The following is a 121896-nucleotide window of genomic DNA, read 5'->3' as shown; positions in this document are numbered from 1 at the left end:
AGTCCATGGCTCCAGTGGGGAACAGCAGAGAGCTACCATGTTGCTATACTTGGGCTTGCTAACTATAAATTATCAGATTACTAGTAGCCCTGCACACAAATCTGTGCGCCAGGAGCTCGCTGCCGCCCTCCTGTAGCTCTCCGCTGCCTGCTTGTAGCTTGCTGCCCCACCCTCCTGCTGATCCATGATCTGGCCGTTATGTGGTCGGTGGTCACGCTTCACTGTGTAATGACCATTTGCATATTACATCCTTATTATACAGGATTACCTCAGAAAGCCCCAAGTGGATTGGAAAGTATTTGGAAATCCAAAGTCTATTTCTTTCCAATTTATACATCAAGCTTAGATATAAGGCAGTATCTTCATTTAAACTTCACCAGAAGAGCTTTATCTCTCAAATGAAGATTTTTTTTCATTTATATCCAGAAATAACAATTTAAAACTTAATATTTAAGAAGATGCAGGGAGAAGGGAAGCAACTATTGATACATTCAACAACTTGGATAGATCTCAAGGACCTTATGCTGTGGAAAACCAATTTCAAAGTTACATACTATGATTCCATTTATATTCTCAAAATGACAAAATTCCAGTGATGGAGAATAGGCCATTGGTCCTTAGAGGTCAGGGTTGGAAGGAGGGTACAACTAGTTTCTTTGGGGTGATAGAACAGTTCTTTCTCTACAGTGATTGTGGTGACAAAATTTCATAGAGCTATATACCAAAAGGTAAGTCAATGAATGAATGTAGAAACTTGTGAAACCTGGAAGGTCTGTTTTAATTATTAATACTATACCCAATGTCAACTTCTTGATTTTAACCATTTACATAGTTATGTAAGATATTATCTTTGGGGGTTGCTGGGTGAAGGGTATACTCTTTACTGTTTTTGTAACTTTCTGGGGCCTAAAAGTTTTTCTTTTTTTTTTAAGTGGAGAAGGATATGCTATAGCAGAGAACAAAGGAGAACAATCAATCTAGACATTTTTATTAAATTTAATAAGTATTTTAGTTCTATTTAAAAATTAAAACATTTGAAAAACTCACAAAGTTTATAAAACACACTCATACCCAATAATTTTCTTATTCTGTGATAGTTAATATATAACCCACCATATAGCAAAAGTTTTACTTCCACAGGATTTAACAAATATGAATCTTAAGGGGACATATACACTCCTAGAATAAAAAGATCTTAAATTATTTTACAAAACTTCCCCTTACACTTAGTAAGGATTGATCTAGCTAATTTAGTCAGGGTCATGATAACTTTATTTTAGGTTCTTTTAGGTGATACTGGGTAGATGCAGAGATGCAACATGCTAGGAAAACAGACTTACTTTTCAAAATGTACAGTATAAAGAGCAGTTCAGAACCAGAGTTGGATGGTATCTGTTTACCTAAATTTGTTGAAACAACTCTTAGGGTTTTTTGTTTTAAAAAGGCTTCAGTGACATTAAAAGCTCTCTAACAAAGAGAACTTAGCCCTCCTACCAGCCAGCCATCTTACAATCAGGTCACTTGTTCAGCTCTTTGCAATCAGCTGTTATAAAAAACAACAGGATGATCCATGTTTAATTAGGAATCCCCAACTACCAAAAGGATTCTGGCTTCTCTAAGTATCTTCAGAAGACACCCAGTCCTCATATCAGGGCAGGGAGTTAAAAGGTTTAAAATAATTTTGGCAACTGTCTGAGACGCTTAACATCTAAGAAGGTGCCTACAGAATTCATACTATTCATTTGCTTTAAAGTTTCAGAAGGTTTCAAACTTTCAGGAAAAAATGGAGTGTCCCTTTCATTTTCTTTCTCAGGATGTTGGGTAAACTCTGCTTTTCCAGTTCGGAGGTTCACTGCAGGACTTGAGTTAAGGTTCTTTAATAAAAAAGCTGGGTTTTCATTCAACTGCTGTGCTGCTTTTGGCTGAACAACTTCATTTGTAATATTTTTCAATACTGGCATATCTGTGGGGGTGCCCAAGGATTCACAGTTATTACAGTTAATTACTTCACAGGCATTCCTAGAAGGCTCCTTCTGACAATTAAGTTGCTCAGGTATGCATGTGGGGTTCTGATTCAATAAATGTTCACTCTTGTGATCTGTATTCTTTGAAGGTTCCTCTTCATCTTCACTATTGTCACTGCTTTGTATAAGTCCATATCTCTTCATATATTTTTTGGTTGCAAATGACATGTTGTTTGGTGAAATTAAACTAAGCCCCACTGTGCTTTTGTCTGTATTAATATGCAGAAAGCTAAAGGATGAGTCACAGTTATTTTGATTTGATCGAGTGACAGACAGTTGTGACAGCTGATTTTCATTTAAATATTTCAGAGCTATAGCATTTGCCTCCATGCTCAAATCCACACTGTTAGGGCTTAAGCCACTCATGCCAACATTGGCAAATGACATGTAGTTTAATCCAGAGATCACTGCTTCAGGGCTGATGCATGCCAACACACTGAAAGACAAAATGGAGTAGGCCATCATTTATCTTATTTTGAGTACCAAATAATATTATTCTAAATGTGTTTCATTCTAAGTAACAAAAAGTCTTCAGCTCTAAGGCTTATGGTGCTTTTTTTTTTTTTTTTTTTTTTTTTTTTTTTTTTTTTAAATATATTTTATTGATTTTTTACAGAGAGGAAGGGAGAGGGATAGAGTTAGAAACATCGATGAGAGAGAAACATCGATCAGCTGCCTCCTGCACACCCCCTACTGGGGATGTGCCCGCAACCAAGGTACATGCCCTTGACCGGAATCGAACCCGGGACCCTTCATTCCGCAGGCCGATGCTCTATCCACTGAGCCAAACCGGTTTCGGCCTTATGGTGCTTTTTTATCTGAGTGCTCAAACACCTAAGTCTTGATGACCCAAATACATTCAAACGATAGCCTAGAAGGTGATCCATGATTCACAAACTGAAGTGGAACACAAATTAATTTTCCTAAATTTAAACATCAGTCATGGTTTTCAGAGAAAATACAGGCCCCCAAATGTAAAAATCATTGGTAAAGAAAATATTGGTCAAGTATAAAACAATAAATAAATAAAATAGAAAACATATTTGATAATATAACATTACAAGCTCTGGTAAATAGCTAAGAATATTAAATTTTTCATAGTTGAAGAGATTCTATTTGTAATAAATAAACATCAATCAGTCTTTGGATATGGACTGCTGTGTGTGTGTGTGTGTGTGTGTGTGTGTGTACACTGATTTTCTTTCTAGATATAACCTTCAACTCACTTTGGCTAGTGTTATCTCATTAATGTTAACTAATTGACTTGCCTTTCCCTTTATATCATATATACAATAATAGCTGCTAATTTTTATGGATGCCTTATTATGTGCCAGGCACTCGGCTAAACATTCATTATCTTATTTAATCCTCATAGAAACCTTTCTCAGAGAGGTCATCCATATCAAATATCTCAACTTTATTGTCCACTCTAATACCTCACATTTCCCTTCCCCTACTTTTCTGTTTTCTCCTTAACACTTATGGCTATCTATTAACTCACATTTCTTATTTATTGTCTAGCTCCCTCAGGAAAGTCCATGAATTTCTGTCCCCATTATAGTATCCCTTGGTGCCTGGTAGCAGGCACTCAATAAATATTTACCAAATGAATAAAAGAAGTAGGTACTATTATTACCTTTATTTTACAGTTGAGAAAACTGAGGACTAGAGATTTTTAACTAATTTCCTTAAGTTGAGCAGCTAGTAACTGGCAAGCTGAGATCAGGTCTGCCTTACTTTCTGGGGTTCTATAACCACTATTTATTATACTGTATTCAGCAACTTGTATTTTTGCTACCTGTTTTTCTGTTTGTTTTTTTTTAAAAATTAGAGCTCTTTGAGTACTACTTGTTGGTGGTGAGTACTACTTTGAGTATATTCTAGGCAAAGAATAAGCTATGACTTTCCATATCATTCAATGAAGAAATTCAGCTGTTTTATTTGTGCCAGCCACTATGTGCATCCTTACCTCTACAAAACCCAACTATCAGATATTTTCATTCTCATCGTTAGTATTCCCTGAAACCTCATCATCCCAGTCATCTCATCATCATGCAATGGGAAAGCATGCTCAATACTGCTGGTCCTTATAAAGAATTCTTCCTTAACCTTCTTGGTACTTAATACTTTGGAGAATGAATAAGATGAAAGACATACTACCAATTTATCTAGACATTATACTTTTATGATATATTATAGTGATAATATCTTCTGAATATACAGTCCTTTTCTACTTTCTTAGCTTATTTATTAAACTTATAGCCCTAACTGGTTTGGCTCAGTGGATAGAGCGTCGGCCTGCGGACTCAAGGGTCCCAGGTTCGATTCTGGTCAAGGGCATGTACCCTGGTTGCGAGCACATACCCAGTAGGGAGTGTGGAGGAGGCAGCTGATCGATGTTTCTCTCTCATCGATGTTTCTAACTCTCTATCCCCCTCCCTTCCTCTCTGTAAAAAATCAATAAAATATATTAAAATACATAAATAAATAAAATAAGCAATTTGCATATTAAATCAGAAAACATGTACAACCAAAAAAATACATATCCTATATAATAAAAGAGTAATATGCAAATTAACAAGCACTCTGCTACACCCACAAGCCACGCCCACCAGCCTATCAGGAGCGAATATGCAAATAAACCCAACCAAGATGGCTACGGCCACAGAGAGCAGGAGGGAGGCTTGGGTTTCCCCGGCAATGGAGGAAGCCAAGCTTTCCGCCTGCCCTTGCCGGCCTAGGCTTCCACTCAAGGCTACAAAGTTTCATTGATAGAAGATACATAAAACCAAACAGAAATGGCTGCAGCCACAGAGCTGGAAAGAGCAGGAGGCTAGGGTTGCCCCCAGCGATGGAGGAAGCCAAGCTTTCCGCACACCCTGGCCAGCCCAGGCCTCTGCTTAAGGCTACAGAGTTTCAATTGTAGAAGATACATAAATCCCCCCAAAAATGGCTGTGGCCACGGAGCAAGCAGAAGGCTTGGCTCTGCTCCAGGCTACAAAGTTTCAATTGTAGAAGATAAATAAACCCCAGATCCCGGGGCCTACGCTTGGGTCACCAGAGGGCGTGGCAGGCCTGCAAACTACCATAGGCCCCTCGCCCAGGCTGCCCCATGCCCCAAGGGAACCCCCACCCTGATCCAGGACACCCTTCAGGGCAAACCAGCTGGCCCCCACCTGTGCACCAGGCCTCTATCCTATCTAATAAAAGAGTAATATGCAGATTGACCATCACTCCAATACACAAGATGGGTGCCCCCATGTGGTCAAAGATCCTGCCCCCATGTGGACATAAGATGGCCACCACAAGATGGCCAGCAAGGGAGGGCAGTTGGGAGGGACCAGGCCTGCAAGGGAGGGCAATTGTGGGCGATCAGGCCAGCAGGGGAGGGCGGTTGGGAGGGACCAGGCCTGCAAGGGAGGGCAGTTGGGGGCAATCAAGCCTGCAGGGGAGGGCAGTTAGGAGTGACCAAGCCGGCAGAGGAGGGAAGTTGGGGGCGACCAGGCCTGCAGGGGAGGGCAGTTAGGCATCAATCAGGCTGGCAGGGGAGTGGTTAGGAGGTGATCAGGCTGGCAGGCAGAAGCAGTTAGGGGCAATCAGGAAGACAGGCAGGCAAGCAGTTGGGAGCCAGCAGTCCTGGATTGTGAGAGGGATGTCCCAGATTGGAGAGGGTGCAGGCTGGGCTGAGGGACACCCCCCTCCCCCGTGCACGAATTTCGTGTACCGGGCCTCTAGTCTATAGATAATATTAATGTAAATAATTTGAAAAATAAAAACTTCTAAATCAGTAAGTTCATTATATACTAAAATATGTTAATTTCAATGTTTCACACTAAAGACATTAAAATAGGGTGGCCACTGTGAAGAAATATATTACCCAAAAACTACTCCCCAAAGGCAGCCATACCAAAATGTAAGGGTTCCATATAGATAGCAGGTGATCTATGCATTCCAACAGATGTTATATAGCGTCAACCTCACAAATGCTAGCCTCACTCTCCCACACTGATGGGAGGAATATAAACTGGTACAACTATTTTGGTGGCCAATGGCAACATCTACCAAAACCTCACATGCACATATCTTTTGATCCTGCTTATGTAGGAATTTATCCTGCAAAGATACTTGTACAAGTACCTGTAGAATGATTTCACTTAGCATTGCTTGAGATAAGAAATAAGAGATTCAGACTAAAAGGCCATTAATAGAGGACTAGGGTTCACTATATTATAGTACATGGGTCCCACAGAATATTACGCAGCTGTTTAAATGCATGAGAAAGAACTGCATATGCCTATAAAGGAAGCTATAAATGTTAAACAAGAAAATCGAAATTACAACACTCATCACCCATGTGTATACTTGAACATTTCTAGAAGAATATAAAACAAACAAGAGAAGTAATCTTGTTGGAGGAGTCTGAGAAGTTTGGGGGATAGGGGCTTTTGTATTTTATCTGATATTCTTGTGTATTATTTGATATTTTTTAAAATCATGAGACTATTACTTTTGTAACTAAACTACAGCAACAAAAATAATGAAAAGAAAACATGCTAACCTTAATATAATTTCCAGATTTTATCATCTTTAAAAACAAGTATGTGCTACGGTCAATTTTGATGAAGTGGAATCTGAACAGAAGAACATACAAGTTGGAGCTGGTAAGGATCATGTGACTATACTCTTGCCTTTTAGATGGCACAACTGCTTACTATCCAGATGCTAGCACATACATTATCCCTCCAGGACGACTTTCCAGACACCAAAATGAATAAAAGCTCATTTCTCTTTCCCTAAGACTCCCAGAGCATTTCATTGGCAACTTTAACCAGAAGACATCCCACAATATCTCTGTAATTACTTATATAACCCTCTCTCTTACTAAAGGGTAGAGATGATTTCTTATTCATCACACACATAGCAGACACTGAATAAATGATAAATCAACTGAACTGAATGGTAAGCTTATACCTGTTCTCATGAGACTGCTGCAATACATCTAAAATTTATTCATCATTTAAAACAAATTTTAAAATTACCTGGCATGATCCACTTTATGTGCATTTTTCTTCACTTTAGTGGGAGAGTCAATTTTTACTCCAAGGCTTCTTAGTTGCTTCACGGTTGCATTAAGAACACAATCTTTGTCCACCAGTCCTGAATCATGTTTTTTTTTCTTTGCATGGTAAACATTTTGGGTTCTGGTGCGTTCATGGCTGATAATTACTGCTTTGGTAGATGGTTGTTCAATTTCTTTGGAGGAGTTATTTAATAGGTGGTTCACCTGACCCTGATGAAAAGAAAAAGGACATCCTTGAAAGATCACTATTAACAATCTTAGGAAACAAAAATGTAAATAATAGCATAAGTAAGGCCACAGAAAAGCAAAATAATATCTTCCCAAGTTCTAATGTATGAAGTACATTTGCAAGTATTATCGGTTTTTTAATAAAAGCAGCCCATCCTAATGAATAATTTCATCAGACCCTAGAGGAAACTTAGAATGTCTATTCATGGGTGGTGAGCATACAGTGCAATATACATATCCTGTATCATAGGTATGTACACTTGAAACCTATATAATCTTACTAGAGCCCGGTGCACGAATTCATGCATGGGTGGGGTCCCTCTAGGTGGCCTGCAGGAATTGGGCTGAAATCTGCAGTCCAATGCCACCTGCAGCTCCTACCTGCTGCTCCTGCTCATCCTGGCCCCATTGTGCCTGGTACGGGTTTGCACACAATCAGTCCCGATCGGGAGAGGCTCATGCTGCCACAGCAGCGCTCACCAGCCATAAGCCCTGCATCTGGTGCCCTCCCAAGGGGAGTGGCCTGCAGGACCAGGCTGAAACTGGCTCTCTGACATCCCTGGAGGGGTCCCGGATTGCGAGAGGGTGCAGGCCAGGCTGAGGGACCCCAATGGTACACGATCGGGCCAGGGAGGGACCACGGGAGGGCTCCAGGATGTGTCTGGCCCATCTCGCTCAGTCCCAATCAGCTGGACCCCAGCAGCAAGCTAACCTACTGGTCGGAGCATCTGCCCCCTGGTGGTCAGTGCACGTCATAGCGAGCAGTTGAGCAGCCTTAGCATATCATTAGCATATTATGCTGATTGGTTGTTCTGCCATTTTGTCTATTTGCATATTACCCTTTTATTATTATAGATTAACCAATTCCACCCTAGTAAACTTAATTTAAAAATAAAATAATTAAATTCTCAATATCTGTGAATAAAGTTTCGGTACTGATTTTTTAAAAAAAGAAAAAAGAATGCCTGTTCAGCACTTGTTCATTTAAAAACCTTCAGATTTAAAATTGCTTAAGTACAATTTTCAAGTGTTTTCAGGACTTATAAGTAAATTCTTTATAAACAAAAGTTTTAAACCATGCTTTCATTTTAAAAATGGTAAGTTTTAGTTATACATTTTGTAGGTCTTTTTTACTTTCAGAATTTGACTTCTCCCTTTTCTCACTTTGAGTAAGAATGAATATCTTCTCTGTCCTCCTAGTATTAAAGCGCATTTCATTTCCTGAACACACAGCTGCTCACATCAGTCTAGGACAGGGGTGGGCAAACTTTTTGACTAGAGGGCCACAATGGGTTCTTAAACTGGACCGGAGGGCTGGAACAAAAGCATGGATGAAGTGTTTGTGTGAACTAATATAAATTCAAAGTAAAGGAGCGGAGGGGAGAGCAAGAGAACCCTCTGCTCTTTCGGCTCCGCAGGCTGGATAGAACAGCCGAACGGGCCAGATCCGGCCCGCGGGCCGTAGTTTGCCCACGGCTGGTCTAGGACCTAGCAGGCAAATAATGAATGTGTGTTCACTGAGGAAATCTTATGGTCCTGTGAAGTAAGCTTAATTAGCTTTTCAATTTTAAATGTTCCAAAGTCTACAAATTGGATGGAAGTGACAGCCAGGGTTATGTGACCTTTATGTTCCAGTTTACATTCTAACTTTTCCAAGACACCTATTTCCTCCAACCAGAATTATCTTTTTAGTCTGTGCTGCCTTTGCTTACAGCACTTCTCCACCTGCCCTAGAGCTGTTTGTTAGTGGTATCCATGTGGTATTTCCCCGGGGTTCTCAAAAGCAGAGACTGCCATATTCACCTTTTATAGTATTTACTCTAGTTAGTTCACTTTCGTAGACTAGGTTAAGGCTAAGTATTCAATAAAATGCTGCTTACCTAAACCGAAATCAGTAAATATTATCACAAATATTCTACTTCTTTCCAATATTCAAACTTTTTGCAAACTCTTGCTTGCTTTTTATGGTACTAACTTCAGTTTGAATTTGGCCTAATATCAACATTTCTATTTTTAAAATAAAGCTTTATTTCCTGGCTATCTAAGTACCTGATAACTGAAAAACTTATAGTAAATTACTGAATTTAGATTATCAGAATTTATGAAAAGCTAAAAGAAATAAATTATATCATTAATTTGCAGAAAAATCTTTTTATATCAAGGTCCCAATCAGTTTTAAAGGTAGGAAAGTCTTGATTAGTATAAGCTAGACCAGTGGTCCGCAAACTGCGGCTCGCGAGCCACATGCGGTTTGCGAGCCGCGGTCTGCCGCTCTGTTGACTAATGAGTTTGCCGACCACTGTCCTAGACTAAATAACTATCTCACAAGTGATGAAATGCTTTATATTTTCTTACCAATAAATCCTGGTATATTTTTTGGTTATCTGATGTTTGATGAGGCAAGGATTGTCGCATTACTTGCTCAATTTTTGGTTCCTCTGATGTTACAGAGTTGTTACTAGCACCCTCTGTTGGTCCACTCTGTAAGCACATACTTGTGCTCTCTGCCAGCAGGGAATTCGGAAAGAACACAGGCACATCAGGTTCTTTTCTCACAACTGGAGAAGAGCTGCTTGAAACAAGGATATATATTTATATATATATAATGTAAGTGTTAATTCTCAAGGTACCTTTCACATATATTTGAAGTATAGTAACTCTGGAAGAAAGAGGTAAGACTCAAGCAGTATTCTGGTTTGCATTTTTAGTTCTCAGTAATGAACATTTCATCTTGATAGGCTGTATATAAGCTGGGTCATGGTACCTTTTTGAGTTATGTTATTTATAATATAGACAACTTTCTTAGAAAGTTGGAAAACAACCTGTTGATTTCTCCTGAACTTGATGCTTTTTAGAGTTTAAATATAGGTAAGGCTTAATTAGTATTTTTTAGATACTCTAAAAATCTTAAATATATTATTTGTTTACTTCAAGTCTTAAAACAGTTAAGATCCTTGTCAAATGAGAGTTCCTAAGTTGACATTTATAATCACATTACATATTTGGTGGTATTTTTCTTCTTTATGCTTTTATGTATTTTTCAAATGAGCATTTATTACTTTCAAAATTAGAATACATATTTAAAAAATAACTATGGAAAGCATTATTTAAAAACATTTCTTGTAAGAACAGTAATATGTGGTTATTGTAGAAAATAGGGAAAAGTAATAATAAATGTTAGCTGGCAGAAAGGGCCATACACTCTTGCAGGTGCATCATCACATATAAGCTTTAGCAAAAAGACCTATGGGATAGATACTACATTTTATCCTTATTTGACCGATGAGGAAATTGAGGCACAGAGGTTAGTTAGGTAACTGCTTAAAGTTACACCAAATATAAAGAAAATAAAAGTCATAGGTAATTTATTTATTTAGAATTTATTTTATTGATTTTTTACAGAGAGGAAGGGAGAGAGAGAGAGAGTTAGAAACACCAATGAGAGAGAAACATCAATCAGCTGCCTCCTGCACACCTCCTACTGGGGATGTGCCTGCAACCAAGGTATATGCCCTTGACTGGAATTGAACCTGGGACCCTTGAGTCCGCAGGCCGACGCTCTATCCACTGAGCCAAACCGGTTAGGGCAAGTTACAGGTAATTTAATACCTAGAGATAAGCTGTTAATTTTTCAGTGTTCCCATCTATACTTTTTTCTATAGATATGAATTTTCTCTAAAAAACTGAACCATATTATAGCTTTTGAAGCTGCTTTTAAAAACCTAATATTGCTCTGGCTGGTTTGGCTCAGTAGATAGAGTGTCAGCCTGTGGACTCAAGGGTCACGGGTTCGATTCCGGTCAGGGGCACATGCCTGGGTTGTGGGCTCGGTCCCAGTGGGGGGTATGCAGGAGGCAGCCAATCGGTGATTTCCTCTCATCGTTGATGTTTCTATCTCTCTCTTCCTTTCCCTTCCTCTCTGAAATCAATAAAAAAATAAATAAATAAATAAAACCCTAATATTACATCATGAGTGTCTTTCCATTTCATTAAATATTATTAAAAACAAGTTTTGATCTTTACATAATATTTTATTTTATAGATATGGTATGAATTTTCTAACCATACCTCTTCTTTAAAACTCAGCTTATTTTCTATTTTTTTTCCATGCTATTTAATTTTAACTTGATATGAAGTGCCAAGCACTCATATGGTACATGATAATCTCAATAAACTATTGGCTGAAATGAATCTCTGTAAGACATCAGTTAAGATATAATTCTATGGGAAAAAGTCAATAAATTTGACTATCTAAAGTAAAAAATCGTTACATGGCAAAAAACATCAAACAAGGTCAACAGACAACTGACAAACTGGAAGAAAATATTCACAAAATATACCACAATATCAGCTAACATCTCTGCTATATAATGATCTCTAGGAACCAATTTGGAGTGATTTCCAGTATACACTGCCAAGTGAAAAGAGTTTAGGAGAGCATCTATGGCATGCTACTTTTCTACACTTCATGTAAGAAAGAAATAATGTAAAATACAGATATATAAGCTCATTTGTACAAAACAAATACAGGAAAGATAAGCCAGTCACTAAAGAGATCCGATGTAAAAAAGAGATGGAAAAAGCAGAATTTAGAATCAAGGTAGCCCAGATGAAAAGGAAACAATTCTCTGAGTATATATCTTTTTATGTATCTTGGTCTGTTAGAAGCAGAGTGATGTTTCACACACTGAAAAAACAAAATCAACCAGAATATGGAGGGACCTCAAAATGGAGTACAAATAGTAACACCTAATGGCAATGCAAAAAAATAACGTAAGGGAATAGGGAAGAAAAACTAACCTAAATAACTACAAAAAAAAGATATTTTCATTGAATATTGTAAGGCTAAAGATAAAAACTATATGCAAATATACTCTAGTAAATATACTCTGTAAAATTCAGAATTTTTAGTATTGCTGAAACTACTTTATGTGTATACTAGGACCAAACGACTAAGTGTAGTGTACATAACAAGAACGGTTTTTCACTGTTGGGGAAAGAAGTTTTAAATAAGAAAAAGGAGTGTAGGATTGGAATCAGAAGACTGATATGAAGTCAAGGATTTTCAAATACAGATAGATACATATAGAGATAAGTGTAGATGTAGGTATGGGTTAACATGCACATATGAGTTAGATCACCAAAAGAATCTTAGAATCTATAAAGAAAAAAAGTGGGATAAATATTGAGTCAAAGAGGCCTTACTTGGATATAGAAAGTGGCTGATTAAATTCTTCTTCCACAACAATGTTGCTCTCTTCAAAACTGGGAATATCAACTGCTTTTAATGAAGATGCACTACCCGGAGGACTTGTGACTTCATTATTAATATCAACAGAAAAATTCATGTCCTCACTGGAAATCTTGGTATCATCTTGCTTCAGCTGAGAGTCAGGTTCTTGATGATCACCTGCTGCATTCCAAAACAAGCTAGCACCTGGAGATTAAATGTTTTAGCAGATAATGAAACAAATATTCCACTACAAAAATAATTCTGACAAACTTTTGTTAAGTAAGACTATCTATATTAACACAATTGCGTGGAACTGTTTTCAGATTATATTTCCTCAGAAATGTCACGAAGAGTTAAGTGGAAGGTGAAAAAATAGAAAACTGGGGTACAAAGGGGGAAGGGCATATTCCGGGCCCTGATTCTTTTTTTTTTTTTTTTTTAATATATTTTATTGGTTTTTTACAGAGAGGAAGGGAGAGGGATAGAGAGCCAGAAACATTAATGAGAGAGAAACATCAATCAGCTGCCTCCTGCACGCCCCCCCCCCCCCCACGGGGGTTGTGCCCGCAACCAAGGTACATGCGCTTGACCGGAATTGAACCTGGGACCCGAGTCCGCAGGCCGACGCTCTATCCACTGAGCCAAACCAGCCAGGGCCGATTCTTTAAGAGCTATGTGTTACATATTAAGGTTCTGAATACAATTTGGGGTGTGTGTGTATTTGTGTGTGAGCATGTGTGTGGATAACTGCTGCTCTAAAAAACAGAAAATATCCTATCTAATAAAGAGGGAATATGCTAATTGACCATCACTCCGTCACAAAGATGGCTGCACCCACAGCTGAGACCAAGTTCCCTTAAAGAGCCTTAACAAGCAATCAGCAGGGACCTGAGGCTACACCCTCCCCCACCCCCATGGGGCTTGACAGGGGACCTCAGGCCGTGCCCCCCGCCCCAGTGCCAGGCCAGAGGACCTGAGGCCATGCCCCCCACCAGGTGGGGCTTGTCAGGGGACTTCAGGCTGCACCCCCCCCCACCCCAGCACCAGGCTGGGGGACCTCAGACCGCATCCCCCTGCCCCTGAATATAATCTGAGGCTGTGCCCCCCTGCCTGGCTGGGCTTGACAGGGGACCTCAGGCCACGCCCCCCACCCAGGGAGGCTTGATGGGGACCTCAAGGTGCACCCCCAGTGCTGGGTCGGGGGAACTCAGGCTGCACCCCCGCCTAGCGGGGCTTGACAGGGGACCTGAGGCTGTGCCCCCCCCCCCCCGCCTGGTGGGGCTTGACAGGGGACCTCAGGCCATGTCCCCCACCTAGTGGGGCTTGATGGAGGACATCAAGGCACGCCCCCCACCCCGGTCTGGGCTGGAGGACCTCAGGCCATGCCCCCCATCCTGGTGCCAGGCCAGGGGACCTGAGGCTACACCCCCTGCCCAGCAGGGCTTGACAAGGGTGGGACTGGCCAGGTCTGGATCTAGCCCAATGGGGGTGGGCTGGCCGGGTCTGGGTCTCACACGATTTTGAGGCACATGTGGGTGGGTGGGGACTTGACTCTGGGTCCCATGGTGAGCACCAGACTCTGACAGGAGGAAGGTTTTCATATACATTTTACTAATTTTCTTTCATCTCTGACACTTCTATTATAGAGAAAGGGCAAATAGCAATATTAAATTAATTTCTCTAATTAATCCCCTTTTAATGTGCACGAATTTCATGCACCAGGTCACTAGTATAAAATACAAATCCCTAGGCTTTCTGATTTTTATACTTAAATGCAATATTTATAAGGCTATATTAGGGATGTATCAGACATACGTAATATAAGGCATGTATTTAAAAATCAAATGTTTCCCAAATTTTATGGATCAGTTGCATAATTTATTTGCATGTATTACTTGCTTGCTATTTTTCTTTGTCAACTCACTTAATTTTTACCTAGCTTCATCATTTCCAAGAAATCATAGATTAGAAGTGTTATATTTTTTCTTGATACTTCTAAGAATATACCTACAAAGTGTAAAATATTCATCAGTATACCACTCCAAGTCATCTTTTGAACTCAGCAGTATACATTCTACAATTCAGGAAATACTGCTTTATAAAATGATTTAAAGAAATAGTTAAAACCAAAAAGTAAATCCAAGTCAAAATGGACTCTACTTTGAGACCCACATGGATAACTTTATGAAAATATTAATACAAGAATGATTTAATCTAGTATTCAACTAAACATTAAAAAGTTTGAGGGGCAATTTTGAAAAAGTTACATAAGCACTGCTACTCTTTCTGAATATGTATCATTATATATACTTTGGGGAATTAAGTATTATTATAGAATAAATGTGCTTCTAAGAGCCATTTAATCCAAATGATTAATAATTTATTTTTCTGCATATAAGTAACAACTCTGAATATGAATCCATAAAGTTTTAAAATACTGAATTCTATATATATCATGCATGAAAACATTTCAAATCATTTCAGAATATACTAGTAAGTTCAAATGTGAGCAACTTTACTCGATTATCACTTATTTAGCACACATTGTTTTAGGTGTTAGGTTGTTCCAGGTGCTTACAATTTATGACATATACAGATGATAAACAACTGTAATACAGTTATGTACAGAATTTTACAAGAGGGTATAAGAGAAAACTGCACTTTTGGTATGTTTATTTAGCTCACAATATTCACAGCTCCTTCACCACCATCCCTCTACAACACATACACACACACTTTCCCTGCGAACTGTCATCCCTGTAATTAACTAAGATGGGACTCCAGGAGATATGTTCCTATTATGTGATTCTCAATGCCCTTACCATTGAACCAGACAATAAAATCTAACCCAAACTTGGCCATTCAGGTTCTCTGCAATTTGATGCCGGGATTGACCTGGTTTGTGCTTATGCTAAAACTGTGTAACAACACATAAACTTTGGAACTCTGGGTGAACTATATTTTTAATGTAAAGCAGTAAAAACTGCAGGAAAGAGTTGAGTAAAAGAGCCATGAAGAATAATTGGATAGTCCTAATAGTACTCTAGTTTCTAATTGTCTTTTTCCTGAAGTCTAGCCCCATTTTCGGCCTTGGCTTTCATGAAACATCCCCATTTTCTTGCAATAAATTCCCCTTCCTTGCTTAAATTAGTTTATGCTGTAGTCAAAGAACCTTAACTGAGTAATATAATTTATAAATGTGCATGAAGTTTTTGCTACCTTCACTCTTTGCTCCCCTCTACATTAGTTCAGAAAAAGAATATAGAAATCTGTCTTCATTCTTTATTATCCCTCTTAAATTTTTATTCTAGCTAAAATCTTCATCTGTCACTTTTGCAAGTCTTATGTCATCAACTCACCTCCACTCTTCTGACATTTGAGCATCAAATGTCAGAATATCTTCATTTCCAAAAGTAGCTCAATCTCAACAGATTGGACTAAACTCATCCTCTCTCCTTGGCTTCTCTAACTTGCCTCCTTCTGTTCAATACTACCACCATTCCCTCTGTCATCCAGGCTTAAAGTCCTTGGGTAACTTTTATTTTAATTTTGGAATAATTCTAGATTTATAGAGAAGAAAATAGAGAGTTCCCGTATATTCTTCCCTTGATGTTAACATCTTATATTACCATGATACACTTTTCAAAATCAAGAAACTAACATTGGCACATTACTATTAACTAAAACTAGAGACTTTATTTGGATTTCAGCAATTTTCCCACTAATGTTCTCTTTCTGTTCCAGGATCCAATTTAAGATATGACACTGCATTTAGCAAGAGTAATTCTTGAATCTCCCTCTTCTTCAATGGCTACATTCAATCAGTTATTAAAACTTATTAACATCTTACATGATTCTTCCTCTTCATTCTTATCACCACTACCCTATGTACCAGACATCTTGCTAGAACCTGGGGACACAAGTTCTTGAAGATTTCATGGTTGTGCCTTCAATGTTGCTTATCAAATAAAGTAGATAGTCCTTTGTAAAAGATGTAAAAAAGGCTCTCCTTAACATTGTAATATACTAGCAGAGTACTGAACAACTCAGCACCCTGTGTATCTTTACAGAGCCCATATTATTTTCTCTACCCAATCTGTTCTGCCATCTCTGAATTCCACCTACTAAAATCCTACATGCCCTTCAAGGCCCAGATTCAATAACAGTGCATTGATGAAACCTTCCCTGATCTCTCACACTATAGATAGCTTATCTTACCTTATTAAAATTCGGTCCAGCCTGGGAAAGTAGCAAAAACAACGTATTATGTTATGTAGTTTCATAACTGTTTTCAGGTATAGTTTTACTTCATCAAGAGGAAAATTACACAAAGACTTTAAAAAGTTATACTTTCATTACCTTGGTCTTGGTTCTATTTGTACCATGCACCAATTTCAATGTAAAAACATTTTAAAGTAGACATGAAAAGCATTTTAAAAATTTCCTTACAGCCGAAACCGGTTTGGCTCAGTGGATAGAGCGTCAGCCTGCGGACTGAAAGGTCCCGGGTTCGATTCCGGTCAAGGGCATGTACCTTGGTTGCGGGCACATCCCCAGTAGGAGGCGTGCAGGAGGCAGCTGATCGATGTCTTTCTCTCATCGATGTTTCTAGCTCTCTCTCCCTTCCTCTCTGTAAAAAATCAATAAAATATATATAAAAAAAAAAAATTTCCTTACAAATTAAAAAAAAAAAAAAATTACCTGTGCTCACAGCAATGCTTACACTTTTTCTCATGTGTAAACCAGGGGACGGCTGTGCTTCCATGGAAACCAACTCCATTTGTCTTGCAGTCTGCCCCCTGTTTTCAATGGTAGTTGTCTGAGGGGAACAGGATTGAAGAGACTGTGCTTCCAATAAACGCTGAATCTATAACAATTAAAAACATACTTTAAACCGACAGTGAAGTAATCAACAAAACTGACAGCTGAGTTTAAATATGAATTACACAGTGCCCCAGTTATAAATATAACTAAACTTTAACTATATTTTTTCACATTTCAAATAGATAATACCGTAAAACTTATTCAATGTAGAGAATCATTATCATTTGTTATTAAGAAACACCTCGGGCTATATTTAAAAGTGAAAACATACAAGTGTTTGTATTAGCATTCTTAAATTGACACTCATGTAGAAAAGCTTAAATGTTAACAATTCAATCCTACATTTTACTCCTACTTCACTTAAAAATTCAATGTATGGTAGAAGGTATATCTCAACTCCACATACCAAATGTTAAACATTTTTACACAAGATTCTTCTTATAAAGTTAATCAGAATTGCCCATGTTTGGCCATGCTGAAACTGGAAATATTAATAATAGCTAATAGTTACTGAGTGCTTCCTGTTTACGTGACACTATCATAAGAGCTTTTATGTAAAATTTTACAACACATGAAGAACATACTATATTAGATACATTTTATAAGTAAGAAAACTTCAGGCATTAAAAATTAAGTCACAAGGTCACATAATTAACAAGTAGCAAAGCTGAGGCTTGAACACCAAAAACATCCCCTCCTCCTTTTAAAATTCAGATATAATTCATATACCATAAAATTCACCCCTTTAGAGTATACAATTTGTGCTTTTTAGTATATTTACTAAGTTTGTATACATCAATCCCCCCAAAATCTCTGTACCCATTAGCGGTCTCTCTCTCTCTAGCCTTGGCAACCACTCATTTTTGTCTCTATAGATTTGCTTATTCTGGATATTTCATATACACCTACAATATGTGGCCTTATTACCTTGCTTTTTCACTTAGCATAATGTCTTCAAAGTTCATTCATGCTATAGTATCTATCAATACTTTATTCCTTTTGATGGATGAATAATATCCCATGGCATGTATATGTCACATTGTGTTTATCCATTCATTAATTGATTGATATTTGGAGTGTTTTTCATTTTGGGCTATTATAAATAATGTTGTTATGACATTTATATACAAATTTTTGTGTGAATATTTATTTTGGATATATAGTTAGGAGTGGAAGAGCCATCTACGCACCCCAGCTTCCTGCTCTCCCCATTTCATCCACAGGCGCCACCGAGGTGGTGTGCCCCAAGGCTTGGTGTGTAAACGCCAGGGTTATAGGTTGAAGACGCTCTGCCTCCTCCTGGCACTTTGAGCCATAAGCGTCGGCAGGGACCTTTCCACTTGGTCTTGGTCTTTGGTCACTGCTGAGGTTTTCAGGACTCTCTAGGCCAGGGACAGCCAGGATTTTTGCCTCTGACTGACACCGTGCCTGCAGCCTGCCTGGGGTACCCCAAGCCTCAGGAAAGCATGGGGGCGTGGCCAGCCTGTTGGAGAGGTGGGGGGGTTGGCTAGGTGCCCCACCCTCAATTAGGGTGGGAGAGACTGATCAGGGTGGAGTTGAGGGAGGGGCTGGGTTCGCTGGCACCTGCGGATGCACTGCGCACGCAGCCTTGGCACCACCCCTCAACCCCCGCCTCAAGGTTATGGGTCTGCATCCCTCCGCCCGAGTGTCCTTCCACACTGGCAGTCATCGCCCCTTGTTCTCCATCGGGCCAACCCACATCTTGGGGCCACTATAGAATCTCGCTCTGCGAGGGCGAGGCAGAGCCCCGCCCTCCAGCCCCCTGCCCCAGCCCCCTCCAGTGCAACCCACCTTGGTGCTGCTCTGCACCCCTTGGGCCACCCGCCTCCTGGTCGGCCGCTTTGCCAAAGCTGTGGTGCTCGCCTGGGAGCCGCCCCTCAGGCAGAGGCCTGTCCACGCGCTGTGGCTCCGCCCCTGTCCCTGCAAGTCCCCACCCACCCACGCCTGCTGTGCATGCAGCCTGCTGATTGGTTGTTATATGACAGCATCCAGGACAATTTGCATATTCCTCTATTATTAGTATAGGTTGTTAAAATCAGTAGAAATTTATACTGCATTAATACAAAATAGTTTATGTACTTTTAGGAGATAAACTAGCTGTAATTTGCTTAGTACTTACTATAGCCTTACTATAGGTCCTACACTAAGTACTTATATATGTATAATACACATGAGTACATATAATACCAATCACTGCTCAAAATTTACATATGAGAAAGTGAAGTTTAGAGAAATCACATATGAAACACTGTGTAGGAGACTTATTATAATGCTATAGTGATTAAATTGAATGGTACTGGTGCTAGAATAGATAGGCAGATCAACAGAGCAGAATACAGCACCAAAATAGATGTAAACACATGACACTTTCATTATACAATAAAAACGCATTTCTAAATCATTAACAAAAAATATATTATTCAATATATTTATATGGGTCCAGTCATCTGAGAATTATGAAAAATACATATCTCGCCTACTGTGGCTAAGTGGTTAAGCACCAACCTATGAACCAGGAGGTCACGGTTTGATTCCCAGTTGGGTTGTGGGCTCAATCAGCATGAAGGAGGCAGCCCATCAATGATTCTCTCTCATCATTTATATTCCTATCTTTTCCTCTCCCTTCCTCTCTGAAATCAACAAAAATACATTTAAAAAAAAAATAAAGGAAGCCGAAACCGGTTTGGCTCAGTGGATAGAGCGTCAGCCTGCAGACTGAAGGGTCCTGAGTTCAATTCCGGTCAAGGGCATGTACCTTGGTTGCGGGCACATCGCCAGTGGGAGGTGTGCAGGAGGCAGCTGATCGATGTTTCTCTCTCATCGATGTTTCTAGCTCTCTATCCCTCTCCCTTCCTCTCTGTAAAATATCAATAAAATATATTTAAAAAAAAAAAAAATTTAAGGAGAAACCAAGATGGCGGCATAGGTAAACACCTAAACTGCTGCCTCGCACAACAATTTCAAAACTACAACTAAAAGACAGAACGGACACCATCCAGAACCACAGGAAAGCTGGCTGAGTGAAAATTCTTCAGCTAGAAGGAAAGAGAAAAGCTCACAGAGAATTGGAGGTACGGCAAAGGGGCTTTGTGCGCGCAGAGAGGAAGGGCGGCTGAGAGCCTGGCTGACTTTCTCTGGCGGAAGGGGGAAGGAAGTCTCCGACCGCACTGAACCCCAGTTCTGACTGCAGTGAACCCCAGTTCCAGGCGAGCCCTTGGGGACCCACGCTCTTGTGGGGGGAGTTTGGACTCTCAGGCGGAGACTCGGGAGCCGGGGAAGGCGGAGGACTAAAAGTGCGCACAAGGGCGCGTGCCAGTGCGCACAAAGGCTGCGGAAGTTGCCACAGGCTTTCCCTAGTGGAAGGGAGTCAGAGGATTCTGACTGCACTGAGCCCCAGTTCTGACTGCAGTGAACCCCAGTTCCAGGCGAGCCCCTGGGGACCCACGCTCTTGTGGGGGGAGTCTGGACTCTCAGGCGGAGACTCGAGCTGGGGAAGGTGGAGGACTGAAAGCGCACATGCGCGCAAGCGCAAGGCTGACAGGAAGCCAAGACTGAGTCTCCACCCCATCCAAGCTGAGCACAGAGGCTATTGCAATTTGGCAAGTCTAATCCTATAAGGCTGTCTCCAGCACCGAACTTCTCCCAGCATAGACAAAGCTGATCCTTACAGCCAACTGGCCCGGAGGTCAATTCTTCCCAGTGATACCAACAACAATAAAGACTTAATTACAACAAGGCTGTACACACAGTCCACAAAGGGGTGCACCAAGAGAGTCCACCTCAGGTTAACTGGGGAAGCAGACCCACTGGGCCATATTGGAAACCTAGCACAAATATCTACCTTACCAACTCAGGGAATCAGTGAAAATGCGGGGTCAAAGAATCAGATCACAAACGAAAGAAATGGAGGAAAACAAACGACTGGATATAGAATTCAAAACCACGGTTATAAGACTTTTTAAGAATATCCTAGAAAAGGCCGATAAATATAACGAGACCCTCGAAGATATGAAAAAGGACCAACTAGAAATTAAACATACACTGACTGAAATAAAAAATATTATACAGAGACCCAGAAACAGAATAGAGGAACACAAGAATCAAGTCAAAGAATTGAAATACAAAGAAGCAAAAAACACTCAACCGAAAAAGCAAAAAGCAAAAAAAAAAATCCAAAAAGTTGAAGATAATGTAAGAAGACTCTGGGACAACTTCAAGCGTACCAACATCAGAATTATGGGGGTGCCAGAAGAAGAGAGAGAGCAAGATACTGAAAACCTATTTGAAGAAATAATGACAGAAAACTTCCCCCACCTGGTGAAAGAAATAGACTTACAAGTCCAGGAAGCCCACAGAACCCCAAACAAAAGGAATCCAAAGAGGACCACACCAAGACACATCATAATTAAAATGCCAAGAGCAAAAGACAAAGAGAGAATATTAAAAGCAGCAAGAGAAAAACAGTTAATTACCTACAAGGGAGCACCCATACGACTGTCAGCTGACTTCTCAACAGAAATTATGCAGGCCAGACGGGAGTGGCAAGAAATTTTCAATGTGATGAATAGCAAGAACCTACAACCAAGATTACTCTACCCAGCAAAGCTATCATTCAGAATTGAAGGGCAGATAAAGAGCTTCACAGATAAGAAGAAGCTGAAGGAGTTCATCACCACCAAACCAGTATTATATGAAATGCTGAAAGGTATTCTTAAAGAAGAGGAAGAAGAAGAAAGTAAAGAGAAAAATTATGAACAACAAATACATATCTATCAACAAGCGAACCTAAAAATCAAGTGAATTAAAAACCTGAGGAACAGAATAATCTGGTGAATATAATAGAATCAGGGGCATAGAAAGGGAGTGGACTGATAATTCTCAGGGGGAAAGGGGTATGGGGGGTTCATGAAGAGAATGGACAAAAATCATACACCTATGGATGAGGACAGTGGGGGGGAGGTAAGGGCAGAAGGTGGGGTGGGAAATGGGTGGAGGGGAGCTATGGGGGGAAAAAGGAGAAATAATTGTAATAATCTGAATAAAGATTTATTTAAAAAAATTTTTAAAAATAAAAAAAATAAAGGATGAAAAAGTTTTGGGCTCAAATCCCTGGTCAGGGCACGTAGGGTAGGCAACCAATCCATCTTTCTAACATCAATGTTTCTCTCTCTCAGAAAAATAAATAAATAAATAGAAACATAACCTTGGGTGAGGATTATCCTAATAAAAGAGTAATATGCAAATTGACCATCACTCCAACACACAAGATGGCTGCCCCCATGTGCACACAAGATGACCACCACAAGATGACCAGCAGGGGAGGGCAGTTGGGAGGGACCAGGCCTGCAAGGGAGGGCAGTTGGGGGTGATCAAGCCTTCAGGGAGGGCAGTTAGGTGTGACCAGGCTGGCAGAGGAGGGAAGTTGGGGGCAACCAGGCATGCAGGGGAGGGCAGTTGTGGGGAACCCAGGCCTGCAGGGGAGAGCAGTTGGGGGGAACCAGGCCTGCAGGGGAGGGCAGTTGGGGGGTACCAGGCCTGCAGGGAGGGCAGTTAGGGGTGACCAGGCCTTCAGGGGAAGGCAGTTAGGGGTGACCAGACCTGCAAGGGAGGGCAGTTAGGGGCAATCAGGCTGGCAGGGGAGCAGTTAGGCATCAATCAGGCTGGCAGGGGAGTGGTTAGGGGGTGATCAGGCTGGCAGGCAGAAGTGGTTAGGGGCAATCAGGAAGGCAGGCAGGCAAGCAGTTGGGAGACAGCAGTCCTGGATTGTGAGAGGGCTGTCCGATTGCTCTCGAGGGGTCCCAGATTGGAGAGGGTGCAGGCTGGGCTTAGGGACACACACCCCCGCCCCGTGCAAGAATTTCGTGCACTGGGCCGCTAGTAAAAAAATAACAACCACCGCCCTAACTGGTTTGGCTCATTGGATGGAGCATCGGACTGAAAGGTCCCAGGTTCGATTCCAGTCAAGGGCATGTACCTTGGTTGCGGGCACATCCCCAGTAGGAGGAGTGCAGGAGGCAGCTGATCGATGTTTCTCTCTCATCAATGTTTCTAACTCTCTATCCCTCTCCCTTCCTCTCTGTAAAAAATCAATAAAATATATTTAAAAAAAATAACAATCACCAAAGAACAAAAATATCTAATTACTAGTAAGGCCTGAACGATGAGGAAGGAGCTAGCCATAAGAACTAGAAGACTGTTTCAAGCAAAGGGAATTACAAGCTTAAGAACTAAAGTGGAAACACATTCATGTTTTTGAAGAACCAAAAGCATATTACTGCAGTGGAAGGGTGGTGAACGTGAAAAAAGTGGCAAGAGATGAGCTTTGAAGGCCAAGGTAAGGAATTTCTAACTTCAATGGAATACCATTGAGTAGGAGCCCTATGAGCTGACCCGAGCTTTAAAAAGATGGATGTGGTGTTCCTAACTGCAGGAAACATAGGGGTATAGTACTGGAAACAATATCCTCCTATATAATAAAAGGCTAAGGTGCAAATTGTCCCCTTGACTGGTAGTTCGACCGGGAGTTCAACTGGGAGTTTGATTAGGGGCAGGGCTGGCCCACCCCACCCCCAATCAACCCTCCACCCTGATCAGGGGTGGGGCCGGCCAGCCAACCACCCGTGGCCCCTACCCAGGCTGGCCCCACCCCCGATCGCCCCCCCACCCCACCCTGATCGGGGATGGGGCCAGCCGGCCAACTGCCCACAGCCCCTTCCCCTGGCCAGCCCTATCAGCTCCAATCAGGGAAGGCCAACTATGCATGAATTTGTGCACCGGGCCTCTAGTGTATGAATAAGAGAAGATAATTATTTGAATTAGGATGGCAGCATAAAGGATGGTAAAAAGAAGTTAAGTTCATGGAATATTTAAAAAGTAAAGCCTGAGTTCTTGACGCCTAAGACTTTGGCCTGAGCAACAAGATGAGAAGCAAGAGAATGATAATGAAAATGATAGTAATAACTAACATTTACTGAGCACTAACTGTATACCAGTCACTATTCTAAGCCCTTACCAAGTAACTCATTCAATTCTTAACAAATCATACAGGTATGTATATCCTCATTTTGTACATAAAACTGAAGTCAGAGAGGTAAGATAACTTGCCCAAGATCACATAATTTATGTTACCAAGAAACTGGATAAGAACCCAAGGAATCTGGTGTCAGAGCCCACTCCCTTTAACCACAGAGCAAAATAAGACTTCAAATATTAGGAGGAACAAGTTTGGATATCTTTGAACATTTAAAATGTGTGTTCTCAAAAAGGAGACATATGTAATACTTCCAACAATAAACAATAATAAAAAATAAATAAAATGTGTGTTCTCGAGAGCAGATTTTTGTGGATGACCTGCTGCTCTTCCATACTACTGGCAGTATTGAAATAATTTTTCATATATGATTCGACCCTGTCTCTGCTTAACTGGCTCAAGTAGTGATAGGCAGCACAGACACACTGATTGTCCAGTTACATATTCTGGTGACCATGAAGAGATATAAGAGAAAGACTCCTCTGGGGAGGACCAGATATGCAGAAGTGCCCTCTAGTAGGCTGCAGAAATAGCAGTGGGGGCCACTCTACTCCCATTTTGTAAAGAATAAGCCCATATAAGGAAGCATTTTAAAAGCAATTTGTTATATTAACTAAGACTTTGATTGGAATGTTATGTCTAAGAGAGACATGCCCAGATACATCACCAGAAAGCTTTAAGGAATGAAACCAGTAGGAGCACCTTGGAGAAAACCTAGTACCTTGCTTGGTCACATGGTTCATGGCAGTCTTTCCAGGTAAGGAACTAAGGTTACCTTCTTGAGAAATGGCAATGCAGGAACCTCAAACTAACATTGGGGACCTCAACTTGAGGAATTCACCCATAACTACAGATTACAAGCCCTACTTGCACAGGGAATACCAACTCTAGACACCATTGCCACTTCCTTCTGTGCCCAGGCCTCACCGTCCCTCTGACAGAGAACAAGGATCTCTTGGCTCTGAAGAAAAAACTTCATCCCTCCTCAGCATGAAGCAGTTATAGAAGAGACTCTGCGCCTCTTTTCTCTGAAAGAATTCAGAGCCAAGATCCTTGCGAGGATGTGGTAGGTAAACAGACCTTGAGCAAAACAAGGACAATGGGCCAACCAGAGGAGAAATGGACCAGACCCTGAGGAGTGTTTCTCATCACTCCAACTGCTCTGAAGCTGGCAATGGAAGAACCTGTGTAGAACTGACCTTTACATTTTGCTGAGTAGGAGTTGGGACACCTATTGATAATATATACAATTCATTTGGGGAAGTCATATACAGGGACCTTTAAATGTTGGGACCCACTCTCTGGGAAAAGGATACAGGAATGTATCCTCTAAAGGTTACTGCAGTAGTTCCCTGTGGCAAATGTCTGTTACTGAGTGTTCTAGTTATTGTCTTTCAATCTACACTAATAAAAGAGTAAGATGCTGCCGAAACCGGTTTGGCTCAGTGGATAGAGCGTCGGCCTGCGGACTGAGGGGTCCCGGGTTCGATTCCGGTCAAGGGCATGTACCCTGGCTACGGGCACATCCCCAGTGGGGGGTGTGCAGGGGGCGGCTGATCGATGTTTCTCTCTCATCGATGTTTCTGGCTCTTTATCCCTCTCCCTTCCTCTCTGTAAAAATATCAATAAAATATATTTAAAAAAAAAAATTAAAAAAAAAAAGAGTAAGATGCAAATTGACCATACCTTCACGACACCGACCAGCCAATCAGGAGTATGCAAATTAACCCAACAAAGATGGAAGGTTAATTTGCATATGCAGGTGCCGAGCGGCCGGGAGCAGACCACGGCGATGACGCAGGCGTTCCGCACTGCCCCAGCTGCTCCGGGCCTCTGGGCACCATGGGAAGGCGGAAAGGCGGCTCCGGGCCGGAGCAAAGGCGGTGCCGGCAGCCAGGGGAAGGAAGGCCCATTCTTACACGAATCTTCGTGCATTGGGCCTCTAGAATCTAACAACTACAATATGAATTGTTCTGATAATTTCACCTTTCCTTATAGTAATGGACATACTAAGCTGCTGGCTGTTGGTTTCTGATATGTGGGGTAACTACTTATCCCTGCTAACAAGCAATGGGGGCCCTGTTCCTTAGGATGACTGTCTTTATGCCTCAGAAACATCACAAGGTCTGAACCAAGAGACTTTCTCAAGGCTGTGGCACCAGACTGCAATGATCATCTCCATCTGTGGAGCCCTGCTACATATATTGCTTTGACCATTTTTGTTATGCTGGTAAATGGTAGGATCCCTTAATGTAGAAGTGAACCGGCTGGCTTGTAGCATGTTAAAAGCCCTGAATGCCACCTCCAGGGCTATACATGGGATAAATCAACAGATGAGCCAGGTCAGGGAGGCAGTTCTAGAAAATCGGGCAATAGATTATTTGCTGTTGCAGCATAACCATGGTTGTGAAGAATTTAAAGGAATGTGCTGTTTCAATCTTTCTGACAATTCTCAGTTGATAGAAAACATATCCAAGATCCTGCATTTGGTGTATGCATTTGGTGCTTTCAAGGCAGAAGCAGATGCAGTCCAGCAAGATGAGACTTTTCATCTAAAACTAATCTTATAGATATGAGATGATAGAAATAGCAGTGGGGAAATGTTAGGGGCAAAAATAGAATACTGGGGACTAGCTATGGTTATGAGAAACTAGAGGCCTGATGCACGAATTCGTGCACGGGTGGGGTCCCTCAGTCTGGCTGGCAATTGGGGCCAATTGGGGCTGGCCGGCTGTGGAGAGGGACCGCGGGAGGTTGGCTGGCCAGGGGGAGGGACCGCAGGAGGCTGGCGAGCCAGCCAGGGGGAGGGACCATGGGAGGTTAGCTGTGGGAGTGCACTGACCACCAGAGGGCAGCTCCTGCATTGAGTGTCTGACCCCTGGTGGTCAGTGCATTGTCATAGTGACTGGTCGACCGGTCATTTGATTGACCAGTGGTAACCATCGCTTAGGCTTTTATATATATAGATATTAATCATGCTCTATTTACCATGATTGCCTTGTTCTGGTTAAAGAAAGGACATTCTAACTTGGCTGGAAGTTATATGCCCCCAGGACCTGGGAATCAACCTTGGACCTAGGAGTCAACCTTGGACCTGGGAATTAACCTTAGAACCATTCTCATTCCAGAACTGCCGATTACCATGGAAAGATGAACAACCTTGTTGCCCAAACAATGGAGTCCAACCCCCTCCTTCCCCATGCCTGTAATTCCTACTTCTCCATGTAATCCTTGTCCTAACCTATATAAGCAGCTGGCTTATGGGGAACTGCAGAGTAGATTTTTGTGGATGACCTGCTGCTCTCCCATACTGCTGGCAGTATTGGAATAAATGCTCATATATGCCTCAAAAAAAAAAATGTGTGTTCTCTTTGACTTCACAATTTTACTTCTAGGAATGTTATAGAGATACTAAATACATGAAGAAAGATGCAAATGTAAGGGTGTTCATACTGTATTGTTTGCAATAGCAGAAACTTCAAACTTCATACTGTATTGTTTGCAATAGCAGAAACTTTGAACTTCAAATTAAAAATTTGCTATACAACATTACAACAGAATCTTATGCAGCATATAGTTCTATATATACTATATAGAAAATGTGTTATGATACTGTTGAAAATTTTAAATAAGATGTTACTTAAAAAATATTTACACGAGCATTCCTGGCCAGTGTTGTAAGGTGGTTAGAGTGTTGGCCTGTGCACCAAAGGATCACAGGTTCGATTCCCAGTCAAGGGCACATACCTGGGTTGTGGATTCGCTCTCTACTCTTAGATGGGCACGTGCAGGATGCAACCAGTCAATGTGTCTTTCTCTCTCTCCCCTTCCCTCCCTCTCTCCTACTCTATCTGAAAAAGCAATGGAAAAAATAACCTCAAATGAAAATTAATAACAAAAAATTTACATGAGCAAAATACTACATGTATTTAGCATAGAAGCATTTTTATATTACATTTTATATTATCCAAGTATAATGATTCAGATAATCGAGATTAGAGCCAGTAATTTATAATTTACATTTTAATTATATAAATCCCAAATTAACTGAGATTTTTAGCCTCTGTAAGTTCTTAAAAAAAAAAAGACAGGAAAAAATATGAGAAACTTGATTTCAATGTGAAATCTGTAGCTACATTAAAAGTTTTGCCAAATGTTTGTAATAATTTTTTGAAATCTAACTTCCACCTTAAAATTTCAAAGAATTTGCCTAATTAAAAAAAAAACAGCAAAGCTAAATTTTTCTCAGGTGTCATATCTAAAGCATTCTTAGGCAGAATTTGAAAAATGTCATTATCTTTTGGTTTTGTAAAATGCAAACACTATAATTCCAATTTTATAAAACAAAGATTTAAAAAAATCTCATATAATGCATATAAGCAAAACCAATGGACACAAAACACTGGGGGGGTGGGATGAGGGCATGCGACAGGGGGTAGGGGAGGCTGGGGGAAGGTCAATGGGGGAAAAAAAAGGAGATATATGTACTACTAAATGTAATACTTTAAACAATAAAAAAAAATCTCATGTATATGTTTCCCATTATACATATATTTGCATAGTTACAGGATCATGGAAAAAAACATGAAGTATATTTTGGGTTGTTTCCACTGCACTGGGTGGAAAGACAGGAAGGAATGATCTGGGGTAGGTATGCGGAAGAGGGTTGTCAGTAAGAAAAGGAAAAAAAGGCAATACTTAAAGACTCAACTGTGCAAGAATATCATTAAAAGACTAAGAACTTTGCCATAAAGATCAGAGGAAAGGAAATTTTCAGAATAAAATGAGTGGAACAAGTCTATTATAGATACACTAAAGAGGTTCTAAAACTCTTCTCTAAGGGTTAAGTATACATACTATATAAGGTTCACAAATTAGAACTCTATCAGAATCCATTGTGCAGCCCTTATACAGGGGGGGCAAAAGTAGGTTTACAGTTGTGAGTATGTGCAAAACAGTTTCTTCTTGTATTATTTTACATACAAGCAACTGTAAACCAACTTTTGCCCTAAACTGTATTTAGTTGTCCATAAAAGTTTAGTAAGGTATATAAACTTTTCATTAGAGGCAAAAAATGAAAAGAAAAATACAATTATGTTGTAGGTTAGAATACGCACAAAACAGAAAAAAAGGCTTGTTTTCTAGTCCTGAGTCTACTCCCAATTAGCAATGTGTCATTATGTAGGTTATTTTCTCTCTCTAATCCTCACTTTACTTATCTGTAAAACAAGGGCCAGAATTCAGTTTCCAAGGCTCCTTCTAGTTCTGACATTCTACAATTCTACTCCATAACATATAATTACTGAAGGGTTGCTGGTTATTTTTCAGAAACCACTTTAATACCAGAAATTTTAAAGAAGTAAGAAAGCTCCCAGCAAACCTGTGCCTGAAGTAGTCTCAGCTGTCGGTCTTGTTCTGTGAGGAACCTATATGCATCTGGAGATAGTCCCATCATTCCATTATCTGACTCAGTCTTCGGTGTGTGCATGCACACTGCACAAGGCCGCAGGTTATAGGAGTCCACATGTGAAGGTAGTCTTGCTACAGGCGACGGCTCTACATTGTTGTGGGGAGAACAACCACCCATGCTTCCTTGTTGTCTCAAAGCTATAGGACTACTTGAAGAATAGAATGCATTATGGCACAGAGCAGGACATCCACTTGGGTGAAATAATGTACGCTTTTGAAGTGCGTCAGACTGCAGGTCTTGAACGGATCCTACTGTATTCATTCCTTGCCAAGAATTTATTGGACTATACCGAATATGGCCATGATGCTGACAACAACTGCAAACATTTGTGGAACAGTAAGATGGTGATGGAGGAGTAGGTATCTGAAATTCCATTGGTTTTCCTGAATTGTGAGGTGAAAAAGTAAAATTGTGTGGGTGGGACTGTGGGGCATGAGAAGACTGCCTGGAATTAAATGTGGAAGATCTTACAGAATACTCTTCTTTGTGTGCATTTCCAGAAGAAACTGTTTGAAGCTTTTCAGATGCATCATTAGGTGGCCCATTAAGAGAAGATGGCTTAACACTGCTCCTTATCTGGGTGTTATCATTATGGCAGGTAGCTAGCTGTTGAATTTTGCAGTGTCTCAAAGGAGTAGTGCCCTGGCTTAATTGATTTGGAAGCCCTTTCAAGGAAGGCTCTCCAACTTCAGCTTCTGGGCTGTGTTTCTCATCATAAAGCTGGGATTGCAGTGGTTCCAAGTGTTCAGACTGGTTAATCAACAAAGGTGGATTTTCATTATTCACCATTTCCAAAGGATTAGGCAGAGGGTTTGAGTCAATGAAATTGCTATCCAACACAAGTGAAAGTTCTGGAACTGATGGTTGGATCTTAGAAACCTATAAATGAGAGAAAAAATGAAAGAGGAAAAGTATTTCTTAGGAGAAAGACATGCTTCACTTTTCTTAGACCAGTATTTCCCAAATTATATACAGTTACTTATCAAAAAGGGCTTATTCTTTATCTAGATATTTGATGAATATTTTCTGGGCATCTTCTATGTGCTTCTAGGCACTAGTAATACAATTGTGAGCAAAATAAACAAGGTCCTTGCCTGAAAAGAATGAAACTAAGCATCTCACAAACTTATATAATGATGGAACTCCTTTTATTGGGACACTGATTAACGTTGCTTAGGTCACAGATCACAGTATGAGAAACTGTTTTACAATAGACGTTTTTACTATTTCTGCAAAGAAATTATCACAAGCAAAATGCTTCAACAGATTTAGTAGCAAATAATGTTTCTGAATCTTGAATAACAAGGAATCTTCCAATAAATATTTCAGAATATTTTTCCACTCAGCAAAATTATTCAGTTATTTTTTTACTGATACCAACTAAAAGAGTTGGAAGAGAGCAGAAAAGAGTAAACAAAATATTCACTGTGGTAAATTTGGTTATAACTTGATATTACTTTTAAAAAATCTTTCCCAGCCCTGGCCGGCTTGGCTCAGTGGATAGAGCGTCAGCCTGCGGACTGAGGGGTCCCAGGTTCGATTCTGGTCAAGGGCACATGCCTGGGTTGTGGGCTTGATCCCCAGTAGGGGGCGTGCAGGAGGCAGCCGATCAATGATTCTCTCTCATTATTGATGTTTCTATCTCTCTCTCCTTCTCCCTTCCTCTCTGAAATCAATAAAGAAATATATTTTTAAAAAAATAAAAAAAATAAAAAATCTTTCCCATTCCTTTTCCTTCTAATAAGCCATTAGTCCAATTAAGGCACAACAATTCTAAAATAACCCACTGGTTGGCTGCAATAAAAGAATTATGGCAGGAGATATTAGCAATTAATCTCCAAAAGCAAGTAGAATGTTTTCTCAGAATATGGTAATAAGACCCAATGTCAAGCTTTGGTGATATAGCATGGAATGTTGAATCTATATGGGTTAAAAACACCAGATTCTGAAACCAAACCTTCTGAATCAGAATTCTAGTTTTACTAGTTATTAGCTGTATAATACTGGGCAAGTAACTTAACCAATCTGTGTCTCAATTTTCTCTGGGAATAATCTGTACTTATCACACACACACACACACACACACACACACACACACACACACACACACACATTACTACATAAAATAATTATATTTACCTGTGAGGACTATATTTAGATATAGCCACATACATATAAGTAGATATATCTTAGAATAAAATTTCAGTAAGTTTTAGGTTGCATTACTGAGTGCTTTAACATGAAGAGATTTTTAGGTTTCTAACCACCAAGGTGAGTACTTTTTAAGTTCAGTGATACCTTCTGACTCACTGGATGAGGACTAGGAATTGGTCTTGGAGAAAAATCTTCATCTTCAACACCAGAGTCATGATCATTTATTGGCATTTTCCCTGGAGATAACTTTTGGGCAGACCTAAAGAGTAGAGGGGAAATAAGAAAAAGTGTTCAGTAATCTAGTGTTTGTTCTTTCTTTCTTTCTTCTTTTTTTTTTTTTAAATATATTTTATTGATTTTTTACAGAGAGGAAGGAAGAGGGATAGAGAGTTAGAAACATCGATGAGAGAGAAACATCAATCAGCTGCCTCTTGCACACCCCCTACTGGGGATGTGCCCGCAACCAAGTTACGTGCCCTTGACCGGAATCGAACCTGGGACCCTTCAGTCCACAGGCCGACGCTCTATCCACTGAGCCAAACCGGTTTTGGCTGTTCTTTCTTTTTGAAGTTGAAGAAAGTCCTTTCGTAACCCAGTCATATTTGGATCATTGAACTTAGTTAGTGTCTGACAACCACAGATCTTATTTTTCAGGCCTATGTTAGTTGCCCAGGACAGCTGGCCCAATTGGACTCATGCATTAAAATACCCCTTTGCCTGAACATGGCATATTTAACCTAGTTATTCTTAATGTTACAAGAAATCAACAGTTACTGAGCATCTTTTGTTTAACCACTTGGAGGAATGTAGAAATAAAGCAAGCATAGCACCTGCCAACAAAAACTTTATACTGGTGATAAATTTGTATTCACTATCTTAAACACTCACTATGTTAAATCAAGTAAGGAATTATATTTCCTATGTACTTATATCTGTGATGGGAAAATATTCTGAGACATTAATTGAGGTACCTCCTCCCATTAGTCAGATGCAATTAGTGTATCACAGGTGGCAGGACCCAGCAGAGAACAGAGAGCTGGTACTGAGTTTCAAAAGCTAAAATTAGAGTTTAAGACTAAAATTTGGAAAACTATATACATCAGGTTTTTTTGCATCCTAAACTAGATAAATTCTCAATAGGATGGTAGGGAAGAGGAAATAAAAGCCAGAAAGAAGCTTAGACATTAACGGATTCCCTAAGAAAGGGTCTTGCATCCTATCTCCCTAGCGAAAAGAACAGAAACTCCATGTAGATCTGCAAGATCTGACAGCAAGAGAGATAGACCTTTGCCCCAAGCCCTGGTAGTCTAGAGAGGCAAACATGATGTTCTTTCTGTGCCAAGGTGCCACAATGAAACAATGAGAATGTCTGCACAGTGCGTTTAAGCAGAAGGGTCTGTACCAGTCCCACAAAGCTCTCTCCCCACACCCAAGAATGATATGGAGAATACAGAATGATATCCCATATACCTCAGTGCAGCATGGATATGACACAGAGAGCCAGTGACCTGAACAGGGTAAAGAGATCACATTGCAGCAGGAACCTGTACAAATCTACTGCCAAAGACCAAGATGCAAATTAAAACACTTCAGCAGACAGCAGGCAGCACGGATGGATGATATACTGCCCCACAAAGTCACAAGCCGTTATTTAATTAATATTCCCCAAGTGTATTTGCTTTAAAAGTTTTAAAACAAACTGTTTCTTTTTCAGTAGAGCCATTATTTTTGTATAGTAGTTTATCTGCTAGGCCCAAGTTTTAAAACTATGAGGAAGGGAAGAAACAAGCGAAAGGCAAACTAACCAAAAACAGGATGCTTCTTCCTAAGCAAGATAACTGCTTGACAAATACTTTTTCCCTTTATGTAAAAAATCAACTCAAATAAGAACCATATTAGAGCTGCCACTTCATTAAAATTATCATCCAACTTCTGAGTATGAAGGAATGCATTTAAAGCAAAAACATATATGATACATAAGATATACAAACAGTTTCATCAGAAATAATTGGGGAGTTTATTTAATTACTCATCAAAAACTAATGAGAACAACATCAAAGTACAAAGATAATAAAAGTGTATCATTTACCTCTTAATTGAAAGATTCTTACAAACTTTGTTGAAAAACTCTGTTTCTGCATTTTGGCTTTTAGCACTCAGTTCAAAATGTATTGGATTCTTGTCAGAAGGTTCAACATTCTGAAATAAAGTAGGTCATATTTTGATATGTATAATTTGCAATGTATAACACCAGAGAATTCTATTTAGATGAAAAGTAGCTCTGAAACACTGGGGGGAGGGAGACTTCTGATTACTGTAACCTTTTTTGAAAAAAGGATTTTATTGAGATACCAGAGGCCGGTGCACGAAATTCGTGCATGGGTGCGGTCCCTAGGCCTGGCTGGCGATCCAAGCGTGAGCTTCTGGCATGGAAGGGCAGGTCCCAGCTGACCTCTGGGCCTTGGGCAGCACCTGGGTCCCTGGGCCCCTGTGCTCCCCCCCTCCACCTGAGTCATGGCACCTAAGTTTCCATGCGGAGATGCGGTGAGCGCGGCCGGATGCCATGGGCCAGGGTGCAGCATGGGCCTCTGGGCTGCCCAGCAGCGCCGCACAGAAGCCTGGCGGGCAGCGCTCTCTCTCCCGGCTGGCCTTGTAAACCGACTCCTGCACAAACCCACGGGGAGCCCAGCTCACCCAGAAGAGGCCAAGCAGGTGTGGGGTGGGCTCATTGTGGGCGCCTGGCACCTGGGCAGGGGGCCTTCCCTGGCGAATGAACCCTGGCGTCCCGGGGAAGGGTAGCAGGGGGAGTGAGAGCAAGCTCGGTGGACACCACGCATTCTCACTGCACCACCGCATTCTCACTGCACCTCCGTCACAAATCACCCCCGCCCCCAGGTAGCTGGTGAGAGGTCACAGGGCATCACCAACTCCCGTCATGTTCTGCGCCGCCCCCTGGAGGTCAGCCCATGTCATAGCGAGCAAATTCCCAGTTGAACTCCTGGTTGAGGGGACAATTTGCATATTAGGCTTTTATTACATAGGATAATTGACATATAACATTAGTTTCAGGGTACAATATAGTGAGACTCTATATCTGTATATATTATGAAATGCTCACTACAGTAATTGTATTAACACCTATTATCATACACATAATAGGTGTTAAGTAAAATTTTTTTTTCTTATGATGAGAACTTTTAAGATCTACTCTCTTAGCAACTTTCAAATATAACTGACTCTTAAGCAACATGGGAGCTAGGGGTGCTGACCTCCTGAGCAGGAAAATACACATAAAACAATAGTTGGCCCTCTGGCATACCCAGATTCCCAACCTCAGAGTTGTCCTTTGAACAGTGTGGGTTTGAACTGCACTGGTCAACTGAAAATATATAAATCTGCATATAAGTGGACCTGTGCAATTCAAACCCATGTTGTTTAAGGGTCAATTGTATACAGCCTGATGACTGTACATTACATCTCTAAAACCTACTTATTTTGTAGCTGGGAGTTTGTACCTTTATAGTACCTTCACCCATTTCTCTCACCTCCCTAACCCCACCTCTGGCAACCACCAATCTGTTCCCTGTAGTTACGTTTTATTTTTTTAAATTCCACATATAAATGAGATCATATGCTATTTGTCTTTGTCTATTTCTTAGCATATGCCTTCATATGCTAAGTGACAAATGGCAACATTTCCTTGTTTTTAATGGCTGAATAATATTCCATTGTATATATGTACCGTGTTTTCTTTATTCATTCACCTATTGATGGACACTTAGGGTTGCTTCCATGCCTCGGCTATTGTAAATAATGCTGCAATGAACATGGGGGTGCAGTTATCCTTTTGAATTAGTGTTTTCATTTCCTCCAGATAAATACCCAGTAGTGAAACTGCTGGATCGCATGGTAGTTCTGTTTTTATGTAACTACCTCTTTTATACTGTCCATGTCCCTGCTACAAAAGTAAAATATTAATCACCTGTATTATGTAACTCCCTCAATAAACAGTGATTCAGTTAAAATGGCAACTTTAAACTGATGATACAACCTAAAGAATAAAATGAGTAAATGATGTTTCTAAAATAGAAATAAATTAGATTTCGTTTAAGATGATTATATTTACAATTAAAATGCAAAGACAATTCATAAACTGATACAACCTCTAAATAAAATGAAATCAGGCACAAAATAAGATCTGAGTGAAAATACATGGTTATTCAGTTACTCAATATTTTTTGTAATAAAATGCAGAATTTTTTTATTATTGATCTGAGACCTAGAACAACTAACCATTTTACTGAAAAGTGGTTTTTGAATGTTTTTACAAAATGACACATATGTGTTTTTATGTATTTATTAGATACAGCAACAATATATTCTGATTCCTGGGATTATATATGATTAACACTGACTTTTAAGTATGAGGAACCATCAGTTACACCCATATATTTTAAAAGTACTAATTAGGACAAAGAAAACACTAAAATTAAAATTAACTCTCTGTATCATAAAATGATACAACATATAAATTATTGATATTGTGTTCAAAGGTTTTAGAAAAAAAAAAAAGGCAAGCTATTCTATGGATAACCTTTGACCCCATATTATAATTTAGTTCTGGAAATATGACCTCAAGTTAATAAAGCAAAATTAACATAAATAAATAAAGTAATATTCAGTAAGATTGATTATAAACACACAAAGCCTAATAGTTACTTTGGGTATTGGGCTTATCATCAATCAAATCAAATCACTTACTTTAAAAAGATGTAATGTTTCCTTGCTGGTTAGTAGCTGGAATCGAAGGTCAGATAACCTGCCATCGCAAGGGAGGCATTCATAAAACTCAGGATCCTTATGTGTCACAGAATATAGAACTATAATGAAATTTCCAGATTCTGAAAAAACCCTGGATGAAAAAATGTCATTTAATTAAAATGTACTGAGAATAACAAGAGTATACTCAAAGAACTTTATATGAATCTCTCAATCTAGTTAATAGACTGACTAAAATTTTTGGGAGAAAACTGGGGAGCAAATTCATGCTTACTTTTTAATGCTATTAATTTATAATTTCAATGATTTTTGTATGAGAGAGGAGGGTGAGAGAGAGAGGAAGGGGTAGAGAGGAGGGTGAGAGAGAGAAAGAGAGAGAGGGAGAGAGAGAAACACTGATTTGTCGTCTCACTTATTATGCATTTATTGGTTGATTCCTGCATGTGCCCTGACCAGGGATCAAACCTGAAACCTTGGCATATTGGGACGATGCTCTAACCAATGGAGCTACCCAGCCAAGGCAATTTTTGATTTTTAAATACATTATGAAAAAAAAAAGTCTTGTAAAAACTTCAAACAAGACAAGAATATAAAATAGAAAATGAAAACTACCCCACTCCAGTCTCCAGTTTAGTATATATACTTCCAGATTTTCTCCTAGGCATACAAGGACATTTTATAGAATTTAACAAAAACGAGTCCATACTATACTCACGACTTGCAACTGCTATTTCTTATTTAACTATCCTGGATTTCTTTCTATGTCATTATTCTATATTATAACTCAGACATCCTTATTCTTTTTTTTAGCAACTACCAGTATTATGATTTTAGATATGCCATTATTGATTTCCTAGACTTTACTTACAATGTTTCACTATTATAAACACATATAAGCCCTGACTGGTTTGGCTCAGTGGACAGAGCATCGGCCTGCGGACTAAAGGGTCCCAGGTTCGATTTCGATCAAGGGCATGTACTTTGGTTGCGGGCACATCCCCAGTAGGGAGTGTGCAGGAGGCAGCTGATCAATGTTTCTCTCTCATTGATGTTTCTAACTCTCTATCCCTCTCCCTTCCCCTCTGTAAAAAATCAATAAAATATATTTTAAAAAAATAAAATAAAATAAACACATATAAAGTGAACATTTATGATTCACCACATAACAAAAAGTCATCAAGAGTCTTTAAAATATATACTAAAAACCAACTATTTAATAATACCTTCAGTACTTGTCTCTACTTTATAAAATATTAAAAGAAGAAACAGTTTGGGGATATATTGCACTACTAACAAAACAAAGCAGCGAAGGCTGGAGAGACAGAATGCTTATTCTGCCCAAATTCTTTCTCTGGGGTTAGCCAAGATCACTTATCAGAATGCTCTAAAGTACCTAAGCTACACTAAGCAGTGCTGACTCCTCTCTGGTTCAAACATTCCTTGAAAGGGTTAGCAGTAATTAAAGAATTCAAGTATCAAAGAAATTCCTTAATGCTTCAGACGGAACACATATTGAGCCTCAAAATTAATTTTACTGAGTATTCACTGTCAATAAGAACTTAAAACAAGACCAGTCATTGATAAATAACTGTAAAAATACACTAAAATGAACATTTGTTTTATTGCAAATAAAACTACCTTGTAAAGTTAGAAATAAAGGTTAAAAAGTAGAACTTTAAAAGCATCTGAAGAAAGCACAAGAGATTTTTTTTCACTTTAATAAATACTCCTGGAGTGAGCAAATCCTTCCTAAGCAAGATAGAAAAAAAATTTATAAATATGACTTTTTAAAAAAAGTCTGTTTAGAAAAAATATAATTAACCAAAGTTAAGTCAAATGACAAGCAGGAGGGAAAAAAGTTTTGCCATATAAATATAAATATTGGGAGAAACCAAGATGGCGGCATAGGTAAACACCTCAACTTGCTGCCTCGTACAACAACTTCAAAACTACAACTAAAAGACAAAACGGACATCATCCAGAACCACAGGAAGGCTGGCTGAGTGGAAATTCTACAACTAGAAGGGAAGAGAAAAGCACACTGACACTCAGAGGAGCTGCAGAAGTAAAGTGCAAACGTACAGAGGCACGTGCGCAGAGAGGGCTGGCAACTGAGTACTCAGCTGGTTTTTTCAATCCGCAGGTAGACACAAGCTCCCGGCTGCTCTGAACTCCAGTTGTGGGCGAGACTCTGGGGACCCAGACTCATATGAGGAGAAAATGGACTGTCTGGCAGTGGGCGGAACGCGAGGGCGGCTTTCTCTGAGAGGTGCCGGCAGCGATTACCAAGGGACACTGAGACCCCAGGGCCTCTTAGGGCAGGGCTGACAGGAAGCCATTGCTGTTTGCTCTGCCCTGAGACTCTGCCCCATCCAAGCTGTGCGTAGAGGCTTTTGCATATGAAAGGTCTGGTCCTTTAAAATATAAACTTACCTAACAAACTGCAGCTGAGTCAGAGAGACCCAGAACATCCAAAAGAAGGCCCAAGGCCCCACAGAAGCTTGCATTACTTCACAGCTGGGCCTCATCTGGGCACCTCCAAAACCCAAACAAAGAAGAGGAATCTGCAGATCTCTCCATAGCTCCTGCTGGGTGGCCTCAGGCAGAAGCTAAATAAACACCTCCTTGGAGATCCAACAGCCAGTGTCCACTGGGGTCAGAATAGGACCATCCAAATTACAAGTCCTCAGATCCATAAGGGACACACTCAGGGAGGAGACTCAGTGAGCACCAAAGCCCCACTGAAGCAAGTCTTGCTTCATAAGGGTGCCTCCAGCACAGAAGTTCTCCCAGCGTAGACACAACTGATCCTCACAGCCAATTGGCCTGGAGGTGAATTCCTCCCAAGGATACCAACAACAATCAAGGCTTAACTACAACAAGATTGTGCACACAGACCACAAAGGGGTGCACCAAGAGTGTCCACCTCAGATAACTGGGAAGGCTGAGCCACTGGGCCCTATAGGACACCTAGCACACAGAGCCACTCTATCAACTCAGGGAAGCAGCCAAAATGCGGAGACAAAGAAACAGGTCACAAATGAAAGAAATGGAGGAAAGCAAACTACTGGATATAGAGTTCAAAACCACGGTTATAAGATTTTTCAAGAATTTTCTAGAAAAGGCTGATAAATTCAGTGAGACCCTCGAGGATATGCAAAAGGACCAACTAGAAATTAAGCATACACTGACTGAAATACAAAATAATATACAGAGATCCAAGAGCAGACTAGAGGATCGCAAGAATCAAGCCAAATATTTGAAATACACAGGAGCAAAAAATACCCAACTGGAAAAGCAAAAAGAAAAAAGAATCCAAAAATATGAAGATAGTGTAAGGAGCCTCTGGGACAACTTCAAGCGTACCAACATTGGAATTATGGCGGTGCTAGAAGAAGAAAGAGAGCAAGATACTGAAAACCTATTTGACGAAATAATGACTGAAAACTTCCCCCACCTGGTGAAAGAAATAGACTTACGAGTCCAGGAAGCACAGAAAACCCCAAACAAAAGGAATCCAAAGAGGGCCACACCAAGACACAACATAATTAAAATACCAAGAGCAAAAGACAAAGAGAGAATATTAAAAGCAGCAAGAGAAAAACAGTTAGTTACCTACAAGGGAGCACCCATACAATTGTCAGCTGATTTCTCAACAGAAACTATGCAGGCCAGACAGGAGTGGCAAGAAATATTCAAAGTGATGAATAGCAAGAACCTACAATCAAGATTACTCTACCCAGCAAAGCTATCATTCAGAATTGAAGGGCAGATAAAGAGCTTCACAGATAAGAAAAAGCTAAAGGAGTTCATCACCACCAAACCAGTATTATATGAAATGCTGAAAGGTAGTCTTTAAGAAGAGGAAGAAGAAGAAAAAGGTAAAGATAAAAATTATGAACAACAAATACATGTCTTCAACAAGTGAATCTAAAAATCAAGTGAATAAAAAATCTGATGAACAGAATAAACTGGTGAATATAATAGAATCAGGGTCATAGAAAGGGAGTGGACTGACAATCCTTGGGGGGGAAAGGGGTGTGGTGGGTGGGAGAAGACACTGGACAAAAATCATACACATATGGATGAGGACAGTGTGGGGGGTGGTTAAGGACAGGGTGTGGGGTGGGAACTGCATGGAGGGGAGCTATGGGGGAAAAAGGAGGAACTGGAATAATCTGAACAATAAATATTTAACTAAAAAAAATACATAAATATAAATATTATTTCTCTACATATTTTACACATACAGGGTGTCCCAAAAAATGTATATAAACTTTAACAGCTGTTAGCTAAATTATGAAAATGAACTGTATTTTAATAAACACAGCCTTTATAATTATTCAAAGTGTGTGTATCCATACATGGCAGTCTTTTTGAAGGGCAATTTAGCAATGTATACCAAAATTTAAAATTACACTCTTTGACCCAAAAGAACACTTTTAGGAATTTATTCTACAAATACATACATACACACAGTCATGCACTGTTTAATGACAGGGACATATTCAAAGAAATGCATTATTAGGCTATTTCACTGATGTGTGAACATCACTGAGTGTACTTACATAAACCTAGATGGTATAACCTACTACACACCTAGGCGATACTATATACCATAGTCTATGTGTGGTTTGTGGTTGACCAAAATGTTGTTATGTGGAACATGACTAAATAGAGTGAGAAAAAGGTACTGAGCTCTTTCAAAGCAATGTAAAAAGATGCACAATCCAAGAGAATAATGGCAGGAGACATGAATAACAACTTCCCAGAAGGTGGTTATAAAACACTGGAGGCCTGATGCACAAAATTCGTGCAGAGTAGGCCTTTCTTCCCCCAACTGCTGGCACCGGCTTCCCTCTGGCACCCAGGACCCAGGCTTCCCTCGCAGCCCCAGCTTCGTCTAGAATGTCGTCTGGAAGGACGTCTGGTCTAATTAGCATATTACGCTTTTATTATTATAGACTAGAGGCCTGGTACACGAAATTGGTGCACGGGGGGGAGGGGGGGTGTCCCTCAGCCCAGCCTGCACCCTCTCCAATCTGGGACCCCTCAAGGGATGTCCTACTGCCCGTTTAGGCCTGATCCCGGTGGCAGTCGGACATACCTATCACAATCCAGGACTGCTGGCTCTCAACTACTCGCCTGCCTGCCTTCCTGATTGCCCCTAACCGCTTCTGCCTGCCAGCCTGATCACCCCCTAACCACTCCCCTGCCAGCCTGATTGCCCCTAACTGCCCTCCCCTGCAGGCCTGGTCCCCCCCCAACTGCCCTCCCTTGCAGGCCTGGGTCCCCCGCAACTGCCCTCCCCTGGAGGCCCAGTCGCCCCCAACTTCCCTCCTCTGCCAGCCTGGTCCCTCCCATCTGCCCTCCCCTGCTGGCTTGATCGCCCACAACTGCCCTCCCTTGCAGGCCTGGCCCCTCCCACTGCCCTCCCCTGCTGGCCTGATCGCCCACAACTGCCCTCCCTTGCAGGCCTGGCCCCTCCCAACTGCCATTCCCTGCTGGCCATTTTACGTCCACATGGGGGCAGCCATCTTGTGTTGGAGTGATGGTCAATTTGCATATTGCTTTTATTAGATAGATTGGAAAAGACGATTGCTATTACCTCTCTGAAGTCTTGTTACCACCTCCCCTTTCCCTCATCATTCCTCTCCAGCCACACAGGCTTCCTTGCTGTTCCTTTAAGATGCAAGGTGAAGCCTGGCCGTGTGGCTCAATTGGTTGGAATGTCGTCCTGTACACCAAAAGGTTGCGGGTTCAATTCTCAGTCAGGGAACATACCTAGGTTGCGGGTTCGATCCCCTGTCGGGGAAGCAACTGATGGATATTTCTCACATCAGTGTCTCTCTCTCTCCCCCACTCCTCTCTCTTTCAAATGAATAAAAACATATCCTCAGGTGAAGATTTAAAAAAAGATGCAAGGTGATGTTCCACCATGGCCTTTGGACTTAATGTATCCCCTGCCTCGGACTGCCCCAGGCAGCCAAATGGCTTACACCCTCACCTCAACTCTTTGCCTGCCTGTCTACCCTGTTTAAAATTGTTACTCTTTACCTACCACTACCATCCAGATACACATCCTCCTCCTCAGCTTATTTTTCTCCACAACTCATCACCTTGTTAAATCCTGTTTATTTTACTTATATGTTCTATTTACTGTCTATATCTACAGAGTCTTCATTTTGCTTCCTGCCTCATTCCCAATATCATGAACAGTACTGGGTACATAGTAGGTGCTCACTAAGTATTTGTCCCACAGTGTTAGTGAGGGGATAGAGAAAACATGCACTCTCAAACACTGTTGGAAGAATTATAAATTAGCAGTCTTCTTTTTAAAATTTTTTTATTATACTTGATTTCAAAGAAGAAGGAAGAGGGAGAGATAGAAACAAGAGAATCATTGAGCGGCTATCTCCTGCACACCCTGCACTGGGGATCGAGCCTGCAACCCAGGAATGTGCCGTGACTGGGAATCAAATCTCCTGGTTCATAGGTTGACTCTCAACCACTGAGCCAAGCTGGCCGGACAATAAATTGGCAGTCTTTTTGAAGGGCAATTTAGCATTGTCTACCAAAATTTAAAATTATACTCTTTGACCAGAAAGACCACTTTTAGGAATTTATTCTACAAATATTCCAAGACATGCAAAGATAAATACAAAAAAGGACAGGTTTTTAAAATGTGGTATATATTATTTACTATTCAGTTTTAAAAGGTGTTAAATCTGTACATGCTAAGATGTAATGATCTACAAGGAATAATGATATAAGAGAAAAAAGCAATATACAGAAAAGAATGGTATGCTCCCATTTGTGACTTAATTTTTATAGGCCAGCGGATTGTGCATTGCATGCTGCAGGAAGGAAGCACAAAATACTATTTAACAGCAGAATGTCTCTTGGGATAGGGTCTGGCAGAATGTGGTAGAAGACATTTTTATTGTGTATCTTTATTTATGTCTGTCTGATTTATTACTATATATTCGAATAAAGTTTTTTTCCAAAGTGTATTATAGCCACCCAAGGTAGACAGAAACACACCTTGGAATTTTCATTTAATAGATGAAGAAGGCGTGAGGCAAAGAGTGGTATCCTTAGGTGAGAATTTAAAAAAATTGTGCAAAGTAACAAAATTAAATGAGGAGGTGAGGTTATAAATAAAGTGTCCCTATTAATTCCAATGCTTGTACTTTAGTTCCAGGAAGAAAATCAAACATTTCCTCTCAAATATTTCTTAAGAGTGCTAGTAGTATCACTGTGTAACTTAATAAAACACTTGTAACAAACTCAAATTCATTTCAGCCATTTCACTGAAAATTCATCTCTTTATTTATAAATTAGAATGCTGGAGTAGATGATGTCTAGGGTTTCCCCCCACTCCTAAAACGTGTATCTTTTGTGTTACAGTTCTGTGGTTAGGCAAGTAAATTCCTTCATATTTCTAAGTATAGTGTGACCTCACCTTTGGTGTTATTATTTAATATACGCTTTGTTTTTCTAATGTGCTTGTTCTTCTAGTTTATAAGTATTATAAAAGGGTAGGCTTCGCATGAATTTTAATATCAATAAAATATGAATGGAGGAAAAGATCAAAATAAAATATTACAATATCACTTGCCTTTCTTGAATAGAGGAATTGAACATGTATCGCAAGCAGCAAGCCCACACCTGAGGACTATAGATATGTATAATGCCAGAGAGCCATCTAAAAGAAAAAATAGAAATAAAAGACTATAGTCATTTACAAATTGATACTTAATATACTCTAGATTACGTTGTTAGAGTAATATGGCAGAGATTTTTGGCATTCACCAGCAATACATTAAAGACCTCATAAATAAGAAGTCTAAGAACACTAGACCATGATAATAATTAAGAAAGAGAATAGATACAAATCCTCTTATATAATAAAGAGCTAATATGCAAATGGTCATCACGCCCTCACACCCTTGCACCCTCGCGCTGGAACTGCTCAGACACTCAACACTGGGGAGAGAGAAATGGGGACCAGCCAGACACAAATGAGCTCGTGAGAGAGGAATGGGGACCAGCCAAGCACAAATAAGCTCGCAAGAGAGGAATGGGGACCAGGCAGACTGCGGTCCGGGAGAGGGAAAAGCTGACTACCCCGCGGTCCCTGGCACCAGCGGCTGCAACTGCACCTGCTGCCCAAGAAAGGGACAAGCCGCACGCCCTGTGGTCCCGGGCGCCAAGAGCTGTGCCTGCAGCCCAGGAAAGGGACAAGCTGAACACCCCACAGTCCCGGGCGCCAATGACTGTGACTGCACCTGCGGCCCGGGAGAGGGACAAGCCACCCACCCCGCAGTCCCCTGCGGCTGTGGCCAGCCCGGGCAAAGGTGGCCTGAGTCCTGGGTGCCTGCAACCAGCCGGAGGAGGGAATCCTGGGTCCTGGGTCCTGGGTGCGGGGCGAGGCAGAGGCAGTTAGGGGCAATCAGGCCGGTAGGTGAGCAGTTAGGGGCAATCAAGGGAGGCAGAGGTGGTTAGGGGCGATCAGGCAGACAGGCAGGTGAGCAGTTAGGAGTCAGTGGTCCCGGATTGCGAGAGGTAGTCAGACATCCACTGAGGGGTCCCAGATTGGAGAGGGTGCAGGCTGGGCTAAGGGACGCCCCTCTCCCCCAGTGCATGAATTTCATGCACCAGGCCTCTAGTATATAAATAGAGAGCTTCTTTCTCTCAGTCCTTTCCCACCTGAAATGAAGGGAAAATGGTGGGAGAGAAAATGGTTAACAAGCCCAAAATAATAGTAACTGAGAGGATTAAATACTGTAACATACATAGGTAGCCTGACACATAAAAGGCTCTTAATAAATATTCATTTAATGAGAAAGAAAAGTACCATATGATTTCACTCATATGTAGAATCTAATGAACAAAATACACTAACAAACAAGAGAAACAGACTCATATATAGAAAACAGACTGACAGCTGTCAGAGGGGAGAGGGGTTGGCGGGCTGGGTGAAAAGGGTAAAGGGATTAAGCAAAAAACCCTACACAAACTTTTAGACAAAAGTATGATGATTACCAGAGGGAAAGAGAGAATGAGGGAGGTATAAGAGGGCACAGGGGACAAATGGTGATGGAAGGAGACTTGACTTGGGTGGTAAACACACAATACAATATACAGATGATGTATAATAAAATTGTATACCTGCAGCCTATATAATCTTATTAATCAACTAGAGGCCTGGTGCACAAAATTTGTGCACGGGAGTGGGGCCGGTGTCCCCTCAGCCCAGCCTGCACCCTCTTCAATCTGGGATCCCTCTCACAATCCAGGACCGCTGGCTCCTAACTGCTCACCTACCTGCCTGCCTGATCGCTCCTAACTGACCCCCCTGCCAGCCTGATCACCCTTAACCACCTCTGCCTGCCGATGTGATTGCCCCCAACTGCCCCCTGCCGGCCTGGTCGCCCCTAATGCCCCCCCACTGGCCTGGTCACCCCCAACTACACCCCCTGCCGACCTGGTCGTCCCCAATTGCCCCCTGCTGGCCTGGTTGCCCCTAACTGCCCACCTTTGCCTGCCTGGTCGCCCCATGCAGCCTGCTCTTCAGTTGTTTGGTCGCCCCTCACTGACCCCCCCTGCCGGCCTGGTTGCCCCATGCAGCTGCTGTTCAGTCATTTGGTCGTCCCTCACTAACCCCCCAGCTGGCTTGGTCGTCCCACGCAGCCTGCTGTTTGGTTGTTACTGTGAGGGTGTCCTCACCAATTTGCATATTACCCTTTTATTAGTATAGATGTCACCCCAATAAATTCAATTAGTAAATATTCACTTAGCACCAAAAGCCCATAGCCAAAACCAGAAGCAAAGCAAACAGAATTAAGTAGATTTCATGACCCACAGAACATTTGTATATTCTCATTTTTAAATTTTGCACATACTATTTCCTCACATGGGCTCCCTCCCCACCAAGCTGCCCTTCTATGATCTAAACACTTCAAGGTCCAGCTCAAGAAAGAAAAAATGTCCCATCATTTCTCTTACAAGTACTAATAGTGCTCACTATTGATATGTTGTTCATTTCATAGCAAATCATATTCTTCCTTATTATTTCTCTATGCATGAATATTTGAATATTTCATCACCTCAGCTTCATTATAAATCTCTGGAGGAGCTTTAAATCTTAACACAGCACCAAACATAATACTATATATATGATAAGCACCCAATAAATATGGAATGAATATAAATTTTTGACTGAATAATTTAAATGTCATTAATCATTAACTCAAAAGAGAAAACCATTAACATTTAGGGAAGTCCTACAAAATTGCCCAACAGTGAATTTAGTGTTATTCTAGCCCTGTGTTCTTCAAGGTGCCTTAAGGACAGCAGGTAGTGAAGAAAGTTAAAGAAATCAGGCTCCAACGCTTTGACTTCAACCAGAAGATCCCAACTTTGTTTTATACATTGAAGTTCTTCCTAAGATTGGATAAAAATCTGATTCTGCTATTAAAATAAGAAAACTTAAGAATCATTGGCTGTTGTGGCTTTATAAGATAATCTAACTATTAATTAGATATTGATAGTATGTTTATCATATACATTTGAACACATATGTGGCTGAAAAGATTTTCATAAATAATGCAACACTTACATTCCCACTAATGGTAGAGAATAAACCTTGGGATCAGATTCCAGCAAAAGTAACAATTTGCGTGTTTCATCCATGGTAAGATATCTAAACAGAAAACATTCATGTAAAAACAACTGTAAGTATATACTTTTTACCTTTAAAAGAGATCATCTGAGTGCTGAAGCACATTTTAGGCAAGGGAGATAATTCAAATGAATAATTTCTTTCACACACATGTACACAAAGAAAACAGTTCAAAGTATAAAAAAGTACTCCAGTAAGAGGGGGTTAAAGATATTCAATATCTTAAAATTCAACCTGTTAAAATGGTCATTGAAAATTACACACCCTTTAAAAAGATTTTGCTCCAAAAGTGTCAACTTATTTTAATCAAAAGTAATAAAATCAAGGCTAACAATTTCAGAACCATATAGGCTTCCCAGGGAGAAGTGAATTTCCTTTTACTGTAAGTGTTCAAACATCCAGGTGACTTGACAATACTGCAACAGATGTGACTTCTCACTGAAGGAAGTTGAATTAGGTGAGATATATTCAACCTTCATGTACTATAGTCCTCCAACCACTATCACAGAACTTCGGGAACTATCATGATAGAACTCAAAAGTTCACTAAACTCTAAAAGGATATTATAATATACTTATACTTTGTTATTATGTTTATTACTTACAGTAAGTTTTAAGGATATGAAAAACTACAGAATTGTGGAGAGTGAATTTTATTGATATGGCATTAAAACACAAAAATTAAAACAATGCTATTTGTGATATTAAGTCTCGATAGTCTACTGAGGATATATTCAATTGCTATAATAACCCTAAAACACAAAGTTAATGAATTTATCAGGCCATGTGACAAGATGATTAAGCCTGAGTTGTCAGGATTTATCGATGACACTTATACATATTTTGTAAACTCTTCTACCTTGCCTACCTGATAAATTCCTATTCTCTAAAAGAACCAGCTAAGGTTTTCCATGATTTTCTCAGGCAATTCAAACATACCTTCCTGCTTCCCCTACACTGTACATAAACCCCTATTATCTTTACCCACATCATGTTTACACACTAATATACTTAATGGACAGTAAGTATGCCTTTTAAAAATCTATTTAATTCCAGTGTCTAACATAATACCTATTCCATAATGGATCCTAATAAATTAGGGTAAACAAATGTGGTCAAGGAAAAGGGCAAATGTCACAAATTTAATACACAGTTATAGAGAACTAGGGGCCCGGTGCATGAAATTCATGCACTGGGGGTAGGGGGTCCTCTCAGCCCAGCATGACCCCTCTCACAGACTGGGAGCCTTCAGGGGATGTCCTACTGACAACTGAGGCCCGCTCCCTGTGGGAGGCGACCGGCTGATCTGGGGAAGGCACCTGCCCCATCACCCTGCTACTGCAGCCACTGCAGCCGCCGCAGTCGCCAAGGTGTTTTCATCAACACGGACTCCAGTCCCTTCACCATGCAAAAATGACAACTTTCTTTAGGCATTTTCAAGATGTGTCTTTCATAGGATATGACATTTCTTTCTTTTTTTTTTTTTTATCCTCATCTGAGGATATGTTTCCATTGATTTTTACAGAGTGTGGAAGAGAGAGGGAGAGACAGAGAGAAACATCAATGTGAGAGGGACACTTTGATTGGTTGCCTCCTGCATGAGCCCTGACTTGGGCCCCGGCCAAGGAGGAGCCTGTAACCTAGGTACACGCCCTTGATCAGAATCGAACCTGGACCCTGTGGTTGGCAGGCCGAGGCTCTATCCACTGAGCCAAACCGACTAGGGCAGGATATGACATTTCTTAGCCCCTCCAGCAGCAGACCTTCGTTTTTTCCTCCAGGAGTGAGGTGGAAAAACCCTAGATCACCTTCTTGGATTCTTATAACCTAAGTTACCAAGAACACTGCAAGTGGCGGCGTACAAGGAGCTTAGCCAACGAGCGGTCAGAAAAGGTGTTTACGCTCCAACTGGTTTGGTTCAGTGGATAGAGCATCAGCCTGCAGACTGAAGGGTCCCAGGTTTGATTCCTGTTAAGGGCATGTACCTTGGTTGGGGGCACATCCCCAGTGGGGAGTGTGTAGGAGGCAGCTGTTCGATGTTTCTCTCTCATTGATGTTTCCGACTGTCTCTCTCTCTCCCCTCTTCTCTGTAAAAAAAATCCCCCTCAAAAAAAAAAAAAAAAAAAAAAAAAAAAATCCCCCTCTTCTCTGTAAAAAAAATCAATAAAACGTATTTTTTTTAAAAAAAGAAAAGGTGTTTCCTCTGCAGCTCATGCGCAGAGGAACCCCTGCGTTGTGTCACTGGGCTAGGTGCGTGTCCCCACCGCCCAGGCGGCACGCCCTTGAGGCCAGCAGCCAGCCCGCTTTGTGGGCGCCAGGCTGCGGGGCGTGGACCTGGGCTGCCGCTTGGCGCCAGTGCACATGCAAGTGGCCACGGGGCGGGAACATCCGCTTGGCACCTGCATCCATAGGCCCAGAGTGGCCGGAGGTGTTCTGGGACCTCGGCCACTCAGGGCCTATGCGCAGGCCTACAGGCCACTCAGCACCTGCGTATGCAAATTAACCTTCCATCTTTGTTGGGTTAATTTGCATGCTCACTCCTGACTGGCTGGTGAGCGTAGCGGAGGCACAGTCAAATACATGTTTCTCCTTTATTGAACATCATGGGTTACTGGTAGCATGCCAAGGGGTCACAGAAGGATAATTTAGAGAAAGGTAATTCACTACTAGATGGGCATGGGTACTAAGGATAACAAATTAATATTTTTGTTAATTAACACAAATTCTCATGTCCCAAATGAGAATCACTTTCCTACTCCAAGGAAATTACTTTTCTGTTTTTGTTTCTTATTAATCCTCAACCAGGATATTTTACCATTGCTTTTCAGAAAGAGTGGAAGAGTGGAAAGGAGGGAGGGAGAGAAACATCAACATGAAGAAGATGCATCCAGTGGTTGCCTCCCACATTCACCCCAAGTGGGACTGGGGATGAAACCTGCAATCCAGGTAAGTGCCCTTGACTGGGAATCAAACCTGAGACCCTTTAGTCCTTGGGCCAACACTCTAACCGCTGCTCAGTTGCTCACACCGGCCAGGACACTCCATGTAAATTAAATGTTACACTTAATTCAGACATTTTTATCACAATCACATTTAACCATTCCATGATTCTGGAATATACCAACACTTTTTTTTTAATGCCACTCCAACCAGAAATGTCAGCATGTGGGACTCAAAACAGGATCTTTTTCTTGCTGTTCTAGGAACCCTCTGAAAGGAAAATCCTCCCTTCTCCTTATCCCCTTTTGAAGAGGTATTTTTTTTAGAGAATAAGACTTGGAGTTGAGTGTACCTTGGCAAACATTTCTGGCTCTAGAGACCTAACAGGAACCAGGGCGGAGTCTAGTGGGAAAGGAAGCCAGAGTGAACTGCTTAGACTTTAAAGCAGAGGCTGACATTGTCTAATCTAGCTCAGTAGACAATGGGTAAAGAAAGTAGATGAGGATTCAGGGAAGCAGCCCTGCTGAGGAGCAGAAAGCATGCAATTTGGCTTACATTTCTTAAGTAACTAAGAGTGCTGATAGGAAGCTGGAGAGGATACTGCTCCAGCTATGTGAGGAAACTCCACCCTCAAGTGGTTGACAATTTGGTAAGCAAAAGTACTACAAATTATTATTTATCTCCTTCTCTATCTGCAATGCTGATAGAGCATTATTAATAATGAAATGATTTAATAATAAAGAAATTCTAAAGCCTCTTTTAGGCTCATAATCAGGCTGTTGTCAAGGAGAAAAAAAAGACAAAGTAAAAAAAAAAAAAAGATGACCTAAAACTTAGGCAAAATTCAAGGAATACAATGGTATTATAGAGAATAATTTTTCCTTGTGTTTTCAAATCACAGAATACTATCAATTTTAATATAATTTTTACCACAAATTTTTTGGGTGTGGTAGGCACAACTCTTTGAAAGAAAACTATACTCAGCAAAAATTTAATAACTCCATTTTCATCTTCCTTGGTTATTTATCTAGCATTGCAGATCTCTGGCATGTAAACTGGCTACACAATTATTTCATACTAGAGGCCTGGTGCACAAAAATTCAGGCACTTGGAGGGGGTCCCTTAGCCTGGCCTGTGCCCTCTCGCAGATCGGGACCACTCAGGGAATGTCCGACTGATGGCTTAGGCCCGCTCTCCAGGGGATCGGGCCTAAGCTGGGAGTCAGACATCTCTCTGGCAGCCCGGGAGCCCTCAGGGGATGTCCGACTAACAGCTTAGCGCTGCCTCGGAGGCGGAGGCAGGAGAGGCTCCTGCCACCACCATTGCACTGGCCAGCCATGAGCCGGCTTCTAACTGAGCTGCACTCCCCATGTGGAAGCACACTGACCACCAGAGGGCAGCTCCTACATTGAGCGTCTGCCCCCTGGTGGTCAGTGCATGTCATAGTGACCAGTCATTCTGCTGTGAGGGTCAATTTGTATATTACCCTTTTATTATATAGGATTATTTGCATATGGTGAAAATATACTAATGTGACCAACATTTAAAATTTTAGATTAATAGATCTTTTACTTACCCATATTTATAGATACCTTGAACTTGAGAAATGTTCAGATTACTGCTCAAGTTTCTTGCCAAAGCTGTAGGAATAATGGAGATGGGCTTCACTGGTATACATTTAAAGGTATTTGCTAGAGTTACTGCTGCCCAATGTAAGTCAAAATCCACACTGTCCAAACTCTCCCTGGAAGTGATATGGGCTCTTAGGGAAAGCAGTTTACCACAATCCAAGGAATCTTTGCTACATACATGGTGCTGCAGAGCCTGAGGAGTCAACATTATACAATTATTTTAGAATTATACAATTATTATTTCCTCTTTTCAGAAACTTTCAATGACTCTACATGACCCATATGACAAAGTTCAAATTCATTAACCTGGCAGACAAGGCTCTCTATAATCTGGCCAAACTAATATTCCAGCCTGACTGCACACAAATCCAGCAAAAATCTATACTAGTAAAGTCACCCTGAGCACATACTGCACTTAGCTATCCTGGTCACACTGCTTCCTCTTCTGGAATGCTACCCATATTATCTATCTAGGATTTCTGCCCTCAGAAACCATGTTTAATTGCATTTTAGGTCAACAAATAATTAAGAATACTTAGTAAATACGGATTTATTAAAAATACAACATAGTTTGATTCTTGTGTTGAATTATGAATAATCAAGTTGTTAACAAATCTCACCTTAAAAGCTGAACTGAAGTCATCTGCATTGTGAACTATTATTTCTTTTGAACAAAGTCCATTAGTTTGGACTTTGCATGGAATCACAAAGTCCCCAGGAAGAGAAGCAGTAGGGGTTCTTTCAGAGCATCCAGGCACTTCTCGACCAGGATCAAAGCGATCTACTGTCAATATCACACTTTCTTCATCTAAAGTACAAAAATAGCAATTATTATATAGCATACCAAATAAAAATGTAAAACCAATCAAGCAAGCATACGTTATCGCAAACACTGTATTCATACTAATGATAACACTAAACTCTTAGCATATACATATATTTTTCCACCTGACTAGACTGTGAAATCTGTGATGAATAGTGTCAAGTTTTACTCTTTTTCATAACTGGCATACAACAAAGAACATTAGCACAAAATACATTACAATAATTGGCTAGATCAGTAAACATAAACTCTACTATGTAATAAAAATACATTTTTTAAAGTATATTACCTTCATCTACGGTGAGAGAACCAAGTAAAAAGCATGGCAAATTCTTTTTATTCTGCTTAGCATGTCGACAAGCAAGTCGGATTGTCTTTTCAGTTACCACAAGCTTTGGATTTCTGAAAAACAACAAGTCTCTTATAAAGGTAGTGGATCTGATATCCTAAAAAACCCTCCTTCCATGAAATGCTGCCTGAAATATAATTCACTCATCTTTAAAAATGTACAGAAAAATCACTGTTGGGAAATCCCAAGGTCAAAGACAGGGCATAGGGAGTGCTGCCTGGAAATAAGAACTACAATAAGCAGACACTGAGGGTATATCTGTTCTCCAGGCACTTGCTTACTTTTATGAATGAGAACAGGGGATAAGAAACTGTGAGGCTAGCCTCGTGTTTTTGTAAAATTTGACTGAAATAGTCACATCCATTGTTTTCTTATTATCTAGTATTAATGAATAAAAAACATAAATAAGTATTATCCAAATGTTTAAAGAAATATAAAAGGGGAGAAACCAAGATGGCGGCATAGGTAAACACCTAAACTGCTGCCTCGCAGAACAATTTCAAAACTACAACTAAAAGACAGAACGGACACCGTCCAGAACCACAGGAAAGCTGGCTGAGTGAAAATTCTACAACTAGAAGGAAAAAGAAAAGCTCACAGAGAATTGGAGGTACGGCAAAGGGGCTCTGTGCGCGCAGAGAGGAAGGGCGGCTGAGAGCCTGGCTGACTTTCTCTGGCGGAAGGGGGAAGGAAGCCTCCGACCGCACTGAACCCCAGTTCTGACTGCACTGAACCCCAGTTCCGGGCGAACCCCTGGGGACCCACGCTCTTACGGGGGGGAGTCTGGACTCTCGGGCGAAGACTCGAGCTGGGAAAGGCAGAAGTCTGAAGGCGCACGCGGGCCAGTGCGCACAAAGGCTGCGGAGGTTGCCACAGGCTTTCCCTAGTGGAAGAGAGTCAGAGGATCCTGACTGCACTGAGCCCCAGTTCTGACTGCAGTGAACCCCAGTTCCAGGCGAGCCCCTGGGGACCCACGCTCTTGTGGGGGGAGTCTGGACTTTCGGGCGGAGACTCGGGAGCCGGGGAAGGCGGAGGACTGAAAGTGCGCACGCGCGCGCGTGCCAGTGTGCACAAAGGCTGCGGAAGTTGCCACAGGCTTTCCCTAGTGGAAGGGAGTCAGAGGATTCTGACTGCACTGAGCCCCAGTTCTGACTGCAGTGAACCCCAGTTCCAGACGAGCCCCTGGGGACCCACGCTCTTGTGGGGGGAGTCTGGACTCTCGGGCGGAGACTCGGGAGCCGGGGAAGGCGGAGGACTGAAAGTGCGCACGCGCGCTTGTGCCAGTGCGCACAAAGGCTGCGGAGGTTGCCACAGGCTTTCCCTAGTGAAAGGGAGTCAGAGGCTCCTGACGGCACTGAGCCCCAGTTCTGACTGCAGTGAACCCCAGTTCCAGGTGAGCCCCTGGGGACCCACGCTCTTGTGGGGGGAGTCTGGACTCTCAGGCGGAGACTCGAGCTGGGGAAGGCGGAGGACTGAAAGCGCACATGCGCGCAAGGGCAAGGCTGACAGGAAGCCAAGACTGAGTCTCCACCCCATCCAAGCTGAGCACAGAGCCTATTGCAATTTGGCAAGTCTAATCCTATAAGGCTGTCTTCAGCACCGAACTTCTCCCAGCATAGACACAGCTGATCCTTACAGCCAACTGGCCCAGAGGTCAATTCTTCCCAGTGATACCAACAACAATAAAGACTTAATTACAACAAGGCTGTACACACAGTCCACAAAGGGGTGCACCAAGAGAGTCCACCTCAGGTTAACTGGGGAAGCAGACCCACTGGGCCATATTGGAAACCTAGCACAAATATCTACCTTACCAACTCAGGGAATCAGTGAAAATGCGGGGTCAAAGAATCAGATCACAAACGAAAGAAATGGAGGAAAACAAACGACTGGATATAGAATTCAAAACCACGGTTATAAGACTTTTTAAGAATATCCTAGAAAAGGCCGATAAATATAACGAGACCCTCAAAGATATGAAAAAGGACCAACTAGAAATTAAACATACACTGTCTGAAATAAAAAATATTATACAGAGACCCAGAAACAGAATAGAGGAACACAAGAATCAAGTCAAAGAATTGAAATACAAAGAAGCAAAAAACACTCAACCGAAAAAGCAAAAAGCAAAAAAAAAAAATCCAAAAAGTTGAAGATAATGTAAGAAGACTCTGGGACAACTTCAAGCGTACCAACATCAGAATTATGGGGGTGCCAGAAGAAGAGAGAGAGCAAGATACTGAAAACCTATTTGAAGAAATAATGACAGAAAACTTCCCCCACCTGGTGAAAGAAATAGACTTACAAGTCCAGGAAGCCCACAGAACCCCAAACAAAAGGAATCCAAAGAGGACCACACCAAGACACATCATAATTAAAATGCCAAGAGCAAAAGACAAAGAGAGAATATTGAAAGCAGCAAGAGAAAAACAGTTGATTGCCTACAAGGGAGCACCCATACGACTGTCAGCTGACTTCTCAACAGAAACTATGCAGGCCAGACGGGAGTGGCAAGAAATTTTCAATGTGATGAATAGCAAGAACCTACAACCAAGATTACTCTACCCAGCAAAGCTATCATTCGGAATTGAGGGGCAGATAAAGAGCTTCACAGATAAGAAGAAGCTGAAGGAGTTCATCACCACCAAACCAGTATTATATGAAATGCTGAAGGGTCTTCTTGAAGAAGAGGAAGAAGAAGAAAGTAAAGAGGAAAATTATGAACAACAAATACATATCTATCAACAAGCGAACCTAAGAATCAAGTGAATTGAAAACCTGAGGAACAGAATGATCTGGTGAATATGATAGAACCGGGGGCGTAGAAAGAGAGTGGACTGATAATTCTCAGGGGGAAGGGGGTGTGGGGGGTTCGTGGAGAGAGTGGACAAAAATCATGCACCTATGGATGAGGACAGTGGGGGGGAGGTAAGGGCAGAAGGTGGGGTGGGAAATGGGTGGAGGGGAGCTATGGGGGGAAAAAGAAGAAATAATTGTAATAATCTGAATAAAGATTTATTTAAAAAAAAAAAGAAATATAAAAGGGACTAAAATATGAGCAAGGAACAAGATTCTATTAAAAATACTAGCCCTGACTGGTTTTGCTCAGTGGTTAGAGCTTCGGGCCGTGGATTGAAAGGTCCTGGGTTCGATTCCAGTCGAGGGCATGTACCTTGGTTACTGGCTTGATCCCCAGTAGGGGGCGTGCAGGAGGCAGCTGATCGATGTTTCTCTCTCATCAATGTTTCTAACTCTCTCCCTTCCTCTCTGTAAAAAAAAAAAAAAAAAAAAAATCAAAAATATATTTAAAAAATATATTTAAAAAAAGATACTAGCCAATTAAAAAAACATACAAAATACTTGCAGACTTAAAAACAGAATCAATTAAAAACTCAGAGGATTATATAATCACTGGGGATAGGTACACAAATGTTTATTATTCTATAAACTATACATATCCTACATTATAAAAGGCTAATATGCAAACTGTCCCCTCAACCAGGAGATTAACTGGGAGATTAGCCAACTGCCCATGGCCCTTCCCCGCCGCCGGCCTGATCAGGGCCGATTGGGGCGGGCTGGCCAGACCCCACCTGTGCACGAATTTGTATACCGGGCCTCTAGTATATTATAAAGAGTCATTCATATACTGGTATACTATACTTCCATGTTTAAAAAACCTAAATGAACAGGTTAGATGGCAACTAAGCATAGCTACAAAGAAAAGAACAAAAGGAATTACTCAAAATGTAGCACAGAAAGATAATAGGAAATATAGAGAGACAAGGAGAAAAGAATGAACAAGTCTAACAAATATTTAATTGAACTTCTCCAAGACTTTCTGTCAGATACCACATTTCTCTTAAATACTCTGACTTGTATCTTCTCTTTAGTTCTTCTATTCAGTAGATCATCAAATGCTATACTGTTTCTTCAAAACCACCTTGTTTCATTCTTTCCTCTTGATCTCATACTGCTCTAAACCCTTATAACAGCTACTATTTATTGAAAACGTCCTATGTTCCAGGCACTGTGCCGACTGATTCTTTACAGAGTGACTCATTTAAGCTTTATGAGAGTACTAAGAAACAAGTATCATTATCCCCATCTTATAAATAAGGAAATTGATCCTTAGCTACTTTACTGAGGTCACATAAATAAGAAATAGTGAAGTTAGGATTTGACCCTCTAAGCATTCTGATTCCAGTTATAGCTCCTTAAACCAATATGACAATAATCTATGTTTCCTATGTAACAGCAAAACCATCTCACAGCTGGGCTAAGTTTTCCCTACTATGATCCATCCTTAAAATTCTGCTTTTAACAAGTAACCCCGTTATATAACAAAATCTCAATAGATCTCTATTTTCTAACACTTTAAGCCTAAGTTTCTATGTCTTTCTTTCAAGATCCTGGCCATATTTATGGTATTATATATTCCTTCTAATATGGTCTAATCACTCAAAATCAACTCAATCTTTTTAATGCTATATAAAGACATCATGCTGAATTGAAGCATTATAAAAAATCCTTTCAGTTTTATTATTTAGTCTCTTTTGAGTTCTTATAATACTTAGAACTTTAGGTTTGCAGACTATTTTAACTGAAATTATTTCTCAAAAGCATGAAGAATATATTTAAGAAGCAGCAGAAGGGAAGAAATTCTGAATAGGAAAGTAAAAATAGAAGTAAGTCAGAGTAATCAATTTTGCCTTAAACACTGTTTTGACTCCTGTTTTTACTGGTTTGAATTGAAAAGAGAAACATCTTATACCTGTAGTAATTAAGATGTAAATGGATGAAATCTCCAGTTGGCATTGGGTTCCAAAGTGCACATTTTGATGGAGGAAAATAAAATGGTACCATCCTGCTTGAAGAAAACCTTAAAAGAAAATTTTCAAATCAAAGAACAATGAAAAGCAAACTTAGTAGAAACTTTATAAGAAACAGTTTAACTTTATATAATGAAGTTTTGCAGATTACTTTTGTTATTTTAGAAGAGTTGAAAATATTTTTAAAAAGTAAAAGAAAAAAATCACTTGTAACTACTATCAAGAGAAGAAGCACTATAAATTTAGGTGTAGCTTTTTTCTTATGCATACATAAATTTACATACATACAAGTTTTTAAAAAAAGAACCAGGAGTACTAATCTTATAAAATCCTCTTTTAATAACAGAAAAACAGTATAAGCCATGACTACGAGGTCACAGTTTGATTCCTGGTCAGGGCACATGCCGGGGGTTGCAGGCTCCATCCCCAGTAGTGGGTGTGCAGGAGGCAGCCGATCAATGATTCTCATCACTGATGTTTCTCTCTCTCCCTTCCTCTCTGAAATCAATAAAAATATATTAAAAAGAAAAGAAAAAAGTCTGAAGAGTGCCCTGGCTGGGTGATTCCGTTGGTTGACACATCGTCCTGTATGCCAAAAGATTGTGGGTTTGATTCCCTGTCAGGGCACATCAAGTTTCCCACTTCCTCTAAAATCAAAATATCCTTCAGTGAGGATTTAAAAAAAAGTCTGGAGGTCAACTGTTTAGGTCTAAAACCTAGCTTCAAAATTTGCTAGCTTTGTGAACTTCATCAAGTTACTTAATGTTTCTGTGCCTCAGTTTCCTCACCTGTTAAACAGGATAATATCAGTATTCTAGAAAAATTCCTGGCTTATTATAAATATTATAGTTAGGTATTTCTTTTTGCTCTCAGTATCCCATAGTACCTTTGAAGCCCAATCTATACTACTTCAGGTTTACTTCATCGTAGTATAGAATAGAAGGCACATCAGGTTTAAATTCTGGCTATAGCACTTACCAATTGCATAACTTTAGCTTGGTTAACCACTCTAGGCTACAGTTTCCTCATTTAAGAAAAGAGGAAGGTAATAATAGTATTTACAATTCATAGGTTTCTTGTGAAAAGCAATTAAGAATAATGCACGCTAAGTACCTGGCATAGCAAGATTTTAATAAATGTTGTTAATCTTTTGCTTAATCTAAGGTATACACTCAGACTTTGGAGGCAGGGGAGACAAAAACACCCTTAAATTGGGTGCAAAATTTTGCATATATGTATATAAGAACTTTTTCTCAGGAAATTAAATTCATGGCTACCAGCTATTTAAAGCAGTTTGTAACTTCAAAATAATTCAAAATTGCTGTCCTAAAATCCATAGATTACTGAAAACCAGAGGCTTTACTAAACAAACCAACCAACCAACAGAAAACTAGAGTTGAATATTATTTTTAAACACACACAAAAAAATACTAGAATTGAATAGGTCAGGAATAATCAGTTTAAAACATATAGATATATTTTACCAAGAATATAAGGAATAAATGTGACCCAAAAATAAGTTAGCAAAGAGAAGAACTGTTGACAAATTTTCAAAGAATAAGAGATGGCAGTAGAACAGAAGGGCCAAAAATTAGCGAAAGACATATGATAGCCTCTTTGGGTCACGTTTCCATTGTCTTCATCAAGAACATCTGGCACAAAGAAAGGCAATACAGAGAATAAAGGTCACTCATGGATGCAATTCCAGTTTAGAAGAAAATAATTCACTTGTCAGCATTAATTGTTCTTCCCTAAGGAAAAACAAGAATAAATGATCCAAAGAAGCAAATAACAGTCAATTTGCATGGTCCCCTTAGTACTGACAGACTGAGAAAACTGGAGACAGGTGGCAAGCTCCTCCTTCCTACTCCACAAGAGTGGAAAAAGGCTTAGGGACATTTAAGGAAACTAGGTATCTCCAACGTGAAATTTTTCCCACCAAGGAATTAGGGTTTAGAAGAAGCAAGGAACCCAACCACTTTCACACTTGTCTAGGATATAAATAAATTTTTAGCCTTAAGAGTTTAGGTACTATTTTCTATCAGTAAAAAGATCCTCTGTGAAACTAAAATAAGGGAAGGAGGGAATGAGATTAAAATTTACCAAGTGCCTACTATTTGCCAGACCCTTTAGTAATCTTATTTAACCCTTCACAAAAACTCTTCTGTTAGAAATTTCTATCCCCAATTTACAGATGAGGAAACTAAGGCTTAGAGAAGTTAATTAATTTGATCAAGGTCACTCACCTAATAAGTGGCAGAGCTGAGATACAGACCCAGATTTTCCTGATCCTAAAGTTTTTCTTCCCTTCTATTTCACCCTATTTTTCCAAGTTATGTGAGCAGCTGTAAAAAAAGTTGTATAAAAATATTCCTATACCTGGTGTTCATCTGGGACCCTGCACGAGGATACAGAGGCTCCACGATAGTTGGTGATTTATTAAATTTCAAATGCTCAGTATCCTAAAGAAGAGAGTTATTACTAATGAATGATAAAATAAAAAACATGATTTAACCACTTATTAACAAATTACAAACTTAGGTTACTTATTATATCTATTCATTATTTAGAAGATATTTTTTATTACTATTATTTTTTGGTTAATCCTCACCCGAGGCTATTTTTGTCATTGGTTTTTCGAGAGAATGGAAGGGAGGGGTAGAGACAGAGAAATATCGATATGAGAAAGTCACATTGATTGGTTGCCTCTCCCACACACCCCAACCTGTGCCAGAGATTGAGCCTACAACCAAGGTATGTGCCCTAAACCGGATTGAACCCTATATCGATGCTCTAACCACTTAACCAAACCGGCTAGGGCAGTGGTCGGCAAACTCATTAGTCAACAGAGCGGCAAACCGCGGCTCACAGTTTGCCGACCACTGGGCTAGGGCTAAAAGGTATTTTTTAGATAAACTCAGAGGCTGAAAATATTTACAAGAACAAAATTGTATTGAAAGTGCCCTTGTAAGGTTGACTAAGATCCTCTTGGAGGTATCTGGACTTCATGAAGAGCTTCTGTGGATGCAAGTTTTAAACTCTAAAGCCCTTCTATGATGCTTGGTTGTCATGGATAACAGTATTTAGCTTCTTGATCACTGTAACTCTAGGAAGTATATAAAATGCCCTTAAGCAGAAGAGGTTTAAAACTCCATGTCTCTTCTTTCTTTATGACTTAGGGTAGAAAGATAATGTTGATCCATTTCTCTTTTTTTAAAAAAAAAAAATATTTTTATTGATTTTTTTTACAGAGAGGAAGGAAGAGGAAGAGAGAGTTAGAAACATCGATGAGAGAGTAACATCGATCAGCTGCCTCCTGCACACCTCCTACTGGGGATGTGCCTGCAACCAAGGTACATGCCCTTGACCGGAATCGAACCTGGGACCCTTGAGTCCGCAGGCTGACACTCTATCCACTGAGCCAAACCGGTTAGGGTGATCCATTTCTCTTTTTAAAACAACACAGCCCTGCCAGCATGTCTCAGGGTTTGAATGTTGACCTATGACCCTGGAGGTCAGGGTTCCATGCCTGGTCAGGGCACATGCACAGGTTGTGGGCTCCATTCCCAGTGGTGGACCTGCAGGAGGCATCCAATCAATGATTCTCTCTCATTATTGATGTTTCTATCAATCAATCTATAATAATAAAAGCATAATATGTTAATTAGAACGGATAGCCAGATGACCTTCCTGGGGAAGCTGGGGCTGCGAGGGCCGAGCCCCTTGCACGAATTTCGTGCATTGGGCCTCTAATTGGTATATAAAACAATACACATGGGACAGTTTATTCTCACAGTACCACCCAAGCAATTAAAGCTAGGGAAACTAAAACCACATAACACCTATACCTAGCAAAATATATTCTCCTGCCGTAACCGGTTTGACTCAGTGGATAGAGCGTCAGCCTGTGGACTGAAGGGTCCCGGGTTCGATTCCGGTCAAGGGCATGTACCTTGGTTGCAGGAACATCCCCAGTGGGAGGTGTGCAGGAGGCAGCTGATCGATGTTTCTCTCCCATCGATGTTTCTAACTCTCTATCCTTCTCCCTTCCTCTCTGTAAAAAATCAATAAAATATATTTTAAAATATATATATATATATATATTCTCCTTGGACAATGTCATCCTGTGTCAAATAGAAATCATTAAGTCATCCTTACCTCTCCTTCATCTTCCTCATAAAATTTCTGTCTTTCCATCTCCACATAGTTCCTGACTTCTTCAACTCACCAGATTTACTGTAAACTCCCCACAGTGCTGCTATAAGGTTATTTCTATATAAATCTGACCTAAATATTTTCCTGCTTTAAAAATTGATGTCTCTTCTTTATATACAGGATAAAAAACCATCACAATCTGGTCCACCCTATTATTCCAACTGTATCCCTTATCCACTCATCCTACATCCCATTCAAACTGAACACTTGCAGTTCCCGGAGTTTGAGTACCTGCATAGACTGTCTGTCCCCTTTACTTGGGAATGCCCTGGTAAACCCCCAACATCCTTCACAATCCAACTCTAATACTACTTCCTCTGTAAAACCATCTCCTACCTAGACATCATGGTGATTTTATTTTCGCCTGTGTTCATACAATTAGCATTTTCACACTTGCTTGTTTGCACATTATTTACAGTGGACCACGAACTTCAAACATTAACCGATCCCTTACTATGTAGCTGTTTTTTAAACTTAAACTTCCTCTAACGCCACTTCTTCAAAAAAGACTAGCCCAGGCCGTGGTGTGGGCCAAAGAGCCGCAGTTTGCCGACCACTGAGCTAGACAATGAGGAATTAACGAGCACACAGGGTTTCAGTCCTCAAGAAAATTTCTCAGTGGAAACAACTATAAACAGCACGTTATCGACTGAAAACCTCTTTCACATACCTAAGCAAAAATGATTCTCCAGGAATCCGTGATCCGCTTATTTCTCCCACTAGTTCCCCTGGCTCCTGGAGGGCTGAACCCAACGCGGGGTCCTGAACGTCGCCCACGGTCCTCCTCCGGTCCCCGCTTCGGCCTCTCAGTGGAAACCGAAGCATGAAGCCCGAATCACCGCAACCTCCGTTGAGGCCGGATTTGTTTGTTGAACCGAAACAGAGGTTGCCTCCAAGAAACGCCTCCACCGACTCCGCCCTGAGACGTTGGGGTCGCGGGAACTGAGGCGGCAAACACTAGCTCGTTGAACCGAAACCCGCGCCGCGCCCGCTCACTGGTCAGAAACCCGACCCATCAGGGCGCAGGGGCGGTGCTGGAAGCATTACGCACGTTCTCCGCGACGAGCTTGGGAACCAGCCAATCAGCGCCCCGAACCGGCTAGCGTCCGACCAATCCCAAGCCTCCTTAGAGAAATGAAGTCGACACCGGGGTTCCAGGATCAGGTTCCGGAGGATTTAAACACTTGATTTTCTTAAACGGTTAAGTTCCGGGGTGGGGCGGGCCTTGCACACGCGCAATGAGAAGCCCAGCCTGGCCGAAATGATCCTGGCGGAGGAAGTGCTCGCTTCCTTTGTCGTCTTTCCGCGACTAGAAGCGGGAGAAACCCTTTACTTGAATTGGCAAAAGATTTCTCCCAATATTTCCCTAAGAATCGCCCTCTTTTCCATAACAAACATCTTTTAAAAAAATTTCTTCATATATTAATGGCATATGGTATAATATATATGGCATATGTGTATATTATGAGGCATATGGTATTAATATTAATATTGGTGTGACTTGTATAAGTATCTCCACAATTAATATTGGTTAATTAGGCCTTCTCGGCCATTTTCTTACATAATTGTCCTAACCATCAAAGTAGAGTTAAAGATCGCAAAAACTAGTGAGTCAGGATTTGAAATGCCACTTACTTTCCTCTATTTTTCTTTAGAACTACTTTAAGATATCGGAAAGAGAAATGTAAGGTTATATAAATTAGATAAAAAAGAAGGGAGAAGCATAACACATAATTCTGTACCCCGGGACATAGTGACATCCTTTCAAAATGTACAGTATGGAAGGGGGCGGGGGCAGTAAATTTACAGGGGAGAAATCTGAACAACATATTTCAGCCACATAATCAAGACTAACATTAGTAATGAGTCATGTTGATAGTATGTACATTTACGCTGTGATGAAAATGGCACTTTAGTGTCTTCCTTCCAATAACCTATACCTCAGTCCCGGAAGAACATCAGATAAATTCCAATCATGGGGAATCCTATAAAATCCCTGACCTGTACTCAAAACTGTCAAAGTTATCAAAAGCAAAGGAAGTCAGAAAGTAGTCAAGGTGCCTAAAGCAATATGACAACTAAATTTAATGTGGTATGGTGAATAGGATCATGGAACAGAAAAATAACACTACTTTAAAAATTAAGAAAATCTAAATAAATGAAGGACTTTAATAATATTGTACCAATATTGGTTTGTTAATTGTAACAAATGTCCCATATTAAATATATTAATAACAGGGGAGACTGTGTGTATATGGGATACATGGAAACTTGTACTACATTCTCATTTTTTCTGTAAATCTAAAACTGTTCTAAAAAATAAAGTCTGGTTATAAAGAAAAAGGGAAGGAAAGAGGGGAGCTGAAGCGTATGCTATTTTTTCAACAACAAAATAAAATATCTTATTGTTGCTTAATAATAACTCAAATACTAAAAAGAACTTCAATTAAACATTGTATTACTACTGGACTTCTGAACAGGACATACATTTAATGCTATGCATAGTGTAGATGCTATTACAACTGAATACAGAGAGAAGTAAGCTTCATTTTAGGACTTTATTTATTGAAATAAAATCTACAAATGCTATAACAAGGACCTAGTACACACTAAGCTTCCTGCAATGTGGAACAAATGGAGAATTGGAAGGACATGACTAGCATAGAACAAATGTACAATTTTATAGACAGGGTAATAAAAGGTAATAATCCAAAGCAAATATGAATTATTGTTAGATTGCAAGCCAGTTTAAACAGACTGAATATATGCTATGCTATTCTTTAATCCCTATTTATATATATTTATGTTATTTCAGGACACTATGAACTTGTTATGGCTATTGGCCTTAACAGAGAAAAGCTACCAGTTTTATATTTCAAATTTGCAGGTTCTTTAATTTTCTTCACAGTGAACTATGTTACACTTTTTAACATATGAATTTGTATGAATTTGTTGCACAATATTATAAGAAAAATATTGCAAAAGAAAAGAATCATCCAAAATTCTATATCCTAACATATCAACTCTCTTCTCCTTTTTAGTCACTATCTATGTGACATGGCCTTTATGATTAGACCAGGTAAATGTTCAGTGTTATAAATGCTGACGGTCCTGCTAATAGGCTGACTCTGGGAATTAAAGAGCTATTGTTATGACCAGGAACAGGGAAGTTGGAATCAGTTATCAATTCTGCTACTCATTTACTAAATTTCTCCAACACACAACTTTCCCTTCCTCTATTTACACTTCTGAACTAAGCTGATTGCTTTTTAAAAATAACTACAGTTTCACTTTTAAGGAACATCATATTTTAAGGGGAATTGCTAATCTGTCAATTTATGCAAACTTCCTTTAAGATTCTTAAGACTCTTGTTAGAGGTGACAATAACAATTTATGTGTTAACTCATCTTGACTTATTTTACTTATTTTACTTATTTTTTAAAGCTTGGATTGTTTGGAATAAAGACTAGAATAAGTAAATAACACACACCAGTAAATTCTCTGAAAGTTTTTGCTAATCTGAGTTAATGTACCATCATCCTGATTTTGTATTCAAGAAAACTAGCTGCTTTATTGTAAATTAAATGACCATAGGTGAATTTGTATAAATTTGTTGCACAAATAATGTTATAAGAAAATGGGTTTATTTCTAGGTTCTCTACTTTGTCTCATTGATCTATGTGTGTGTTTTTATGACAATACTGTCCTGTTTTAACTACCATAGTTTTGCAAAATAGTTGAAACCAGGGGGTATGCTGCCTCCAGCTTTGTTCTTTTCTCAAGATTGTTTTGGCTATTTGAGGTCTTTTGTGGTTCAAAACAAATTTTAGGATTGTTTGTTCTAGATCTGTGAAAAATACCATTGGGATTTTAATAGGGTTTTGCATTGAATCTGTATATTGCCTTGAATAGTATGGACATTTGAACAATATTAATTTTTCCAATCTATAAGCACAGACTATCTTTACATTTATTTCTGTCTTCTTTAATTAATGTCTTGTAATTTTCCATATTTGGGTCTTTCAAATCCCTGGTGAAATTTTATTTTATTCTTTTGGATGTAATTGTAAATGGGATTGTTCTCTTTCAGAATGTTATGTATTGATTTTGTATCCTGCAACTTTATTTACTGAATTTGCCTATTCTAACTTTTTTTTTTCAAATATATTTTATTGATATTTTACAGAGAGGAAAGGAGAGGGATAGAGAGCTAGAAACATCGATGAGAGAGAGACATCGATCAGCTGCCTCCTGCACAACTCCCACTGGGGATGTGCCCGCAACCAAGGTACATGCCCTTGACCGGAATCGAACCCGGGACCCTTCAGTCCGCAGGCTGACGCTCTATCCACTGAGCCAAACCGGTTTTGGCTATTCTAACTTTTTTTAATGATGTCTTTAGGGTTTTCTATATATAATAGTATGTTATCTGCAAATAGTGACAGTTTTACTTTTTCCTTTCCAATTTTTAAAATATTTTTTTAAAATATATTTTATTGATTTTTCACAGAGAGGAAGGGAGAGGGATAGAAAGTTAGAAACATCGATGAGAGAGAAACATCGATCAGCTGCCTCCTGCACACCTCCCACTAGGGATGTGCCCGCAACTAAGGTACGTGCCCTTGACCGGAATCGAACCTGGGACCTTTCAGTCCGCAGGCTGACGCTCTATCCAGTGAGCCAAACCGGTTTCGGCTTAAAATATTTTTTTATTGATTTCAGAGGGGAAGGGAGGAGAGAGAGATAGAAACATCAATGATGAGAATCATTCATTAGCTGCCTCCTGCACACCTCACACTGGGGATGAAGCCTGCAACCCGGGCATGTATCCTGACCGGGAATGGAACCATGACCTCCTGGTTCACAGGCTCAACCACTGAGTCATGCTGGCTGGGCTCTGTTCCAATTTGGATGCCTATTTCTTTTTCTTGTCTAATTGCTCAGGCTAGGACTTCCAATACTATATTGAATAAAAAGTAGGTCATGGTATAAGATACTTTTAAGGTATTGTTGAATTCTGTTTGCTAATATTTTATTGAGGATTTTTGCATCTAAATTCATCAGGAATATTGGCCTGTAATTTTTGTGTGTGTGTGTGTGGCATCCTTGTCTGGTTTTGGTATTACGGTAATGGTAGCTTAATAAAATGTGTTGGAGTAGTTGCCCTTTTCTATTTTTTTGGAGAAAGATTAGGAGGTACTAATGTTTGGTAGAATTCAGCAGTGAAGATGTCAGGTCCTGGACTTTTGTTTGTTGGGAGGTTTTTGATTACTGATTCCATCTCCTTGCTAGTAATCTATCTGTTCAGATTTTGATTTCATCATAATTCAGTCTTGGTAGGTTGTATGCTTCTAGGAATTTATCAATTTCTTCTAGGTTGTCTACTTTTTTGGTATATAGTTATCCATAGTGGACCTTTTGTATTTCTGTGGTATTAGTTGCAACATAGTTTTAATTTCTAGTCTAAATCTTCCAGGAACCTTGAAGTTCCCTTAAAAGAGTGCATCATGACTTGGCTCAGTGGTTAGAGTGTCAGCGCGCAGATTCAATGCCGGTCAAGGGCATGTACCAGGGTTGTGGATTCACTCCCAGGTCTCAGTTGGAGTGCATGCAGGAGGCAACCAGTCAATGTGTCTCTCTCATATCACTGTTTCTCTTTCTCTCTCTATCTTCCTCCCTTCCACTCTCTCTGAAAAGCAGTGGGGAAAATATCCTCAGATGAGGATTAACAAAAAAAAGACAACACACCAGGGAATCATGTTACAACAATTAATACATTGTAATACTGTATAAAGAGTAATGAGACATAGTCCCTTCCTTTAAGGATCTCTAAATCTAGTGTGGAGATATACAATACATCACTGTGCTACAACAGAAGTAAACAAGGGACACAGTTAGTGGGGAGGTGGTATGTGCAGAAGCCCAAAAGAGAGGCACCTAACCCAGTCTTGAAAATTTAGAGAGAGCTTCCTAGAGGAGGTAATCTGAGTTGAATCCTGAAAAATGAAGAGCATATACCAGCAAAGAGGTGTGGTGAAGAATGGGAAAGTGGAAGTATGGGAACAGATGATCTATCTCTAAAGGGCAATTATGATCAATAGGGCAAATAAATGGGTGACGAGGCCCTATTTCTGAAGCTCTTAGAGACTTCTCTAGGAACTTGACTATATACTGGGAATAGTATGCATGCATTGAATATATGCCCAAAAGACCTAATGTACTTGATGATAAATAAACACATATAGGTAGGAGTGGGTTTTGAGGATACCTCTTGTTATACTTCTTTCTGAAACCAGACTTCTTATCTGTAATAAAACTTACTTTAAAGGGATTTTGTGAATATGAAACTTTTTATCTCCTAAGGTGGCAATATTGTAGAGAAAGAATGCAGATTTTGAAGCCATACATGCTGAGTTTGAAATTCACTTTGCTATCTACTAGTTATGTGGTCTTAAAGTATTACCACTTTCTGGCTTTGTTTCTCCATCTGCAAAATGACAGTACTAATTTCACAGCAGTACAAGGATTTTATAAGGCAAGGCTGATGTTTAGCCAACACAACTTATAAGACTCTATTGGTGGTTAAAATACTAAATTATTTTCATACTAGAGGCCCAGTGCACAACATTCATGCACTGGGGGGTCCCTCAGCTCAGCCTGCACCCTCTCACATTCTGGGAACCTTTGGGGGATGTCTGCCTGCCGCAGAGGCAGGAGGCTTCCGCCACCGCTGCTGCGCTCGCCAGAAGTGAGCCCGGCATCTGGCACCTGTCAGTCAGCTGAGCGGCACTCCAGCTGTGGGAGTACACTGACTATCAGCAGGCAGCTCCTGCATTGAGTGTCTGCCCCCTGGAGGTCAGTGTGCATCACAGTGACTGGTTGTTCAGTTGCTTAGGCTTTTATATATATAGATGAGTTGGTATATAGCTACCCCGCCCGCCCCGAGGACTTTGTGCACCATTCACTCCTTTCCTGGGACATCAATGACTTTCCATGATTCAACAATTAGAGGGTTGATACCCAGCACAGCAAATCCTGGCCCAGAAATCTCTACAGATATTCTAATTGTAATGATTATTAAGTGGTAATGTAAGTAAAATGTACTTGATGATAAATAAACACATATAGATAGGAGTGGGTTTTGAGGATACCTCTTGTATCCTGAGAAAAGGTAATGTAAGTCAAATACCTGATACATAGTGGATATTCAATATATATTCATTCAATTTATTTAACCTATGGATTCAATCTATGGATTCAGATAAGGAATGGCCCTCTACTGGGTAACATCCACTTATTCAATATATATTTATTGAGTCATATTATTATCGAAGGTCTGTTGTCTGCATTTAGGTGGAACTCATTGTTTCTCTGCCGCTGCCAAGGAGTAGGAGCACTATTATAATGCTAAGAAGGAGTTAAATGTTCAAGCATCAGAGCAGCATGATGTCTTTCATAAATTCTAGTCTCCATGGCTTGGCTCCATGTGACTACATGGTGTGGTAAGATAGGTGTTTTTAAAAAACTCTTCCATGTGTCTCCTTGCTCTGTTCACAAAACTACTCACACTACTAAACATTTCCGGTTACCAAATGCATTCTATATGGTTTGAGCCCACATACATCATCATAAACATTCTGTTGCAAACATCCTCTTGGTCCTTTCTCCTTCTGTTGTACTTGTTTGGCAAAACTCCTACCCTGGCTAAACTCAACAATCTGTCTTCTTTATGGCAGCATCTGAACAGTCAAACATCTTCAAATATTTTAAATCCATGATCTTGATAAAATTTATGACAGAGACCTTAACCTGCACATAATCAATTGATCAATAGGTAGGGCCTGTGGAAGGAGCTAGAACCTGTGGAAGGAGCTCTAGAGCAGTGCAATCTCTTAGCATGGGCAGCTGTTAACCCAAAGGTCAGGGAGGAGCTCTTGTGGGTGATGCCAAGGTTGTGAGTCCCAGCCACACTGAGGGACTGGCTTATGGTAGTTTGTGCACATGGCTTGCTATGTCTGTACATACTGGATTACAATAGTTTATTTTTTCCAGAATAAATCCTTTTTGGAATACCTCATTGATTCTCTTTGATAGTTGACAAACTCAACCACCAAATGAGTTCCTAATTTTGCTCAGAAGTCCCACTGATTGGTTTTCTTTAGAAAACCAATTTTCCACTCTCAAAGATGTCTGTTTCATACCTTCTGTCTTCTCAAACATCCGACTCCCTTCTCTTTACCCTCAGCTGATACTGCCTTTTCTTTTTCTTTTTTTTTAAAAAAATATATTTTATTGATTTTTTTACAGAGAGGAAGGGAGAGGGATAGAGTTAGAAACATCGATGAGAGAGAAACATCGATCAGCTGCCTCCTGCACACTCCCCACCGGGTATGTGCTCGCAACCAAGGTACATGCCCCTGACCGGAATCGAACCTGGGACCCTTGAGTCTGCAGGCCGACGCTCTATCCACTGAGCCAAACCGGTTAGGGCGATACTGCCTTTTCTTTATCGAAAAAATAAAGTTATCAGATAGGAATGCTTCATTATCTTCAAACTTCCCTGTAACTATACCTTTCTTGCAACTCCTATTATAAATGAACTTCTTTGTCTCTGAGTCCTTTTAAGTAATATAAGGCCCTTCACGTGCCCTTTGGAACACATGTGATTTTTCTTCTCAAGGGATTACCTTTGTTCCTTTCTTTCATATCAATCTTAGTAGCTTAAATAGAAGCTCTAGTACAGCATTGTCCAATAGAACATTTTGTGATGATGGAAATGTTCTGTATGTACATTGTCCAGTACAATTGCCACTAGCTACATGTGATTATTGAGCACTTTAAATGCTGAGGAGGCTGAAAGGCTAATTCCAATGTAACCCTGATATTTTTGGGGGGCTAGCAATTTGAATCCATGCCAGCAAGCCCAGTGTACATTCTTGATAACCTATAATTAAGTCACTACCTCTTTCCCAGAAACTGGTCTTGCAGGACCTGTAACAGAGGCCATAAAACTGAACAGTGTGCTGCCCTGGAGGGAGGGTTATTAACGATGGCGCCAGGCCAGACCATCAGATATGGCCTGGAGACCTCCAACACCTGGGGGCCTTTTTGCAAACCCCGCAAAAAGGAATGGAAGCACAATCCATATTTGAGGGACAAAGACCCCAGAAAGATATAAAAGAGAAGCCCCCTGCATGTTACTTTACTCAGATTTGGGAAGTTATTCCGCTGAGTCCGCCGGCATATTAAACAGTGTAACTCCTTTTCTCTAAAAGCATTGCTTGGTTTTTCTTTGGTCTTCTGCAACAATGTGGTATGACTGAGGAAATGAATTTTTTAATTGTATTTAATGTAATTAATTTAAGTAGCCTTATGTGGCTAGTGGCTACCATAGTAGACATTATCACTCCTAATGACATCCTAATAAACTAAACCTTGACCCGTATTCTCTCTATTGTCTTCAGCTCCTCACTTCCTATCCACTCCTCTTTCAATCTAGCTTTAAATTAAATATAGTGTGTGATCTGCTTTGGGTGACACCGTAAAGCTCATAAGACTAAATTCTCCCTGTTGCCAAGTCCAATTTATTAGTATAACACAATGTTCACCAATGCATCATCAAAATCCTACTCCACATACTCTGCTGGAACACCACATTCTTATGGTTTTCCTCCTACCTTTTTTGGCTCTTCCTTTTCAGGCTCCTCCTCCTCTCTCCAACTTTTAAAGGTCTTTGTTCCAAGACTCATTCCTTAGATTCCTTTTCTTCTTTCTTAAGATTTTTCCTTCATGCAGTGGGCAGAGAAATGGAGTTATAATTAAAGAGCTTCCCAGTGCAATTAGAATATAATCCAAACTCCTTTCCATAACTAAAGGGCCTGAATGACCTGCCACCTGTCTAACTCTTCCACCTTCCGTTCTCCCTGTCATCATATAGTTCTGGTCTCACTTGTCTTCTCTAACACAAGCCGTTCAGGATTTTTGCACACCTTTTCTGTTTTTGTGGGACACTATAGTCTTTGCCTGATTTTGCTCTTTCCTATCCTTACGTCTTGGCTTAAATGTCACCTCTTCAGAGGTCTTCTCTAACTACTTTCCCCAAATTACATTCATCTTTTGTTATGCCTTCAAAGCTCACACTGCTATTTGTATTTATTTTTTCTTTGTTTGTTGCTATTTGTATTTATTTACTTATTCGTGTGTTGACTTGCTCAAGTCGGCTGCCTCTCCACTAGAATTTAAATTCCTTGTGAACATAGACAATAGTTTCTGCTTTCCCGTTGTGTCGCACCAATCTCCAGCTCAGGCCTGACACATGACGCATTGGGTAAAGAACGACGGATTGAACCGATAAATGAGCGGACAAAGGAGTGGGTTGGAGAGGGGCCCCGCCCAGGAAACGCCCTAGCGCCACCGCCCTCCCAGCAGTGGGAGCCCCTCCCCTTCCGGCCGCGACGGGGACGCCCCGGCAGCCTTGGCGGCGGGGCCGTGGCGGGCGCCGGCTCTGCCCGCCCCCTTCTGCTGTCCCGCCTCGTCCTGCCCCGCCCCGCGCCTCAGCCGGCCGGGCTGCTGTCAGAGACGCAGTGTATGCTGACCCGCTGTGGCCGCCGGCTGCTGCACGACCTGGGTCTTCGTTTCCCGCTGGTGACCCGCCGGCCGTTTTTCCTCTGCCCTCACCGCCTCATGAAGCCGCTGGTCGTGTTCGTTCTTGGTGGTCCCGGCGCCGGCAAAGGCACCCAGTGCGCCCGCATCGTCGAGGTGAGGCCCAGGCAGCTGGCGGTCTGTAGGCTTAACCAGGCGCCGGGCCGGTTTGTCCTGTCGCGCCCGGAGGTCCGCGCCCCCCGGAGCCGCGGGGCAGCGGACTACGAATCCCGGCGACCGTCGCACCACCCGCGTGGCGGTGGTTGGGGGTCCGCCGGCGCGTGGCACGTCGGGACTGGTAGTCCACGTCCGCCCGCCTCGGGGGCGCCGGGAATGGATGCGGACTCCTTGGGGTCGCTTTGTTCCTGCACCCCTCTTTCCTTATATTTTGGGACAAAGTTCGTCTTGAGAGTGGGCTGGGAGAGGGACTCCGAGAGGGTCAGCTTTCGGGGACCCTCAGCGCGCAGAGGTCAGCGTGTCACTGGGCGTAGAGTAAGTGAAGGCAGCGGGAGCCGGATTTAGGTCAGAGGCGTCGTGCGCCCACAGCTGCCTGGCTGAAAAAGAGACCGGTTTTTCTACTCTGTCCCTCCCCGTGGGCTCTCTAATCTGCGAATCTCAACTAATCAGCCTAAAGGAGTCCAGGCGGACAGGCTGTTAAGTTAGGTGTTCTGTGACCCGCCAGTAGCGCTCTCTGGCCCCTTCAGTTGGCAGTACCAGTCCTGACACAGCCTGAGCTCGTGTGGTTGGAAAAGCCGTGGAGCCCAGTTCTGAGATCATACTTCAACCTCAGGCCCTGCTGCCAACTCACGCAGAGTTCATGGCCAAGTCACTTCCTCTGAGTCTCAGTTGCCCCCTCTAGAACGTAAGAGGCTGTATACCCTGTTTTAAACTCAGTATAAAATACCTCCCAACTCTGAAATTGTGAAATTGTGTTACTTTCCAATTTTTTTTTTCTTCAAGTGGTGATAAGTTTACCATTTCAATTCTGTTAACACTTTTCAAACAGATACTTGATTACCTGCACTGACACTGAGAAATGCTTAATGGAGAGTCTGGGGGACTATTTGGGAGAGAAGGAAAACTAGATACATAGAAACAAGAGGCGGCCAGGGGTGCTGTAAAACACTAATAGAGTCCCTGTGAAACTCGGTGACCAACTAAAGTGTTGCCCAGAACTTACAAAATTCCCTCCTCTGTTGCATGCTATGGCTTATTTTAGCTTTGGGCCTTTACTCCTCTCCTTCTTTGTTCACACATTCACTCCTGTCCTATATTTTATTCTCTAAAGAACATCCAGAAAAAATCGGATGGTGATATCTACTTCATTATATATTCTACAGCTGTATTTATCATTATTGACTATTTTTAGGTAAAAGTGGAACTATACTCAACCAAAAAAATACATAAGTATTTTTTCCTCATTTTGGTTGGTTCTTTTTAATTTTTAGAAGACAAGTGGTCGATTGGATGATTTCAAGCTTTTATTTTATGTATGAAATGACTCATATGTAAATAGCATGATAGAGGAAGCAGCAAAGACTTCAGAGTCAAACAGATGTGGGGTCAAAGCCTATCTGCCATTTACTGTTTCTTTAGTCCCAGACAAGTTGTTACTTTTAGCTTGAGTTTCTCTATAAAAAGGGAGAAATAATATCTATCTAGTATGGTATTTGTGAATATTAAATGAAGTAAAATCTCTGGCACACATAGATGCAAATTATTGTTTTCTCAATGTTAGACTTCCTGTACTTAATTTATGAGATTGGTTATTTTTACTTTATAGTAGTGTTACTTTTTAAAAATTAACTTAGGTACATTATATTAGAATGCATTTAAATATTTTGTTTCTGAATCCTAAAGTGGCTTTAACTGTCCACACCCCAACTAATAATATCCGTATTACTGCACTGGATTAAAAATAATCTCCGCATTCTATAACTAGGATTTATTCTTATTTCTGGTCAGTAAGGGCTGATGACATTTTAAACCTGTTATAAGATTTCCCTGATGAGATATGTTTTATAATTATTATCCTGTTCTTTAAGATTTGAGCAATTACATGAGCTTAAGCTGTTTTAAACTGTTATCTTCCATGAAAATAGTTACTCTTGATTCCAATTGCCATAAACATTAAGTTGATATCTACAAATTACAAATAGTTTATAATTTAGTAATTGCTATCCCCCAGTTGATGAAATAAACAATGGAAGTCTATGGTCAGTTGAATCAGAGGTTTTTATTCTTTTCTTTATGAGTCCCTTGTATTTTGATTGAATATTTTATTATATAGGCAAACAATAGCAGAATCCCAAAAGATTGTAACTTTTGGAACTGAATTTTTTCCTGTAGGGAAAAAGCATTATAAACAAGGTTAAATTTCCCAACTATCATGCCATTGCTAATTTAGCTCACAGGAGCCCTGAAATGTGGCTGAAATAGAATTGTTTCTTTGGGAAAAGTACACTGATTTCCAACTCAGGCGGCCAGAAGTACATTTTAGGGCCTTGGCTACAGAACCTACAACTATTTGGCCCTCTAATGTCACGGGGCATTGCTTTTAGGAATGAGAGTGTAACTGGAGGGAAGATTGTATGTGTTTTTCTTTCTGAAGAGGAATTCTACCTCTGCTACATGCTCTCCCAGGTCTTGAGGAAGGAAGGGCAAATCTGATATAGTATCTTCTGAAAGTGTTCTGAACTGTGAAGGAAAAGTTTGAGGGGTTTTAGTTTTGACTTTTCCCATTTATTTATTCTGGTCCTTTTCAGTTTTGTTTTATTTTCTAATTAATTGTTTCTATTTTATGTGCCCTTTCACACTCAATTTGTTTTGGAAAACTAGCCATTTTTAAAATCAGTGCAATCCTCTTAGAGTTAGTGTTCAGAGTAGAGTTATTGTGAAATAACTTGTTACTAAAAAATCCTGATGAGGATACTGCCTTATTTTTGAATTTTTAAAATTAAAATTTATTTATATTGTTTTGACTCAAGAAAAATTATGGTGCCGTAACCTCAACTTGTCTTGAAAATAAGAACTACAGTTTTGCATGTGTTAGCAGGAAGAGATGGTTAAACCAATTCTCTTTTAAAGATAGTGAACATTTTACTTACATAAACAAATTATACTCAAGCTTATATCCATGCCAAATTGCTTTCTATAGCACCCCAACAAAATTTTTATCTTCTGTGTCATAATGTCCAAGCTTTGCGGGTAACTCATACTTTGGTAATCCTACCTGCTGTCCTTAGACTGGGGTGATATTGACTTTAAACATGTAGAAATCAGAAACTTGATTTTATTTATTTTTGTGTCTCAGGTGTTGAACATTGTGTCTGGCACACAGCAGGTGCTTGATAAGTATTCTTTGAATATTTTGATTTTTTAATATATTTTTAAATCGATTTCAGAGAGGAAGGAAGAAGGAGAGAAACATCTATCGGCTGCCTCCTGCACACTACCTAGGCATATTCCCTGACTGGGAATCTAACCGTAACATCTTGATTCATAGGTCAACGCTCAACCACTGAGCCATACCAGTGGGCTTTTGAATATTTTTAGAGGATACAGTTTAAACTAAAGATGTAAAACATTTTTTTTTAAATTTGATCCCCAGGGGGCGCCCAAGTTGCAGTTACTAGTAGCTCTCCCAGTTTTAGGATAGAAGGGTTTGAAGGAAACCTAGCTCTGTCTTACTCAAGTTTCTTGTGTAGCACTTCTGTTTACTCTCAGTGAATAAATAGTATGGTTGTGAAAACCTGAGCATTCTAAAATTTCCAAGCTCCTGATTACAAATCCCTGAAGCTGATTACCATTCATAGAAGCAACGAGATGGGAAGAATCAGTGGACATTAAACTTGTTTAAGAAGAGGCCTTTCTCTTTTTGATGGGATAAGGTAGAGTAAGAGATAGGTTTTTGTTTGTTTGTTTTAAGAAAGTTTAAATTATCTGTGATAGAGTTAGTCCACAGAATTCTTGACTCTTCTGAAGCACCACCTTTTCATTAAAAGGGGTTGAAACAGGACTTTTTTGTTAAGAACTTGGAGGAATGACTATATTCAGATATTACTATCCTTACTTTTGAAAGCTTCCTCATTCTTTTTGCCTTTCTATTTTAAGTTACCAAAGTTACATACTAGTTGGGAAAGTTAATCTACTCTACTTTGAAATCATTAGTAATATTCTTAGAAATAAAAATGCAGTCCTAGCTAGTTTGGTTCAGTGGACAGAACGTTGGCCTGTGGACTGAAGGGTCCTAGGTTCGATTCCATGCAAGGGCACATGCTGGGGTTTCAGGCTCGATCCCCAGTAGGGGCGTGCAGGAGGCAGTCGATCAATGATTCTCTCTCATCATTGATGTTTCTATCTCTTTCTCCCTCTCCCTTCCTCTCTGAAATCAATAAAAAAATATATTTTTTAAAAATGCAAATACAGTGAAACCTCGTTTCTTTTTAAAAAAATATTTTTATTGATTTCAGAAAAGAAGGGAGAGGGAAAGAGAAACATCAGTGATGAGAATCATTGATCATCTGCCTCCTGCACGCCCCCTACGGGGGATTGAGCCTGAAACCTGGGCATGTGTCCTTACAGGGAATCGAACTTTGACCTCCTGGTTCATAGGTCGATGCTCAATCACTGAGCCATACCAGCCAGGGCTGGAGGTTTCATTTATGATAAAAACGTAAGATAGGATAAAGCTATAAAATTGCTATTGGAGAAAAAAAAAAAAAAAAAGAAGTGTGATTGACCCAGAAATACTTCCTGAAAGCAAACTGTGCTATATCTGAGTGCAGGGATAAGTTTCTAGGGGTTCTCAATTTAGAGTGGAAATGGACACACACTTAATATCATTTCATGAGAAAAGATATGAAAGATTTTTGCAAATATTAGAGTTAAACATTAAATTGTTTTAAAACTTTTTATCTTTTAGTTTTGCCTCCCTAACTAGATTTTAATGTCTTTAAGACTGGGAACCCTGTCTTTTCTGGCCTTTGTTCCTTCTACTGGTGTTTGAAATGTCTACTTACCCTTCAGATACAGAGACTCCCAAAGGCTAAAGATTTCCTTAGCATCTCAGTAAATTTTTTCACAACCATGCTAGTCCAAAAGAAATATTGTATCTAATAATTCTATTTATTAAGTAATTAGATCCAAACAATACTTAATAAATATTTTCTAACAATTTAGTAGCTGTTTGAAAAAATAATACATATTCTTTAAAAGAAAAAGTGGCAATTTTCTTTCCACAATTACTAATGGGATGTAAATGCCTGTTGGGCACTGTAGTTTCCATACCTTGGAATCAGATTGAACACTTGCATCCTCATTTTCTTTTCCGTGTGGTGCTAGTTTTTAACACTGCAGTTGTCCACCAAAAAATCAGCATCACAGAGATGTGTCTTCAGAAAGAATGTGCTATGATCTAACATTGAAATTGATCTACCCTGAGCTGCTAGTTCACATGCTATCTAACAGATAACAAATATTGCTATTTCCCTTAGAAATTTAAACACAGGGCACTCTTGTGAATTTGCTGCTGTACTCCAGGCACTTTGGCGTATAGCTCGGGAACCACGAGCAAAAATTTCCTCTGCAACTGGCCCTCACATGTTTAGACAAGGTCAGATTTCTCTACTATATGCTCTCAGAGAACTTTATTACATCTATCCATTTGTAATTCTGTAGTTCTTTATAATATTTACCAGGTTTTTTTAAAATCTTTTTTTAAGTTTTATTGTTTAAAGTATTACATATAGTATTACTTATGTCTCCTTTTCCCCCCATTGACCTCCCCCCAGCCAACCGCGCCCCCTTGCCCCCCAGCACATGCCCTTACCCCCCTAGTGTCTGTGTCCATTGGTTATGTTTATATGAATGCATACAAGTCCTTTGGTTGATCTCTTACCCCCACCTTCCACCCATCCCCTGCCTTTCCATTGAAGTTTGACAGTCTGTTTGATGCTTCTTTGTCTCTGTATCTATTTTTGTTCATCAGTTTATAATGTTCATTATATTCCATAAATGAGTGTGAGCATGTGATATTTATCTTTCAATATTTACCAGTTTTAGCCCTAGCTGGTTTGACTCAATGGATAGAGCGTCGGCCTGTGAACTGAAGGGTCCCAGGTTCAACTCCGGCCAGGGGCACATGCCTGGGTTGCAGGCTCGATCCCCAGTAGGGGGCGTGCAAGAGGCAGCCGATCAATGATTCTGTCATCATTGATGTTTCTATCTCTCCTGCTCCCTTCCTCTCTAAAATGAATAAAATATATATATTTTTAAAAGTTTATTTAAAAAAATAAAAATGGCCGAAACCGGTTTGGCTCAGTGGATAGAGCGTCGGCCTGTGGACTGAAGGGTCCCGGGTTCGATTCCGGTCAAGGGCATGTACCTTGGTTGCGGGCACATCCCCAGTGGGGGGTGTGCAGGAGGCAGCTGATCGATGTTTCTCTCATCGATGTTTCTAGCTCTCTATCCCTCTCCCTTCCTCTCTGTAAAAAATTAATAAAATATATTAAAAAAAAATAATAAAAAAATAAAAATGTTTACCAGGTTTTTAATTCTGTTGTTTTTTTATAACATCAGTTTGCAGTTCACCCTTTATTTTTATAATTATTTGTCTCTCTGTGATACTGTAATTTATAAGAAAAATACATATTTGGTCATTCAGATGACCAAAATATGTTTCTGATACATATAGTCATACACCGCATAATGATGCTTCAGTCAACAACAGACCACATATGTGATGATGGTCTCATAATATTATTTATTAGGAGTCAAACAATTCCTATTGCCTGGTGATGTAGCTGTTATGTTTGTGGTGATGCTGGTCTAAACAAAGCTGGGCTGCCAGTCGTATAAAAGTATAGCAAATACTGTTTTTTGTTTGTTTTTTAAAATAAATCTTTATTGTTCAGATTATTACAGGTGTTCCTCTTTTTTTCCCCCCATAGCTCCCCTCCACCTGATTCCCCACCCCACCCCATGCCCTTACCCCCCGCCACTGTCTTCATCCATAGGTGTACGATTTTTGTCCAGTCTCTTCCTGCACCCCTCACACCCCCTTTCCCCTGAGAATTGTCAGTCCACTCTCTTTCTATGTCCCTGATTCTATTATATATATTCATCAGTCCATTCTGTTCATCAGATTTTTTATTCACTTGATTTTTAGATTCACTTGTTGGTAGGTGTGTATTTGTTGTTCATAATTTTTATCTTTACCTTTTTCTTCTTCTTCTTCTTCTTAAAGAATACCCTTCAGCATTTCATATAATCCTGGTTTGGTGGTGATGAACTCCTTTAGCTTTTTCTTGTCTGTGAAGCTCTTTATCTGACCTTCAATTCTGAATGATAGCTTTGCTGGGTAGAGTAATCTTGGTTGTAGGTTCTTGCTGTTCATCACTTTGAATATTTCTTGCCCCTTCCTTCTGGCCTGCATAGTTTCTGTTGAGAAGTCAGCTGACAGTCATATGGGTACTCCCTTGTAGGTAACTAACTGTTTTTCTCTTGCTGCTTTCAAGATTCTCTCTTTGTCTTTTGCCCTTGGCATTTTAATTATGATATGTCTTGGTGTGGTCCTCTTTGGATTCCTCTTGTTTGGGGTTCTCTATGCTTCCTGGGCTTGTAAGTCCATTTCTTTCACCAGGTAGGGAGAGTTTTCTGTCATTATTTCTTCTAATAGGTTTTCAATATTTTGCTCTCTCTCTTCTTCTGGCACCCCAATAATTCGGATGTTGGTACGCTTAAAGTTGTCCCAGAGGATCCTTACACTATCTTCATATTTTTGGATTCTTTTTTCTTTTTGTTTTTCTGGTTGGGTGTTTTTTGTTTCCTCATATTTCAGATCTTTGGTTTGATTCTTGGGGTCCTTTGATCTACAGTTGAATTTCTATATAGTCTTTATTTCAGACAGTGTATGCTTAATTTCTGACTGGTCCTTTTCCATTTTTTTGGCATTCTCAGTAAGGTCGTTGAAGGTCTCACTAAGCTCCTCGGAGGTCTCATCAAGTTTCTTGGCGGTTTTTAGAAGATTCTTGAGTAACCTTATAAATGTGGTTTTGAACTCTATGTCCAGTAGTTTGCTTTCCTCCATTTCTTTCATTCATGACATGTTTCTTTGTCTCCGCATTTTGTTGCTTCCCTGTGTTGATGAAGTGGTTTTTCTGTGGTAGGTGACCAGTGGTTCAGCCTATCACCTGAGGTGGACACTCTTGGTGCACCCCTTTGTGGGCTGAGTGCAAAATCTTGGTGTAGTTAAGCCTTGATTGCTGTTGGTACACTGGGAGGAATTGACCTCCAGGCCAATTGGCTGTGAGGACCCACTGTGTCTATAATGGAAGAACTGCTGTGCTGGAGACACGCTTATGGGGCAAGACTTGCTTCAGTGGGGCTTTGGTGCTCACTGAGTCTGCCTCTTGAATGTGTCACTTATGGATGTGAGCAGTTGAAATCTGGTGTCATATCACACTGACCACTAGATACACTAGCTTCTGGATCTCCAATGGGATGCAGGTCAGCTACTGTCTGAAGCCACCCAGCAGGAGCTACAGCGAGAACTATAGTTTTCTCCTCCTTGCTTGGGGTTTGGAGGTTTTGGAGCTGTCTGACCAGAGCTGCAGTTTGCTAGGTTAAGCTGCGATAGGGCAGGCCATTTATATGCAAAAGCCGCTGTGTGGAGCTTGGGTGGGTTTGTAGATTGTGCGGGGCGGGGTCTCAGGGAGTCACTAGGCTAGGGCGTGGCAAACAGCGATGGCTGTCAGTCAGCCGTCTCTGCATCTCCGAGTTTCCAAGTCTCCGCATCCCGCCCCCCAGCGCAGTAAACAATGATTGCTGTGCGCACCTCTGCAAGAAACCCACCCTCACTTTCTGACCTGATGGCAGACAGTCCAGCTTCTCCCTGTAGGAGTGTGGGTTCCCAGCATCTCCCCAGAAACTGGAGTTCAGAGTAATCGGGAGCTTGTCTCCTTTCGGGTTGAAAAAAGCAGCGCACCCAGTCACCCGCTGCTAGCCCGATTCGCGTGCCTCCGTACCTCAGCTTTTCAGCGCTTGTGCATGTCTCAGTGCTCTTTTCTCTTTCCTTCTAGTTGTAGAACTTCCACTCAACCAGCATTCCCATGGTTCTGGGTGATAGATGTTTTGTCTTTTAGTTGTAGTTTTGAAATTGTTGTGCGAGGCAGCAGTTTAGGTGTTTATTTTAGAGTCTGTTCTTTCTACTTATATTAAAAAAAAAGTTTGCTGTGTGAGCAGCAGCCTCCCACATCTCATGTTTACCGCATGTCTTGGTTATGTTATTTTCTCCTGTGCTTTATTTAATCTCATGTTTTGCAAATTTAGCGTAGCCCAAATGTACAGTGTTTATAAAGTCTGTAGTAGTGTAATGTCCTAGGCCTTCATACTCACCACTCACTCACTGACTGACTCAGAGAAAGTTCCAGTGTTTTAATGATTGTCTTTCTGAATTGAAACAAAGAGCTTTTCAGAAAAGTTGCTCTAGTAGTAGGACTTTTAGACCAAGTTAGAAAGGGTGGATACAGGGGAGAACTGTCTTATTCTTTGTGTTATGTTGGCCTGATCACACTAACTTTTGTTAACCTTAAAAGCTAATACTTTTAGCCCAGTTGCCATATGAAAATGTATTTGCTCTATCATTTCAGTTACTTTAACTTGACAAATCAAGAACATTTTTACAGACTGAACATGTGATAAGAGGATTTAGATCCTAATAGAGAACAGGTGTAACTGGCTATACTTATTGTTTGCTGACAGTGTTGTGTTGCCTGGTTAACGAAACTAACAAAATATCATGTTGGTAAAGGAAAAAACATCTGCTCTTAACTACCATTCTCAGAAGCTTTCACTTTGAGGGACTGGGTTCCAGGAAACATATGTTCCATGCATGATTTCCATCACTCCTCTCCAGAAGACCCATAAGTTGGTTCCATTCATCATTAGGCTATATTGTGTTCTCTATCAACAAGCAATTAAATATGCCTAACTTGAGACACAGAAAAGACTGCTTCCCTGCCCTGTTTGGAACTTTCATAATATATTAGTCATTGATGTTTTCCATTAGAAAGTATTGTGTTTAACGTGACCTATAGGACTTAACTTTATGATTTAGGTTTAGGTAGGTAATAAAACGAATTTTTATTTTCTTGGTGTCTACTGGGAGTAGAGAGACAGCCCAGATGATGTTTTGATTATGTAATTAGGTTTTAAGTGGTGGAAAAGCTTATTTGCTACTTAATTAATGATTATTGGGTGGAGACAAGTGGAAAGTGGAAATGGTGTCAGAAGTGGAGAATGGCAAAAATAAAGCAAATGAAGCAAGGGTGGTTGTAATCTGGCTGAATGGTGGGTCAAATGTTGCATGGCTTTTTGTGTATGGATAAAGTTCCTGATCACATCTCCATCCTAGGATACAACAAAATGACCAAGTCCATCAACTTTGAGTCTCCTTTTTAATTTCCACCAATGGATTCCTTTTTAGTTTCCACCAGCAGATTCTGTATTCAAAGGTAATAGTAGCTTGAGGGCAAAAGACTGCCTCCATATCTGTCACCTAGGAATTACCTCAGGGACCCCCTGTGGAGTAGTAGAGTCACTGAGAGTCAGGAGACCTAGTTTCAAATGCCAGTTTTCTCTGCTCTAACTGGCAAGTCAGCTTATCTCAGTTTCCCCCTTTGTAAAATGAGGGGTGTGGAAGTAGGTGGTCTTGTCAGCCCTAAAACAGATCTGTATCCTAGACGTCAGGGTTATATACCATACAATCCAATGTAGTCTCACTTGAGGCAAATTATCCAATCTTTATGAATATGTATCTTCTTTGCCATTCTATGTTGTATGAATGAGAGCAACAGGAATCTACACTAATAAAAGAGAAGGATGCAAATTGACCATACTTCCATGATGCCATCAGATAATCAGGAGTGAGTATGCAAATTAACCCAACAAAGATGGCAGGTTAATTTGCATACGCAGACACAGAGTGAAGACTGAAGTCTCCACCCGAGCGAAGACTGAAGATTGAAGGCTCAGCTGCGGCCAGAGCCAAGCCTGAAGGCTGAAAGCTTGGCTCCGCTGCAGCCCAGGTCCCGGGTGCTGGAGGAAAACCAGTGCCGGCAGCCAGGGGAAGGAGGCCTATTGCACGAATCTTCATGCAACGGGCCTCTAGTTGTATTTATAAATTCCTGCATTATTTCATGTTTTCATAGAACTTCAGAATGGTAACAAAGAATGTGTAAAGGCAGGAGAATAAGTAAGCTTTTTGAAATAGAACAATTGTGTATGTATGTGTTTTTTCATTAAAAAGATTTAAGAAATGGGATATTAGGGCCAAGTTTCTTACAATATAGCATATAGTGTTAAAAAGAATGTAGACTTTGAAGTCATATGTTTGTTTGAATCTTAGTCCATCCCTGTGACTATACTGCTTAACTTCTGATTCTGTATCTTCATTTGTAAAGTGATGATAATAATGCTAACTTCACTGGGTTGTAATAAAGATGAAATTAGATCATGCTTCTACAGTTTTTAGCACAGTATGTGGCACTCAGTAAGTGTGTTCATGGTAACATTTATTTATTTATTTTAGAAAAGATCTATAGGAAAGAATTCAAAGAGTAATTTGGAAAAGTAGTTTTGGGGAACATTATATTCCCATTGTTTACTACAGCATAAGAACATGATTACTCACACTAAATAGTTTACAGATTTTTAAAAATCTGGTATGGCATATTCTATTGTATTGAATGTGAAAGATTTTTCTACTTAGAGAAAATGTTTGTAGTTAACTTAAAATTTAAGAATTCTAGAAAGGACAAGTGTATTTAAGGAGAAGTTTATAGTATAAATGCTAATTATATTTAAAATGGGTTAGTAGATGCCAAATGACTTAATGATCAGTATTATAGCTAATACTGTATCTTAATTATCCTGTTATTAAAGATGTGTGTACTTTTTATTTTGCTTCATTTGTTACTAAATAAGTGGTACACATACATTATAGAAAAATTAGAAGAGTATAAAAGCTACTAGTAATTTTGTCATCTAGAGAAAATGACCAATAATCAGTATTTTGGGGTATAGTCTTCCAGACATTTTTTTTTTTATTAGATTCATACTCTCCGAAAACCTGCTTTTCACTTATAAAATTGTAAATGTATTACATGTTAATAAATGTTTTACCATAATAATCTATATAACAATATCATAATCTATAGATTAGGTACATTATTTAATTAATTCTCTAATTTGGAGATTTTGTTGTTTCTGATTTTTCAGAAATTGTGTTCTGTGTTGTTTTTGTTTTAAATAACTTGAGCCTGGCTAGCGTGGCTCAGTGATTGAGTGTGGACCTATGATTTCCAGTCAGGGCACATGCCCGGGTTGTGGGCTGGATCCCCAGTGTGGGACGTGCAGAAGGCAGCCCGATCAATGATTCTCTCTCATCATTGATGTTTCTATCTCTTTCTCCCTATCCTTTTCTCTCTGAAATCAAAAAAATATTTATTAAAAAATATAACTTTGAGGTGTTGGCTGGGTAGCTCAGTTGTTTATAGCATTGTCTGGATATGCCAAGGTTGCTGGTCCCATCCCTGTCAGGACACATATAAGAATTAACCAATGAATGCATAAATAAGTGGAACAACAAATCAATGTTTCTCTCTTTCTCTCCCTCTCCTTCACTCTCTCCCTTCCTCTCTAAAAGTCAATAAGTAAATTTTTAAAAATGAATGAAATATAGCAATTCACAGAAGATACAATTCACCCATTTAAAGTACGATTTATTGATTATATTACCTTATTAATTGTTAAAAAAATTGTGGCAAAATAAAACAAGGAATTGCCATTTTAACCATTCTAAATATACAATTCAGTGACATTAATTGCATTTATAATGTTATACAACTGCCACTATTTCTAAAACTTTTCACCACCCCAAGCAGAAATGATATCATTAAGCAACTAGAGGCCCGGTGCACGAAATTCGTGCACGGGGTGGGGGTGTGTCCCTCAGCCCAGCCTGCACCCTCTCCAATCTGGGACTCCTTGAGGGATGTCCGACTGCCCGTTTATTCGGGCAGTTGGACATCCCTCTCACAATCCAGGACTGCTGGTTCCCAACTGCTCACGTGCCTGCCTTCCTGATTGCCCCTAACCCAGCCGTGGGCAAACTACGGCCCGCGGGCCGGATCCGGCCCGTTCGGCTGTTCTATCCGGCCCGCGGAGCTGAAAGAGCGGAGGGTTCTCTTGCTCTCCCCTCCGCTCCTTTACTTTGAATTTATATCAGTTCACACAAACACTCCATCCATGCTTTTGTTCTGGCCCTCCGGTCCAGTTTAAGAACCCATTGTGGCCCTTGAGTCAAAAAGTTTGCCCACCCCTGCCCTAACCACTTCTGCCTGCCAGCCTGATCACCCCTAACCACTCCCCTGCCAGCCTGATTGATGCCTAACTGCTCCCCTGCTATCCTGTTTGCCCCTAACTGCCCTCCCCCGCAGGCCTGGTCACCCCTAACTGCCCTCCCCTGCAGGCCTGGGGGTCCCCCCCAACAGCCCTTCCCTGCAGGCCCAGTTGCCCCCAACTTCCCTACTCTGCTGGCCTGGTCACTCCTAACTGCCCTCCCCTGCAGGCCTGGGGGTCCCCCCCAACAGCCCTTCCCTGCAGGCCCAGTTGCCCCCAACTTCCCTACTCTGCTGGCCTGGTCAACCCTAATTGCCCTCCCCTGCAGGCTTGATCGCCCCAACTGCCCTCCCTTGCAGGCCTGGACCCTCCCAACTTCCCTCCCCTGGCCATCTTGTGGTGGCCATCTTGTGTCCACATGGGGGCAGTCATCTTTGACCAAATGGGGGCAGCCATCTTGTGTTTTGGAGTGACGGTCAATTTGCATATTATTCTTTTATTAGATAGGATAGAGGCCTGGTGCACGGGTGGGGGCCGGCTGGTTTGCCCTGAAGGGTGTCCCGGATCAGGGTGGGGGTTCCCTTGGGGTGTGGGCATGGGTGAGGGGCCTGTGGTGGTTTGCAGGCCGGCCACGCCCCCAAGCAACCAAAGTGGAGGCCCTGGTATCTGGGATTTATCTTCTATAATAGAAACTTTGTAGCCTTAAGCGGAGGCCAAGGCAGGCCAGGGCAGGCAGAAAGCTTGGCTTCCTCCATTGCCCGGGAAACCCAAGTCGCCTGCTCTCTCTGTGGCTGCAGCCATCTTGGTTGGGTTAATTTGCATACTTGCTCCTGATTGGCTGGTGGGTGGGGCTTGTTGCTATAGCGGAGGTGCGGTCAATTTGCATATTACTCTTTTATTAGATAGGCTAAGTTTTAATTCCTCTCTTCCTCCAGCCCCTAGTAATCTCTAATCTACTTTCTGATTCTATGATTTTGCCTATTTCCAATACTTCACATAAGTGGAATCAAACAGTATTTGTCCTTTTGTATCTGGCTTATTTCACTTGGTATAATGCTTTCAAGGTTCACCCATGTTAGCATGTATGGGAACTTCATTCCTTTTGTGGCTGAGTAATGTTTCATTGTATGTGTATGTCACATTTTGCTTATCCACTCATCTGTTATTGGACACGGGCTACTATAACTTTGGCTATTGTGATTCATGTTACAATGAATGTTGGCATACAAGTGTCTGTTTGAGGCCCTGTTTTCAATTCTTTTGGGTATATAGCTAGCAGTAGAATTGCTGGGTCATATGATAATTCTGTTTAACTTGTTGAGGAACCACCAAACTGTTTTCCACAGCAACTGAACCACTTTACATTTCCACCCGCACGGTGTAAGGAGGGTTCCAGTTTCTCCATATCCTCACCAGCATTTTCCATTTGTTTGTTTAATTTTAACCATCTTAGTATTGCGAAGTGGTATCTCATTGTGGCTTTGATTTGCATTTCCCTAATGATGTGAGCATCTTTCATTGTTGGCTATTTGTTTACCTGCTTTGGAGAAATGTCTGTTCATGTCCTTGAGCCATTTAAAATTTTTTGTTTGTCTTTTTGTTTTTGATTTATAGAAGTTCTTTATATATTCTGGATATTAAGCCCATATCAGATATATAATGTGCAGAAATTTTATTTTTAACATTTTGAGGAACTGCCTGACTTCCAAAGTAGCCCCACCATCTTACATTCCCACCTGCAAGGTAGGAGGGTTCCAATTTCTCTAAGTACTGGCCAACACTTATCTGTTCTTTGTTGTTATTTTTAATAGCCATTCTAGTGGGTGTGAAGTGGTATCTTATGGTTTTGATTTGCATTTCCCTGATGATTAGTGATGTTGAACAACTTTCCTGTACTTACTGATCATTTGTATATCTTCTTTGGAGAAATGTTTAGTTGGATCCTTTGTCCTTGCACTCCCTCACCCTGAATATTGTATTTTAAAAATTGTCTTTGCCCATTTTTTAATTGAGTTATTTATATTTTTTTATTGTTGAAAAATTGTTTATATAATTTAGATAGAAGTTCCTTATTCAGATACGATTTACAAATATTTTCTCCCATCTTTTAATTTTCTTGGTAGTGTCCTTGGGAGCAGAGAAGTTTTAAATTTTGATTTTGATGAGGCCTTACATCTTGTGTATTAATTAGGGTATAGTATACTTTTAGCCTGAGCCAAATTAGCGCCAAAGGAATCCCCAGTTTGGGGTGTGGTGAAAAAGCTCAAATCAGTGCAGACAGCTCAGTTGTGATACAGCACAAATGTGAGAATAGCAAGGCTGTGAAACAGCTCATAGTATTACAGTATAATTATGAAGCAGAACAGCTGACGGACCAGTACTGCTGTGAGACAGCCCTGGGGCCAGCCCCCTCGCTAGCTAGATTGCTCTGTTCTGCTCTGGCAGACATCTTTGGGGAAACACAATCTTCTTCTTTGGTGGAAAGGAAAAGTAGCTTTCCCAGCCAGAGGGGAACTGATTTGTTATGTCCTCATGCAAATGAGGACTTAAATCCTCCCAGTTTGATTGGTTGGTGAAGATGCTCAGATGGCAGAAACAGTGCAGGAAGGCAGTTCAGTTGAAAGAGCGCTGAAGGAGGTGGGTGGCTTAGTGCAGGCTTCTCTCTGAAGTAGGGTTTGTTTAGAAATGGCTGCAAGGCTCTGGTTTTTGGTTTGTTTTTTTGTTTTTTAACCCAGTTAGCCACCAGAAGCCCTTCATAGTAGGTATCTTCATTCTCAGGGTCCACATTTTCTATTGCCTATGGTGCAGAGATCAAAAGACTGATAAGTGAGTCCAAAACTACAAAAAAGGTTTGTAAGTGACTATGTTATACCTGGGACTAAGAGTTAGTAGTGAAAGAGAGGGGATAGTTGTAGATGGAAAGGAAGAATGTAAAAGGTTCTTAATACTTCCTTGACTGATTCCAGAGCAAATTGGATTTAAGTTAAAGCAGACTGGTGGGGTGGGAGAAGTTGCCTATTTTGTAGAATGGTAACCAGCATTCTTACTGTTGTATAGTTATAGCAGGAAAAATTTTTTACATACAATTTTCCCATAAGCTTAGCACTTTTTAAGACATTCCCCTTACATGAAAGATAGGCTCTAATCAAGAACCAGGAGTCCCTTATATATTCTGCTCTATATTATATAGATGAGTACAGTTATCTATGGTCAACATTAAATCCCAGGTTGGGCTAAGATTTGTTGCCATCAAAAATGTATCTTCTTAGAGATTGAGCAAAATGCGTTCATAAATGTCCTCAGTCCCTTTCTCCCAGGCATGATGTGCCAGCCTCCTTTACTCAATAGCCAGGTCTTTTAATATCTGTAAAAACAGTTGCAAAGTTGGAGTGTGCACTCTCCTTTCTAGCTTCTGGGTAGACTTCATTTACTAAGCCAGTCAGTTCTTTCAAGAGTGCATCATCCATCTAGGTATAGATCTGCAGCTCGCTGGACAGCATGTTCCCGCTGGAGAACTTTTCCATGCGGTGGTGGCGCCGGGTGTTGGTGGTGAAGACACACAGCAACGGGCATGTCTTCTCTCCATCCATTGGCCTCTCCGGCTCCTTAATTTTCTCCTATGTGACACGTGTGATTTCTTTTTTTTTTTTTTTTAAATATATTTTATTGATTTTTTACAGAGAGGAAGGGAGAGGGTAGAGAGTTAGAAACATCGATTGGCTGCCTCCTGCACACCCCCTACTGGGGATGTGCCCGCAACCAAGGTACATGCCCTTGACTGGAATCGAACCTGGGACCCTTGAGTCCGCAGGCTGACGCTCTATCCACTGAGCCAAACCAGTCAGGGCTGATTTCTAATATGTACTACCTTTTAAAGCCAAATAATGATTTTGCTCACACTTCCGTTAGCACAGGTTGATAGACTGAAAATGAAGATATTCTTTGTTGTCTAAGCAAGAGTAATTTTCTCTAAAATATCAATTGAGAACGGTTGCTTGACACAATAAAGTTCTGAAAGTGCCTCAAGGGTTTATTCTGGAGACTAGAAGTAGTGTGGATATATTGTCTTTGCCATGGAAGTGTCATTTCCAGAACATCTTGCTTATAATTTTGAACTCTATTGTCTAGAGTAGGACTTCATTGAAATATGTTTCCTTTTAAATCTTCGCTGCTGTGCCTTTTAGATCTTCTCAACAGTGTGTCTCTAAATTTCCATCTGTTTCTAGGCTATAAAACTGGACTGTTTTCTCTCTCCTATAACTCTTGACTTTATGCCCATCAGAATGTTTTTGTGTTGCTATGTTATACTTTTGTTTCTCCTTTGTTTAAAGAATGGATCACTTTTCAGAGAAATTTTTATCCAAACATTTAAATTGATTTTTGCTGCTATTCTCTGCAATTATTTTGTGTTAGATTTTAAATAAGTTTTTGATTGTACAGGTACTGTTTCTCTCTTTTTGAAATTAGATTATGCTTTTTTTAAAAATCCTCATCTGAGAATGTTTTTTATTGATTAAAAAAATTTTTTTTAAAGAGAGAGGAAAGCAGAGAGAGGGGAAGAGAGAAACATTGATTGGTTGCCTCCCGTATGCACCCTGACCAGGATTTGAACCTGCAACCTTTTGGTGCATGGGACAATGCTCCAACCAACTGAGCCACCTGACCAAGGGCAATGATGCTTATTATATAGGGATTTTTATCCTTAATGTGAGGCTACTTTGAATTTCATTCTGCTGTTCTCTTCGGATTTGATATTAATTTAAGTCTTTATTGCTATTTAGAATAGGATTTTTTAAAAAATTAGGTATAATTGACTTGAATAGGATCTTTTAAAAGTATATTTTCTAGCCAAAACCGGTTTGGCTCAGTGGATAGAGCGTCAGCCTGCGGACTGAAGGGTCCCGGGTTCGATTCTGGTCAGGGGCATGTGCCTTGGTTGCGGGCACATCCCCAGTGGGGGGTGTGCAGGAGGCAGCTGATCGATGTTTCTCTCTCATCGATGTTTCTAGCTCTCTATCCCTCTCCCTTCCTCTCTGTGGAATACCAATAAAATATATTTTTTTTAAAAAAAGTATATTTTCTAATTACAGGCAGTCCTTGGGTTACATCGGACTCGACGTATGTTGTTTCGTGGTTATGTAACCATCTCCCATTTACAGTATTTATAAAAAAAGAAAGTTCCATCATTTCGACGTATGTACATATGTGCTTTATGTTTTTTATTATTTATTTACCACAACTAAAGGTTAGGAATTGTTATCTTTCTTTTAAAATTTTTTTAATATTTCACTTCATTACTGCTGTGTATGTGCTCCATGTGAGTGACGTAGGTACTTATGTAGGTGGGTTCCGACTTACAGCAAAAATCACGTTATGTCACACCGTAGGAACGGATCTCTGACGTAACCCGAGGACCTACTGTAGTCATTCTTAGTTGGGAAAGCTATTGATCTGTTTGTTTATAAAAAGATAGAAAGCAAGGTGAATTCTTGTTGGTTCTCATAAGGTTTTAATGTACTCAGATACATTTGTGATGCCAATTTTTGGAGCCACTGTGTTGGAGACTATTTGCATAGTGAATTGGATTTTTATATAGCATACTCTTACTTATTCTATGGTTATTCTTTACATTACTCTTTTCTTGTATATATTTCACTTGCTATTGAGCCAATTAAATGGTTCTGTTCCTTTATTGGTATGTAATTTGTAGTTTAGCCACTGATTATTTTGGACTTTGCTCTAAGACTAACCTGTATGAGTTTGACTCCTCCCTGACCTATCTGAGTACTCTCACATTAGGTCTTGAATCTATTAGCACAGTGTACATTTTCAGGATTATGTTCTTCAGGAGATGCTTCTAGTTCTAATAGCTAATGATGATATTTACTATATAGTGTAGATATTATTTATGGTAGTGTAGATATTTTTATTTTACAAGTAATAAACTGAGATCTAAGAAAGGTTAAATAAATTTCCCAGTGTCACACTGGGTTGTGACAAAATGTAGTTATAAAACTTTACCTCTTAGCTTCTAGTTCAGTGTTATAAGTATACTAGAGGTCTGGTGCACGGATTCGTGCACTGGTGGGTCCCTCAGCCTGGCCTGCAGGGATTGGGCCGAAACCAGCTCTCCAACATCCCCTGAGGGGTCTTGGATTACGAGAGGGTGCAGGCCAGGCTGAGGGACCCCTGTAGTCCTAATATATAAAAAGCCTGGGGCTGTTAGAACCGAAACAACTGGAAGGACGACCGAACAGCAGGCTGTGTGGGGCAACAAGGCCAGAAGGGTGGTTAGTGAGGGATGACCAAACAACTGAACAGCAGGCTGCATGAGGCGACCAGGCCAGCAGGGGGTTTAGTGAGGGACCACCAAACGACTGAACAGTAGGCTGCGTGGGGTGACCAGGCCAGCAGGGGGGTTGATGAGGGACGACCAAACAACTGAACAGTAGGCTGCGTGGGGCGACCAGGCTGGCAGGGCGGCCAGTTGGGGGCCGACCAGGCCGGCAGGATGGACAGTTGGGGGTGACCAGGCCAGCAGGGGGGCAGTTGGGGGCGACTAGGCTGGCAGAGGGGGGCAGTTAGGGGCGACCAGGCTGGCAGAGGGGCAGTAAGGGGTGACCAGGCCAGTGGGGGGGGGCAGTTAGGGGCGACCAGGCTGGCAGGGGAGGCAGTTGGGGGCGGCCAGGCCGGCAGGTAGAGGTGGTTAGGGGTGATCAGGCTGGTGGGGGGGGGGCAGTTAGGGGCAATCAGGCAGGCAGGCAGGTGAGCAGTTAGGAGCCAGCGGTCCCGGATTGGAGAGGGTGCAGGCTGGGCTGAGGATCCCGCCCCCCCATGCATGAATTTCATGCACTGGGCCTTTAGTAGGCATATAAAATCTTATCCCGCCCTCTCCTCTCTCCCCTTCCCTCTGAGATTCATCAGTCTATTCCATGTTCCCATGCCTGTGGTTTCTGCTCCTGCATTGAGCGTCTGCCCCTTGGTGGTCAGTGCACATCATAGCTACCAGTCGGCCAGTCGGACGATCGCTTAGCTTTTATATATATAGAAGATGACTTTATGCAAGGTTATGTTCTTGTGATCCTTGCTGAATTCTGTGTGTTTCTCTAAAAGCATTTCTGCATTCATTTGGTAATTTTACAGATGCTCAAATGCCGTGTTGGCACATATTATTGAATTCAGATTTTGGTGTCCTTTGCACATTTTTCTCAAATGCTGATTTGTAAATCCAAATAAATTCTAGTTCTCAAAGAGGACCTGAGCTATTAAAATGTTGTGGTTATTTTGTGATAAAGCTCTTTACAAATTACATTCTCAAGTAGTTATTTCTCTTAGGGTGATTTCTTTTGGTATTACCTGGGTAAATGATATTCTCATTTTAATGTTATTTACCTTTTTAAAATAAGAATAATTGTACAGTAGGGCCTACTTAGTGTTTAAAAAAACCTCTTTTTCATAAGGTGAAAGCTCAGAGAATGGTTTGCTTCCAGTGTTCTCACAGTAACTAAATTAACTGAATTCCAGGCTCTTACACCACCTACAATATTTGGGTTATAGTGATATGAGTGGTAGCTTGTAGGCTCTGCAGTGACTTTAAGTAATAATTGGTCATTTAATTAACAAGATCAGATTAATGTTTCCTAAGATCAATGAGACCTCTGTGCCTTTTCATTAATGTTAGAAGTTTTCAAATTATTGCCTCTACGTTCATGGAGTCCCTGGGGGCTTCTAGGCCTGGTCTTTATCTTTGGACATTTTCTATCCCCTTCTGCTATAAGGAATGTAGTTTGATTCGGAAGGGCTGAGATAAATTAAAAGAAATAAAAATACTGGAAATGACCAACTAGAATGAAATTGGGAATGTAACCATTTAGATTCATAGTTGCTTTGGGGGCCTTTTGGTATATAAATCAAATACCAAAAATCCTCAATTATCTGAGAAGCCTTCTGCAAAATGTTAAGAGAGCTATCCAGGTCTACACAAATGAGGAAACAGCCTGTTTGGTGGCTTCTAACTCATCCTTGATTTAAGTTTTATTTATTGTTCTATCTTCTTGCCACTGCCTCTGCAGAATCAACTTCTTCCTCAGAAAGACAGTGCTGGTCAAGGCAGAGTTCCTTAGCAAAAGTTATGCATATATGAAGAATTGCCTCTCTTAATTAAAATAGGGTTCAAGTCACTATATATATGCAAGTCCTAAGCATCCTTTGAGAATATAACCTTTTTACCTTCCCTGAATCAACACATTGCTTGGCATCTTGTAGACAATAAATATTGATGGATTTAAAATAAGTTCCAAGTATTGCCTGAATTAAGGTTTTCTTATATGAAAAGCAAAACTTTGAGGAAAATAAAATAGTGCTGTAATTGTCTGTAGTTGAATTGATTTATATCCTTCCTCTTTTCTCCTTTACAGGATGTAAGTTTTTAAAATATCACTCTTTAGCCCTAATCGGTTTGGCTCAGTGAATAGAGCATCGACCTGCGGACTGAAGGGTCCCAGGTTCAATTCCAGTCAAGGGCATGTACCTTGGTTGCGGGCACATCCCCAGTGGGGGGTGTGCAGGAAGCAGCTGATCGATGTTTCTAACTCTCTATCCCTCTCCCTTCCTTTCTGTAAAAAAATCAATAAAATATATATTAAAAAATATCACTCTTTAATTAGAGAAAGAAGTATGCTTCATGTTAATTTGGAGTCTGTCTATGAAAGCTTTTTGCTTAAAAAAAGATTTAGTTGGGTTTAAAACTTCCATAGTTTATATTCACATGTAGATTTGCAATTAAATAGGCATGGTCAAATGCAGTGCACACATTTGAAAATACAATGAGGGCAGACTAAAAATGAGATTGAAAATCTGCTAGCAATTTAAGTCAAATATTACACTTAAGCTTTTTCCCCCACTGGATAGCCTTTGTTGTTGTTGTTTTTTAAATAATGTTAGCCTTTCTTTAATAGTGATCATATGAAAAACCTTTTTCTAACCCTCTAAACAATTGATCAGTTTTAAGTATTATCTGTGTACACTTGCAGTCAAAGAAAAAGTTGCCTAAGACTGGCAGATACTGTTCCTGGAAAGTCCTTACCAGACATTTCACTTAGTGTAATTGGAAAAAGTTCTATTGGAAATGCCTTTGAGATAATGATAGCCTTACACAAATTGTTGCTGGGATGCTGTAGGCTCTAAAGCTATTGTTTGCAACAAGTACCAGACTGGTGAGTCTGGATGGCTATAAATAGTACCTGCAGCATTTCCAGGTGTTCTGCTAAAAGTGCTTTGTTGATAGTCCATAATCACAATTTAGATTTTAAGGTTCACTGATCTTATAGGGAATGCAAAGTAAACTTAGTCTTAAGTGCTTTATAAATGCATCAACTATTTAAAGGACATCCAATAATTGTAACTAAATCAGTTATTTTACTTATTTTTAAAATTTATTTGTAAAATATTTATTGAATTTATAAGGTGATGTTGGTTATATTGTATATAACACTGCCATGAACACAGGGATGAATATATTCTTTCAAATTAGTGTTTCCGGTTTTTTCAGATATATTCTCAGATGAGGCATTTTCATTTTTAACTTTTTGAGGTAACTCCATACTGCTTTCCACAGTGGCTGCATCAGTCTGCATTACCACCAGCAGTGTACGAGGGTTCCCTTTTCTCCACATCCTCAACAACACTTGTTTATTGATTTACTGATGATAGCCATTCTGACAGGTGTGAGGTGATATCTCATTGTGGTTTTAATTTGCATCTCTGTAATGATCAGTGACATTGAGTGAGCATCTTTGTATGTCTACTGGTCATCTGTATGTCCTCTTTGGAAAAATGTCTATTCAGGTCCTTCACACATTTTTAAATTGGATTGTTTGTTTTTTTGGTGTTGAATTTTATAAGTTCTTTATACATTTTGGATATTAATCCCTTATCAGATTATCATTGGTGAATATGTTCTCCCTTTCAGTGGGTTGTCTTTTTTTTTTTTAATCCTCACCCAAGGATATTTTTCCATTGATTTTTAGAGAGAGTGGAAGAGAGGGGGAAAGACAGAGAAATATAGATGTGAGAGAAACACATCGATTGGTTGCTTCCCGCATGCACTTTGACCAGGGCCCGAGTGGGGGAGGACCCTGCAACCAAGGTACATGTCCTGGACCGAAATTGAACCCGGTACCCTTCAGTCCACAGGCCAACACTCTATCCACTGAGCCAAACCAGCTAGAGCTTGTCTTTTCATTTTGTTGATGGTTTTCTTTGCTGTGCAAAAACTTTTTAGTTTGATGTAGTCCCATTTGTTTATTTTTTCTTTTGTTTCCCTTGCCAGAGGTGATATGTCAGAAAAAATATTGCTTGTGAGAAATGTCCAAGATTTTACTGCCTATGTTTTCTTCTAGGATTTTTATGGTTTTGACTCTAATATTTAAGTCTTCAACCCATTTTGATTTTATTTTCTTTTTCTTTACTTTATTCCCACCCACCCACCCAACCTCCCCTGCCTTCCTTCTGAGGTTCACAGTCAGTCTATTCCGTGCTTCTATGTCTCTGGTTCTATTTTGTTCATCAGTTGAATTTATTCTTGTATATGATGTAAGAAGGTGTCTAGTTTCATTTTTATGAATGTATCTGTCCAATTTTTCCAGCACTGTTTATTGAATAGACTGTCTTTACCTCATTGTATGTTTTTGCCTGTTTTGTCAAATATTAATTGACCATAAAGGCATAGGTTTATTTATGGGTTCTCTATTCTGTTCCATTGATCTATATGCCTGTTTTTATACCAGTATCATGCTGTTTTGATTACTATGGTATCAGGTAGTGTGATTTCTCCAGCTTTGTTCTTGTTTCTCAAGATTGCTGAGGCTATTCGGGGTCTTTTGTGGTTCCATGTAAATTTTTTGTTTTAGTTCTGTGAAATAGCCATTAAATGTAACTTCATAGGAATTACATTGAATCTATAGATTGCTTTGGGTAGTATGGACATTTTAATTATGTTACTTCTTCCTATCCATGAACACAGTATATGCTTCCACTTATTTGTATCTTCTTCAGTTTTCTTCTTCAGTGTCTTATAATTTTCTGAGTATAGGCCTTTTGTATCCTTGGTTAAACGTATTCCTGGCTATTTTTTTTAATGCAGTTGTAAATGGGCTTGTTTTCTTAGTTTCCCTTTCTGATAGTTCATTATCTATATACTAGAGGCCCGGTGCACAAAATTCGTGCATGGGGGGGGGTGTCCCTCAGCCCAGCCTGCACCCTCTCCAATCTGGGACTCCTCTCACAATCCAGGACTGCTGGCTCCCAACTGCTCGCCTGCCTGCCTGCCTGATTGCCCCTAACCACTTCTGCCTGCCAGCCTGATAATCCCCTAACCACTCCCCTGCCAGCCTGATAGACGCCTAACTGCTCCCCTGCCGGCCCAATTGCCCCTAACTGCCCTCCCCTGCAGGCCTGGTCCCCCCCAACTGCCCGCCCCTGCAGGCCTGTTCCCTCCCAACTGCCCTCTCCTGCAGGCCTGATCACCCCAACTGCCCTCCCTTACAGGCCTGTCCCTTCCAACTGCCCACCCTGTTGGCCTGATTGCCCAAAACTGCCCTCCCCTGCCGGCCATCTTTTGGTGGCCATCTTGTGTCCACATGGGGATGGCCATCTTGTGTGTTGGAGTGATGGTCAATTTGCATATTACCTCTTTATTATATAGGATATAAACAGGGAATATGCTAACTAGCCGGGCTTCACGACCGCCCAGGAGGAGGCTGCATCACAACTGCTCAGGAGTAGTTGCGCGCACAGATGGGTGGGAGGGGACTGCATGCCGCCCCAGCCCCAGCGGCTGCGGGGAGGCTGGGGCTGGGGGCGGGCCAGAGTGGAGACACAATACACAGGAGCGCCTGCCCCCACCCCAGCGGATGCAACGCAGCAGCTGGGGGCGTGCTCTGAGTGGCCGCCGCGCGGCTTGGAGCACGCCCCCACCTCAGTGGACACAACGCGGCAGCCGGCTCTGCATGGGTCAGGCGTGGGTCCTGGCCCCCTGCGGGGTGCCTCCTCGCACAGTGGGAGGCAGGGCGTCTCCTCACGCGATTTCAATCATGCGCTGGGCCTCTAGTCTATATTAATAAAAGGCCCATGGCCATGACGCTGTAACGCTGTCACAACCAAACGAGCAGTGTCTCTCACGGTGGGCGGGGCGGGGCGCAAGCTACTAGGAACAGAGAGCTATGCACAGTGGAGGGCGGGGCAGTGAGCTATTAGCAGCGGAGGATGGGGTTCGAGCTACTAGCAGCAATGGGTGTGGCAGCCAGCTGAGGCAAGCAGAAGCGAGCTACTCACTGGGCCTCTAGTTGGTTTATAAAAATACAACTGATTTCTGGATATTTATTTTGTAATCTACTGAATTCATTTATCAGTTCTAGTAGTTTTTTCACATCGTTAGGTTTCTCTATATACAATATCATGCCATATATAAATATTGACAGTTTTTTTTCTTTCTTTCTGGTTTGTTTAAAAATATATTTGTATCTAATATACACTGAGTGGCCAGATTATTATGATCTCTGAACGCATAATAACCTGGCTACTCAGTGTATATCCTATATAATAAAAGGCTAATATGTAAATTGTCCCCTCGACCAGGAGTTCGACCAGCAGGCAGGCCGGCCAACCGCCCATGTCCCCTCCCTCTGCCAGGCTGGCCGGACCCCACCCATGCACGACTTCATGCACCGGGCCTCTAATACACACACACACACACACACACACACACACACACACACACACGCCAGATTATTATGCGTTCAGAGATCATAGTAATCTGGCCACTCAGTGTATATTCCCTCTATGTAATGCAAGGCTCAGTTGCAGTCCAGTGGATCTCTTCTTGCCTCCAAGGACTTTTACCTTGAACTCTTTATTTGTTGTTGTTTGTTTTTGTTCACATACAACCACATTAGCTACATTTAGAAAGAAGGAAAGAGAGGGTTAGAGTTAGGGTTTAGGGCTAGGAAGTGAGATAAATTGATCAAGATGATTTGAGATTTGATGTCATTATTATCAACATTTGCCTAGTTGTAGTAATATAGAATGTGGTTTTGTCTTATTGAGAACATGGCGGGTTTTTTTCTCTCTCCAAATGTTAGTGTGTGATTCATAAAAGTCGAGTTGTTTTTTAACATCTTAAAGAAGAAAATGAAAGTAAAACATAAAGATAGTTACTCTAAATGAATTGTTTATACATTTGTCACTAGAAAACTATTTTTAGTTCAATAGTAGTTTGTGTCATGGTAGTTATTGTAGTTTATAGTATTTATAACCTGCTGTGGTTTTGAATGTTGCTCTTAAGATTGTATTTAGTGACCACTAGGTTTTAATTGCTCAGAAATTTCAGAGAATGTAAAAAAGTTTTGGTTAAGCCTAGAAATACCCATTCTTGCTTCACTTAAAATTGGCATCAGTAATTACTTAATGAAAGCAGAATACTTTGAAAACACGCTCTTTAAAGTATAGCTATTACTAAAATACTATAACAACTATTATGTAAGTAATAGCTGCTTTTTTTTTGTTGTTGTTGTTGTTGTAGAAACTCTGTGGTAAGAGGAAAACTGCAAAATCCTTAAGAAAAATATAGTATAAAAAAATCACCAGTAAATGGAAGATTTTTAAACAATGAAATGTGGATGAGAAATAGAAAGACACGTGTAGGTTTGACATGGTTATATTTACTTAAATTCCGTGTTTCCTAGGACTTTGCAGATTTGGTTGTTTTCTCTCTTTTGACAAACTAATTATTTTTTAAAATATCATTTTTGTACCTCTACAGTTTGCAACTAGTTTCTCTTTTAAAAATGGTATGCCAAACCCATTTTAATGTAACAGAAAGGCCGAAACCGGTTTGGCTCAGTGGATAGAGCGTCGGCCTGCGGACTGAAAGGTCCCAGGTTCGATTCCGGTCAAGGGCACGTACCTTGGTTGCGGGCACATCCCCAGTGGGGGGTGTGCAGGAGGCAGCTGATCGATGTTTCTGGCTCTCTATCCCTCTCCTCTCTCTTCCTCTCTGTAAAAAATTAATGAAATATATTTTTAAAAAAATGTAACAGAAAGCTTACAGATTTGAGTTATGCAATGTCAGGAAACAAATAGTGTGTGTACTAATTTCTAAATTATTAGCTGGACTTCTAAATGTCTGTGTTGTTCATATAGCAGAGGCAATCCATAAAGAGCAATTATACTGTTGATGTTTCACTGAACATTTGCATTGTTTAGTACTGTTTGTCTCTGCATTATTCAATATTACCATATGCTGTAATATTGAGCTACCGGCAAGCATAGACTTCCAAGCAGGAGCCAAAGTAAGCAGTGGGGAATGAAGCTGCTATAAAATTTTGTTGACAGTATATGCAAAATACCTTTTGAAAATTGTACATAATAAATGGGAAAGTAGGTCACACTTCATTTTTTATAAAGTCCTTTCTACACCTATCTTTCAAAAGTTTATTTATACTTGGTGAACAAAGTAGGCATTTAAAATGATGTGGTGTGGAAATAATTTTAAAATAACAGTTTAGCCGAAACCGGTTTGGCTCAGTGGATAGAGCATCGGCCTGCGGACTGAAGGGTCCCGGGTTCGATTCCAGTCAAGGCATGTACCTTCGTTGCAGGCACATCCCCAGTAGGGGGTGTGCAGGAGGCAGCTGATCGATGTTTCTCTCTCATCGATGTTTCTAACTCTCTATCCCTCTCCCTTCCTCTCTGTAAAAAGTCAATAAAATATATTTTAAAAAAATATCAGTTTAAATAATTAAACACTTTCATATTTCATTTTTCTGTAAATGTTAGAAATTTTTTTTAAAGCCTATTACAACAACTAAATACACTTTTGGTCATTTCTAATGGAAGGAGCTATATGACTAAGACATGAATGATACCATGGTTGTTTATTCTGACCAAACTTTATGCCAAATTTTAGTCAGCAAATAAACTATTTAGAATTTGTTGACTACCTAACTGTTAACTTACTTTAATAAGCAAGGACAAGTTTAGCCAACAATTTTTGAAAATGGAAAAGGGGTAAAGAACATGGCTTCTGCAATCCAAAAAAAGAAAAAAAACCTCACCAGAGCCTGGGTAATTGAAAAACTTCGTTTTGGTAAAATGTGCAATTGAAATACTAATTTGAAAGGAGGGTGGGAGTATGGGCTGCCTCTAATATTAACGTTGAAATTAAAGATGAGATTTAAGCCTGGCCGAGGTGGCTCAGTGGTTGAGCATTGACCTATGAGAATCAGTTCACGGTTCGATTCCCCATCAGGGCACATGCCTGAGTTGCGGGTTTGATCCCCAGTGTGGGGCATGCAGGAGGTAGGTGATCAGTGATTGTCTCTCATCGTTGATGTTTCTATCTCTTTCCCCCCTCTTCCTTCCTCTCTAAAAGCAATAAAAATATATTTTAAAAAGAAAGAGAAGATTTAAGTTATTAACTATTTGTTGTTCATTTACTGTGGATAAGATAAAACCCAGGGAGTCTTAAGGGAGTTAAGAATTTAGGATGTTGGGCGAACCAAGATGGCAGCATAGGTAAACACCTAAACTGCCTCGCACAACAATTTCAAAACTACAACTAAAAGACAAAACGTCTATCACCCAGAACCACGGGAATGCTGGCTGAGTGGAAGTTCTACAACTTAAAGGAAAGAGAAAAGAGCATTGAGACATGCACAAGCGCTGAAAAGCTGAGATACGGAGGCGCGCAAATCGGGCTGGCGGTGGGTGACTGGGTGCGCTGCTGTTTTCAGCCCGAAGGGAGACAAGCTCCCGATTACTCGGAACTCCAGTTTCTGGGGAGACGCGGGGGACCCAAACTCATACGGGGAGAAGCTGGACTGTCTGCCATCGGGTCGGAAAGTGAGGGTGGGTTTCTTGCAGAGGTGCACGCAGCTATCATTGTTTACTGCGCTGGGGTGTAGGATGCGGGGACTTGGAAACTCGGAGATGCAGAGACGGCTGACTGACAGCCATCGCTGTTTGCCACGCCCTAGCCTAGTGACTCCCTGAGACCCCACCCCGCACAATCTACAAACCCACCCAAGCTCCACACAGCGGCTTTTGCATATAAATGGCCTGCCCTATCGCAGCTTAACCTAGCAAACTGCAGCTCTGGTCAGACAGCTCCAAAACCTCCAAACCCCAAGCAAGGAGGAGAAAACTATAGTTCTCGCTGTAGCTCCTGCTGGGTGGCTTCAGACAGTAGCTGACCTGCATCCCATTGGAGATCCAGAAGCTAGTGTATCTAGTGGTCAGTGTGATATGACACCAGATTTCAACTGCTCACATCCATAAGTGACACATTCAAGAGGCAGACTCAGTGAGCACCAAAGCCCCACTGAAGCAAGTCCTGCCCCATAAGCGTGTCTCCAGCACAGCAGTTCTTCCATTATAGACACAGTGGGTCCTCACAGCCAATTGGCCTGGAGGTCAATTCCTCCCAGTGTACCAACAGCAATTAAGGCTTAACTACACCAAGATTTTGCACTCAGCCCACAAAGGGGTGCACCAAGAGTGTCCACCTCAGGTGATAGGCTGAACCACTGGTCACCTACCACAGAAAAACCACTTCATCAACACAGGGAAGCAGCAAAATGCGGAGACAAAGAAACATGTCACGAATGAAAGAAATGGAGGAAAGCAAACTACTGGACATAGAGTTCAAAACCACATTTATAAGGTTACTCAAGAATCTTCTAAAAACCGCCAAGAAACTTGATGAGACCTCCGAGGAGCTTAGTGAGACCTTCAACGACCTTACTGAGAATGCCAAAAAAATGGAAAAGGACCAGTCAGAAATTAAGCATACACTGTCTGAAATAAAGACTATATAGAAATTCAACTGTAGATCAAAGGACCCCAAGAATCAAACCAAAGATCTGAAATATGAAAAAACACCCAACCAGAAAAACAAAAAGAAAAAAGAATCCAAAAATATGAAGATAGTGTAAGGATCCTCTGGGACAACTTTAAGCGTACCAACATCCGAATTATTGGGGTGCCAGAAGAAGAGAGAGAGCAAAATATTGAAAACCTATTAGAAGAAATAATGACAGAAAACTTTCCCTACCTGGTGAAAGAAATGGACTTACAAGCCCAGGAAGCATAGAGAACCCCAAACAAGAGGAATCCAAAGAGGACCACACCAAGACACATCATAATTAAAATGCCAAGGGCAAAAGACAAAGAGAGAATCTTGAAAGCAGCAAGAGAAAAACAGTTAGTTACCTACAAGGGAGTACCCATATGACTGTCAGCTGACTTCTCAACAGAAACTATGCAGGCCAGAAGGAAGGGGCAAGAAATATTCAAAGTGATGAACAGCAAGAACCTACAACCAAGATTACTCTACCCAGCAAAGCTATCATTCAGAATTGAAGGTCAGATAAAGAGCTTCACAGACAAGAAAAAGCTAAAGGAGTTCATCACCACCAAACCAGGATTATATGAAATGCTGAAGGGTATTCTTTAAGAAGAAGAAGAAGAAGGTAAAGATAAAAATTATGAACAACAAATACACACCTACCAACAAGTGAATCTAAAAATCAAGTGAATAAAAAGTCTGATGAACAGAATGGACTGATGAATATATATAATAGAATCAGGGACATAGAAAGGGAGTGGACTGACAATTCTCAGGGGGAAGGGGGTGTGAGGGGTTCGGGAAGAGACTGGACAAAAATCTTACACCTATGGATGAAGACAGTGGCGGGGGGTAAGGGCATGGGGTGGGGTGGGGAATCAGGTGGAGGGGAGCTAGGGGGGGAAAAAAAAAGGAACACTTGTAATAATCTGAACAATAAAGATTTATTTAAAAAAGAAAGAATTTAGGATGATATGATTGTTGTAACTGAACATTGAATGTAGTTCTGAGTGTTGTCATATTTGGAAGTAAAAATATTTTAAAAATAGATTTTAAGGTTCTTTTGATTCAATCAAAGGGAATGTGCAAGTTCAGTAGAGAAAGCTTTTCAGTATTATTTCTTAGATCTATATTGTTTTCTCATTCTGACCTTGGGGAAATGGCAGAACACCACATAGCACTGTATATGACTTAGCTCAACTACTCTATACCAGTGGTCGGCAAACTGCGGCTCATGAGCCGCGGTTTGCCGCTCTGTTTACTAATGAGTTTGCCGACCACTGCCCTATACTATGACCTATGACCTAATACATCATTTGTAAGTCCTTAATAATAATGATAATCACAGTCATAAAACTATACTTACTGACCTTTCATGAGATATCCATATCTGTCATCTCACTTAAGCCCCTTGATTAGTTTTTCTATCAAAACCACTACACTGACTACATATACACAAATCCTATCTAATAAAAGAGTAATATGCAAATTGACTATCACTCCAACACACAAGATGGCTGCCCCCATGTGGTCAAAGATGGCTGCCCCCATGTGGACACAAGATAGCCACCACAAGATGGCCAGCAGGGGAGGGCAGTTGGGAGGGACCAGGCCTGCAAGGGAGGGCAGTTGAAGGTGATCAAGCCTGCAGGGGAGGGCAGTTAGGGGTGACCAGGCCGGCAGAGGAGGGAAGTTGGGGGCAACCGTGGCTGCAGGGGAGAGCAGTTGGGGGGGGATCCAGGCTTGCAGGGGAGAGCAGTTGCGGGGGGACCAGGCCTGCAGGGGAGAGCAGTTGCGGGGGGACCAGGCCTGCAGGGGAGGGCAGTTAGGGGTGACCAGGCCTGCAGGGAAGGGCAGTTAGGGGCAAACAGACTGGGAGGGGGGCAGTTAGGCATCAATCAGGCTGTCAGGGGAGTGGTTAGGGGGTGATCGGGGTGAACAGGCTGGCAAGCAGAAGCAGTTAGGGGCAATCAGAGAGGCAGGCAGGTGAGCAGTTGGGAGCCAGCAGTCCTGGATTGTGAGAGGGATGTCCAACTGCCCGTTTAGGCTAAACCGTGGGGTCCCAGATTGGAGAGGTGCAGGCTGGGCTGAGGGACACACACACCCATGCACGAATTTCATGCACCGGGCCTCTAGTTATAACATAAAAATGGTATATATGTATGCTTCCAGATTACTTGTAATTGATGGCTTTTATCCCCTGCTATGTGTTAGGCTCTCTGGTATGCGATTTCCACATGTTATCTCATTTACTCATCCCACTAACATAAAATAGGTAACTATATTTCCATATTAATGAGACCTCACTTAGAGAGGTAGGAAATGGACATTTGAGAGTAGTAAGGAAGATGCTGGTCTAGGTGGAGAGACAGTGATACTCTAAGATGCTTTTTGATATGACCAGAGTCGTCAGGAAAGCTGATTTTGTGTAGGACTTGCGCTGTTTACTGAGAAAGGGAACTAAACACAAGAATGGAGATTGTGTAAATGCTGATGAGTTCACTTTAGACATGTTGAGCTTAAGGAAGGGAAGCAGATTTTATAGAATGTGGGTTTTAAACAGTGGAATGTGTTTTTCATATAGCAGAGGCAATCCATAAAGAGCCATTGTATTGTTTGTGTTTCACTGAACATTTGAATTGCTATATGAAAAACACAGCCAACAGTGGTAAGATTTTTGTTTTTGTTTTGTTTTTTGCCTTGAATCTTACAGATACTTGTTAGGCATTTTTTTTAATGTTAATAACATTTCAACATTGATTGTTGATTGTGTTTGTGAAGAAATATAATGAGGTGTTAATGTCTTAAATAATTAGATAAATTTTGGGAGGATTTCATGGTTTGTGAACATTATAGCTACCATGCCCTATGTAGGTAAAATAAATGTATATGTCTAAAATACGTTTTTATTAATTTCAAAGAGAGGAAAGAAGAGAGAGAGAGAGAGAAACATCAATGATGAGGATCATCAACTGGCTGCAATCCAGGCATGTGCCCAACTGGGAATTGATCTGTGACCTCCTGGTTCATGGGTTGATGCTCAACCACTGCTCCGCACTGGCTGAGTGGTAAAGTATATTTTTTTTAAGCAAACTGAGAGATCGCATGAAATCTCTCTTAAATTTTTAAATTATTTATATACAAGCCAAACTTTTTTTTTGTAAGAAAAAAAATAGAGTATAGAAATTAAAACTAAGGAAAAAAAAACAATAGTCCTACTAGGTTGATTATATTCTGATTTTTTTTCCCTATGTGTTGTTTCTTTCAGAAATATGGCTATACACACCTTTCTGCAGGAGAACTTCTTCGTGATGAAAGGAAAAACCCAGATTCACAGTATGGTGAACTCATTGAAAAGTACATTAAAGATGGAAAGATCGTGCCAGTTGAGATAACCATCAGTTTGTTAAAGAGGGTAAGGAACGTGAATGCCAACCAATTTAAATAAGCAAGGAAATGATAAATTAAATCTGCCTTTTCTTTGAGTAATGAAAATATTCAGAGTATTGAATTTTGTTGTTGTTGTTAATCCTCACCCGAGGATATTTTTCCCCATTTACTTTTAGAGAGTATGGAAGGGAGGGAGGATGGGAGAGTAAGAGAGAGAGAGAGAGAGAGAGAGAGAGAGAGAGAGAGAGAGAGAGAGAGAGAGAGAGAGAGAGAGAAAGGGAAAGAAACATCATTGTGAGAGAGAGACATAGATTGGCTGCCTCCCACATGTGCCCCTCTTGGGTAAAGCTTCTGAATGTCCCAGATAGTTAGTGCTTGCTTCTTTGTTTTATCATAGCATCCTTTTATACCTCATCATAGAACTTAGCACATTTAATTACATTTTGTTATCCACTGAACTTTGAGCTCCCCAGGGGCCATGACCTTGCTTTTCATGTTCCCTGTTAGTTGGCCTCAAATGTGTGTTGAGTGAGTAGAATACTGATGTACCTCTTCAGATATCTTCCACTACCATAATTGGGGTAGAAATGCTATAATAGAAGTCCAAAAGAATTGTGTGGAAGTGTTGTGAATATTGGAGAAGCTAGATGCTGGGATAAAGCCAACACTCAGATGAAGGAATCAGGGGTCTTGACAATGTGAGCACTTACGGGACTAGATATTGGTTTGCTTTGGAAAAGAGTCTCCTCGGGAGTTTGACCAAATCATGCATCTGAGCTTATTATCCTGTGGGGATTAGTAGTGGTAAGGATTTGGAGATCAGAGATCTGCATCTCCCATTCACATATCCACATTTCTCCTACCTAAATTCAGTCTTTGGAAGAGGATGGTGAGGTGTTCTGCTGTCTCTCTGAATGTATTGTGTTTTTTTGCTACCTGTGTTTCGGGGTAGCCAGTGACATTTAGGTTTAATTAGCTGTAGTTTAAAAAAAGAGAGAATATTAACTCCTATACTAATCATTAATGCTAGCAGTCTCTTTATATTTTTCCAAGGATTTTTGCAATTGGACTTGAATTATTGCAGAGAATCTGAGTGCCTTTAGATGCAGCATACTTCTTACCACAGCAAAATGACTTGGGAAGGGGAAGGGGAGGACTGGATAGGGTCTCTAGTGGCTGAAGCAAAGATACTGATTAATGCTTATTTTTCTCTTTGTGCTGTGAGTGTGTATGTGAAAGTAATATATGCTTACTCTAGAACATTTAGAAACTACACACAAATTGTATGTGAATGTGCATAAAATGGGGGAAGGGTACATACCCATAATTCCACTAGCTCGAGGCAACCATGTTAATACTGATTGGATCATTTTCTTTTAAAAAATATATATTTCTATTGATTTTTTCTAGAGAGAAAGGAAGGGAGAAGGAAAGAGAGAAACATTCATGTGAGAGGGAAACATCAGTTGGCTGCCTCCTGCACATCCTCGTACTGAGGATCAAGCCCGCAACATGGACATGTGCCCTGACCTGGAATCAGTCCAGCGACCTCCTGGTGCAGTGGTCGGCAAACCGCGGCTTGCGAGCCGTGGTTTGCCGCTCTGTTGACTAATGAGTTTGCCGACCACTGGGATAGGGGCTTAATCACAATGAACAACAACAGCCTGTAATTATTGGAATCGAGAGTCTAGTGCATGGCATGACCAACTGAGCCACACTAGCCAGGGCGGATAATTTTCTTTAAGTCTTTTTTTGTCTATGCATCCTTCATGCTTTATTTATGATTTAAGGAATAATAAACACCAATATATCCACTACCCTCCTTAAGAAATTGTTAATGTAGTATTGACCCTAAAGTTTCCTTTTCTTTTAGGAAATGGATCAGATAATGGCTGCCAGTGCTCAGAAGAATAAATTCTTGATTGATGGGTTTCCAAGAAATGAAGACAACCTTCAAGGTTGGAATAAGACCATGGATGGGAAGGCAGATGTATCTTTCGTTCTGTTTTTTGATTGTGATAATGAGGTAATGAACATCTTCATCTGCCCCTATGGGCTTTAAACAACTTAATTCAATGATTGGAAAATGCAGTCACTTTTTACTTATATTACATTTTATATTGGCAGCAGTATTTTTTTGAATTGGAACATTGGATGGACAGAATAGCACTGTCTTGCTGTTGGAGTGTTAAACACTTTTTGGCATCAGCAACCTTGTGGGCCTAAAATTTGCTTTATTTTTAAAATAATAAGAATTTGTTTTGCTTTGTTTTTAAGTAAAAATTGACTTGTATAATAATGTTAGGTAGTGAAGCTGCCCTATTACTTCTGAGGTATGCACTATTATCAGAGAGTGTATCTTGCCTTAGGATGGCTATTTATTGGAAAAGAAACACATATTTCTGGGAATTTTGGAAAACTTTCTATTTTAAGGCAACATTTAAGATAGACTGATTTGTGTTCATAGTGTAAAATGATTTTGAAAAAAAGCAGGAAAGCATTCTTTTTCTTTCTGGCACTTCCATTAGCATACTTAGACATACCTTTGACTAACTGAGGTAATTTCTTGGACTCATTTAATTAAAAGGCTTGACTGTTTCACACCTGTAAACTCTATTAAATTAATGTCAACAGCCTGAAAGAATAAGAATCTGAAGTATTGCTTTGAAGGAAGTTGGCTGGTTGAATTGCAAATGTGCTCTGGTGAAGGGATTTGCTGAAGCCTTTGAGTTGTTTTAAAATGTAACTCTCTTCTTCCAACCCCCGAAAATATGTTTTCACTTATTCTTCAAAGTTAACTTTAGAATGTTACCACAGCTTTATAACTAAGGAATGTTTATTCATGATTAATAAGGGATACTTTATTCAAATGCAAATATGTTGATTCTTCAATATTTGGATATTTATGTAATTACTGAAAAGTAAGCAAAATAGAACAAAGTCAGAGGCATGTAATTCATACCTAATAAGATAATAATGTATCCTAGATGGACCCATACACACATAGGTCTTCTTTTTATTGCGATTTGAAAAAAAAAATCCACAGGAAAAACTGAGTCATGAATGAATCTTATTATGCTCTGTACTTACTTAATCTGGTTTATATAAATTGAACCACATGTTTAAATTTAAAAGGACTTTACATGTTGATTAATGAATTAGACACATTCAGTTTAATGCAGGTTTTTTTTTTAACTCTTCAAACTTTATTCTCTTTTCAGGTTAAAAGAATGACAAATTCATATCTTTCTTTTTTATAATAACTTTGTATTTATTTCTCTTTTTAGATCTGTATTGAACGATGTCTTGAGAGGGGAAAGAGTAGTGGTAGGAGTGATGACAACAGAGAGAGCTTGGAGAAGAGGTACTTTGCAGTTTTTATACAATAAGCCACCTCAATCTCAGTTTGGAACTTGAATAGCAGGTTAAATACTTGCCTCATTTTGGTCCAGAAAAAGAAAATGTCATGCCTAACTATGTGAAATGGCTTATCTAAGAAGATGCTAAGGCAGTCAATTGGATCAGATTCAGTGTTCTCCTCTGAGCTATCCTATAACATGGAGGAGAATGGATGAATACTTAGAACCTTGCAATATTTGCCTTTTTTTTTACTTTCAGAATTCAAACCTATCTTCAGTCAACAAAGCCAGTTATTGACTTATATGAAGAAATGGGAAAAGTCAAGAAAATAGATGCTTCTAAATCTGTTGATGAAGTGAGTATCCCGATCCTGCTTTAAAAAGAAAAAAGTCAAGTAAAAATGTGATGGAGGGCATAGGCAGGAGAAAAAAAATAGTATGACAAAACAGTTTGCTTTTCAAGGCACTGGAGATTAAATGAAAAATTAGGCTTTTTCTCCTTTTTGAATAGAGTCTAAAATGGATTTTACAACTTCAGAGTTGTTCTTCATAGAAGTGGGTGGTTTATTTATTCCAAACTTCATTTCTCAAACACTGGAAAATTGGCATTTGAGACTATGATTTGGACCATGAGCATTAAAAAAAATCTATAACATGAATTGCAGGTTATCTAGCTCAGGAGCCCCAGGCTGCCTTCATTTCTTCTGTCACAGAGCACAGAGCTCCAGGGGGCAGCAAGAGCGGGGAAAGTGGGGATATATGGTGATGGACAGAGACTTGAGTTGGGGTGGTTAACGCACAATACAGTGTACAGATGATGTGTTGTAGAATTGTGCACCTAAACCCGTATAATTTTGTTAACCATGTCACCCCACTAAATTTAATAAAAAGGGAAAAAAATAAAAACATGTAGCTCCAGAGGTGCATGGTGTCCGTGGCTCAGCACTGCTCTCTTCCTTCATAAGTCAGCTGTCTTCTCTCAACTGTGGTTCGAAAGCCCTCAATGCCCAGCAACTATTTCTAGTGCTTTTTAATTCACCCAGTCTTCCCCTGATTACCTGAATCTTATTCCTCTGGACCTTTCTTTGTTATTGTATAGTCATTTTTTTTTTTTAATCTATTGCCACTTTCTGTAGTAGTGAGGTAATATATCAGAAAACTTTAGTCTTTTAGAATCAGAACTAGGAAGATAAGCCACTTCCATTTTATCAATTTTTGGTAGCCGATTAAGAAGTTTCATTTTGTCCTAAAATTGAATGCAACATGTTCATAATTTTATATGTATTATTTTTTAAATATATTTTTTATTGATTTCAGAGAGAGGAAGGGAGAGGGAGAGAGAGAGAGAAACATCAGTGATGAGAAAGAATCATCAACCAGCTGCCTCCTGCACACCCCACACTGGGGATCGAGCCTGTAACCCAGGCATGTGCCCTGACTGGGAATCGAACCCAGGACCCTTCAGTCTGCAGGCCGATGCTCTATCCACTGAACCAAACCGGCCAGAGCTTATATGTATTATTTATGATATTATATTACTGTCTAAAGTAAAATAAATAAAACACAGAAATCATAATGTGTTTTTTAATTATCTACTTTGGAAATTAATATAAAATTGATATACTTTTAAGCCATATGGTATTTTAACAATATCTGCTTTTAAAATTACTATCTTTTTCCTTTGCAGGTTTTTGATGAAGTTGTGAAGATTTTTGACAAAGAAGGCTAACTAAACCTGAAAACATCCTTGAAATCATGCTTGAATATTGCTTTGATAGCTGCTATCACAATCCCTTTTTAAGGCAATTTTAATCTTTCATAATTACATCATAATTAGTGGCCAGAAAGTATATAGTAAGACAAATTAAATTTTTTATCTTCAAATTTTTTTTTTTTTTTTTTTTTTGTCACAGGAGTAGACAGTGAATTCGGGTCTAACTTTGTCTTAGCTATGGTGCTCACAAAACAAGGAAGGGCATTAGCTAGTTCAGTGGTCGGCAAACTGCGGCTCGCTAGCCACATGCGGCTCGCGAGCCATGGTTTGCCGCTCTGTTGACTAATGAGTTTGCCGACCACTGACCTAGACTCTCGATTCCAATAATTACAGGCTGTTGTTGTTCCTTGTGATTAAGCCCCTATCCCAGTGGTCAGCAAACTCATGAGTCAACAGAGCTGCAAACCGCGGCTCGCGAGCCGCAGTTTGCCGACCACTGAGCTAGTTCTTTGTTTTTATTCGATAAGGATATCCCTTTTATAGTTTGTGCCCTCTGTGAGCAAAACTTTTTAGTATATGTATATCCCTTTAGTGATTGCAACATGTCAGGATTAGGGATTCGTCACTTCCTCTTTTTTTTTGCAGGTTTTAAATTTCCAACCTGTTAAGTGAATTTGTGGACCAAATTCCAAAGGAACTTTTTGTGTAGTTAGTTCTTGCACAATGTGTTTGGTAAACAAACTCATAAGATGAATTGCTAGAAGTGTTTTAGTATTTATCCAATAACTGACTATATCCTATAGAAAGGTAAGAAAACTTAGCTATGTTTTAGTTTTAATACAACTTGTACAAAGTTGTATGACAGGGCATAGTCTGCTTCCAGGGATTGGGATGAGGGCCTGGGGTTCAGAGCCTGACAGAATTGTCAGCTTTATTCTGACATAAATCTGAGGATAAGGGGCAAGGGTCATATCTAATGACATGTGTTCCTTATGCTCTCTTATATAGTGTTACTAATGATTAAATTGATCTCAACAAAATCCTAGCAGTGAAACCTTGAAATGCATGTACTAGATTTATGGTAAAATGGTTTTTTTTGTTTTGTTTTTTTGTTTGTTTCTTTTCTAGACGAAATTTAAGGTTAGTATAAAGTAGAAGAAATCTAATGGTTAAATTTCCCATTTGTATTTTATTTCCTTGAATATTTTTTGTAGTTATTTGTTTAAGAAGATTTAAAAATCACTGCACTTTGGTCAGAAAAATAATAAATATATCTTATAAATGTTTTATTTCCTTCCTGGCTACTTTTATTCAGTATATTCTTTTTTGGCATCATGTTGAAGCATGGAAAGGTACAGAATAAAAAAGAATGCTGTAGAGTCCAAAGGAATTTTTCCTTAAATCTATTCTTAAATCTCTGAGAAATTCATTTTCTCCATTCTTTTTTCCTGTCATCACCAATGCAAAGTGGTATCAAGGTTCTTATTATGAGTCTTATTAAAATGTTTCTCGTCTTCAGCACCTTTTTGACTTTGTATAATTAGCATAATTAAAATTTGACTTTGTATAATTGTTAATATAATTAAATTTTTCTATATAAAGCCATTGGAAATAGTGAGGACAATTTGTGGATATTCTTGTATAGGGGTGGGCAAAAGTAGGTTTCAAGTTCATATGGAAAAAGACACATTATGATTTTTACAACAGCTTTGTTAACTGTTTCGTGTACTTACAACTGTAAACCTACTTTTGTCCACCACTCCTCTCTTGTAATAGATTTATTTCTGTGTATTATGAAATTCACTTATTAATGATGAATTTGCACCATACTTGCCATTAAAACAACAAAGTATCCATAAGTACTATAACATATTAGCCACCAAAATTTGTATTGACATCTTGGTTTCTTGGAAGAGGTTATAATGAATTCTTATCTAGTGATTCCATCCAGCCAGGACAGAGGGCTTTTATAGGTAATTTAATAAAATGGCTGTAGTATGAAGCAAGAGTGAAGACTTAAGATTTTGAATGTGTTCCTCTTCACATAAGTGAAGAAACCTATCAGATGGGGATCTAAATATTTATATTGCTGTTGTGAAAGCAACCTTAAACCTGTGGATTTTAAGGAGAGTAGGTGCTTTGCTTCCCTTCATCAAATATCTTTCTGCGGCATTTGAGAACAAAAACCAAGAAACATAATAATTACTAAACTATGAAGCTTTTTATGTTTGCTTAAGTAGAAAAACATGTCAGCAATATTGAGTTTAGTAGCTGATTGAGATAATCTAAATTCACTAGTTAGGTCATTCCATTTGTTAAAGACACAGTCACCAAGAAGTTTTTGACTTTCTTGAAAGAACCCAGTGGAAGCCTTGCTATTTAAAAAAAAAAAAAATTAACATTATTTCCATTCAGTGATGTTAGATATATATGGATTATTTAGTAAATAATCCCAATAAATTTTGTGCTGTGGTCTTTGTTGTGTGCTGGTTCAGATTTCTGTTCTCACAAGCATATGGGAGACTTAACATGTGCATCCTCACATAGCAAAAGCAGAGTTGAGGATCCAGGAGAATTTTCTGCTCTGTGTATTACATTTGTGCGTATTGAATTAGGCAGAAAGCATTGCTATCCCATTCCTTCAAGAAGTAATCTGGATTGAGGTACAAGTAGCCTATTTCATTGCCAGCCTGCAGCGTTGATTCCTTGTCTCTTTGAGGGGGAAATTGGTAGCAGGCAAGCAGTGTGTCTCAGGATGCGGGTTTTTTTGTGGGTTTGTGGCTTTGTCCATGTAATTTAAGTGATTGTCTGACATTTCAGTTGTCCCGGAGGTTTGGTCTTTCCTCTTCAAACACACATTAATTGCACAAGCCATAGTACTACAAACACGTTCTCTGCCTTCCAAGAATTTTCTATCTAAAACTAACACTGATGTGGGTAGACCTTTTAGCTGTGTTGGTTGGCTGGCATATAGTCTGCTGCACTTCTCCCTAGCCTACATGCATACTTCTAAATTCAGTACTCTTTCATTCTAAGTATTTTTTTTTTTAGATTTATTCACTTTTTATTTTATTTTTTATTTTAATAAATCTTTATTCAGATTATTACAATTGTTTCTCCTTTTTCCCCCCATAGCTCCCCTCCACCCAGTTCCCACCCCACCTTCTGCCCTTACCTCCCCCCCCACTGTCCTCATCCATAGGTGTATGATTTTTGTCCAGTCTCTTCATGAACCCCCCTACCCCTTTCCCCCTGAGAATTATCAGTCCACTCCCTTTCTATGCCCCTGATTCTATTATATTCACCAGATTATTCTGTTCCTCAGGTTTTTAATTCACTTGATTTTTAGGTTCACTTGTTGATAGATATGTATTTGTTGTTCATAATTTTTATCTTTACTTTTTTCTTCTTCCTCTTTTTTAAGAATACCTTTCAGCATTTCATATAATACTGGTTTGGTGGTGATGAACTCCTTTAGCTTTTTCTTATCTGTGAAGCTCTTTATCTGCCCTTCAATTCTGAATGATAGCTTTGCTGGGTAGAGTCATCTTGGTTGTAGGTTCTTGCTATTCATCACATTGAAAATTTCTTGCCACTCCCGTCTGGCCTGCATAGTTTCTGTTGAGAAATCAGCTGACAGTCGTATGGGTGCTCCCTTGTAGGTAACTAACTGTTTTTCTCTTGCTGCTTTTAATATTCTCTCTTTGTCTTTTGCTCTTGGCATTTTAATTATGATGTGTCTTGGTGTGGTCCTCTTTGGATTCCTTTTGTTTGGGGTTCTGTGCACTTCCTGGACTTGTAAGTCTATTTCTTTCACCAGGTGGGGGAAGTTTTCGGTCATTATTTCTTCAAATAGGTTTTCAGTATCTTGTTCTCTCTCTTCTTCTGGCACCCCCATAATTCGGATGTTGGTACGCTTGAAGTTGTCCCAGAGTCTTCTTACACTATCTTCAACTTTTTGGATTTTTTTTTTTTGCTTTTTGCTTTTTTGGTTGAGTGTTTTTTGCTTCTTTGTATTTCAATTCTTTGACTTGATTTTTGTGTTCCTCTAGTCTGTTTTTGGGTCTCTGTATAATATTTTTTATTTCAGTCAGTGTATGTTTTATTTCTAGTTGGTCCTTTTTCATATCTTCGAGGGTCTCGTTATATTTATCGGCCTTTTCTAGGATATTCTTAAAAAGCCTTATAACCGTGGTTTTGAATTCTATATCCAGTCGTTTGTTTTCCTCCATTTCTTTCGTTTGTGATCTGATTCTTTGATGCCGCATTTTCACTGCTTCCCTGAGTTGGTAAGGTAGATTTGTGTGCTAGGTTTCCAATATGGCCCAGTGGGTCTGCCTCCCCAGTTAACCTGAGGTGGACACTCTTGGTGCACCCCTTTGTGGACTGTGTGTACAGCCTTGTTGTAATTAAGTCTTGATTGTTGTTGGTATCACTGGGAAGAATTGACTTCCAGTCCAGTTGGCTGTAAGGATCAGCTGTGTCTATGCTGGGAGAAGTTCGGTGCTGGAGACAGCCTTATAGGATTAGACTTGCCAAATTGCAATAGCCTCTGTGCTCAGCTTGGATGGGGTGGAGTCTCAGTCTTGGCTTCCTGTCAGCCTTGCCCTTGCGTGCACATGCGCACCTTCAGACCTCTGCCTTCCCCGGCTCCCAAGTCTCCGCCCGAGAGTCCAGACTCCCCCCACAAGAGCATGGGTCCCCAGGGGCTCGCCTGGAACTGGGGTTCACTGCAGTCAGAACTAGAGCTCAGTGCAGTCAGGAGCCTCTGACTCCCTTCCACTAGGGAAAGCCTGTGGCAACCTCCGCAGCCTTTGTGCACACTGGCACGCATGCACCTTCAGACTTCTGCCTTCCCCAGCTCCCGAGTCTCCGCCCGAGAGTCCAGATTCCCCCCCGTAAGAGCATGGGTCCCCAGGGGCTCGCCCGGAACTGGGGTTCAGTGCAGTCAGAACTGGGGTTCAGTGCGGTCGGGGGCTTCCTTCCCCCTTCCGCCAGAGAAAGTCAGCCAGGCTCTCAGCTGCCCTTCCTCTCTGCGCGCACAAAGACCCTTTGCCATACCTCCAATTCTCTGTGAGCTTTTCTCTTTCCTTCTAGTTGTAGAATTTTCACTCAGCCAGCTTTCCTGTGGTTCTGGATGGTGTCCGTTCTGTCTTTTAGTTGTAGTTTTGAAATTGTTGTGCGAGGCAGCAGTTTAGGTGCTTACCTATGCTGCCATCTTGGTTTCTCCCTAAGTATTTTTTTTTAAATGAAAGAAAGGAAGCTAATTTATTATGCACCAAAGGAAAAAGGTAAAAATGGTCCTAATCTCTTTTCCCTTTTTTTCGTCATTCTGGGCTCCAATGTAAGTACTCTCTTGGATCCAAATCTGCTTTCCTTTGAATGGGTATTGTTATTGTGACTGTGATGTTAGTTCTGGACCTTGATTAAGTTCTGCAGTCACCATTTTTCCTGTCGAGAGCTGACGAGAACAGTTGAATTTCTGGCTTCCACCCTATACCCTACGTCACCCATACTGACTACAGGCTATCTGCTCAGACTTGTATGGGATCCCTGCGCCCTTCTCTCTCCCCTCCCATTCATTAGAGCAGAACCTGCTTCTCTTGGGTCCCTCTTTTCCAAAGAGGCTTTTTTTTCCCTTTCCATTACTGCCCTCATAAGACCCTGACATAAGAGAAAAGAGCTTAATTATTTTGTACTGTTAAGGGAGACTGGGTTCCTGATCAACATTTCTCCAGGTGAGGTTCTTTCAGCCACAGAAAATTGTTTTCTGTTTATGATGCATTTTCAAGTAACTATGCAGCTTCCTAGCTGGCCTTTAATGTCCTCATCAACCAGAGGAAAAGCATCTGCAGGGGTACCTCTACATTCTAGCCTAAAGGTAGATAATTGAAGCAAACTTTAAGATCTTCTGCACAGTGGAATGAAGCCATTAAGCAGCATGCCATATACATAGCAGATGCATTCTCATTTGGTTGAGTAGCCACCTTTAAAAAGAGAAAGTAAAATTCAAATAAAGCCATGTGTGTGAACTTGAAGGAATGCTCGTATACTACCTGTTAGAAGGCTTCTTGGAAGAAATACACTCTTAGTAGCTGCTTCTAAAATATTGGTTGTGGGGGTATTGGGTATCCTATATAATAAAAACCTAATATGCTAAGTGTCCAGTCGTCCATTCAACCAATCAAAGTGCAATATGCTAATGTAGTGGTCGGCAAACTCATTAGTCAACAGAGCCAAATATCAACAGTAAAACGATTGAAATTCCTTTTGAGAGCCAAATTTTTTAAACTTAAACTTCTTCTAACACCGCTTCTTCAAAATAGACTCACCCAGGCCGTGGTATTTTGTGGAAGAGCCACACTCAAGGGGCCAAAGAGCCGCATGTGGCTCACGAGCCGCAGTTTGCCGACCATGGTGCTAATGTAATGCTAAGGCCTCTCAACTGCTTGCTATGATGTGCACTGACCACCAGGGGGCAGACGCTCCGACTGGTAGATTAGCTTGCTGCTGGGTTCCAGCAGATCAGGACTGAGTGAGATGGGCCGGACATGCCCTGGAGCCCTCCTGTGTCCCTTGCTGGCCCCAATTGTGCACCAGTGGTGTCCCTCAGCCTGGCCTGCACCCTCTCGCAATCCGGGACCCCGGGGGATGTCAGAGAGGTGGTTTCAGCCCAATCCCGCAGGCCAGGCCGAGGGATCCCACTGGTGCACAAATTCGTGCACCGGGCCTCTAGTTGATAATAAACTCAAGATGGACTTTCAAGAAAAGCCCTGGATTGAATAGGTTTCCTTGCTGGTTTGTAAAACCCTGCAGCCCTTTGAGGACTGCAGTGGAACCGGCCCTCACTCACCTGGCCCTGAGGGCTCCCAGAGCCAGAGGGGAAAGACACTGAGTTCAGCAGTTAGTACTTGGAAGCACAAAGCTGTTGTGCATGGCTCATGCTTGGTTTATTATTTTTATTCAGTAAGTTCTCGCTTCACAACTTTAAGTGAAATGACTTATCACTAAATGACATTGAGTTGTTATTCGAGGAGCTGCTATGGAGGAGCATTCCCACAAGTAGCTCCAAAGCAGCTTTGAGAACTTGGCTCAAGTATCTGATTGTGATGAGGCTGAGTCACAATGGCCTGTCAAAATGAAAACTCATTTTCTTTTTAATTGCCAGGTAACGTACACAGTAGGCACTACTATTGTTCTATCCTCAACTGGGATAGTGGTCAAGATGGGCACATTATTTTGGGGGGGGGGTGCTAAAGTTTTATGGCTAACTTTTAGATTGGCTCAAAATAGTCCTACATCGAAACAACCAAGTTAAAACAGCTGCATCAAAATCCCTCTTGTTTATATGTTTTATTTCAGAGAGGAAGGGAGGAGGATAGATAGAAACATCATTGATGAGAATCATTGATCTGCTGCCCCTTGCACACGCCTACTGGGGATTGAGCCCACAACCCAGGCATGTGCCCTGACCAGGGATGGAACCGCAACCTTCTGGTTCATGGGTCAACTTTAAGCCACTGAGCCACACGGGCTGGGCCCAGCTTGTTTTAAATGTGTCAATGCAAAGTCTATCTGAATTTTTTCCTCTGTTTAGGTCTTAGATCTGGATCAGTGCTGTTTGGGGAAAGAGGGTAACTACTGGGCTTGAGACTGCTGCTGTGTGTGCTAATGGAAGATTCAGAAGTTCAGAGGATGGGATGGGATGGGTTGAGGGTGGGGAGTATAAAAACTTGAATAGGGAAGCAGGATTTGATTCAGTCTGGTTCTACTTCATACATGTTGACTCTTGGAAGAGCTCACTTTAATTCTACCCATAATCACTCCCACCAAACACCATTCTTTAACCAAAAGTCTTCATGATCATAGACCACATTCCCATTTCTCTCCATGATTATTTTATTACTGAAAATGAGTTTCAGGAATGTGACTCCTTAACACTATGTCCATTTGCCCTTAACTTGTGGTTTGAGTAATTTTATAGCTATTTCTGAGTTCACGTGGTGTATTTGACTTAAGAAAGTAGCTGTTAAATTTACAGTCATCAGCTAAATGATGATACAAGGTTATGGCCAATTGCTGAAGTAGTAATAGGTGCATAGAGGAGGCATTATTACAGTCTGTAATTACATTCATGCAAGGATCTGCCATCTTAATTTAGTTGACTGGTCACATTAGCAAGTGAAATTTCAGAGATGCTAACCCTTGTGACTGAGATCAGAGAGTTTTTACAGGAAATCTACATCTTAGGCAGTGTGTCTGTCACCAGAACAGGAGAGAATAGCACTAAAATGAAGTTTCAAAAAATTGGCTGGCCATTCATTCAAAATATGTTAGAGACAGATTTATTAGGGATACGACAATGAGTAATATACAACCCTTGCCCTCAAAATGCTTACTAGTTAAGCTCAAATCCAGTGGTTTCTTAAATGGATTGTGTTTCTGTATAGTGCTTTTAATGCTTTTATGCAAACTTTTTTGCCGGTGTGATGTCATTTAGTTTTTCCAACAAGGGGGATTAATATGGTGATTTTCCTGTTTCATGAATTAATGAATTGAGGCCCAAGGAGCCCAAGGCAATTGGCCAACCTGCATATTTCAGTTAAATTAAGTGTGCCTTGATTCTAAGCAATTTTTGTTTAAATGAAGGAAAATTCTTTACAGCTAATTAGCTATAAGTCTAAAACTGGAACCCAGGACTCTGGGCCTTAGAGATCTGTCTCCTGTCTCTCACAGCCCATGCTGCCTACCTGTAATGAAGCCCAGTTTTAGGCGACTTCTAATACCCCACCATGCTTCCAGTCACTAGCCTATTGCCCTCATTTATTTCTCTATTGCACATGTGCAATTTGTGAAGTTGCTTTGCTTATTTATTGTTGCTTCCCTCTGCTACATTATAAGAGCCAGGACAGCAAAAATGTCTGCCTTCATCTCTGTGTCCCAGTGCACAAAGTAGATACTCAGTAAATATTTGTTGAAAAAATAAATTGAAACAAAAATTGGTTTTGGTTGTCACAGTAGCTACAATTTGCATCACTGAACTTTGGATCCCAATTGGGTGTGTTTGCAATCTCCTTAGGATTTTGTTCTCATTCCACCTGAAGATTGAAAGCTGACAACGATAAAGTCCTGGGGGTGGGAGCCAAGATGAATTTTTGACCACATCAGTCTCCCTCTACTTTTAGCACACAAGTTGTAGAAAGATTTAAAGTGTGACTATCTTGGAAAGAAAGCAAGGAAAGTCTGGGACCAGAAAACAATGTTTTGGTGAAAATTACATCCAACTATCCATAGTTCAATCTAGTTGACAGATTTTTACCTATCTTACCTCTTTTAATGTTACCATGCTATGACAGAAAAATCTCTGCTTTATGAAGACTTTTGATAGTTTGTGGTTCATGTTACGGATCTGAAACCTCCTAGTGTACATTCCTGCTGGAAGCCTTCTAAGACTACAGTGCATGCTCAGCACTTTCACTGGCTGTATGGGAAGAAGGAAGTGAGCAGCTTTCTCCTCCGTGGTTATGCATTGTAGTTCTGGATCAATGGAGTCTTTGGGAAAGGTTTTAGAGATCGTTGTAGTTCTCTTGACCTGCACAGAATAGGTTCTTAATATGTTTTATTATTACTACATTGTCTATACATTTTACTGGATATTAAAAGAAGGCGTGTGTCCTCCCTCAAAGCCCTCCAGATAGTTAGAAAGAGAACAAGGCCTAGCACCCAGTTTTTTTTTTTCTCCCAGCTTCATTCCTCCACAGTCGCATGCTTCTACCTCCATCATTCCTAACAAGGACTTGGAAAAGCAAAGTAAGATCTTGTGATGGTCCAGGGACATTTCATTCAGTATACTGGGCATGTATTTGAGACCATATTAAGAAACAAACAAATGCTTTCAGACCCAACACCAGAAATTCTAACTTAATTTTAAAAGTCTCTCAGGTGAATCTAAACCAGTGGTTCCCAAACTTTCAAGTGTATCTGAATCATTTGGATATGTCTTGTTAAACCCAGATTGCTGGGCTCACCACCAGAGTTTCTGGTGCAGTAGATCTTGGGTGTGGCCCAAGAATTTGCATGTCTTATAAAGTTCCAGGTGATGCTGATACTGATATGCTGAGAACCACTGTACTAAACAAAGTGACCAGAGCAGATATTTGGGAACTCC

At 40.4% G+C, this 121896-nt stretch overlaps 3 protein-coding genes across 5 annotated transcripts; 1 reads left to right on the top strand and 2 right to left on the bottom strand.

Moving 5' to 3' along the window:
* Positions 1-973: 973 nt before the first annotated feature.
* On the bottom strand, positions 974-47551 carry LOC308241666 (SCL-interrupting locus protein-like). Its single transcript, XM_080655197.1, has 11 exons — positions 47468-47551; positions 44453-44551; positions 36826-36976; positions 34154-34263; positions 32209-32323; positions 29821-30789; positions 17267-17432; positions 12538-12769; positions 9688-9901; positions 7064-7314; positions 974-2460 (listed from the first exon to the last, which is right to left on the bottom strand). The coding sequence occupies exons 1-11, from the start codon at positions 47539-47541 to the stop codon at positions 1671-1673; spliced, it is 3171 nt and encodes a 1056-aa protein (XP_080511323.1). The 5' UTR covers positions 47542-47551; the 3' UTR covers positions 974-1670.
* A 4490-nt stretch (positions 47552-52041) lies between these two features.
* On the bottom strand, positions 52042-63144 carry LOC308242796 (SCL-interrupting locus protein-like; the record flags this gene model as incomplete). The annotated part of the gene is made up of 4 exons (XM_080657373.1): positions 52042-52293; positions 52721-52908; positions 53213-53325; positions 62990-63144. The coding sequence occupies 4 exons, from the start codon at positions 63142-63144 to the stop codon at positions 52042-52044; spliced, it is 708 nt and encodes a 235-aa protein (XP_080513499.1).
* A 9629-nt stretch (positions 63145-72773) lies between these two features.
* Positions 72774-113478, top strand: CMPK1 (cytidine/uridine monophosphate kinase 1). Of its 3 annotated transcripts, none has more exons than XM_080655897.1 (7): positions 72778-73078; positions 106534-106680; positions 108529-108681; positions 109943-110019; positions 110274-110370; positions 111702-112036; positions 112214-113478. In XM_080655897.1, the coding sequence occupies exons 1-6, from the start codon at positions 72908-72910 to the stop codon at positions 111741-111743; spliced, it is 687 nt and encodes a 228-aa protein (XP_080512023.1). In that variant the 5' UTR covers positions 72778-72907; the 3' UTR covers positions 111744-112036; positions 112214-113478. The 3 variants fall into 3 exon arrangements, with proteins under 3 accessions (XP_080512022.1, XP_080512023.1, XP_080512024.1); XM_080655898.1 differs by having other exon boundaries at positions 72783-73078; positions 111702-112004; positions 112049-113331; XM_080655896.1 differs by having other exon boundaries at positions 72774-73078; positions 111702-113478.
* The last annotated feature ends 8418 nt before the right edge of the window (positions 113479-121896 follow it).

The sequence above is a fragment of the Plecotus auritus genome, assembly GCF_963455305.1.
Source record: "Plecotus auritus genome assembly, chromosome: 2".
NCBI lineage: Eukaryota > Metazoa > Chordata > Mammalia > Chiroptera > Vespertilionidae > Plecotus > Plecotus auritus.
The sequence above is the reverse complement of the archived record's forward strand: the minus strand, read 5'-3'. Positions and strand labels throughout refer to the sequence as shown.

Excerpts from the sequence above, each read along its gene's own strand:
- LOC308241666 (XM_080655197.1), bottom strand. The coding sequence starts at position 47,541 with ATGGATGAAACACGCAAATTGTTACTTTTGCTGGAATCTGATCCCAAG. Across the intron at positions 17,433-29,820 it reads TGAGACTACTTCAGGCACAG|ATTCAGCGTTTATTGGAAGC; the intron begins GTTTGCTGGGAG and ends TAATTGTTATAG. Across the intron at positions 9,902-12,537 it reads CAGCCACTTTCTATATCCAA|CTCTTCTCCAGTTGTGAGAA; the intron begins GTAAGGCCTCTT and ends TGTTTCAAGCAG.
- CMPK1 (XM_080655896.1), top strand. The coding sequence starts at position 72,908 with ATGCTGACCCGCTGTGGCCGCCGGCTGCTGCACGACCTGGGTCTTCGT. Across the intron at positions 110,020-110,273 it reads AGAGAGAGCTTGGAGAAGAG|AATTCAAACCTATCTTCAGT; the intron begins GTACTTTGCAGT and ends TTTTACTTTCAG. Across the intron at positions 110,371-111,701 it reads CTTCTAAATCTGTTGATGAA|GTTTTTGATGAAGTTGTGAA; the intron begins GTGAGTATCCCG and ends TTTCCTTTGCAG.